This window comes from Trichomycterus rosablanca, chromosome 23, assembly GCF_030014385.1.
Source record: "Trichomycterus rosablanca isolate fTriRos1 chromosome 23, fTriRos1.hap1, whole genome shotgun sequence".
Taxonomy (NCBI): Eukaryota; Metazoa; Chordata; class Actinopteri; order Siluriformes; family Trichomycteridae; genus Trichomycterus; species Trichomycterus rosablanca.
In genome coordinates this window covers 6,063,777-6,207,955 of record NC_086010.1, presented here as the reverse complement: position 1 = coordinate 6,207,955, position 144,179 = coordinate 6,063,777, and the positions used below count along the sequence as shown (strand labels likewise).

At 40.4% G+C, this 144,179-nt stretch overlaps 1 protein-coding gene across 1 annotated transcript; it reads right to left on the bottom strand.

Annotated features, from left to right (window-relative positions):
• Positions 1-64,707: 64,707 nt before the first annotated feature.
• Positions 64,708-135,740, bottom strand: LOC134300769 (zinc finger protein 804B). Its single transcript, XM_062985190.1, has 4 exons — positions 135,386-135,740; positions 84,271-84,414; positions 69,348-69,478; positions 64,708-67,942 (listed from the first exon to the last, which is right to left on the bottom strand). Exons 1-4 carry the CDS (start codon positions 135,497-135,499, stop codon positions 64,708-64,710), a joined length of 3,624 nt encoding a protein of 1,207 aa, XP_062841260.1. The 5' UTR covers positions 135,500-135,740.
• Positions 135,741-144,179: the final 8,439 nt, after the last annotated feature.

Genomic DNA, 144,179 nt, shown 5'->3' with positions numbered 1-144,179 from the left:
GATAAAATGTTCACTTGCTGCCTAATGTATCCCACCCACTAACAGGTGATGAAGAGATAATCAGTGTTATTCACCTCACCTCTCAGTGGTCATGGTGTTATGCCTGGTTGGTGTATCATGCTGCCAAGCCACATTTCACACGTTACAGCAGTATAACTATAATTTCCAAGAGTATGAGTGTTAGACTGGCCTGCCTGCACTCTATACATTGTTCAGTTCTCATCATAAAGCCTAGAAAATTCCATTTTATGATTGGAACTATTCAAGCGCCATACTTTATCAAGCTATTTAATTAAGGATCGTAACAGTTCTGAGGTCAGAAGAGGCAGAGAACCACACCATTATCCAATTTCCGTCAGACCCAAATGCCTGTGCCAACTCCACACACTCCATCCTCCACAGCTGAATGAATTTGCACTCATTGAAAATCGAGATCAACTCTGAGCTAATTTACCATCAGCGGTGCATCAGAGATTGTCCCGGGCCCTCCATCTTTATTTCACACATCTGGCTTTAATAATAATGAAAATAAGCTCACCAGCCAGAATGCGAATTCAAATAAGACGATTGAACAGTTTGAATTAATGAATTGATTTTAGTATTCAATATCTATTCCATCTATTCACCATCATGTACTAACACTTGTCTTTAGTCCTGTCTTCTAATTACTTGTTTAGATTAGGGATAATTAGGAATATCTTTTGTAGTTATTTATTATAGGATTTTTTGTATTTATTGTTGTACCTACACTGTTTTGTATTTACACTGTTTTTGTCTCGCACTTTTGGTACCGTGTTACACCGTGATCCTAGAGGAACGCTGTTTCGTTTCAATATGTACTTGTATGTAGCTGAAATGACAATAAAACCTCTCTGACTCTGACTCTGAATATATGGCTGGGGCAGCAGAGTGCTTTGGTGGGTAGCACTGTCGCCTCAAAGCAAGAAGGTCCTGGGTTCGATTCCCAGGTGGTGAGGTCTGGGTCCTTTCTGTGTGCAGTCCAAAGACGTGCAAAGGAGATGCATTAGAGATACGAAATTGTCCATGACTGTGTTTGACATTAAAAACTTAATTAAACAATATATGGCCAAAATATGTGGACGCTCCTCCAAATAACTGAGTTCGTTGAGTTGTTTTAGTCATTGCTATGGCCCTGAGAAGCATGTCCTCACAGCTGTTGTCATCAACTGAACTGTAAAGACTGGTGGTTTTATGGAATTTTGGACTGCCCAATGCCGCACATGCATTTATGGCTATTTAATTTCTTTGGTACTTTGTACCTTGGGTCAGTGTGGGATCGCTTGGTTTTTTTTTCCCGCTTCCCAAAAGCATGCAGATGATTGGTTGGATCGTCATGCCTATTGTTTCTGGATGGTTGCAGATCCCTTTGTACCCTGACCAGCATGAAGATGTTTGGTAAAATAAACTAATAAATTAATGTATGTCCTGAGTTTTTATGCTCAATATATAGTCTAAATAGTAGTTCAATTTCTGTTTGTGCATTAAATCCTTAGTCATGTGGTTGCTTGAGAATGTGGCTGGAGATCTAAAGTACAGAGATAAGCAACATGTCTGTCGTTAAGCTGTCGTAAAATGTTGTAAACAAATAAGAAACAAGAGTTAGCACAGAATGGCGGTTTCAAAGTCCAACACCCAATGTGATGTGACTAGAGCAGTATTAAGAGAGGCCCACAGTTCTGATCTTTGTTCTTTAGTTCATAGACCGCTGTAAGAACCCACAGTCGTGCCAATAAATTCTCCAATCCAGTCAACTGTAATCATGTTTCCTTTTATTTTCTGACCCTATTTCTTCACAACAGTTCTAACCTTATTTGCCTAATGTAAGGCACACAAAGTACATTTTCACAGTGGGGATGTTTTCATGATTACTGCATGCACATTTTTGTGTCTTTGATCAGAAAAGGCTTCCAGGGAATTTGCACAGACGTGAGTAGGAATTCTAAAACTTCATTTTAAAAGCAATCAAAAAGTTATAATGACATTCCGACAAGAGATCTAAAAAGGGTGATGGGCAATTTCATATAAAATGATAAAAGAAGATGGTTTCTTAGAATTAAAATAATTAGAAAAAAATAAACAGAGCTGCAAACATGACCAGATTTTGTACACACAGCAGTTTGAACCAACATACCCATGTAACAGGTTCTAAATGTACTTACACACATTCACACTGATTTCAACATTCATCTTCTTATGGCTGTTTCTTTTGCCTTACACTAATCAGCCATAACATTACAACCACCTCCTTGTTTCTATACTCACTGTCCATTTTATCAGCTCCACTTGCCATACACAAGCACTTAGTAGTTCTACAATTACTGACTAGTCCATCTTTCACCCTGTTCTTCAATGGTCAGGACCTCCGCAGGACCACCACAGAGCAGGTATTATTTAGGTGGTGGATCATTCTCAGCACTGCAGTGACACTGACATGGTGGTGGTGTGTTAGGGTTTGTTGTGCTGGTATGAGTGGATCAGACACAGCAGTGCTGCTGGAGTTTTTAAACACTGTGTCCACTCACTTTTCACTCTATTAGACACTCCTACCTAGTTGGTCCACCTTGTAGATGTAAAGTCAGAGACGATCGCTCATCTATTGCTGCTGTTTGAGTCGGTCATCTTCTAGACCTTCATCAGTCGTCACAGGACGCTGCCCATGCGGTGCTGTTGGCTGGATATTTTTGGTTGGTGGACTATTCTCAGTCCAGCAGTGACAGTGAGGTGTTTTAAAAACTCCAGCAGCGCTGCTGTGTCTTATCCACTCATACCAGCACAACACACACTAACACACCACCACCATGTCAGTGTCACTGCAGTGCTGAGAATGATCCACCACCCAAATAATACTTACTCTGTAGTGGTCCTGGGAGAGTCCTGACCATTGAAAAATAGCATGAAAGGGGGCTAACAATATACTATGGACTAAAGTCAGTAATTGTAGAGCTACAAAGTGCTTCTATATGGTAAGTGGAGCTGATAAAATGGACAGTGAGTGTAGAAACAAGGAGGTGGTTTTAATGTTATGGCTGATCAGTGTATGCTTGTTTATATGATTTAATCATTGCTCTATACCGGTTAGGGTCACAGTGTGTCCGCTTTCCCAGGAATCACTGTATACAATGCATTAACACACCATGGACAGAATGTAGTAATAGGTGTTTATGTAGCTAAATGTTATCCTACCTTGTTTTCCTCTGTACCAGACATTTGATCAAAGCTAAAGGACTCACTGATTCAACCTGACACAGAACACGAACCAAACAAATGAGCTTAATGTGATCTGAATGTTTAATTACAGATAAGAACTGTTATCCATTCTCATTAGGATGGAGCTCACACATGAATGGAAGCTGAATTGGTTCTATTAGGATTCAGGGCCTGTCGATATTTTACATTCGCTGATAAGCATAGGCAGCACTGTTGTAATGGTTTCCTCACAGTATACTCTTAACCAAGCTTTCTGCCAGTAAACGTGCTTTAAGTTTTTTCTCCCAATTTAGCACAGCCAATGCTGCTGGGGACCCAATGGCGTCCAAGAAAAGTGTATAGTCACCTGACACACACTCCTTGTGAGTGTGTGTGTGTGTGTGTGTGTGTGTGTGTGTGTGTGCGGTCTACCAATCCCTTCTCATTCACCCATACTTGGTAGATTTGCCTGTGATGTCGGCTTCTCGCATGGAGAGCCTCACCTCAATCCCCTCCAATAACTTATACAGCGTGGATATCCCCACCCCTTATTCCATTCTTTCCCACTCAACACACTGGAGGTCAATTTTGTCATCTGCAGGCATAAGCCAACAGTGCCTGCTAGAGGCCGCTCAGACAACCAGTAGCAGAGCCTAAAGTCTTGTATTTTTAAAAGTGAATGACTTTCCAAAATTCAGACATTCATAACAACATTCATAATTCTACGGCTAAGTGGGTGCTGCAGAGCACCAGAGCTCCCAGGGACCTGGTTTTGATCCATAAGTTTCCACTTGGTACGACAGATTTCTATCACCTGCCAAATTGAAGGTGGATCGGTTACTCCACACGTGTAAGGGAATGTGTGAGTGTAATTCACCTTGGGACAGATTTGTTTCCTGTTCAGGGCTCACTGTGGCCCCAACTAAGTGGTTAGAGAAAATAAATGTGGTTTTCAGACTTAAGGCAGAGTAAACGCTCCCTTATGTCAACACCAAGACCAGAATCAAGCAGACCATAACTGTAAATCTTTGCTTTTATTACTGAGCCCATGAGCTAAACACTTATTCCTTTACTCCCTTCGATGTATTTTACTTGTTGGAGTTTGTTATTACTTGCACATTTTTGTTTACTAGCCTCTGAACAATGTCACCTGTTCCCCCAGTATAAGGCAGGGTTGAATCTGATTCTTGCAATTAATGTTGCACTAAAGAGAAGCATTAACCTATTGTTTTGTTGGAAGGAGAGTATAATGGCTATTGATCAGAGCAGGCAGGCTTAAACATGCACCTGAATAAGAACGAGAAAAGCCCGGCTCATGTCTACTCTGCATTCCGGTGAAGGGCAACTGCCACGATGCAAATTAGAGCCGAGCCATTCGTCTAATTCTGGGCACTTCTTGTGCATAATGTAAACCCATTTCTTTGATGTCGGTGACAGTTCCATTCCAGGATCCTCCTTTTAGAAGCCAAATCCCAGAACAGATCTGACCTCTGTCAGACGTTCAAAGTGCTCTGTTTCAGTGTGATAGGAACAAAACAGTACGATTCAAGTGCAGTCAGGTCTATTTTTGTCATCACATTTATATAGGAATGGAGTGGTGCAAAAATTGTGCATCTCTCTATGGCCAAAAATATGTAGACACCCTCTCTAATGATTAAATGTAGGTGTTTTGGTCACACCTACTGCTGAATGATGTATAAAATTAATATTGTGGCGTCCGGCTGGTACGTCATTTTAATTGGGCTGGGGGCAAACCATCGGCCAGGGCAGCATGGTATCCCACGGTGTCGTGCGGCCAATGCCAAAACTTTAGTAATAGTTAAAACGGGTTAAAAGTCGAAGCGTTCATCCTGATCGAGATGTGTTAAATGTGATGTAGCACAAAGTGCACATTGTTTTCACTTTTGTGTTAAGTTCTTAAGTTACCATTTAAATAAAGTGTGTTGTGTTTGATGGTAAGTGTCTGTTCTGTGCTTGTTTAATCATAGTGGGGGAGGGGGTCTGCCTACATTGGATCTGGTCTCTTCTTCATGCTTTTGTACCTAACTCAGAAGCAGTACCTAATAAAGAGCTGCCTCCTACAAATAAAAGAGTGAAGATGCTTCATTTCTTCTCGCCGATGCAAAATAGGGCCTTTTCCAAACTGTGGATACATACACCGATCAGCCATTAAAACCACCTCCTTGTTTCTACACTTACTGTCCATTTTATCAGCTCTGTAGTTCTACAATTACTGACTGTAGTCCATCTGTGTATCTGCATGTTTGTCTCCACCACAGAGCAGGTATTGTTTGGGTGGTGGATCATTCTCTGCACTGCAGTGACACTGACATGGTGGTGGTGTGTTAGTGTGTGTTGTGCTGCTATGAGTGGATCAGACACAGCAGCTCTGCTGGAGTTTTTAAATACCGTGTCCACTCACCGCCACTCTATTAGACACTCCTACCTAGTTGGTCCACCTTGTAGATGTAAAGTCAGAGATGATCACTCATCTATTGCTGCTGTTTGAGTTGGTCATTTCATCAGTGGTTAGTGGACTATTCTTAGTCCAGCAGTAACAGTGAGGTGTTTAGAAACTTCATCAGCACTGTTGTGTCTTATCCATTCATACCAGCACAACATACCTGCTCTGTGGTGGTCCTGACCATTGAAGAACAGTGTGAAAGCAGGCTAAAAAGGTATGCAGAAAAACAGATGGACTACAGTCAGTAATTGTAGAACTACATAGTGCTTCTATATGGTAAGTATAGCTGATGAAATGGACAGTGAGTGTAGAAACAAGGAGGTGGTTTTAATGTTATAGCGGATCAGTTACAATACAATAACAATAAATCACAAGCACACCTAAGTACTTGAGTCTGTGTGCGTCAAATGTCGTGTAGTTTCAGTAAAATCACAGCTGTTTACTATTATCTATAATATATGTATTTTTTTTATAAGAAAGATTCCTTCATCCACTGAAATCTCTACACTGCTATGACACTGACGTCTTCTACAAGTGTAAGTAAGATTTTGATTTCAACAGTTTGCATTATCACATCAAATACTATGACGACTTCATCTTTATTTTCCAAATTCCTGTCTATCCCGGGCTTTTTGAGATTGGACTGTAAGGCTCTTTGACAGAAAACATGATCACGCTGATCCTTCCCCGCTGATTCAATTTCACTCGGTAGATTAAAAAATGAAGCAGGCTGATGTATTTTTGACGAAATCTCCTCCTTTACTGCGTAATTCAACCATCTGTTTTTTATGTAGCTTCTCACTGACAAAGATGAACCCAGACATGCGTGTTTTATTCTGTCAGTGCCTTTCTTCTGGAAAAAATCTGTCATGGCTTTACTGTAAATATAACAAATGTTTTAATCTTTGAAAAATATCTATCTATCCATCCTTCATTTAGTCTGAATGGACATTAATATCTAGTGTCACACACTAGCTTGAACCAGCGACCTTTGGATTACTAGTCCAGTACCTTAACTGCTAGGCTACAACTGCCCTGAAACACTAACCATGGATGTTTATTACATATCATGTCAGTGGGAATTTTTGCTCATTTAGCCAAAAGATCAGGCACTAATGTTGGATGAAAAGGCCTGGCTCACAGTCAACATTCTAATTCATCCCAAAGGTGTTCAATGAACTTGAAATCAGTTTTTACACACCAAACCATGTCTATATGGAGCTTACTTTCTTGCACAGGTGCACAGTCTTACTAACCTTGTTCCAATTGTTGACACTAGGCTGACGACAAATAAATTATTTTATAGATTTGATTTTTATACTCCTGTTAGCAATAGTAATTACAAAAAGTGGGACGGCACGGTGGCTGGGTGGGAAGCACTGTCGCCTCACAGCAAGAAGGTCCTGGGTTCGATCCCCAGGTGGGGTGGTTCAGGTCCTTTTTGTTTGGAGTTTGCATGTTCTCTCCGTGTCCGCGTGGGTTTCCTCCCACAGTCCAAAGACATGCAAATGAGGTGAATTGGAGATACAAAATTGTCCATGACTGTTTGATATAACCTTGTGAACTGTCCATTAAAACTTGTGAACTGATGTATCTTGTGTAATGAGTAACTTCCTATAACTTCCTATAGTGTCAAAACATGTTTGGCCATGTAGTGCATGGTGGTTCAAATGCTAATGTTACGCATTCTGGTTTGTTTGTTTATTAGGATTTTAACATCATGTTTTACACTTTTGGTTACATTAATGACGGAAATGGTAGTTATTCATTACACTAGATTCATCACAAGTTAATGTCAAACACAGTCATGGACAATTTTGTATCTCCAATTCACCTCACTTGCATGTTTTTGGACTGTGGGAGGAAACCCACACAGACACGGGGAGAACATGCAAACTCCACACAGAAAGGACCTGGGCATGACTTCTGGTAACATCATCCTTTCAGATATTTACTCCAGCTACTGAGCAAAAATAGCAAGAATCAGTGTAAGTGCAGTTATCTAAATCACTCATGAGACTCTTCTAAGGTCTAGTGTCCCTCAGGGGCTTATCTTTCAATTCAAATTACCATATTATTCACATTTTCCTACACTCCTCTTAATCCTTTCAACCCCCTCAACAGCGTTTATCAGCAGCAGCGCCTGTAAATGCAAAATGCTTACAGAGATACGAGGGTGTTGGTACTCACTTCAACACGCCCACTTAGAAACATGAAGACAGAACTGTAACGGAGTATGTAAGCATGAGTTCTATCTCTCATTTCTCTCATTTCTACACATTTCTATTTATTTATTCTCCACTGCTTTACGTGTCATCAACACAAGTGTAATGAATATGCAAGAGGAGAGACTTATGCGTAAATATAGGAATGTTTGATTTAAACTGTGGATGGTACATTTTGAGTAGTGTTTAATTAGCATTTGGATTTAAATTTTGTTGTTTACAATAGACTTTATGGTGAAGTCAAATGAGTATTTAAGTTATGTTTTTGGTTATGAAACATGACACTAGGAAAAATGTAAATAATAACCATCATTGATTTGTAAATCCTTTTTAAGGAAAATGTATTTGAAGATGGTACAAAAGCAGGAACATGTATAAAAATGTTATGGCTTCAACATGTTAAGCTGTACTTATAAAAATTGATTTTTTTGATTTTTTGATTTATATAATTTAACACTTCGGCTGCTCAATAGTCTAGAAACTCAGCAAATATCAGTAAAAATGTTTATGGTTGAGTGCGTAGCCACTGATGCAGCGCTGCTTTCACATCATCATCACATGAAAATCTTCTTCCCCTTAAAGCTTCTTTGAGCGTCCAAAAAGGTGAAAATCAGATGCTGCTAAATTCGGGCTATAAGCTCTCTGTCTCTGACACGACTGATTACTACTCCTCCCACCCTCACCGTATCCAACCAAAATATAAAAGTGTGGAAACTTTTTGAAGATCTCTCGTATATAAAATATTTTGGGTTTCCCTGGGAAGCCCGCCTGCATACGTTGCCGGCCTGTGTGAACACTGTATCCCATGAAACAGAAATAGGGGTTAAAAGGGGATAAATGGTTGAATTGATTCAGGAAGGTTTGTGTAGAGCGAGATGTGTTTGAATTGATGTAGAGCATAGCACATTTTGTGTTCGAGTTGTAATGAGTTTGTAAAGTCACCATTTTTTAAATTAATTTGTTTATGCATTTTCTCTCTTTTTCTCCTAACTTTAGAGCATACAATTGCCTGACTGCGTCATGCTTCCTCTCCAGTAATGCCGACCCTGGCTCTGATTGAGGAGAACGAAGCTAACCCATGCCCCCTCTGACAAGTGGGCAGCAGCCGTATGCATTTTGTCACCTACACATGACGAGTGCATATGCGGATCAGAACTGTGTACGGAGAGACACACCCTGACAGCACTCTTTCCTCACCTCTGTGCAGGTGCCATTAATCAGCCAGCAGAGGTCGCAGTTGCATTAGTTATGAGAGAGACCCTATCCGGCTTAACATCCCACCCCTATCTGAACAACAGGCCCCAATCGTTGTTCATGTGGCTGCTCAGCCCAGCCAGCAAGCAGAGCCGAGACTCGATACGATGTATTTGAGATCCCAGCTCTGGTTCTAGAGTGTGTTTTTACTGCTGCGCCACCTGAGCAGTGTAAAGTCACCATTTATTGTTACATGTTGTACTTGGTGACCAATGTGTTTATTTTTACCTGTTCACATTTACATAAATTGTAAGTAAATTGTGAGTGATATCAATCTTAGCCTTGTAGTATTTAATCTCAGACTCAGTCTATTAAAATAGAATAAAATTCCTTTATTTGTCATATTCATATTCAGACGTAGAGTACAGCAAAAAATTTTCTTCGCATATCCCAGCTAGTTTGGAAGCTGGGGTCAGAGTGCTGGTTCAGCCATCATACAGCACCCTGGAGCACAGAGGGTTAAGGGCCTAGCTCAAGGGGGATGGCAGAGCTGGGATTCAAACTCTCACCCTTTCAGTTGAGTGCCCAAAGCTCCACCCACTAGGCTACAACTGTCCCAAGGTCTTGGTCATGATAAGGTCTTAGAATTAAATGGTATTTACTCTAATGTAACAATTGACCCAGTATCCAGTGAGAAATTTCAGTAAAAAAAAAACTATAAAAGAATACTTTTAAGCATTTATGAATTAATGGAAAATAACCATAAAGTAAATTATAAACAAACATAGACAAAGATTTGCTTAAAAGTACCCAAAATTCACTGTTTTTGAAGTTCTTTGGATAAATAATATAAAGGAACCTACATATCACAACAAAAGAAAAAGATGTGAAATTATTGTGTGTTGTAGTTTGGTTTATGAGTAAGTAAGGAAGAGTTTGATTGAGGAACATTAATCTCTGTTCCGGTCGGCAGGCGAGGTGCACGGCAGCGTGAGCTCCCTCAAACTTTGAAATGAGTTCTGAGACTGAAAGAGCAAGCTGAGAGGGGAGAGACTAATCCTTTCATTTCACTCTCAGTGGCACTCGGTGACCCTCGGTCACACACACATCAGACCCTGTTCTCCCTTATCGACAGCCCTCTTTTTTCTATTTAAAAACCAGACATTTAGCTGCAGGCAAGTGAATTTCACGCTACTTCAGAGGACAGGGTCGACCCACAGTGGATTGTTCTTCTTGCTTTAGATGCATGGCTTACCTGGAATTAATTCCACAGAAATTACTAGAAGCCCTTATTTATTGTTTCTTTTTAGTGATAGCTTAAAGCATACGGCCATGGCAAATTAAAACTGAACTGCTTCTTGTGCTGCTTCTTTTTTGTGAAAAACAAAGCAGGTCCAATGTATAAGATGCAGGGTTTAGATCTGGGATTAGATCTAGTTGAGTGGTTGAAGAGGGAATGACACCAAAGATAAAGGAAATACTTTGACGTGTGGACTTGAAGAACAAGATTTAGCGAGACCCTGAGAAAAAGTTTACCATAGGGGTCAACCAGCATTTGCATTCCTTTATTTGACAGAAGCTTTTCCTGAGTGACATATTTAGATTAGTGAGACTAGGCAAAGGCTGATGTTCACATCTGTAGCAAGAATAAAAAAGTCACATTTACAACTAGTTTTTAGTTTCCATATTACAATAAATTGTAATGCAACAGTGATACTCAATTCCCTGTCCCAACTTTTTTGGAATGTGTTGCAGTCGTGTATAATGTTCCTAAAATTAAAGACCACCATGAACTCACTCACTCACTCACTCACTTTCTTAACCGCTTATTCATTATTTTTTTTTTTGCATTTTCTCCCCCTTTTTCTCCCCCTTTTAGCACGTCCAATTATTCAATTTGCATCATGCTTCCTCTCTGCCTCTGCCGATCCCTGCCCTGACCGAGGAGATCGAAGCTAACCCACATCCCCTCCGACATATAAGCAGCAAGCCGGATGCATTTTTGCCACCCACACCTTGATGAGTGTTGCGCCACCTAGTGTTGCATGTGGAGAGACACACCCTAAGAGCACTTCTTCCTCATCTCTGTGTGGGTGTCTCTAATCAGCCAGCTGAACAACAGGCCAATCGTTGTTCATGTTGCCGCTCAGCCTCGAGCCGGTAAGGCAGAGCTGGATTCGATACCATGTATTCGGGATCCAGCTCTGGTTGCAGTGTGTGCTTTTTACCGCTGTGCCACCTGAGCGGCTTAACCGCTTATTCGATTAGGGGCGGGGGTAGGGGGGTGGGTGCTTGAGCCTATCCCAGCTTTTCAATGGGCTCAAGGTACACAGTAACACCCTGTAGGGGCGCCAGTCCATCGCAGGGCACACACACATACACACACCCATTCATCTACAGGGCAATTCAGTGTCTCCAATTAACCTGACTGCATGTATAAGACTGTGGGAGAAAACCAAAGCTCCCAGAGGAAACCCACGCAGACACAGGGAGAACATGCAAACTCCACACCGAAAGGACCCGGACTGCCCGTCTGGGGATCGAACCCAGGACCTGCTTGCTGTGAGGCGACTGTGACAGTTCATGGTGAATGGTGGCTCGGTTGGTAGCAAAGTTAATCAGTTGAAACATTAAATATAAGATATATAAGGAATATAAAATTCCTTTATTGATCCCCATGAGGGAAATTTGAGTGTTACAGCAGCTCGAGTACAGTGTAAATGTAGTAAATAGAGTCTAATAAAATAAAAGGGGTGGCACGGTGGCTAAGTGGGTAGCACTGTCGCCTCACAGCGAGACTGCATGTTCTCCCCGTGTCCATTTCCTCTGGGTGCTCCGGTTTCCTCCCACAGTCCAAAGACGTGCAAGTGAGGTGAATTAGAGATACAAAATTGTCCATGACTCTGTTTGATATAACCTTGTGAACTGATGAACCTTGTGTTATGAGTGGCTACTGTTCCTGTCATGAATATAACCAAAGAGTGTAAAACATGACGTTAAAATCCTAATAAACAAACAAACAATAAAATAAAAAATATATTTAAAAAATATTTACTCATTTACTGTAATGCAATTACTATTATATAAGATATCGTCAGAAATATCATCTCGTTGTACTTTTTAAATGAATCCAGGCCAGAAACGTTTGTCTGTTAGTATTTACATTTGTTTCTACTGTCCCATTTCTTATGAGATATAGACCTGTAGGAGACGGCTATGTGTGTGTGTGTGTGTGTGTGTGTGTGTGTGTGTGTGTGTGTGGGTGTGGGTGTGGGTGTGGGTGTGGGTGTGGGTGTGGGTGTGGGTGTGGGTGTGTGGGTGTGTGTGTGTAAAATCATCTTTTGTTATTTGTTGGCGTCAGGAGCGTGTCACGGGAGTTAACTCAATATTAGGGCCCATATTCCCTCTCTGTTCTAGCTGGGTCAAAACCTAACCTACCCACTGACAGCGGAAGATGGATGTCTTGCTCAGAGAGAAAAAGAAATAGTGATGAACATCTAAAGTAAGTAAAAAATTCTCATTAACGTCTAGTATTGATAACGACAGATAGGGCTCTGGAAGGGTGAGTTCTGAGCCACTGCTTTATTTCAGACTGCAGATCACTTAATTGAACAGGTCAGAGATATAAAAGGTCGGAGTATATTTTAGTAGAAATGGTGAAGACATTTCAGATATGACATTCCTAAAAGTTTGTTGAGATGTTTTATAATCTCCAGCCAAATAGTATTTTGAAGGGATTAGTTTCCTAGGTGTCATAACATGCTTCAAGCAGATTGGACACAAACCTTCTGTAGGTGGAAGTAGAGGTTATAGAAATTGATACTGAATAAAAAAAAAAAGCTGTGTATTTTATGGGTCTGTTTAAAAACTTCGTGATTTCTCTACATGGACGCATTTTACGGCATCTTACGTGCACAGATTGCCACTGTTGGGCCCTTAACCAAGGTCTGTAACCCTCATTTGCTTAGATACAGTGCCTTGCAAAAGTATTCAGCCCCCTTGAACTTTTCAACCTTTTGCCACATTTCAGGCTTCAAACATAACGATATGAAATTGTAATTTTTTGTGAAGAATCAACAACAAGTGGGACACAATCGTGAAGTGGAACGAAATTTATTGGATATTTTAAACTTTTTTTAGAAATAAAAAACTAAAAAGTGGGGCGTGCAATATTATTCAGCCCCTTTACTTTCAGTGCAGCAAACTCACTCCAGAAGTTCAGTGAGGATCTCTGAATGATCCAATGTGGACCTAAATGACTGATGGTAATAAATAGAATCCACCTGTGTGTAATCAAGTCTCCGTATAAATGCACCTGCTCTGTGATAGTCTCAGAGTTCTGTTTAAAGCGCAGAGAGCATCATGAAGACCAAGGAACACACCAGGCAGGTCCGAGATACTGTTGTGGAGAAGTTTAAAGCCGGATTTGGATACAAAAAGATTTCCCAAGCTTTAAACATCTCAAGGAGCACTGTGCAAGCGATCATATTGAAATGGAAGGAGTATCAGACCACTGCAAATCTACCAAGACCCGGCCGTCCCTCTAAACTTTCAGCTCAAACAAGGAGAAGACTGATCAGAGATGCAGCCAAGAGGCCCATGATCACTCTGAATGAACTGCAGAGATCTACAGCTGAGGTGGGAGACTCTGTCCATAGGACACAATCAGTCGTACACTGCACAAATCTGGCCTTTATGGAAGAGTGGCAAGAAGAAAGCCATTTCTCAAAGATATCTATAAAAAGTCACCTGGGAGACACACCAAACATGTGGAAGAAGGTGCTCTGGTCAGATGAAACCAAAATCGAACTTTTTGGCCACAATGCAAAACGTTATGTTTGGCGTAAAAGCAACACAGCTCATCACCCTGAACACACCATCCCCACTGTCAAACATGGTGGTGGCAGCATCATGGTTTGGGCCTGCTTTTCTTCAGCAGGGACAGGGAAGATGGTTAAAATTGATGGGAAGATGGATGGAGCCAAATACAGGACCATTCTGGAAGAAAACCTGTTGCAGTCTGCAAAAGACCTGAGACTGGGACGGAGATTTATCTTCCAACAAGACAATGAACCAAAACATAAAGCAAAATCTACAATGGAATGGTTCACAAATAAACGTATCCAGGTGTTAGAATGGCCAAGTCAAAGTCCAGACCTGAATCCCATCGAGAATCTGTGGAAAGAGCTGAAAACTGCTGTTCACAAACGCTCTCCATCCAACCTCACTGAGCTCGAGCTGTTTTGCAAGGAAGAATGGGCAAAAATTTCTGTCTCTCGATGTGCAAAACTGATAGAGACATACCCCAAGCGACTTGCAGCTGTAATCGCAGCAAAAGGTGGCGCTACAAAGTATTAACGCAAGGGGGCCGAATAATATTGCACGCCCCACTTTTCAGTTTTTTATTTCTAAAAAAAGTTTAAAATATCCAATAAATTTCGTTCCACTTCACGATTGTGTCCCACTTGTTGTTGATTCTTCACAAAAAATTACAATTTCATATCGTTATGTTTGAAGCCTGAAATGTGGCAAAAGGTTGAAAAGTTCAAGGGGGCTGAATACTTTTGCAAGGCACTGTATATAGATATTGCTTAAGTAATATCCTGCCACAGTACTGCAAGTCACTTTGTATAAAAGCGTCTCTTAAATGCTGAAAATGTAAATTGTGGGGAAGCTCTAGTGACCTGCACAGATCTGTAAAATGTACCCCCACTGAACCCCTTTGGGATGAAGTGGAATTGTATTTGTGAATACACTCCCACAGGAACTGTACAGGAGTTGCTGAGCATGTTTATGAATCCAGTAAACTGTTTATAAGACGTAAGACTTTTTTACCCAATTGCGTTATGCTTCCTCTCTACTGATGCTGACCCCCGCCCCGATTGAGGAGAGCGAACTGACACACGTCCCCTCTGACAAGTGAGCAGTAGCAGACTGCATCTTTTCACCTGCATGAGGCGAGTTCATATGCGATCAGCCTTGTGCACAGAGAAACACACCCTGATCAGCATTATTCCTCAACTCTGTGCAGACGCCATCAACCATCCAGCAGATTGCAAGTGCATCAGTCATGAGGTCCCTATCCGGCTCACTCCTTGGATCAACAGCCAAACATTGTTCATATAGCCACCCGGCCCAGCCGGATGAGATACGATGTGTTCGAAATCCCAGCTCTGGTGTGCTAGCGTATTTTACAGCTGCGCCACCTGAGCAGCATAAGCCGTAAGACTTAAGGTTTTAAAATGGTCTAGACTAAAATAGAATGTCTAGCAATCCCATACAGTGTTTACCAGGATGTTTCTTCAGACTTATTTTTTAAATAATTTTTGCAATTAATATGACAAGGCGTTCTATTTTAATACAGACGTGAATCCCAATTTTCTGTTAACATATTTTCTCTTTTGATGTTGCAAACCCTTCATGTTCTATTTTTGAAAGACAGTTTTAAGGGCAGTGGCAGCACTTGCTGTAGAATTCTATTTGAAGTCAGATTTTTAAAAAGTGGCACGTCTGGGCTCCTCGACCCTCTCAGTGGGGGTTTTGGTCTCAGAAGAGCAATTAGAGGAATGGTTTGGTAATTAAAGTATGAAGAGATCACTCTGGTCTGACACTGGGCAGGGTAAGCATCTCTTTGATTTTGACTTCTCTGTGCAGGGGACTGGTGGAAACACACACACACACACACACACACACACACACTGATTCAAAGCCTAAATGCTGTCCATGTCCAGGATATAGTTTGATTCTGGTTTATTCTGATGATCAGTGAGCAGTGTGAATCAGAGATGCATTCCAGGGGTTCTGAAGTTTGTAGAACAGCAAAACTTTAGTGGTTTCATTTATTTTACATTTAATCTTCTAAATGTTTTAAAACCACAATCAGAAGTTTTTTAGCTTAGTAAAAAGACGTCTCTAAATATGGCATGAAGTCTGAAAAATCACTGGACATTATTTATGTCATTAATATAAAGATGAAGACAAATTCTTGGCTTTACTGTTTTTAGCATTCTAATGCACTTCCACATATTCCATTTTAAGTCTGTTGCAACCCAAGACCCCACCCCTCCTTTTTTGCCCATTTAGTCCAAAAAGCATTTGTGTGGTCACTGATGTTGGATGAGAAGATCTGGTTTGTAAGGGCAGTTGTAACCTAGCAGTTAAGGTTCTGGAATAGTAATCAAAAGGTCACTGGTTCAAGCCCCACCACTGCCAGATTGCCACTGTTGAGCCTTTGAGCAAGGCCGGTTTTACAGCACATGCGGTGACGCCTGTCTTCTCAAAGAACTTTCCTAAATTAAATAGCTACTATCATTTATTAAATAGCTACTATTATTTTTTAAATAATAATAATTAAATAAAAAAATAAAAAATAAAAATAAAAAGATATCCAAAATAAAAATGAATTATAAATAAATAAATTATAATTCATTTATTTTTAAATAAATAAATAGCTAATATTATTTATTTTTACATGTCTATATTATCATTATTCATATTAATATTTTTATAATTATTATACATACCTTCCTAGTATTTCTATTCTTATGCTTATGATGAGATCCATCCATCCACAAAAAAAGCCTCTGGTTTGTGTAGAGAAATAGCCTACGCTACAAATTCATGCAGAAAATTTAGCTAACAACAATTTCTTTGACCTCACTCAAGCAGAAACTTCCATCAGTCATGTGATGTAGTCAAACCTAGTTAATAGTATTAGACTTTTTTGTGTCATGTTAATGCTTATTTAACCACACGCAAAGATCCGGTTGTACTTTTGCCTTCCGCACCCCCATGTCACTAACCGGGACAAGGCAGTTATTAGAAATGAATAAATACATTGTGCAGTGACATGGTGGGAATTGTACCAGCAGTGGCAGTTAGAGCAGATTAACTGTGAGCTGCATTTTTTTCCCCTTCATTTCATTTTCTTTTTATGCTAATTTTATGTGGTCAGCATTTATAACATCTATTCAGCTCTCAACACTGAATTACTTCCAGAAATGAGTAACATTTTTTTCTTGCTAATCCTCCACCCCTCCTTTCTTATTCTTAGATTTACTTGTTATTTCTTTTTATTATTCCACCCCTGTTTTACATTGTCCTAATTATGAATATAATAAATTGCTTTGTACTCTGACGCCCCCAGTTACTTACATTGTATCCGTGTTGGACGAGGAGTGCCTCGGACTCGTACGTTCCTCCTGTGATGTGTGAGGCTGCTGGCCATTTTTGTAGCTTTGCTCATTGCTAATAAATATATAAAACTGATCAATTTAAGGCCCGTTGCTGTCCCAGCATAAGAATGTATTTAAATATGTGGTTTAGGTAGATTTCTAATCTTGTCTCAAGATTTTGTTCATGGTTACATGAAAATAAAGTTTTTTTTCTGACACACCTAATTTTATTTTGTATAGTGCATTTTACAATAGACATTGTCAGAAAGCAACTTAACAGAATCCAGGACCAACAGACCAAAAACCCCTGTTGAGCAAGCTGAGGGCAACAGTGGCAAGGAAGAAGCCTTGAGAGGAACCAGATCAGCAGGAACCCGTCCATATAGTTTGATGACACCCAAATGCTACTTTGGAGTATTTTTGCCTGTTTGACCACCCACCTTTTGTGCATCAATCAGAAGTGTCATGTGTTGGGCTGTAGGACAAGTCATGCCAGCCATGGATTTCCTACCACAAAAAATCAAAGCCCAAGGTCTGTGAAGATGAGTTTGTCTAGTTTCTGAAATCCATTTTCAGCTTAGCAATGACATGGTATTGTCATGGTGCCTGCAAGTACAAAATTGCACCAATTGACATAAAATTGCAGAAGCACAAAGAATAGGACAGGGGTGCCCAATACATTGATCATGATCTACCAGTCGATCGCGACTGCACACAGTGAACATTGTTAGATCACACCTCATTTAAACAGGTCAACGTATTTGACATGAAATGTTTCCAAAGTTACGCCTCAGCCCGCCTAAAGCACCGCTGATCTAGCAGGTTTTCATTCATCAGTAGCCAGTTTGTGCCATTTTTACATTTTTCCTTTTGTAACCTACTCTGTTTGTGAAGATGAGTGCAGAACCAAGCACAAACAAACCAAAACGATTTGATTGGCAAGACCACTGCAAACACGGCTGTTTCGTTCATACGTGGAAGAAGCTGATGGAGAATATTCAGATCTCACGTTACATACAAAAATTGTAACCCTACAATCTGACATTCATATGAAGTCAAGAGCCTCTGCTGGACAATTTTGGAACTTGCTGGCTGCGGAAAAATATCCAAACATATAAAAATGTGTCACATATTTGACAGCATTTTTTAATCAGCCTTTTCCCACATAAAATAATTCAATCTAAATATCGGTCCACCCTTACTGGTGAACACTTGGAAGCTGCTTGAGAATTGGCATCAGCAGCTATTGTCCAGACTACATAAACCTGGCTGACACCATTCAGTGCAAATCATCAGAATAAGGTTAATGTGATTTTTCAGTTGCTTGTCCTGAAATAGTAGATCTCAAGCCACAAAAGTATGGGCACCCCTGGCATAGGAGGGTCGTAGGCTATGACAAAAAATTGTGTGAATGCAGTGTTAGGTGGCGCTATAACATGCCAAAATAATGTTAGGCAAACTTAGACTGTCCCATTTCTTCAGGAATAATCCTATACCTACTTACTGGGCCACACTGGGCTGATTTGTGATTGGACTCTTGCGGCTATGGTTTCATCGTATAGTTGTTTACTTGGCTGAAGCCATATTTCATCCAGGAGAAAAGCCGACCATTTACATAATTAATATGTAGTGTATGAAATAATGTTCAGTCATTAGGACTATAAATTAAAGAGCCTTGTTGTGAAGTTTTAATGCTACCTGACAGTCACCATAGCAGGAGGTGGTAAGTTCTAGCCCAGGTTTTTTTGCCAGGACGGGGGTGGGTGTTTGCGGGTGGGTGGTTCTGATGTGGCGCACCTGTGTCTTGTTTAACGAAGCATGATTGTGCATTTTATCACTGCAGTGAATAGAAAAGTCAGTCTTTAAATACAAGGGAGGAAAGTGAGGTATGAAGTGGCACCTGAGTTGGTTAAAAGTATCTGTAAAAAGCTCTTTAAAAAAAGATGGTGCTTTATGCAGCACTCAGTAAACAAAACTAGCTTCTGAGCATTGTGTGAATTGGGGTGAATAGGGTACAGGGCGCTGCTGACAGGAGAGGCCCAGCTGGCAGCCTGTAGTTTGCCAAATAATTAACATTGTCATGAGACCGATCGTTACCGTCACAAACCCTCGATATAGGACTCCAGCACCTGCTACAAACATGCTTAACCAATTATCTTTCAAGCATTCAGACAGTAAATGGCAGGACAGCCAATTGTAAACCATAACCCAAAAGTATGTAGACACCCCTCTTAACTCCATATAAACTCTATATATGTTAAAAGCAAATAAACACAATAACAGTTCTAACTTATGTTTGAACTTTTTCTTTTTATTATCTATTTTTCCCCACTTTTTCCCCCCCAATGCTTCTCCCCTATTCTAGTAGTGTCCAATTACCCTGATTGTGTCCTCTATACTGGTTCGACCCTTCACTGCTGATTGAGGACGCCTCTCAACTGACTTGCGCCCCCTCCGGTACGCAATCAGTACAGACTGCATTTTTCACCTGCACGAGTCGAGTTCATACACTAATGGACGCTGTGTATGGAGGGTCACACCCCCATCAGCATTATTTCTCAGCCCTGTGCAGGCGCCATCAGTCAGCCAGCAGGGGCCGCAGTTGTACCAGTTATGAGGACCTATGATCCGACTCTCTACCCTCTAACCCTGAACAACAGTCAATCGTTTTTCATGCTGCCGCCCAACCCAGTCAAAAGGGTAGAGTTGAGATTCGATGTGATGCATTCAGAACCCCAACTCTGGTGCACTAGCGTACTTTACCACTGTTTGAACATTTATTCATGTATTAACTTCAACTTTGTGACAAGTTTGGGGAAGAACCTTTTATGTTTCAGGATAACAAGGTCCATAAAGGCTTGTTTTGACAAGTCTGATGTTTATTTTTGTCTGATTTTAAAATTCAGTTTCATTCACACTTTCACTAACTCCGATACTTAAGTCTGTGGATGGACAGCCTACTGTTTATTTGAATATTTGTATATGTACATTATGTACACTATTTGTATATGTACACTATATGTCCAAAAGTGTGTATATATATATTTTAACATTTTCCCAATTTTCCTCCCAATCTAGTTGTATCTAATTACCTGATTATATGACACTTCCTCTCTACTGATGCTGATCTCCACTCCTGATTTGGGAGAGCAAGACTCACACATGGCCCCTCCAACATGTGTGCAGTATCCAACTGCATCTTTTGACCTGCACGAGGCGAGTTCATATGTGGATCAGCTTTGTGTACTGAGAGTCACACCCTGATAAACGCATTATTTCTCGACTCCATCAATCAGCCAGCAGAGGTCATAATTGCATCAGTTATGAGGGTCCCGGCTCCGGCTCCCACCCTGTATGAACAACAGCCAATCGTTGTTTGTGTAGCTGCCCAGCCTGCCAGATGGCAGCTCTGGTGTGCTAGCATGTATTACCGTTGTACCACCTGAGCGGCAGACACTCCTTTCAAAGCCGAATTTTCTACTATGTAAAAAAACATAATACAAATATTTTTAGCATTAGTATTCTTCATAATGTCCCGGATTATTTTAAGTTAAGATTTCACAGTTCAAATGTTGACGATCACTTTCCAAACCCAGTGATGGATCTTGCATTAATGCCCCCCTTCCTGCTAAGATTAATACAGTGCAATTATTTTCACATTCATCAAAGCTTGTAGGGCGGGTAGGCAAACAAAACCAGGCAACCAGAGCCTAAAAATTAAAAACTGATCCCATTTGCCCAGGTCATTAATGACCTTGACATTTTTATACCCCCTTGCAGTTTTCCCTGCTCTCTCTCATGACTAATGTTAATGTACTGCAACAAAGCCTGACTAGAGTTATTAATTAACATACAGTACGTGTCACCTTGCCAGACTTGCCTGATATTTATTACCTCCTTGTGATGAGTTAAATTATATAATACTTTATATCTCTGTTCTAGTTATTAAGACTTATTGACAGTTTTATAACTTTGTTGTCTTTTTTTCTTTTGGTGTAGAGGAACTTCAGTCACCCTCCACACAATCCCGCTGAACACTTTTGGAATATATTTAAATACTAATTTTGTCCATCATAAGTCAATGGCCTTGCAAATGTTGCATTAAGAGAATAGGCACAAATGTTCACATACACTCCAAAATCTTGTAAAAGCCCGTTGAAGCTGCAAAGAATGTTGGAATGGGACTCCATATTATTGCAGATGGTTTTGGAATCGGATGTCAAACATACTCATGGTTACGTAGGTGTCCACAAAGTTTTGGCCATATAGTGTTTATTATAAATAGATTTTGTAGTTGTGAATTACTATCATCAGTGCCTTATTATTAGTTTTATGATAGATAAAAATGGCTGCCAAATGACCTTCCTGTTTATTGTTTATGCCCCCACATCACCTCTCTCCACTGCTTTTCTCACCTTGGCTGTTCTTCTCTTTTCACCTTGCTCTAACTATGGTTGAACTGACATTTGGCTTTGACCTTATAATTTGTACTAATATAGCTGCATGTCACATTCTTTCAGGCCTTTACTTCCTTCTTTTAGCCTCATTAAGGCATCCCCCAAGGCTCAATATTTGGAGCATTCTAAAGGTTACTATATTCTCTTATGGTATGAATAGTTTCAGTGTTTTGGTTAATGGTAAGACATTTAAATGCCATGTTTGTGCTTTTTTTGTGACTCCATTTCATGTCTAAATAATTTTTTTTCTAAAATAAGGAGCTTTTTAACCTTTTAAGTTTTAGGTTTTTTTTATTCATATAATATCATCTCTTCATATAGTATTTTGGATTGTTACTGAGGACATTCTAATTACTAAGTAAAGATGTGTAAGTGTTAGCCACCAAATGCTAACAGTCATATTAAGTCAGGTTTTTCAGCTGCTCACATATTTTTTTGTCCACATACTGGACTTGGAACAGTTTTTATGTTGGATGCCCTTCCTGATGCAACCATATTTTCACCTGGGCTTGGGAACAGTGCTGAGAGCACACTGACAAGTGCACTGCACAATAGCTATGCTTTTTCTGCCACCGCACCCCTTCCCCCGGGCATTAGCCAATACCAACTGTCATATGCAATGCCTTTGTCATATATATAGATATATATATACATACAGTACAATGAAATTATTTCTTCGTGTATCCCAGCTTTTTTTGGGAGCTGGGGCCAGAGCACAGGGTCAGCCATTGTATGGCGCCCCAAGAGCAGAGAGGGTTAAGGGCCTTGCTTAAGGGCCCCAACAAGTGGCTGCATGGCAGAGCTGGGATTCAAGCTCTCAACCTTTCAGCTGATAGCCCAAAGCCCTACCCACTAGGCTACCCATGTCAATTATAGTATTTTCTGGCCACATATTCTGCTCCTGTATGTTCACAAAACACATCTAGAAACAAATACTGTGGCAAGTTTGGTATGGAGGCCTGCACAGAGCCCGGACCTTAACCCTACTCAACACCTTTAGGATCAATTAGATCTCATGACCTCCTGTTTAACATCAGTGCTGACCTTGCATTTTTAAATGGACAGCACAAATTTACATGGACACACTGCAAATCACAAATGAGGTCTGCTGTAGCTTTGTGTGTGTGTGTGTGTGGGGGGGGGGGTGCTCCATGTTAATGCCAATTATCTTAAAATTGAAAGTCCAACAAGCTTATACTCAGATGTTCAAATAATGTATAGTTTGTAATACCATGTTGTAATGTTATTACTTTTTATTTTTTGAAATTTTGCTTCTAAAGAAATTTGATAGCAGAAGAAAATCTTGCGGTGGATTTTGACACACGGGTAGAATAGATGAAGTGTGAACAGACAGGGTATTGTTCCATGTTCACAATGGCTCATTCTAATTGCCCTGCATGCTAATCAGACACACAGTATAACCGCGCTGTCACTCAGACCCTGTTGTGCAATATTGTCCTCATTATTATGCCTATTGTCTTGGGGGGATGATTGGCATGCCTGAGCCTCTTTGCACCAGCTGGAATTTAAGAAAAGTTTCTATTATTTTACTGCTTAACTGTTATAAGAAATAATACAGTTCTGTATGGAGTAATTTTCTTAAAAAGTTTATACTTGAGGTGCTGTGATGGTGCAGTACAGGAAGCACTGGCTCACCACAGTGGAGAACCAAGTTGGGTCAGACACTTTCAGACGTATAACAACCTTACAGGCTGCAACAGTGACTTCTACTGGCTCTCTAAGGCCCCAGCATGAGTGGTAGAGGAATATAAAGAGCATAGCCTGTTCCCGCACACTTGTGTGCAGCTAATACAATCTACACTTATCTAAAAAGGCTTTCCATATTATTTTGAAGTGTGTTAAGTTTGTGTATTGAAAATTGGTGCCGTGCACTCAACCTTTGTCTACATTCTGTGCCTAGACGTGATAAAACTGCTTAAAATGAATAGATATACATTTTATCTAAACCTTGATTCCAATAACAGTAAGTGAAGTGAGTAAAATGCAAAATATAATCCAAGGAATTAAATAAAAAATAAGATGTTAAAGGTTTTTACTCTTTAATGATTAAAATTCACACTTATTCCTGATTTGCTGCCCGTAACTCATTCCAAAAAAAGTTGGGACAGGGCCAATATAAGACGGAAAATTTTGTGAAGCCACTATCCGAGCTGAGCTGGCAGCAAAAAATACCTTTTTATTTTACCATCCATATTTACATTTACATTTTCGGCATTTAGCAGATGCTTTTATCCAAAGTGACTTACAGTAATGTGACAGTTTATTATCTAAGCAATTGAGGGTTAAGCACCTTGCTCAAGGGCCCAACAGTGGCAATCTGACAGTGGTGGGGCTTGAACCAGCGACCTTTTGATTACTAGTACAGTGCCTTAACCACTAGGCTACGACTGCCCTACATACTGTATAGTGTGTACCAACCCTATAAGTAGTGCATTAATTATTATACACAATAATTGTTGTGTTGTGGGATTTACATGGTGGCATTAACCTGCTTCATTATCAGTAAAATATAAGTGTATCATTTGGTAAGTAACTAAAATGCATAAACATAAACCATTAAAGTAAAATGAAATAGATTTTTTACAAAAATATTGCCAAATAAGCCAGATCATGCAGAAAGCTTTCCTGGAAAAGGGAGACTGTTATAGCTGCAAATCAAGTTAATACTTTAAATTTTATAGTCAGATGTCCACATCTTTTTGACCGTACAACATATTTTATAAAATGTAAATAGTGTACAAATAGGTATTTGTATTTTATATCTATAAACCTTTGTGTATTTAAAATAAACAAGTTATTGCAACATTCCTTGGTATAAATCTTATAGAGGGCGCCCAGGTGGTGCAGCGGGATATTCCGCTAGCACACCAGCAATGAGATTCTGAACTCCTCGGTTCGAAACTTGGCGTTGCCACCGGTCGGCTGGGCGCCATCTAGGGGGCATAATTGGCAGTGCCTGCAGCAGACATGGTTCTGCTAGGGCGGTATGACCGAACTATGTGGGTGGGGTCTTCAAACGCTGTGTAAGGACCCTGATTGGCAGATAGAGAGGCGCCTGTGCAGAGTGCATGGGTGAAAAAGGGCTCCGCTAAGGCCTGCGCGTGGGTCGGAGGAGGCGTGAGCAGCAATATACCCACCTCGACTGCAATCAGGGATCACCAGCAGCGGAAGACAAATTGACTACGCTAAATTAGGAGAAAATGCATAAAAAAAATAGAAATACTAGATGACTGAACCTCATCATCCCTACATTAATAAAATGTCTAAATTTGTGCCTCCAAGAAAAAATAGATTCAATCCTGAAGTTTAAAATGTAGAATGAAAGATCTGTGTGTGTGTAAGAAGGTATTTGAGAGCTTAGGAGTCTGGATTTATCAGGCTAAAACGAGAAACTGCAATTAAAAGTTTGGTGCTCAAAGTTTCAGAAAGATCCCCAGACAGAGAATAATTATAAGTGCGACAGTCCTGGGTTCAAACGTGCCCAACCAACCCTTTTTGGGATTACTCTTCTTGATAAAGCATTAAACTCAGAAGTACATTATATGTCTGAAATATGTAAGTATGTAGATATCCCTACTAAATTGTTTCTGGGCTGGTCGACATTCGTTACACGTTGTACCTGCGAGTTTGGAACAAAAACACGAGTTAGAACCAATGTGACTAAAGAGTCACAAACAAAAAGGAAAAGCACATCAAAATCCTCAGCTCAAAGGAACGGGGTGAAAGAAAAGCTAGGTGAGGGCAGTAGCAGTACAGGATATCACCAACCATGCGCTCGGTCATAAAATAAAAGGACATTCGCCCTACAGGGATATAAAAGGCAGGTAGCCTGGCGCTCACCCCACAGGGGCATCTGTAATGAGTCCCCAGCAAAACACATGACCAGTAAGAAAGAAAGGTATGATAGCTGGGTGAACACCTATACCAGCTACTTAATCCATTGGCAATGGCAACTCAGGCTTGCTCGCTTACTGCAAGTCTTGGTGCAAACTGCCGCTTTGTTCAGCACTTGGCTTGAGCAGTGCGGTAAAACGTCATCAAAGTGCTAAGATGAGACCAACCTGCATTTGTGTGGAATAACCGTAAAATCCACTCTGAAAGCGTCCACATGTATCTGTGTTTAACTGGTTTTTTGTCCTGTTTCACTTTTAAACTTGTGTTACAGCTCGAGGTTCTGAGAAATTGTGAGAATCAGCTTATTGTTAAAAAAAGCTTAACATAGTTTAACGTGGTTTAACACTAAACCTCTTAATTATTACTAATCATAAGTTATTTCCACTAATTGAATTCCTCGCTGATTGTTTTAGTACAATAATTCACATTAAGTTTTGTTCATGTTAAGCATTGTTTGTGCTGCCTGAGTTGCTTTTATCACGTCATATCAAACTGTTCGTCTCATTGGAGGCGCTTTGAAAAGTTGAGCAGCAAACTGGGTCAAAGTTCAATCAGGTGAACTTTGAGTGCCACGGCAAGCACAAGAATCGCAAGCCCAATGCGACAAAAGTGCACAAGCTAAGCAGCACCACCACACCCCATAGGAAACAGCTGGCGCTGTTTTTTTCGCTTCTCATGTGAATGCGCCCGTACACCTGACACTAACTATGGCACAGGGTACTGCATGGCAGCCCATTCCAGTCATTTCTTATCTAAACATTTTTGTCAAACATCAGTGCCAAGATGGTGAAAAGTGGGGCATTACTATAAGAAGTCAGAAAATCGTGGTTACCCAGAAGTGCATAACACACCAGCTAATCTCAACAAAATTAAAAGTAAATTCATCCTGCAGATCTGAGAACATGTGAGAAGTCTAACCACACAAGCAAATCTAAACCACACAAGCAAAACTCTGTACCCATCTCTCTACCTCTGTCCTTTTCTAACCCAGAGATTAATTCAGATCTGTTTAAAGGTCATCTGCAGTCCCGGACAGTGTGTTGATATGCAGTCTCAGTGTTTTTTCAGCCATCAAACCATTTCGACATGTAGTTGCTGTGGAAACAAACCTGAGTTTTTGAGTGACATCTTAATGAGCAACTCTTAATTAAACTCTGAGTCTTACAGGTCCTGGTAATGCAGGCAGGGCATTTGCATTTTCACTGGGCAGCTCATCTGAAGCAAAGCATAATACAGCTGGACTTGGTCAATCAATAACTGGGGGGAATTGGGTAAATTCAAGGCAGATGCTATACTGTTTATTATCTTGAGTTTGAGGGTCCACAGTGGTAATTTGGGTACAGTTGGCCTGAACCAGGTACCATCCAATTACTACCTTCCAGTCTTATATTGCCCAATGCGCCTAGTGCTTCATTGACCAGGATGGGTCAAGGCTCAGTATGTCAGTGAATAAAACGACATATGAGTAATTGCAAGAATGTTATGTTTTAATCAGCTAATTAAACACTACATTAAATAAAAAAGACAAAATGCCCTATATTAAAAACCCAGCATGCTTCTGTGCTGTTCATGTGCCTATGCTAGCCCAATCACACTAGGATGCTAGAGCACTCACATTTAGGGTTTGAATCTCCAGCAGTGCTATGGCTGTGGCCGAGTCCCCACACTGGACTGGTGTCCTGTTCGGGGTGTGTTTTTGCATTGTGCCTAGCGAGTATGGGGAAGTGTTACCCACCTGGACCCTGACCAGGACAAAGCAGTGGTAAAACATGAGAAAAAATTAAATGTAATAATAATAATGTTAATAATAATAATATAATGTATATAATATAATAATGTTTTGATAATAATAAAAAAATAATATAATAATTTTCATTAAAATAATAATAATAAAAATAATATTGCTGTTATAATAATAATAATAATGTTATAATAATACTTGTAATAATAATAATAATAATAATAAAATTAATGTTATAATAATAACAAAAACAATAATAATATTTTTTGTTAAAATGGTAATAATAATAATGTTGTTATAATAATAATAGTAATTAAAATAATAAAAATATTATTGTAATAATAATAACAAAAACTGGAACAATACTAGTAATGACGACAGTTTTTCAATGTTAATTGTTTTATGTCGATTTCTCTACAGTCCACTTTAAGCATTCTTAGAAGCAGGTTGCATAGGAAAAATCAGTGTCCCATCCCTAACATGGTAAATAAACCGTTGCTTTTATTTGATTTATACTCTGTATACTCATGTATAGACTGCTGGAGGTGTATGGTTAAATGATGAATTGTAATTGTTCTTTGCTCGTACAGTTACGGTCTGTTCAGTTCCACGGAGACGCAGCAAAAATGCAGCTGGACGACTTTGTTTATTGTTCTCTCTAAATTTAAACACTTTAATAGTCCTTCTATCCCTTTAAGCTTTTTTCTCTATTTATAAACCTGTCTCGTTCACTTACAGCATAGTTTCCACCAAACTCTCCTTAAAGTGCCTTCCACAGCCACCAGTCCAACTCATCTATTGTAGAAGAGTAGCATGTCGAAATGTGTGTGTGTGTGTGTCTTCTCTTTGTGGCCCTGCTCTGATTTAAGCCCTTATCCACTGACCTTCACTGCTCACAATCACTCCTCCAAAAATCAATAGTGTTACCGCCTGTAGTGACACACGGGGCTGCTGGAAAAAAGTGGGCATTCATACTAATCTCCACATTTATTAAAGCTTAATCTACACTATGACCAAACATCTGGATACCTGACCTTAAGCTTGTTGGACATCCAATTTCAAAACCACAGCATTTAACACTGGGCAGTTTGGACTAGTAATCAAAAGTGTGTCTGGAAATTTGGCACAGATTTTTGATGTCTGGCACCAATTTCAGAAGAGAAGACCTGGCTGTCATTGAACATTCGTATGAATCCAGATGTTTTAGTGGATTAAGCTTAGAGCACTGTGCAGGCCAGTGGAGTTCATCCACATTAAAGTTGTCAGACCATCAACAGCAGTTAAGAAAGTTAAATCAATAAATAATTATTATTTAGTTGATAGTGTGGTTCTATCATTAAACTACATTTACATTCCTAGAGCAGCTAAATTTTTTTCTACATTTCAGACCACACACAGCTTACAGACAGCATAGCATTTCCTACTCATAAATAAAAGACTCAGGGTCTGTCTGGAAACCTAGTGAGCTGCCTTGCTGCCTACTGCCTACCTAGGCAGCTGCCTGAGTAGAGAGGATTCTAATAAGACATCAAATTTATAAGGCTGCAACCACAGTTTTGCTTACTAAATGAACACAGTTAGCCTCAGGCCTTCAAACCAATGGGCTGAGATGGCACAACCCACTAGCATGCCAGCTAACATCTCCCGCCGTGTACCGAAAACGGTCAAACTGTCACTGACAAATAAATGACACTTGTATAATTACACCTTTATACAAATTTTAATCAATGAGAATTTATTTAAATTTGAAAAGAACTCTTTTCATTTTTTGTTCCGCATTCGTCCACCATATTTGTCATTTTTTTGTGAGAAGCTGTGCTGCACTGAATGCTGGGATTGCCTTCACTGCTAAGGAATCACTGGATGCTTCCTTGTTTTTCAGTCAGATTATTGCTTAGAATTAAGGCACCTTAGTAGACAGCAAGAAGGGTCCTGGGTTCGATCTCCAGGTGGGGCGGTCCGGGTCCTTTCTGTGTGGAGATTGCTCCGGGTGCTCCGGTTTCCTCCCACAGTCCAAAAACATGCAGCCAGGCTAATTGGAGACACTGAATTGTCCTTTAGGTACCCAGCCGCTAGGATGCATAAACCAGTGCATTGTAGTGCCGGTCCCAAGCCCGGATAAATAGCGGAGGGTTGTGTCAGGAAGGGCATCCGGCGTAAAAACTGTGCCAAATCAGTAATGCGGATCACAATCTGCCAGCGATCCCTGATGGGAGTAGGCAGCATTTAAGGCATCTCAGAATTCAGAGAGCCTTCTTCTCGGGAGCATGTAGGATGACGTAAAATGCTATGTAGAGAGCTCACTAGTTTTTCGGACAGACCCTCATTTGAATTAGTTTTTTTTTTATGGCACTAGAGGCTTAGGGTTATAGAAAAAGAAATAGAGTTTTTTCTTCCATCTCGTATTTAACCTGGCACTGTTATCAAACACTGTTAAAAACACTTTGTACAGGTTTTTTTTTATTATTTCTGCTTCCTCTATTCATCTCTGTTTTGTGTTTTAATTTTTACTTTCCACATTAAGACTTGTGTATTCCATTCTGATGGAGGACTAAAGGATTCACGATGTTTGTGGTTCTGGGTTGCTTATGATGTTTGCATTTGTGCATGTTGTACAGGCATTGCAAACACACTCAGTGCTACAGCTAAAGTCAAAGTTTGCATAGAATTCTTTGTAACATGGCAACATGCATATTAAGGCGATCTTTTTATTATTTATGCAACTGCTCCTCTTGGATGGAGTTGATGGCGTGGGTTGACGTTCTCCAGCTGGCTCTGGGTTTCTTCTTTTTTTTCTTTTCTGAAAACTTGGTTGTCACAGTAAGTCAGGTCAGCTTGCCATATTGAGACGAACAGTTTTAATTTCTACTCTTATCTTTGTTAATTCACTTTTTTTTGTCATTTAATTGTTTCTGTTATTTTGTTAGTCAAGTCAAGTCAAAATTATTTGTATAGTGCTTTTTACAATACTAAAACCTAGTGAGCTCTCTACATAGACGCATTTTATGTCATCCTAGGCGCGCTCCCGAGAAGGAGGCTGTCCAAAATCCTTAACATGCTCACTAGTAAGGTATCTTAACATTTTAACGCTGTTTTGACTCAAGAACGAGGGAGTATCCGATGCTGCCTTAGCACTGAACGCAATCCCAGCATTCAGTGTAGCACAACTTTTCTCTCAGAACAATAAAAAAACATGGCGGACGGTGCAGAGAAACGAATTAAGTTACTTTCAAACGTAAATAAATTATTATTGATTTTTAATTTGTATAAACTTGCACAAGTGTCGTTTATTTGCAAATTCGGGCTTGTCAGCGAATTTAACAGTTTTCGGTACAGTTGACATGCTGCCACGTTGTGCCACCTCATCCCATTGGTTTGAATGGCATGAGGCTAACTGTGTTAGCTTAGTTAGCAAAAACTGATGCAATCGCTGTCTGAGTAGCGCGTTCAAATAACCTGCCTTATAAGTCAATGACTTATTAGAATCCTCTCTACTTAGGCAGCTGCCTATGTAGGCAGTAAGACAGCAAGGCAGCTCACTAGGTTTTCAAACACACCCATTGTCTCAAAGCAACTTTACAGAATCCAGGACCAACAGACCAAAAACCCCTATGAGCAAGCCAAGGGTGACGGTGGTGAGGAGAAACTCCCTTACAAATACAGGAAGAAACCTTGAGAGGAACCAGACTCAGCAGGGACCCCCATCCTCCTTGTTAGTGGCTTTTTAGCTACAGTATTGTTGTACCTTGGTTAAGCATCTTGCACGTGGATTCATTTTCACTCATCTTGATATTTTTTTATGCTAAAACAGTAAAATAGTCAGTATTACTCTTACCATAATTTTGCACACATTAATTTTGAATGTATCGTTTTCAGTAGCATTAGGAAAAAGCTTTTTTCAGTCAATCTGGCCAACACAGGCATCAGTTGTGATCTTTAATTTTTTTTAATTAAAATAAGTTAATATTTACTTATTTATTGGGATTTTAACATCATGTTTTACACAGTTTGGTTACATTCATGACAGGACAGGTAGTTACTCGTTACACAAGTTCCATCAGTTCACAAGTTTCATGTCAAACACAGTCATGGACAATTTTGCACTTCCAATTCACCTCACTTGCACATCTTTGTACTGTGGGAGGAAACCTGAGCTTCCTGGAGGAAACCCATGCAGACACAGGGAGTACATGCAAACTTCACACAGAAATGACCCAAACCAATCCGCCTGGGGATCAAACCCAGGACCTTCTTGCTGTGAGGTGACAGTGCTACCCACCGAGCCACCGTGCCGCCAATTAGTCAATAAAGTTGAAGAGATTTACATTTACATTTACATTTTCGGCATTTAGCAGACGCTTTTATCCAAAGCGACTTACAGTCTAAGCAATTGAGGGTTAAGGGCCTTGCTCAAGGGCCCAACAGTGGCAACCCGGCAGTGGTGGGGTTTGAACTAGGAACCTTCTGCTCACTAGTCCTGTACCTTAACCGCTAGGCTACAACTGCCTACAGAGGTAAAGAGAGAATAAAAAAAACTCATGTCAGCTGAGCAGTAGCACTGCTGGTGTAGCAGAAAGCAAAATATCTAAGCAGATGGTGTGGCATCACTAATGCATGACCCGTCGCTAAGCATCACTTCTCATCGCTTCTATGTATATAGGTTTAGTAATGCTCGCTTATAACTGCCAGCCTATAAGAGATCAGTTCTGTTTTATTATGCTATTTTAGTCGGACAAAAGCAGCTTATATTGAAAATAATCTAAATAACCATCTCTATCATACAGAACATACAGAATGTTGTTTGAACAGCTTGAAAATGTTGGACTTTTACCATTTACTTCAGAATATTTACTGCCTGCTTCTTTTTTTGGATGACTGAGGCACGAATATATGCAACAGACATACTGTACAAGGGATTTCACATTTTGATCGCACTTTCACATTTTGGTTGGAAACGGTGAGGGTGGGAGGAGTAGTAATCGGTCGTGTCTGAGAGACTGAGAGAGCTTATAGTCAGGATGTAGCGCCATCTGATTTCCACCTTTCTGGATGCTCAAAGAAGCTTTAAGGGGAAGAAGGGTTTCATGTAATGATGATGTGAAATCAGTGATGCATCAGTGGCTATGCGTTTAACCAAAAACATTTTTTACTGTCGGCATTAAAAGCTGGTACGACACTGGGAAAAGTGCATCGGAAGGTGTGTAGAAAAGTGATATAATATGTAGATATTTATACAACAGGTAGTTCCGACCTTACAATCTGATTGGTTGAGAAGCGTTCTAAACGTGCTGATATTCGTGACAACAGCACGGTCTTTTCACACAACAATGGTATTACTCCGCTGACGCGTAGCCATTAACGACAAGCTTCATGCACACAAACGCGCACGCAGGCAACACAGCCTTTTTTTCCCGGTAAATGCGTTATCTGATATACAATCTAGCGCACTGTGTAGGGAACATAACCAATTGTCTAATTCACTATCAAGTGCACTATGTAGGGAACATATATCCATGATCTGATACACAATCTAGTGCACTATTTAGGGAACATTAATGTGTTTGTAACGCGAACAGTTAGTTAAGCCAGTTAGCAGCTCCTAGTAGTTCTGTTTTCATCCATAGCCTTTGGTGTGTGCGAGAGGTTTTTTTATTTCTTTTTTTCCCTTCGGAGGTTCTTGCTTTCTTCTTCTTCTTGTTCTTACCTCCCTGAAATGAGTTTTTGCAACTTGGGATTTCTGCTTTGTAGTGTTAAACTTTATATTCGTTGTGGAACTACTTTTTGGCGGAAGGTATTGTCAATATTAAAGCATATTTAATATGAAATTCAGGGCTTCTTTGATTTATTTTCTTTCTTTATTTTGTAAAAACTGTTGTATAAAAGCAATAGAACACTCGAGGTCGTGTGTTATCGCAAATAACATCATGGCTGTGATGATCTATGGCACTCACCTTCGGTTCGTGCCTGCGACCAAACCACAGCCGTGATGTTATTCGCGATAACACACTCCCTCTCGTGTTCTATTGTTTAAGTAGAGTTTAAAAAATAAACATTGCATTGCATTCTTTTAATAACTCTTAAACATTCAAGGGTGGCACGGTGGCTCCATGGGTAGCACTGTCACCTTACATCAAGAAGGTCCTGGGTTCAGTTCCTAGGTGAAGTGGTTTTGGTCCTTTCTGTGTGGAGTTTGCATGTTCTCCCCCGTGTCTGTGATGGTTTCCTCCAGGAGCTCCAGAGTGTGTAAAACAAGACGTTAAAATCCTAATATATGCCGCTCAGGTGGCGCAGTGGTAAAAACTGAGTGCTATAGTGACTGAGTGGCCACATGAACATGCCTGTTGTTCAGATATGGGCGGGACTAAGCCTGATGGGGTCTCTTTGTCATGACTGGTGCAATTACAACCTCTGCTGGCTGACTGATGGCACCTGCACAGAGATGAGAAAAGAGTGCTGTCAGGGTGTGTCTTTCCGTACACAACGCTGAGCTGCGCTGCACTTGTCAAAAGTGAGGCCCACATGTTATATGGGGCATGGATTAGCTTTGTTCTCCTCAATCAGAGAAGGGATAGGCATTGGTGGAGAGGAAGCGTGACGCAGCTGGGCAATTGGATGCGCTAAAAGGGAGAAAAAGGGGAGAAAATGCATAAACAAAATAACATTTAATAAATAAGTCTTAAACATTCCAGATTTTATTTATGTTGCCCCTCAGAATTAGTTTTGATATATGAAAGAACCAGGTTTTAGCAAAAGTTGAAATGTGTCATGTTCCTATATAATCACCTCACAGTCGCCTGGTCATTTTTGGATGGAGCTGCTCCAGCCGAGTAGTTAATCCAGAAACAGAGGGTGTATGGTGAAGATAGGCAATGCCCAGAGACAGACAGAGATAAGGGTTTGGAGAGGATGATTTAAGCGAGACATGTAGGACCAGTCCTCGATCGTAATCTAACTGATGAAAGGAGAAAGAGAGGTCAGTGCACTAGTCCCTGTATACCATCATGAGGAAAAAATATGTCTAGTACAGCAATTTCACTGATGTTGATGCATCCTTTGTGTCTATAGTTGTGGATAAAATAACAGAAACAGCAGGTAAAAACAAAATTGCAGTATATGGCCAAATCAGCCTTTAAGCTAATACTAACAAATTATTGCTATTTAATGTTGCAACTAAAGAATTACAAGCAGCTATGCTGATAAGTGTGTGTGTCTGTGTGTGTGTCTGTGTGTGTCTCTGTGTGTGTGTTACAGCGCTACATCATCTAAAAATATTTGCCTGTTTAATATGGAAAGACCTGTTATATTGTGCACTAGATTTAATGTCTTTCCGAGGGCATTTCTCTCTCTCTCCGTCTTTCTCTCCTCTCCCTCTGTCTCTCTCTCCTCTCCCTCTGTCTCTCTCTTGCTGTCTCACCAGCAGATACTGACTCTGCTTACTCCTGAGACAGTAAACAAATCAAAATGTTGTTTAGCTGCTACAGGTTGTCACCTGAAGGTCTTTGGAGACTTTGTTAGCTTTTAACCTTGGTGTTCAGTAGATTGGAAAAAAGTGACAGGAGATTAAAAAAATTACTGCGGTATGTCCAAGAGAAACACCCAACAAACTGTTCAGCTAAAAGGAAATAACTGGCAACAAAAGGCAAAGAACTTCTACTAGTTTAATAGGAGTTGGGCAACTTCATATTAATTGTCCATCTATCTATCTGCATCCATTCATCCATGTACACCATTCATCCATCCATGTACACCATTCATCCATCCATGTACACCATTCATCCATCCATGTACACCATTCATCCATCCATGTACACCATCCATCCATCCATGTACACCATTCATCCATCCATGTACACCATTCATCCATCCATGTACACCATTCATCCATCCATGTACACCATCCATCCATCCATGTACACCATTCATCCATCCATGTACACCATCCATCCATCCATGTACACCATCCATACATCCATCCACGTACACCATCCATCCATCTATGTACACCATCCATCCATCTATGTACACCATCCATACATCCATCCACGTACACCGTTCATCCATCCATCCATCCACGTACACCATTCATCCATCCATCCATCTGCATTCACCCATCCATCCATGTACACCATCCATCCATCCATCCACGTACACCATTCATCCATCCATCTGCATTCACCCATCCATCCATGTACACCATCCATACATCCATCCACGTACACCATCCATCCATCTACAGTGTATCACAAAAGTGAGTACACCCCTCACATTTCTGCAAATATTTCATTATATATTTTCATGGGACAACACTATAGACATGAAACTTGGATATAACTTAGAGTAGTCAGTGTACAACTTGTATAGCAGTGTAGATTTACTGTCTTCTGAAAATAACTCAACACACAGCCATTAATGTCTAAATAGCTGGCAACATAAGTGAGTACACCCCACAGTGAACATGTCCAAATTGTGCCCAAATGTGTCGTTGTCCCTCCCTGGTGTCATGTGTCAAGGTCCCAGGTGTAAATGGGGAGCAGGGCTGTTAAATTTGGTGTTTTGGGTACAATTCTCTCATACTGGCCACTGGATATTCAACATGGCACCTCATGGCAAAGAACTCTCTGAGGATGTGAGAAATAGAATTGTTGCTCTCTACAAAGATGGCCTGGGCTATAAGAAGATTGCTAACACCCTGAAACTGAGCTACAGCATGGTGGCCAAGGTCATACAGCGGTTTTCCAGGACAGGTTCCACTCGTAACAGGCTTCGCCAGGGTCGACCAAAGAAGTTGAGTCCACGTGTTCGGCGTCATATCCAGAGGTTGGCTTTAAAAAATAGACACATGAGTGCTGCCAGCATTGCTGCAGAGGTTGAAGACGTGGGAGGTCAGTCTGTCAGTGCTCAGACCATACGCCGCACACTGCATCAACTCGGTCTGCATGGTCGTCATCCCAGAAGGAAGCTGACGCACAAGAAAGCCCGCAAACAGTTTGCTGAAGACAGGCAGTCCAAGAACATGGATTACTGGAATGCCCTGTGGTCTGACGAGATCAAGATAAACTTGTTTGGCTCAGATGGTGTCCAGCATGTGTGGCGGCGCCCTGGTGAGAAGTACCAAGACAACTGTATCTTGCCTACAGTCAAGCATGGTGGTGGTAGCATCATGGTCTTGGGCTGCATGAGTGTTGCTGGCACTGGGGAGCTGCAGTTCATTGAGGGAAACATGAATTCCAACATGTACTGTGACATTCTGAAACAGAGCATGATCCCCTCCCTTCGAAAACTTTTCCAACAGGATAACGACCCCAAACACAACCTCCAAGATGACAACTGCCTTGCTGAGGAAGCTGAAGGTAAAGGTGATGGACTAAACCCAATTGAGCACCTGTGGCGCATCCTCAAGTGGAAGGTGGAGGAGTTCAAGGTGTCTAACATCCACCAGCTCCGTGATGTCATCATGGAGGAGTGGAAGAGGATTCCAGTAGCAACCTGTGCAGCTCTGGTGAATTCCATGCCCAGGAGGGTTAAGGCAGTGCTGGATAATAATGGTGGTCACACAAAATATTGACACTTTGGGCACAATTTGGACATGTTCACTGTGGGGTGTACTCACTTATGTTGCCAGCTATTTAGACATTAATGGCTGTGTGTTGAGTTATTTTCAGAAGACAGTAAATCTACACTGCTATACAAGTTGTACACTGACTACTCTAAGTTATATCCAAGTTTTATTTCTATAGTGTTGTCCCATGAAAAGATATAATAAAATATTTGCAGAAATGTGAGGGGTGTACTCACTTTTGTGATACACTGTATGTACACCATCCATCCATCTATGTACACCATCCATACATCCATCCACGTACACTGTTCATCCATCCATCCATCCATTCATCCACGTACACCATTCATCCATCCATCTGCATTCACCCATCCATCCATGTACACCATCCATCCATCCATCCACGTACACCATTCATCAATCCATCTGCATCCATCCATCCATGTACACCATTCATCCATCCATGTACATCATCCATCCATTCATCCACGTACACCATTCATCCATCTATGTACACCATCATCCATCCATCCACGTACACCATTCATCCATCCATCTGCATTCATCCATCCATCTGCATCCATCCATCCATGTACACCATTTATCCATCCGTGTACACCAACCATTCATCCATCCATCCATTCATCCATCCATCCATGTACTCCATCCATCCATCCATCCATCCATCCGCATCCATCCATCCACGTACACCCTTCATCCATCCATCTGCATCCATTCATCCATCCATGTACACCATTCATCCAAGTACACCATTCATCCATCCATCTGCATTCATCCATCCATGTACTCCATCCATCCACGTACACCATTCATCCATCCATGTACACCATCCATCCATCCATCCATCCATGTACTCCATCCATCCATTCATCCATCCATCCACGTACACCCTTCATTCATCCATCTGCATCCATCCATCCATCTATGAATACCATCTATCCATACATCCATCCATTCACATCCATACATCTACGTACATCCACGTACATCCATCCATGAACACCATCCATCCTTCTACAAACACCATCCATCCAGGTCCATCCATCCATCCATCCATCCACTTACTGTACACCACATTCATTTATCCATCCATCCATGCATATATACATTATTTACATTACTATATGTATTATATTTACCAGCGTTATTACCTATTTGTCACAATTATTATTAGATATAATTGCTTAATGATTGTAGAACATGATTTTCTTTGTAATAACATGCTTTTATTATAATAAATCATGTTAAGTTTAATTATCTTAAATCGTACTTTGTGACAAATATGTAACAATAAACGCAATTACAAAGAAGGTTGTTACTTTTCCACACCACTGTGTGACCTTAAATTGCACCCTAGTGGCCAGACAATACAGAGGGCTGCTGTCTACATGTAGTGTAACTCATGCATTGATTTTTCCAGAAATGAAAAATTACATCTATCTCCTAATAGCTTTATTTCAAAGTTTTAAAACGTGTCCCAAAAATGTGTTTAGATTTATTGTAAAAAGTTGTGGCTGTAATTGTAGAAATGGTCATTCTTTACACACAATGATTTAACCTGCTGGTAATGGTGGTGTGTCTCGGTGGTTTGTGTTGGTTTGGCCTTTAGTTTACTTTGCACTCTCAAACTCTCTGGAGTTTTATTAAAGGTCCATAAATGAGCCCCCTGGAGGCCAACACAGGGTTGGCAGATCCCTGTGTGTGTGTGTGTGTGTGTGTGTGTGTGTGTGTGTGTGTGTGTGTGTGTGCGTGTGTGCGTGTGTGCGTGTGTGCGTGTGCGCGTGTGCGCGTGTGTGTGCGTGCGTGCGTGCGCGTGTGTGCGCGTGTGTGTGTGCGCGCGCGCGCTTCAAGATATTCTAGTATTCTATCTATTTATTACTTTGCAGCTGTGAGATCGGCATTTATGAAGTTATTTATTGTAACATTTAAAGGTTGTAACATTGTTAGCAAGTCAGCATGTTAGTTCTACTTTGCACTTTATTAAAAAAAAAATGCATTTTCTCCCCTTTTCCTCCTGATTTTAGCACATCCAATTTTCACCCAATTGCATTACGCTTCCTCTCCACTGGTGCTGACCCACACCCCGATTGAGAAGAGCAAGACTGCCACACGCCCCCAACACGTGCACAGTAGCCTACTGCATCTTTAGTTCATATGCTGATCAGCTTTGTGCACGGAGAGCCACACCCTGATCAACGCATTATTCCTTGACTCTGTGCAGATGCCATCAACCCACCAGCAGAGTTTGTAATTTGCTTAGTTATGAGAGAGTCCCTATCTGGCTTCCCACCCTGTATGAACAGCAGCCAATCATTGTTCATGCAGCCACCCAGCCCAGCCGGATGGCAGAGCTGAGATTTGATATGATATATTCGAAATCCCAGCTCCGGTGTGCTAGCGTGTTTTACCGCTGCGCCACCTGAGCGGCCTTTACACTTTATTTTTAATACATAAATGGGCAAACTATGTATTAAACTATGAGTTTCTTGTGTAGGAACTCCAGTGGCCTGACTTTAACTCTATTAACTTACTTCAGGACCTTACAAAGGCTCTTTATTTAAATAGGTACAAATTTACACCAGCATACTCCTCAACATTTTGTGGAAATCCTGTCCAGATGAGTGGACACACAAAGCCAACTCAGTATTTATGCTTATGGTTTTAGAATGGTGTCCACATACTTTCAGCCATATGGGTGCACTTTGGAAATGTTATTTTAGTAACTTTATTTGAACGCCTGACCTCTGTAAAAGCAAAGATAAAATAGTGCAGACTTTATATTTTACCACTGTTGTCGTTACGAATAGCCTTTTTAAAAATCCCCCAGCGAGTCTATATATTACAGTAATAAAAGAGCAGACACTTCAGGGGGAACGAGTTTACTCTTTTTGGCAGCGACTCAGTCACTTGCTCTGCACTTTTCAACCGGTGCAGAACCAGATTCATTTGTGCTGCAAAAGCAGAAGCTAATTTGCAGGATTTACCAACTACTTGACCTGACTGGTGGTGGGGAGTGAATGAGAGAGGAAAGGCAACATTTTATTTGAACTCTCTGTTTTAAAACTGTCAGATCAAATGCTGAACACTGCCATTAAGAATCATGAAAGTTCATTATGGTTAAATATCATTATCATCCTGGTCAGCGCTTTGGTGGGTCTGGTGCCAAACTAAAAAAGAAAAAAACTAAGCAGAAGAAATAGTATACTGCTGATAGTGTGCCAGTCCATTGCACCATACACACACATCCACTAACTCAGCAGATAAAGCCGCTCACATACCATTTAGATTATTGGTCAGTGTGAGGAAACTAAGCACCTGAAGAAATATAACTGTAGCAAACATCGATCTCCGCAGTCTTCCACTTCTTTGCAGGCGCCTTAGAATGCTAACCAGTGCCCCACTCCCCCTTTGTAGTCCGGTATTTTCCCACCCAGCAGACTAGTGGCCAATTTTCTCTGCTGCAATTTTGTCACTACCAGTTGTCCCTGCTAGGGGGTGCCCAGCCGAACGGTAGCAGAGCTCAGATTTGAACTCGGAGAGAGTGGCTAAGTGGGTAGCACTGTCGCCTCACAGCAAGAAGGTCCTGGGTTTGATCCCCAGGTAGGGCGGTCCGGGTCCTTTCTGTGTGGAGTTTGCATGTTTTCCCCGTGTCTGCGTGGGTTTACTCCGGGTGCTTCGGTTTCCTCCAACAGTCCAAAGACATGCAAGTGAGGTGAATTGGAGATACAAAATTGTCCATAACTGTGTTCGATATAACCTTGTGAACTGATGAACCTTGTGTAATGAGTAACTACCGTTCCTGTCATGAATGTAACCAAAGTGTAAAACATGACGTTAAAATCCTAATAAACAAGCAAACAGAGAGTTCCGAATCCCAGCGCCGGTGTGTTTAGCGGAATATCCCGCTGTACCACGTTGGTGCTGGTGTCACAGCATTTGACATATGGCTTAACAGGTTTATGTCAGGGTCATGACAGAGGGTTTATGTGAAGTATTACTAAGGAAAGATCAGCTATGTGAAAGTAAACAGACAGATACAATTGACTTTGTTCTTTCAAATGTTAGTTCTAAAGTCACTGTTTAGAACCTCAGCCCCACTGAACAACTTTAGAATAAATTAAAACAAAGGGTGGGGGGCACTCAATTTTACTGCCCATAGTTTTATAAAGGGATGTTTAACAAGCTCAAGGTGAGGTGTTCACATACTTTTAGCCATAGTGTGTGTATATACTGTATGTCAAACACAGTCATGGACAATTTTGTATCTCCAATTCACCTCACTTGAATGTCTTTGGACTGTGGGAGGAAACCTATACAGACATGGGGAGAACATGCAAACTTCACACAGAAAGGACCCGAACCGCTCCATCTGGGAATCGGACCCAGGACCTTCTTGCTGTGAGGCGACAGTGCTACTCACTGAGCCCCCGTGCTGCTCAGCTTGCATAAATTAAAAAGCAAAACATCTGGATCTACAAAATTCCCCAAGACTGATGGCAAAATCTAAGATGTAATGGGACTTCATGCTGGTTGATTTGTCTGAGAGGCATGTAAATATACACTGATGGTCAATGGTACAAGGACACCCGGTCATGAGCTTTTTGGACATTCCATTCCATAACCACAGTCCCACCCTCACCTAACATACAGCTGTACTGTAGCCAATCTGCTGCTATGTACACTGTACTTGTACCCCAATTACAAATCAACAGGGACCCCCCATAGAACCCCCACTGACCAGATGATCTTTGGGTGCTTTTGGTCATTTAGAGTATTTTATCTTTGACGTCGACTTGTAGTTGAGCTTATTTTAACAGAACAGCATTACAGGTTACTAAGGAAACAAGCCCATGTAACACAATTTAGAGTCCAGACTTTCACACGGTCAAATTGGATCATAATTAAACTTTAATCTGATTTTCAGTTTCTGATCTTACCGACACTGCAGCTGCTGTTAACGGGAGAGCTGTTGAATTAAGAAAAATATGCTAATTTGCTTAAAGGTTTGGGGAAAAAAAAGAAAAGAAAAGTGTGCAGCAGAGCCTTCGGTGTACTTACAGTTGGGAGCATTTGCATCCCAGGACGTGTTAATTATTAATTAACGTTTATTTTACTGTTATTTTATGTGACAATACAAAACATACAGCAAGTCTTACCCAAAATCTTATCAGTTTGTACATGAATTAGTAAAAAAACCTGAATTTGATCATTGGTTATCTCACATAAAATAAGATTTGTTTGTTATGAATATAAACATATACAAATCGTCCCAGTATAGATATATGTTGGATATACTGTACTAAGCATACTGTACATTACCTTACCCTACCCTACAGCACAACAGCAGAACATCATTTGAGGACCAGGCCTTGACCAAAATCCTCCTGAGAGGGCGGCATAGGGGCAAGAAGGTCCTGAGTTTGATTCCCATGTGAAGTTTGTCTCCCACAGTCCAAAGACATGCAAGTGAGGTGAATTAAAGATGCAAAATTGTCCAGGACTTGAACTGATGAATCTTGTGTAACCAGTAATTACCTGTCCTGTTATCAATGTAACCGAAGTGAGTAAAACATGACGTTAAAATCCCAATAAAATAAATCAAAATAAATAAATACTCCTGAGATTAATACAGACACGCTTCTATATCTTGTGCAATTACTTTTCAGAGAGGTGAAGGCTGTTATAGCTGCAAAGGGGTAGAACTCCATATGAATGCCCATTGTTGTGAAATTGGATATTAAACAAGCTCATAGTCCATCTTGGCCATATCTTAAGATCAGTGTTACTTGTAATAATAACAGAACATCAGTGGAATCAAAGGTGGGATGCGGTGTGGCTGGTAAAGTGGGTTTTTGAAACTTGAACTTGAAAGCATGTCTTTATGAGTTACTTCATGTGCTCCCACTTTTCAAAAACTGAGGCAGAAAAGCAGAGGGTGCTTTGGCCAGTTTACATAAATGACCACTAGATGTTATTAAGAAAGTGAACTGATGATTTCATGTGATGGATTGTTGGAATACATTTCTGTTGTCTTGTTTTTAAGGTTTGCAGATTTCTGCAATCAACTGTGTCTTTTCTGTCTCTTCGAAAAAATTCACAGTCTGTTAAACAGGAAAATGAGTTTCGACTAAAAAGATTCATAGAGCTAAATTAAACTCCAGGTTATTGATGTTTTTTAGGAGGAGGAGAAGAAACCCTTTCTAGTCTGATGGTTCTGGATGTTTACTGTATAACCGGCCCAAAAAGTGTTATAAATACTGATGTAGGATTATAACTTGATAATTAATTTTATTTGTTTAATACAGTTTAAGTAGGCACTCTTAAATAAACAGAAAAATTAGCAAAGCAAAATTATATATTATATATATCATAATTATTATTATATATTATTATATATAATTATTATGGGACAGTGGTAGCTTAGTGGGTAGAGCTTTGGACAATCAACTTAAAGATTGAGAGTTCTACCATGCAGCCACTGTTGTGCCCATGAGCAAGGCCCTTAACCCTCTCTGCTTCAGGGGCGCCGTACAATGGCTGACCCTGCGCTCTGACCCCAGCTTCCAAAAACAAGCTGGGATATGCAAAGAGAGAATTTTGTTGCACTCTACACTATACTGTATATGTATAAATGACAAATAAAGGCATTTTTCTTATTTGTATATATTTACATATACTATTATATATATATGATGAAATGGAAAATGGGATCAAAAGTGCAGGGTCAGCCATTATAGTGTCCCTGGAACAGATAGGGTTAAGAGCCTTGCTCAAGGATCCAACGGTGGCTGCAAGGCCAAACTGGAATCTGAGCCCACAACCTTTTGATTGATACTCCAAAGCTCTGCCCACTGAGCAACTGTCCCACTAATTAAGAGAAAAAGAAAAATGCAAAGGAAAGCATTAGTAACACTGATGTTGGACGTAAAGGCATGACTCTCTGTGTTCCAATTCATCCCACTGTTCACTGGGGTCAAGGTCAGGGCTCTGTGCAGGCCACTGCAGTCAACGTCTTCACACCAGTCTCAGCAATGCCAACACTAAACTTGTCTTTATGAACTTTGCTTTGTCCTCAGACATAAAATTAATTGCAAATTTCTTTTTCTTTTCTTTTTTCTCTGCATAATTTACTTGCTGACACAAAATCTTCTATCTAGATTATTCCCAAGAGTCCCGAAGAGTTTTTCAGCAGCATCATTGGCTGGTCTTGCATCCAGTCTTTAGGGAGCTCAGAAAAATAAATGATGCTAAACATTTGCAAGATGCTGGAAAATAAAGAAGCCCCAGGGATTGATCAGCGACTGAGGAAATCGCATTACCGAGCCCATCACAGTACATGAGTGGGGTGTTCGCACCAACTCCACAATTCGTCTGTGACTGGAAAATCAGGCTTTAAAAGGCAAAAGTGTGCAGTAGGCGTAAGACATAGCACCCACAGGCTTGAATCACCTTCATAAACAGCTGGAGTAACGCGTGACTGCTATCAGCAGAGGCCAAATGTTTTCCAACAGAGCAGAACTTCCCAATTATCTGATGCCGCCTGTGTGTAAACAGAGTGAGCTGTGCCTTTAGGAGCCCTCCGAGATAAGAGCTGATGCTAATCTGGCTGTGTTTTTAACACTTTTTATGTTTTACAAGCCAAAATACTCCACCGAGGAGATCAGATAACTCTGTGATGCTGCTTTAAAAGCCAAATCCAGCTAATAGCCTACAAGCAAACTTCACTTTAATCTTTAGGGCTGAAATCAATTTTAATAGTTTATGAAATATCAGTCAGTTCCAAGTTCTTAGTACAAACCTATTCAAACCTTCTTGAAAAAAAGGTTTTATTTTATATATTAGCTTTCTAGAAAAAAACTGTGTCATTTAAAATATTCAAGGCTTTCCTCAAGATGTTTAATATCTGTGTGAATTTCTATTCAATTACTCAAAGCAGCATTTGTAATGTCAGGCACTAATCTTTCCTAAGAATGCCTAGTTCGCAATCAACTTTGATCGATCCCAAAGGTTCAAGTCAAGTCAAATTTATTTGTATAGTGATTTTACAATATACATCATCTCAAAGCAACTTTACAGAATCCAGGACCGACAGACCAAAAACCCCTGTTGAGCAAGCCAAGCCTCCAGTGGTGAGGAAAAAGAACTCCCTTAAATTACAGGAAGAAACCTTAAGAGAAACCAGACTTAGCAGGGACCCATCCTCCTTGCGTGGCCAGCAAGACAGGGCTGATACTTATTCCTGGAGATCAATCTCCAACCCAAGACCTAGTCATTTCTCTTGATGATCTTCAGATCAAACCATCTGACAAGGCACGCAACTTTGATGTTGTCCTGGATAAACAGCTGTCCTTCTCTATTCATGTAACTAACATGAAAAGATCGTGCTGGTTCCTCCTTTACAACATCAAGAAGATTCGGCCATTTCTCTGTATGCAAGCCACTCAGATTCTTGTCCAATCACTTGTAATCTCACGGTTGGACTACTGCAACTCCCTCCTGGCAGGTGCTCCCATGTTCACTATTAAACCCTTGCAACTCATTCAAAATGCAGCTGCTCGCCTGGTTTTCAACAAACCTAAACGCTGCCACATCAACCCACTGCTGCGTTCTCTTCACTGGCTTGCAGGCTTCAACCTCAGATGGGTAAACAGGTTCTCACCATAACCACGTTGATTACTAACAGAAGACGTAGAATATAAAATCATTGTGGACACCCCCCCCTTATGCCAACCATGCAAGTTGAGTTTGGTTGTGGTCTCTGTGTAGACCACTAGAGTTCCACCACACCAAACTGCTCAAACCATGTCATTTAGGATCTCACTTTGTGCTTGTTTCTCAAAGAGCCTTTCCAACCAATTGCACTGCTGGTGTAAGCAGGGGTGTCCACATTCTTTTTGCCATATAGTGAATAAATAAACTGCCTCTATTGGATCACTGTCCCCCTGGTGGTTTAAATATTTGTAAACATGCTAATACCAGTTGAAGCATGAAACAGACCTGTGCTGAAAGCTAATATGATCATTTAATTTCCTGTGAGTCTCATATCAATCTTAGTCTGAGTCCAAGATAAACTCGCTATCACATCCTCGTATTGCACCACTCATATCCTGTTTCTCTGACTTCACCACTTCTAGTCTTCTAGTTTGATCATTTTTGGTTTTTTTATATATTAATGTTATACAGTATATTAAATCTAACAAGTAGATTTAAAAACTACCAGGTGATCAGTGATTAATATTAATATATGTTTTTAAGATGTTATAACTTTGTTTTATTGTTAAGGTGCATTCACATGATTGTTCTTAGCATGGTCATGTATCAAAATAATCTTCTGTCATCAATTTAAAAGTCTAGGTTCAAACTTTTGACAGATTGCACAACCACTCAGTCTTGACTCTTGCAATAAGCGTCTGAGGTTCAGTCATTTATGTCAGTAAAGGAAATAAAAACAAGAACAAACAATGGCTGTCATCCAAATTCCCTCAACAATAACGTCAAACTGACTGGTAATATTAAGGTTTTCTCTCTCAATCTGTAGGTCTAATAAATGTAAGCTTTTTAATGTGACCCTCATAAAGTCCCCCCATTAAGTTGTGTTCATGTTTTAGAGGTGGTGCAGCACTGGAAGTGGAGAAGGGCCAAATTGTGATGGCTAGACGACTGGGTCAGAGCATCTCCAAAACTGCAGCTCATGTGGGGTGTTCCCAGTGCAGTGGTCAGTATCTATCAAAAGTGGTCCAAGGAAAGAACAGTGGTAAACCGGCGACAGGGTCATTGATGCACGTGGGGAGCGAAGGCTGGTCCGTGTGGTCTGATCCAACAGACGAGCTACTGTAGCTCAGATTGCTGAAGAAGTTAATGCTGATTCTGATAGAAAGGTGTCGGAATACACAGTGCATCACAGTTTGTGATGGGGGCATATGGGCCTTTTCCCAATTAAATAATGTTTATACACACACACACACACACACACACCGTGACTTCTTTCTCTATGATGACAGATATTAATGATCTTTTTCCATGTTAAAATCCAGCCCTCACATTTTTCAGCTGTCAAACCAGAATTACATTTATGCTCACAAGCTGCAACTTACAAGTAACACATTCAGCCAGGACGTGTCTCCCTACTCACATACACATAAAAAAAGATAGGAAAAGCCAGAGTAAATCATTATTTGTGAATGAGTGATGACATGACACACTGTAGTGCTCAAGGATCCGTCTTCTATGACAGGTTAAATCATAGTGTCTGTTCTCTATGCAAAATTCACTGAACTAGAGATCGGTGAAGCTGAATTTGCAAATTGCATATTTGCTTACCATCTTTCATGCAATGGAATTTTACATACAAGTCCCCAGTCACAGGTATTACCAGCGGTGGTGTATGTAGGCATGTGTATGTGTGGGAGGGGGGCAGGTTATAGGACTGTTCAAAGGGCATGTGACCGATAGTGGCAAAACTAAATTTGTCTTTTTCTTTTCTTGTTTAGCAGGAGCGTAAAAACATCCATAAAACTGTTGTCAAATGTTACCTGCATTACAACCGGTGTCTTCTTAGACCAAGAGTTTGTGCGCTTGACTTGCCTGCCTGCATAAGGAGGAAAAGTTGTTGAGCCTCTGACAGCTTGTATGAGGATCCATTACTATGTAACACAGTTGTGAAGTGCCTCTGTCTTAACGTGTATATTGTGAGTCCTTGGCAGTTTTGTAGGGGTTTTGCTTTTGTCACAAATCCAGCCTCCCTGTGCTCCTCATGCATGTTCCTGTCTCTGAGAGCACATGGTTGGGGTGGTTTTGTTATTAGTTACAAGTTGACACTCCTTTGTTATGACTGGTCCAAAGCTAAAGATCCACAGCTGATCCTCATTACTTTTTGACTACTGAGAGTATTTAAGGACCAACTGTGGATCATTCAGCGTAGGCTGTTTTGATTGTAAGTTTGTCAGTTTGGCATGATTTTGATTGTCATGCTGTTTATGGTTTTGGATGGTTACTTTCTTCATGAGTTTGATAGATACTTTGGTCATGAGTTTGACTCTTATTCTGGTCTGGACTTTATGGAAGTTATGTTGTTTGGATTCTTACTTAAGAGTCCTGTAATGTGGTTTCTAAATGGTGGATGGGTGTGTCAGGTGGATATACAAATATACTATATACTACTATATAGAAATATGGAGTAAATAACAATACACAACAACAAATTAGGAGTTTAGAAAATGAAGTGATGTCAGTGTATAAGTGGTGTAAGTTCCAGGAAAAACAACTGTAATTAGTCCAACAACATTAGGTCTGGCTGCCTCGATGTCGGAGGGTAAAAAATACTTGGTGTATTCTGAATTGTGTCTAACTCGGGTCTCTTGTTTAAAGAATCCAGTCTTGTTTTATGTTGTCTAGGTCAAATTTAGTGTTAGCATTTGTGTTAGCTTTGCTTAGAGCTTAGGATGGTTTAGGGCCATGTTTCATGTATTTAGATTAGCATTAGCAGTTAGCATTTAGCTTAGCATTCAGCATAGTTCATATATTAGTGTCTTGTCTATTGTTATTAAGACTAAATGTTGGTAAACATTTCTGTGTGTGTCCGCCCTTGTGTAGCTCTTCTTTTTGTAGGTTTTAGAATAAAATATGTTATTGAATAATAATAATAATAAGAAGAAGAAGAATTCTACATATTTTTAATCACAGTGCCCACATCCTAGCCCACGTTTAGTGCTGTATTTCAAACTCTGTTCTGATTTATCTGAAAAGTTCACTCTGACATCCACCAACACAAATCAGTACAGAAACAAAAACAGTAGCTTTGGCCCCCCACAGACACTTTGCCAATCTGCGGTTAATCCAAACATTAGGGTTTCATTAGAATGAAAGCATGCAGGACTCCTTTATAGACTAAAAGCCATCACAACATCTAGATAACCAGATTTCCAAACTGCATTAGCAAGGCGCTAATGGTAGCTCATAGCGGAAACGGCATCAAAGAGTCAATTACTAAGCTAATCACAGCGGTCCCTGCAGGGATTAAAAAGCCAGATTGCAAATCTCCTTCCAAATGAAAATCCAATACCTTCAAAATGTGGAGCGGAGGGAAGCAATACGTTCCCTGCCACATAATTATTAAATTGGCCAGGCGTTGAAAAATGGAGGCTGGAATTTGACTTTAATGTACATACTCGCACATTACTTCATATTTCTTACTGTTAAACTTTGGTCTTACTTTGTTAGAAACTCTGACTCAAAGTGGGTGCTGATGATGATGATGTGATTACAGATGTTTTAACATCTTAACATCTTTAACATTTTAACATGTTTAGCAAATGTTGTTTGTATGTTTTTGGTTTTTGAAGGCAAGTAATTCAGTAATGATTGTAGAGTATGATACAACATTTAAAGCATGACAGCTGAACTATTGCTTTTTATGGTATTCCTCTATTAGTTTTTTTATTAAGATACATACGTCTGAGCGCCCAGGTGGTGCAGCGGGATATTCCGCTAGCACACCAGCGCTGAGATTCTGAACTCCTCGGTTCGAAACTCGTCGATGCCACAGGTTGGCTGGGTGCCATCTAGCGGGCATAATTGGCAGTGCCTGCAGCAGACACATTTCCGCTAGGGCGGGATGACCGGACTATGTGGGTGGGATGACTGGACTATGTGGGTGGGGTCTTCAAAAGCTGAGTAAGGACCCCGATTTGCAGATAAAGAGGTGACTGTGCAGACTGCATGGGTGAAAAAGGGTTCCGCTAAGGGCTGCGCGCTGGTCGGAGGCGGCGTGAGCAGCAATATACCCACCTCGATTGCAATCAGGCATCCCCCTAGCAGCGGAACACAAACTGACCACAGTAAAAAGGGAGAAAATGCATAAATAAAATAAGTAAAAAAAAAAAAAAGGACTGATTTCTGTGACGTATACATGAAGTGCTTAATTATGCCCTGTTCAATTATATCTGCTTTTCTAAGTGATTCACTTAACAGAATTGATTAAGTGGAGAGCTTTTATAGCTGTCAGTCTTAAAAGAATTCCTGGAAGATGATTGCTAGTCTGTGTGACGACTTTAATTAAAGACTTTTCAGAAAAGCTGAACTAAATGTATGCCGGCTTGTCCACGTATATATTCATATATATTCAGAAGGCAAAGAGGTTTAATGAATCATGAATCATTATTAAATGACTATGATTAACAGTTACAGGTTCTGAGAAGAAGTCTGTACTATAAAAAGCTAAATCTTTTACATATATAAACATCTGAACGAGCACATTTATATCGCAATCATGAGTGTAGGTTTTCAGTGCCATTGCCTATGTACCTTTTAATCCATTTAATAAATTGCTTCAGGTCTTTTAGATAAAAAAGCAACCTGGGAAAAGGTCATGCTGCAGTTCTTTCTGACATTCATAAGAGCGAATAGAAGTTGAATTGATGTGTGCTTTTAAATGAAACTTAAATGAGCTGAACTGATTGCAGAAAAGAAAACGATTAAATGAAACATTCAGCTTTGGCCATTTTATAATACTGTAGTTCTGCGTAATAGATGCTTTTCTTTTTCAACACATTTTTAATGGACTATTTTAAAATGAATAAAATTTGATGAACCAGAGTGATCATTGTACAAAAAAAATCCTCTTTCTGTAAAAAAGAAGTACAAAAGTACCTTAAAAAGTTTATTATTCTTGTTTCTACAGAAAACAAATGAATCATTTTTACCTATAAATATTTGAAGAACGTACCTTTAGGGTGTGAATAAAAAAAAAAGCATTTAAACAACAAAATTAAGACTGCACCTGCGGGAATTTGTGCCCACTGGGGCAAAAATGTATTTGTGAAGTCAAGCACTGATGTTGGATTAAGGCCTGGCTTGTAATTAACCTTCTAATTCATCGGCGTGGTTTTGTTTCCCCGGCCAGGCAGTCCTTTCTGTGTGGAGTTTGCATGTTATCCCTGTTTCCACATGGGTTTCCTCCAGGTGCTCTGGTTTTCTTTCACAAGTCCATCGACATGCAGTCAGGCCAATTTGAGCAAGTAAAATTTGTTTGTGCGTGGACTTTTGCCCAGTTAACTGGACTTGCTGCAACCCTGAATTAATAATAAAATAAATAAATAAAAACAAATAATCTAAATAGTAAATAATAAAATGAATAAATAAAACAAACAAAAAATTAATAATTAATAATAAAATAAGTAAAATACATTAAACAAATGATAAATAAAACAGATAATATCTTATATACTCTCTATCAGTTGTACTAACTCAAAGAAAAAAAAAAAAAAAGTCCTAACTTGGTTAGAATTTGGCTCAGCCCTGTAAGACCTCTGCCTGTGTGGGCCGTGGGTCTATTTTCCCCTCACAGTCAGACGACTCATGCCAGTCGCAATTCAGCATCTGTCTGAGAACATTGACTTTGGTCTCCTGGAGGGACTTCAGGGTCAGCCAGATCTGGGTGAAATTAAAGTTTTTTGAAGCCCTTCAAAAAGAGTCAAGGGAAAAAAAGCTGAAAATGAAAGGACCGCTGGAGGGAACAGAAATGATGAGGGTTCTGGCAGAAAGGCAGAGCAGGACAGTGAGTTCTCACTGTATGGTCAGTGTGTCATGTGGTACTTAATCAGGTTTTTAATCAGATATTGTGGATCCATGCTACATTTATTTGCTAGTGTGTGGAAAACCTGACCATGAAGCTGTTGGACCTTCCAATTTAAAATGATGGGCATTCATTTGGTGTTGCAGGGCAGTGGTAGTTCAGTGGACTCCAGTGACCTGCACAGAGCCTTGACCGCAGAACCACTGATCAGCTCTTATATGAACTGGAACATCAATTAAAGTAAAACTTGGTACAAGACAGGGCAGTTGTAGCCTAGTTGTTATGGTACTGGACTAGTAATTGAAAGGTCGCTGGTTCAAGCCCCACCACTGCCAGTTTGCCACGTTGGGCCTTTGAGCAAGACCCATAACCATCAATTGCTTAGACAATATACTGTCACAGTACTGTAAGTCGTTTTGGATAAAGGCATCTATGTTAATTGAATAAATTCAAGTCCAGATCGAGACCTCATCATTAAACAGTAAAAAATGACTAAATAAAAAAAAATTGAGTTAATCACAAGTTCTTTATAATTTTCCTATAATGGTGCTCTTTAGCTGTTAGAAATAAGACAAGCGAGAGGTTAGAGAGGCTTTTTCCTCCCAGATTGATCAGCCACCAGGTGAACATCTCATATGATTCTAAAAATACATTTTATTTTCCTTTGCTCTGAGGGGTTGAAACCTCAATTGATCGGAATGTCACAGAAAAAAAAATGCTCGCTCTTTTTATTATTATTTTTTAAACCCCATACACACCTACATGAAAGGTGCTGGATGTTATGCAGAGAATCATAAGTATGCAGGAAAATATGGTGCACAGCACTTCCAAAAATGATTTAATCAGTCATCTGCAGGCAGCAAGAAGCGCTGTGACAGCATGATTTATCTCTCGCTGTGCTTTTCCTTTCCGTTCCTTCACCTATCCCTCTATTCCTTTTGCTCTTGTGTTCAAATGTGCCTCTTGACAGCCTTTATCGTTTCTATTTTGCAGTCTGATCTTCCTTTTTTTCATTTCTTTTAGCAGTTTAAGGCAAGGCAAGGCAAGTTTATTTGTATAGCACCTTTCATACACAGTGGCAAAGTGCTTTACATAAGGAAAAAAAAAATTAATTAAAAGCATTAAAACATTCCTGAGATCTAGAATCTCAGAAAGACTTCTGGCAAACATTTAGTTACAATTAAGAGAGCATGAAATTCAAACAAGAGAGATAAAAAATTAAGAGAGTGAAAAATTAAAAGAAAATATTGTAAAATATACCCTACAATTTGGGAAATACGAAATTAAAACAAGAGAGATAAGCAATTAAAACATGAAAACTAAAAGAAAATATAGTAAAATATACACTACAATTTAGAATGTACACTACTTTATAAAAAGAATTATTAAGAGCATGAAAAACTAAAAGAAATAGGGTAATAGCAAAAATTTCGAGCTCAATCATAGGCACAAGAAAAAAGAAAAGTTTTTAACCTGGATTTAAACATTTCTACATTTGCGGAACATCTAATATCTCCTGGCAGTCTGTTCCAGTTATATACAGCCCAACAGCTAAATGCTGCTTCACCATGTTTAGTTTGGACTCTGGGCTCAACTAGCTGACCTGAGTCCATGGATCTACGAGATCTACTAGGTTTATATTCTCTAAACATTTCTGAGATTCAGTTTAAAACAGAGAGTTTACATTCATCATGATAATTCCTTATTATTGAATTTTCTGATTATTACGAGCTGATAAGCTTAACACTTTAGTACCTGAAATCACAGCAAGGACGTTATTGGATTTTGACCAATCTGAAAAAACTAGTACTAGTAATGAGTTTAACGGGAACTGGCAACCCATATTATCAGTTAATCAGGTAAATGATCTGTGGAAGCAAATACACTCATTATCCAAGAGTATATGAGTTTGTTGGGGGTCCCATTTCAAAGCCATGATATTATGGTGTTTGGGTATAAAAACTTCCACTCTTCTGTCCATACTAAAATTTTGAAGAGAGTTTGTGGGAATGTGTGCCGTTCGGTCAAAAGGGAATTTCTCTATTTAATGAGCTTGGTGACGGAGCTTTATGTAGGCCACTAAAACTCCTCCACAACAAACTGCAATCTACTGTATAACCGTATAGACGTATATACATAAAAGGGTCTTCCCGAAACTGTTTCCAGAAAGTTGGAAAAATAATTTATAATATAATTTAGACGAAAACACATAAACTCAATGATGAGGGAAGAGACCTGCATGCTTTTGGTCATATTGTGTATAAGAGGATCCATAGCCTAGTTCTAGAATGACAATGCCTGTGGTGATAGTGAGTGCTGCACAGCAATATGGGACTTAAGGATCTGGGTCTTTTCCAACCCAGCAGACTCGATGGCCAATTATGCCCGCTTGATGGCGCCCAGCCGACCGATACCAGAGCTGAGATTCAAACTGGGGTCTTCAGAATCTCAGCGCTGGTGTGCTAGTGGAATATCCCGCTGCTCCACCTGGGCGCCCATGACAAAAATGTAGGTCCTAAGTCCAGAAATTTTGTTTGAGGGTTTTTGTGCCCTGCCACATGCGCCAGGGGGTCATATGATTCCCTTCTCAGTTTAGCTCTGGGTAAATTAAAGGCTTCTCAATTGCCTGAATTAAAGCAGCTTCTAAAATCGTAAGTAGGACATAATTCTCTTAATTCACACACAGCTTAAGTTAAATGATATTCTAATCCTTTTAGAGTGGTGACAGTATCAACACACCTGGTAATGAACTGGTGTAGATATCACTAAGCATGTGGAAATCTAGTGTGGCCTGATGGGCAGATGAATGCCAGTCTGTTTGCTTAAACTGGTGCTGTAATGAGGAGACTGCTCCCGTTAGGCATGTGCTTGATTATGGGGTGTATTTGAGGATTTGAAACAGGAGAATCAGATTGGAGAGTACGTGGAAAATAGAAATAGCTTTGTAAGCTTCATTTACATTTTCAGCATTTATCAGACACCTTTTATCCAAAGTGATTTACAGTACTGTAACAGTATACAGACTGAGCAATTGAGAGTTAAGGGCCTTGCTCAAGGGCCCAGAAGCAGAAACCTTGCAGTGGTGATATACACTGATCAGCCATAACATTAAAACCACCTCCTTGTTTCTACACTCACTGTCTTTTTTATCAGCTCCACTTACCATATAGAAGCACTTTGTAGTTCTACAATTACTGAATGTAGTCCATCTGTTTCTCTACATGCTTTAATGGTCAGGACTCTCCCAGGACCACCACAGAGCAGGTATTATTTGGGTGGTGGGTCATTCTCAGCACTGCAGTGACACTGACATGGTGGTGGTGTGTTAGTGTGTGTTGTGCTGGTATGAGTAGATAAGACACAGCAATGCTGCTGGAGTTTTTAAACACCTCACTGTCACTGCTGGACTGAGAATAGTCCACCAACCAAAAATACCCAGCCAACAGTGCCATGTGGGCAGCGTCCTGTGACCATTGCTGAAGGTCTAGAAGATGATGACTCAAACAGCAGCAATAGATGAGCGATCGTCTCTGACTTTACATCTACAAGAGTGGACAGTGAGTGGACACGGTATTTAAAAACTCCAGCAGCACTGCTGTGTCTAATCCACTCATACCAGCACAAAACACACTAACACACCACCACCATGTCAGTGTCACTGAAGTGCTGAGAATCATCCACCACCCAAATAATACCTGCTCTGTGGTGGTCCTGTGGGGGTCCTGACCTTTAAAAAACAGGGTAAAAGCAGGTTTAAAAAGCATGCAGAGAAACGGATGGACTACAGTCAGTAATTGTAGAACTACAAAGTGCTTCTATATGGTAAGTGGAGCTGATAAAATGGACAGTGAGTGTAGAAACAAGGAGGTGGTTTTAATGTTATGGCTGATTGGTGTATAATAAAAATATAAACAAGAATATAAATTAACAAATACAAGGAAATTAGTTGATAGATAAACGACAAAGGGTGAGAATAAAATAGGTGAGAAAGAAAGAGGACTGGTAAACGGCAGGAGTTTTGATTTATAATGCAATGAAAAGCCAATTCCCAAGATTAGGCACTTTTAGCAGTAAATTGCTTCTAAACTCTAATGATGCAGAACTGAAAGTCAGGTGTGTGACATTTTATCAAAAAAAGGTCATAAAATGAAGGTTTCAGTCTGATTGCATCATTTTCCTGTTCTACTCCTATTATAACTTTCTACAGTTCTCACCATTGTGTTTGTCATGTTGAGGCTGGAATTGTATTAGGAACTTTAGTGATGTACAAATGGATTTGAACCAAGTGACTTCAGGAAGGAGAAAGAGTGAGACGGCAAGATCAGACAGCTGAGAGTTGATCGAATTGTGTAATCATGAGAGAAAGGGGGAAGAGTGAGGAGAATGTTCGGTGATGTGGGAATTGCTTTGGCTTAAATCCTAATTGACTTTTAGATAGAACTTTCACAGTCAAAGATTTAACTCACCCCCACTAAGACTGTATTTTCAAAAATCTAAGGGATTTAACACAGGGGGCTAGCTTTTTTGCTTTTTTTTTTTTTTAGATGCAATTTGGCCACATTTTACATTTAAAAAATCATGTCATTTGTACACCATGTACTGGGCATGAAAATAAGCATACAGTAGACCCTTGATTTACGAATTTAATTTGGTTCCAAAGGGCTGTTCTTAAGTCAAAATGTTCGTTAGTTAAACCTATTTTTCCCATAAGAAATAATGTAAATAGAATTAATCCGTGCCAGATCTCCCAAACCCCCCCTTTCCTAACCTTTCTAATGTCTTAAATGGTCTTTTTTGTTAAATACAACTATATTTTCCCTTAAATCTTAAATTATAGAATAGACATTCCTGTAATAAACAATAATAAACAATACACAGCAGTACTGTAGATAAAACACATACATCACATTTCAGTACAATACGTGTGCTGTGCCATACACCATAATACATTTCCTTTCCTGCAATGCAGATTATATGCAAATTGTTGCCCTGGCGGTGCTCTTTATTAAGATAGTTCACATAGGCACTGGCTTAAAATCCACAATCACAAATAGAAACCAGTACCTATGTGCTGACCAGTTGAATGGCCTGAAATCCATGCCAATGCTTTTAAAGGGGATTCTCAGTTAGTAGAAGAGGGGACAAAGACACATTTGTAGTAGCCGGGGGATTTACCAGCTGGCGTTTGGAGCGCTGATGCTGACTTTGAATGCAAGCCAACAAAAATAGGTCATTGACCAGTGTAGTGTTTATTTCTTTACATGTGCTTGATCATGAGTGTGGACTAGTACTCAGTACTGAAAGGTCTATTAGCATGCAGATACCAGAGTACTCTAGCCCAGCTTCTATTCTACGTGCATAAATAAATAAATAAACGTTTAGGAGAATCTGCTTTTAGGTCATGTGTGTACTGGGTTCCATACCAGTCTTCAAATTGCCCCACTAAAATTGTCAGGTTCAATTTGCAGCACCAGTTTGAATGATTGCAGCACCAGTTTAGAGGATGGTGGAATGATTTGATGGCTGGAATGGTCTCTTATTATGGCGGTATTGTATGGATTGTATAGGTGAGACAGTAGAGAGAAAGGCAATCTAGATTGGATCAACTGGAGAAATTGGTAGTAACCCTCTGGTGTTAAACCCACTCTCCTAAGCACTGTCTACCATGCTGTCCCATTGCTGTTTAAGCTTTATACATCTGAGCTTTGTAAGGGTGCTAGCTGCTAACTGCTTTCTGTTCAGTCTTCCTTCTAAGTCAATTCCTATAAAAATACTCGTTTGGGTGCCGAGTTAAAAGGGTGCATATAGCAACCTAAGTAATATTGTGTCATCTGGCTTTGTGGCATGACTTTCTAAATTCTAGTTACCTTAGTAATTACCCTAATGAATTACTCTGGTAATTATTAATATTGAATGCAGCTGGTTACACACCTGTGTCCATATTACCAGCATTACTTTGTTGACTGCATAAAAGCTTATGCTAAGATTAAATTAGTCTGGATAATCCAAGAACCAACAATTAGGTCTGACACACTGAAGGCTATTAAAAAAAAAACAGATAACACTGTCCACAGTCAAGCAAGCCTTATAGGTTGTACACCTTGTAATAGATTAAGCAGTCTTAGCCCGGTCATTATTCAATCATTAAAATCTCCATTCCAAATACAGACTTCTGACTTACATTGCTTGCCTCTCTCACTCTGCATTCTCTCTGCAATCTCACTCTTGGACAGGATAAAAGACACAATCAGGGCTTGTTAAATGAGACACAGGGGCAGCACATCAGCACCTATTTACTCTTAAACCCCCCGACCTCCTGGCATAGGTGCACAAAAATCATGCTACACCTTTTACATAGCTTGTGTTTGGAAAGTGATGTTTATAAGCTCTGCAGATCCAGATCAGTATTTCTTGTGGCTGTCAGTTCTGTTAAAACCATGAATTTAAAAAAATGTAGCCTAATGCAATTTCTCTCACTAACGTGCACAAAATAAATGGTTAGGTGGATGACACAGTAGAAAAAAAAAAGGGTTTGACATGTTTCATCATTAGACATAACCACATATGTAAGTCTGTTTTTTGTAAATACAATTTTGTTTAAAATGTGGATGGTATAAGACAGGTGCAAATCACATTATTTGTTCGGGAGCTGTATATAATCATATGTCATGTTAAAACCAGCTTTAAAACAGCTGGGCCAAACTAAAGATGACACACCATAAACAGACAGTTTTTTTTCTCTCTTTTGTCTATGAAAATACTTAGCAAAAAATAAAATAGATGCTCTGGCTTTTTAATGTAAGTCTGTCAGGTACAAAATCCTATGTGTTATACAGTTTGGGTCCAACACCTAGCGGTTTAGGGTACTGTACTAGTAATTAGAAGGTTGCTGATTCAAACCCTACCACTGCTAGCTGGTTTCTGCTGTTAGGCCCTTGAGCAAAGCCCTAAACCCTCAATTGCTCAGACTGTATCCTGTCACACTACTGTAAGTCTGAAAATGAATGTTGAAAATGTAAATTATTGAGACACCACTTCTCATTTTTGGAACACCAGTTGCTAATAGGTGTAATAAATCAATTATATAAAGAAAGGTTTATGCTTCCGACTTTGCAGCAGATAAAACAAGCTCTATAAAGACATGAAGAAAAGCTCGATTTAAAGAAACTCCAGTGACCTGCACAGAGTCCTGACCTCAGCTCAGATATGAACTGGAACACCAGTTAAGGCTTTCTGGACCAACATAAATGCCCAGCCATACACATGCTTTTTTTTGAGTGGGCATAAAATCCCAGACATACTTCAAAGTGTTGTAAGAAGCCTTTTCAGACAAGTGGCTGTTGTCCTAGCTGAAAGAATCACATAGACATCACTCTGTTTTAATATGCTGTTTTAATTTGTCTTTATATTCTACAGCATGGTAGAATAGCAGGTAGTTTAGGTGCTGCACAAAACTGGAATTCTGGGAACCTTGGTTGAGACCTTGTTTTGACCAGAAGTCTGGAATCTTTTATCAGGGTCCACATTGGTTAAAACAGGCCAGTACATGGCGGTGTTACTTTAAATTGCACCTAAATGTAAATATGTTAGAATATGGATGAATGTGCTGTACCCTGCAATAGACTGGTGCCCTGCCAGGGTGTAATTCATGTTGCCCAGTGTTTCCAAATGAAGTTACTGAAGTTGAATTCATGTTTTTCTATAGCTTTTTCTTTCAAAACTTTAGCAGTAAAGTTAGTTTTGTATTCAACTATATGATAAGTCTTCTTCGTTAGTGATAATGACTACAACTGGTGATGTCTCTGTGCCCTATTAAATAGCAAATCATAGTGTAGGAAAGTAACAACATGCTAGTGTCTCAGTGTTTCTGAAATGTCACAGCCATTACATTTGTAATCAGTGTATCATTTTTATTATTTGCTGCATAACATAAGACATCAGCTGGTGGTTAAGCCAGTCGCAGATAAGAAATCCCATCCGACCCACAATCAAGCATTGTTTGTTGGATGGTCAAGTCAGTGTCACTGCTGAGATTCAAACTAGGATCTCAGCTGTGATGTGCTAGCACATTAGAGCGATGCGCCACCCGAGCGACCCTTAGACTTTATGTTAACATTAAACCAGAACTTAATTTGCTACTTTCCTTTTTACAGTCTTACATCCAGCACTAAACCACCACAATGGAGTCAGTGGGCTCTAGATAATAGTAGGGAAACCCTTCATTATTGGCTGGGGATTCCAAAGCACTTGTCTAATATTTGAGTTCCTTGGACAAGTGGATTTTCTACTCTAGGGAAGGATTCCTTGGAACAGCTTTATGAGCCACTATGATGTAATTTATTTTGTGTTTTCTATCTGAGACGCTTAAGCAGATCACCAGCTGAGGAGCATCTGGAAGCTCAGTTGGTGGTGGAACATGTTTCCTTCCTTTTATCCATGGCTGATTTGGCACTGATGTCCTTGTTATTAGAGACAGAACGAGTAGTGAACAAGTTTCTTATAAAAATCTTTTTTTCCCTTCATTAGGGCACCCCAGCAAAAAAATAATGTCTTATATTTCTTGGAAATCTCTTGTGGTGTTCTATCACACCTTTTTAAAGGAACTGGCATATCTCAGCCATAGTAGAATTATTGGCACCCTTGGTAAAGATAGGTAGGCTTAAGCAAAACTCTCAGTAGCACTTTATTACTTTATTTACTGGACAGGGCACTAATCCATCACAGGGTTTTAGCCATTCAGTATTCAGACATAGTCATTCATGTCTGTATAGCTGTCTGGGTAGCCAATAGCACCTGTGAGGTTTGAACCCAAGTAAGCTAGCATAACAGAATGCAGCACTGCATTTTATGCTTTAATTAATCAACTTCATTGTTTTTGTATATGAACAGTTATTGTAAACCTGTTGGCTGGAACATTGAGACAGTGCCATGTGTTACATCAGTTCTTCTTTAAACCACATCCTGTAATCATTTGGGAACTGAAGACACCAGTTCTGGTAGTTATAAAAGTGTTTTTTTCCATTAGACAAACAGGCCAGTATAGTACCTGCAATGTTTTTTTTTACCAGTCTTTTTCAATAGTGATAAATTGATAAAAACATTCCTTGATTTTGAATGACAGAGATTTGTATGTTCTTCTAAAAAGGTGTTTTCGATCAATTGCAAAAATATTATTTTTGGATTACCCCATCCACACTTTTTAGAATGGGTTGCATGCAGGCAAGTTGTTAAGGTAAAAAAATTAATAAAAGACAGTTTAATATTAATATTGTTTGTATTTGCATTTAACCAACTGTCCCATCTTTTTTGGAATTATTATTATTGTTATTGTTGTTGTTGTTATTATTTATGTAATATGTTAGACAGCATTGTTTAATGGAGCAAGTGCTATCCAATATTGAAAAGGTACAGATTAACTGAACCCACTGTTACAACAGCAATTTCATGGAATTCCAGACTGGTGTAGGTCAGGTCATCGTTGATGTCAACGGCTGAAGTGTTATTATTATTTTTATTGTTATTTTTGATTAATAATTACTGATAATTATAAATATAATTCTCAGCTGATATGACAACCTGATTTTTCACACCACTATCCCCAGGGGGTGCGGTTAGAAGTGAAAAGAGACATGTGAGAAACTGGATTGGTAATGATGAAAAAGCTGTCCATTATGTCTTGTATGTTCAGTGGCATCCTGCTGCTGCTTGGTTATGTGCTAAACAGCCTCCCACAGAGAGGAGGAATGCTTTAGAGGAGGAGAAGGTAACTGAAATGAAGAAAAGATGAAAGGAGACATGGATAGCAAGCACCTTCGTGAAGAGTTAGAACTATTTTATATATATATATATACTTCTTGACATTTCTACCTGTTAAGCTATTTATCCTCTTTCTTCAATGGCATCCTCTAGCCTCAAGGAACTGATTTGTATAAATTAATGCATGAATATTATAAAAAAAAAAAAAAAACTAAAACAGCGGCAGTTACAGGGAATTACTGAAGTATTTGTGTCTATATTAAACAGCAATTTTAAACACTGAATCTCAAAACATGAGAATGAATGCAGCATTTGAACAAAACAAAATAAGAAGATAAAAATAATTGTGGTGAACTTGGTTTTATGGTTAAGCAGACTAGTATTATCTTTATATCCTAATTATATCACCCAGCGCAGCCTCCTTGCATGAATTAAAGCACAGAACATTATTTTGGAGATGGACGGATAAAGGTTTGGAGGGAGTTTTAACAAAAGGAAAAGATAGAGCATAGTGAGTGATAGCATACGCATTCAGGCTTTTAACAGGCTCTGAAAAGTTTCATTTATTATCTAAGACTGAATATCTTACTATTAGAGATGATGGGAATGACTTGGAGGCTAAAGAAAGCTCCATTAGCCATTTATGATTAGAACCTGAATGTGACAAAAGGTTTCGGTTTCTCTGTAACACAAACTAACAAGAAGATACCAAATTTATATCAGTAGATACAGCCTTGGCAGAACAGAAGGTACTCTAAAAGGTCTTTTAAAGAGTCTTGCAGATTAATTGGTTGACCCTGGTCATGATGTTTATGTCACCACTGCTAAACAACATTGTTTGATAGAGCAAGTGCTATCCAATATAGAAAAGGTACAGATGAACCGAACCCACTGTTAGAACAGCAATTTCATGGAATTCCAGATTGGTGTAGGTCAGGTCATCATTGATGTCAATGGCAGAAGTGTTATTAAATCTTAATACAACAGAAAATATGTGAGGTTAATGTAAAATACTACAAATGTAATACTACTACTAATAATTATTATTAAAAGAAATACAGTAGAAGAAGAAAAAGTAGGGTACTGAGGTAAAACTCTTTTGTTAGCAATTGTGTACATACACTGATTAGCCATAACATTATAACCACCTCTTTGTTTCTACACTCACTGTCCATTTTACAGCTCCACTTACCATATAGGAGCACTTTGTAGTTCTACATTTACTGACTGTAGTCCACACAGGACCACCACAGAGCAGGTATTATTTAGATGGTGGGTCATTCTCAGCACTGCACTGACACTGACACGGTGGTGGTGTGTTAGTGTGTGTTGTGCTGGTATGAGTGGATCAGACACAGCAGTGCTGCTGGAGTTTTTAAATACCGTGTCCACTCACTGTCCACTCTATTGGACACTCCTACCTAGTTGGTCCACCTTGTAGATCAGAGACGATCGCTCATCTATTGCTGTTTGAGTTGGTCATCTTCTAGACCTTCATCAGTGGTCACAGGACGCTGCCCACAGGGCGCTGTTGGTTGGTGGACTATTCTCAGTCCAGCAGTGACAGTGAGGTGTTTAAAAACTCCATCAGCATTGCTGTGTTATATCCACTCATACCAGCACAACACACACTAACACACCACCACCATGCAGAGAAACAGATGGACTACAGTAAGTAATTGTAGAACTACAAAGTGCTTCTGTGTGGTAAGTGGAGCTGATAAAATGGAGAGTGAGTGTAGAAACAAGAAGGTTATGGCTGATCAGTGTATATATGCACACTACGCACAAGGGGGCAATAGCATAGGGGGCATTGCCCTCTAGACTAAAAGTTTGCACTTGTTAGCATAGAAGCAAATAAACCAGCCTGTTTGTTCGTTCTCTGCTCAAAATGTTGTTCAGTTATGGAAATGTTCTCACAGACTGGGAGAAACTACAGAACTATAGTACATAGTGCTTCTTGTCTGATTGACACATCTGCCACAAATTAATTACCAAAGGAACCCCATAATTCCTCAGCAATCTACTTATTTACACCATATGGTCTAAAGTATATTCTCGTCCTTCTAATTATTGAGTTCTGGTATTTGTTCAGGTATACACCCATTGCTAATACAATCAATGATGTAAAGATTATATACACAGCCTTGACTTTGACCCTCAACCTTATTGAACGTCTTCAGGTGAATTGGAATGTTAATTGCAAGCTAGACCTTTTCATCCAAAATCAATGATTTATGTCCTTGATCAAAATACTTCTTTCGTCCACTAAAGCCTTTACGCCTAGGGCTAAGTAGAGCTAGCTTGGCTGTGAGGAGTGTCATTAAGCAGTTTGGGGTTACATCTGGTTATCCAGACAAAAGTCCTTTTCGCACAAGGTGACAGTTTGGGTTTTCTTTACAATCTTGATAAAAGGTGCACTTTTAACCTGGGTGGCCAAAATTTGGGATGGCATTTGGGTTTGGGAGGCCATTGGACTTGCTACAAGTCTCTTACAAATGTATGTTACCAGGTAATAAATACCACCCACTCAGTTCAACTCCTTTGGTTTAGTATTATGATTCAGCAAGAGTAATAATGACGTTACAGTGTTTTTCTCAAATGACAGTAAATGTATTTATTATGACATTATTTTACAGCCCACAAAATGTTTGGCTTTAACAAAATAAGAGTAAATACAATGTCTCTAAAACAGATAATTTAGACAAATGCAAGTTATACACACACCTTATGTTAAAGTTGTTTTCTCATTAGAAAGTACAGTACATAAATACCACAGAAGTCTTTGAAACTTGGATAAAAAACATTATTGCAACTCCACACGGTAGACTATTATAGTAATAGTTTACCTCAGCTCATTTTAATTTTAATGCATGGAAAAGTAAAACAAAACAACATTATTCTAGCGTATTGGGGCAAAACAAATCACTTGCATGCTTCACTTCTTATATCTTCCTCCTTTGTCTTTTCATACATCTATAGTCATTTTAATGCTAAAATATTTTCTCAATCCTTCAAATTCAAGCTTCAAAAAACCCAGTTTGTATTGGTTCTCTGACATCTTTGAGTGAAATGTCATATGACATGCAAACGTGTGCTGAGGACTAATTTAAATAACAGTTTAATTGCCTTCCAAGTGTAAAGTACAGCTCAAATTAAGCAGGGCAAACATTTGCTGAAATGAATCAAGTACATCCTAATGTAAATCAGAAGTCTTGGGACAGGACACTACATGACTAGATTGTCATATACAGAGAATGCAGACAGACTTATCAGCATAAAAAATGGGTGGATCAGTGAAATTGTAAATCCTTTGGCCGAGTCATAAACAGTGCTAGACAGTGGTCAGATTCATAAGTGGTACGAGTCATTTTCCTCTCTTGTCTTTCTTGTTCTTATTTGTTGTTTTTTTATCACCAGTACTAGCTGGCAATACTGGGGTAGTGCTGAAAGTCCTGTCGAGGGAACAGAGGATGAAGTAAGGGGTGAATCTGCAAAGCCCTGGCAGCGGCCATGTGGGTCGGGGTAAGCACAGAGGAGAGCAGCGATGAGTGTGTTAAGGGGTGAAGTGCCAGGCCAGGAGGGTTGAGGTTTGCTGCTGAGATCAGGTGGAGTGGGTGGGTTGACAAAACCACTGCAGGGGAAGCTGGATAAAAAACAGCAGGGAAGGGAAACGGGGCAAAGTGGGACTGAGAGAGAGAGGGATGGAGAGCAGAGTGAGGAGATTTGTGGGATGCAAAAGAAGGGGAAGGACAGGGAGAGGAGAAAATTGAAAGTGTTCCTGGCTGATCTATGGTGTATGGGTGACAGGGGAACGGTAAGGTCTGATTTGAAGGCTCTGGAGCGAGCATAGGTGTGTGATTCAGTGGAGGAACCTCCAGGGCTGATGAATATCTTGGCGTATTGTGGTGCTCTTGGAGGTGTTGTTGCTGCATGTGCTGCTGGGCCTGAAGTTGAAGAAGTCTGTACTTATCTATTTCATCCTCAGTGAATGTTATTGGTTTTTTAGTCAGGGGAGGGGTTGTGCAACTTGAGGTCTGATTTTCCAGAGTTTCGGATGTTTGCTTCGGGGTTCTGTTGAGGTTTTCGAGAGTTGTGGAGCTTTTTTTGCACTCTGTAGTTCTTTGATTGGTGGATAACGTTAAATTGTACATTTCTTTTTGGGGAGTGTCAGGTGTCGTTGCTTGGTTTTCAGGTTTTGAACATGTTTGAACTTGGTTATTGCAACTACTAGCTTTCTCTGTGTTAATTCCTATCTGTCGTGTTCCTTTTTTTAAAGAGGGGAGTTTACCAATCAAGGGAAGTGTGAAAGAGCGAACTCTAAGATCAGTGGCTTTTGTATTTGTTAATATAGTCTGATGTGATGATTCAGGGGAGTTGGGTTTGTGTTTCTGCTTTTCTGTAGGGTCTGAAAGTGTTGTCTCTGATCTAGAAACAGATGTGGGTACTGGTGAAGGGCTCCTTGCTTTGGGTGTGTGTTCTCTTGAATGTGAAGCTTTGGTCCTGGTGGATCTCTCTGCTGGCCATTTTAAGTCACTGTGATGAGGTTGGGGTTGCCCATAAGAGGATGGTTTGATGGGAGAGCTACAATCTACACTGAGGTCTGAAATGCTGGTGGTACTGGAGGAAGTGGGGCTGTGCCTGGGCAGAGGACTGGGGGGATAATACTTTCTCTCTTTACACACCTCTGAGCCTAACCAGTATCTGTTTCTTTTTCTTTGCCTCCTACGACCAGGTCTGAGCCTCCCGCACCACCAATCGCTTTTTGTTTCGTGAGGCTCGGCATCCCCATATACTCTGTAAATACATATTCTTTTTGTGCCTAGATTTTGGTATTCTCTGTTCTTGTTCTCCTCATGGACTCTCTTTTGCCTTCTGATATTGTACCTCTGCTTTATTATACAGGGACTCTGGAAAAATCCAGAGTAATTCCTCTCCCTGTAGATTTCTGAGTCTCTGTAATCCCAGTAGTCCTGTCTGCATTTGGTGTCTCTATCTGGGCTGTCTGACGTGTGTCTGTAACCATAGCAAGGGGAATTGTGACTAGATCTTCTGATGTACGCATTGGGCTGACAGTGTCCACTCCTCCAGGAATATGAGGGAGTTGACACAGGAGAAGGACAGTCTCTCTCCCATTGAAAAGCAGGCAGGTCCTCATCAGAGCTTAGGTCTGACTGAATGTCCCATGAGCCGGACTTGTCACTGAATGGAGCTAGCCTATCACCAGCCTGTTTGGACTCACAGAAGTTGTCATACCACTGGTAATCATCCTCAATCTCAGCTGGGGATTGAATGGAAGCATGCAAAAAAGCCCTTTGTTTTGACAGGTGGACGGCAGATAGCAACCTTTGGCGCTTCTGTTTGCGGTATGTTGGTGAAGAAAAGGCATTCACGATGATACTTTTTAAGCTTAGACGTCTTGTCTTATTGGACGCTTTGTTCCTCTGTGATCTTTTTTTCCTGAACTTGTGCCTCTTCTTCCTGTGTTTCTTTTTTACATGTGTCTGGTTGTCTATGGTGCTTTTAAATTCAGAGTGTTCTGCAGTAGGCATCTGGGAGAAGGTTTCAGGTGCACAGCCCATCCACGGTTCCCTTGCAACATTTAATTTACGCTCATGAATCCTTCTCCTTACTTTGTGTTTGTGTCTCTTTGGCTTTAAAATGCCTGATTTAGGCTTAGCAACATCTTGGATTAATTTTTCATGTTTGCTAGATTGATTTGAGAGGTTGGAGTCTGATTTTTGAACCCCGCTGCTGTTTTCTTGACCTTCTGTGCATTTGAAATTTAAGCAGAATGGATTGCAGCTGTAGGACACACAGGGGTGGTCAGAAGTGTACCTCACAAACTCACATGGCCATTTCAGCTTACTTCCATCCTTGCCCACAACATTTAAGAAAGGAGTATTTTTACACATAGAGTCCCCCTCAGTGTCTGATTGACATTTTTCAGTCATCCCATGTTTGCTGCCTGCTAGCAAGTCATCATGTGTGCTGAATAGTCCAGACTCTTGGTCTGTCTTCTCTTGTTTGGATATCAGGCTTTGGTTAGCTGTTGCATCTTCCAGATATCCAAACTGCTTTTCATGTTCTGGTACATGTATTTTGGGACAACCTTGCCTCTGACAACCCTGCTTCACCTCAAACTCCAGACTGTCTCTTGAATCCTCTTGATTCGGTTGATCTGAATGTTGCCTTGGGGGTACTGAGTCAAGAATGAGATTGTGGTCTTCCTGTGTCAGTGTGGGAGAAAGAGTTCTGGACCAGAGGGTCTGCAAGGACATCTTCTGTTGCTCTTGTTGAAGCGCTTGATCATTGAATTGATCATTGGATTCATCTGGTCCATCATTAAACACTGATGCACAGGAGTCCAGCTTCAATTGAGCTCGTCTTGCGAAACAGAATGAGATCCCCGCCCTAGTGTGCCTGTGACCTTTCGGGGTCTGAGACAGAAGCGAGGAACACTGAACCTGAATGGAACACTGATCTCTGAGCTCAGAACTGGACGGAGGACTCTGTGGGCTTGGAGAGGGAGCGGTTTCAGGCTGGTTTCTGGAGAAGGAATGCCTGGAGGAATGCCGGTCACTTCCTTTAAGCCTAACTTTTTCCTGCTGCTGGTCTCTGGGTGCAGCTCTTAACTCTGGACTCTTTTCATTGTCACTGTCAAACAAACACAATATGGAAACAATTAAACAATCTAAACACATATTGTCTGTACAGTTTGTATTACCTCAACAATGTGTTGAGCGTTTAGCAGACGCTGTTATTCAAAGTGACGTACAGTACTGTGACAGTATATTGTCTAAGCAATTGAGCATTAAGGGCCTTGCTCAAGGTCCCAACAGTGGCAAACTGCCAGTGGTGAACCAGCATTACTACTTAGCAGTATTACTACCTTTGTTGATGGTCAATATTTGTGTAATAGACTATAGGACCAACTGTTTACAATGATGTCACAAATAATAGGGAATCTATTCTGTCAAGCTTTCAGTATTAGAATATAATCTTTCGAAAACATACATCCAGCATCCTGGTTTTGGTCCATTTTCTAAATATAGACAATTACAAGTATCTATAATCAGTTGTATGAGGCAGTTGTAGCCTAGCAGGTAAGATACTGGACTAGTAATCAAAATGTTGCTGCCAGGTTACCACGGTTGGGCCCTTGAGCAAGGCCCTTAACCCTCAATTGAAAAAGTGTCTGCTAATTTTCAAAAATGTAAATATGTAAGTGTCTATGATCATTTCCAATAAATGTATAAAAATAATAGTACAATTAAAATCTATACATAATCATGTTCTCCTATTGGTTTAGTTTTTCTGTCACAGACTTTTTCAGTTTAATTGGCAACACATCAGCCCGGTATGACAATAGGTACAAACATGGTTTAAAACCCTGTTTCCAGTTGTTCCAGCCAAACCCATTGCTCTGTACTTTGTGGCAACAATTTAATAAAGGCATTATGCACAATTCAAGGTCCATTAGGGTTGTGTCTCTTGGGTCACAGACAAAAATAGTAATACTTAAATAAATGAATTTTAACAGGCACATAAAAAAGAAATAAAAAGAAAAGTACATGAACGCCCCCTTGTGGAGGGTTTACATTACACCTTGTAAACCATAGTGAGACCAGATTGCCTCAGTTTTCATTAATTAAGTATAATTGGTTTTGATGAATTTGATGGGTTTTAATGTGTTGCCTGGGTCGCGGTAAAAATCATGGACAAAATATGGGTCGCTTGAAAAAAAGGCATGGTTTGGCAAGTTTGGTGTGAAGAAATTCCAGAAGCCTAGACAGAGCACTGATGACTAAAACGTCAAGCGCTAACTGCCTTCTTTGGTTGAATAGGCACAAATTCCCATGGACACATTAAAGTCTGTAGGAAAACCTTCAGTGGAGTGAAGGCTGTTATAGTCACAGCAGGGAGTGGATACTTCAGTAAGTACCAATGTCATAGAATATGAAGTCCAAATCAGTCATGGTCAAGTGTCCACATACATTTTGGTTAGTTTTTTTTAACAAGTATCTGTATATATATATTTGGCTTTAACTGAAGGGCTCACCTGTCCCTCTTCTGTTTCAGCAAGGCAATTTGATGTAGCCGTTTCAGTGCTCTCTCCTGCTTTTTTTCATCCTTCCAGCTCTTAGACGAGACGTTGCGTGCAAATTCTCTCTGCTTGAGCTCCTTCAGTCTCTGCCAAAACACACACGACAAACAAATATGTATAAATGAATAAGTAACAACACGTATAAGATATACATATCCTCGAGAGCAAAGTAAAATGTTATTTACAGTGTCTTAATCAGCTGATATAATCTGTATCTGGATTCAGCTAAACATTTCATTTTATTCTCTTTTAATGTGGCAGCTATACCGGGGATACGGACTCTAATTTGTTATATTGAAGATCTTCTTTGAAGTCTTTCGAATCATATAGATGGATGTCTGGCTGTCTGCTTATCAGTTCATTCTGCTGGGAGGAAAAAAAATCTAATGAAAACAGAATAATCAGAAAGTGTACATTCAATCAGAAAACAATAAAGTAGCAGCGTTGTTTGTTTGGCAGACGTAAATAGGCAGACGTAAGGAATACTATAAGATACACTCACTTTATACAGCAGGGAAATAAAAGAAATTGGACTGTTTGATTTGACTTGGGAAATTAAATGAGAGTAGCCGGTGCTTCAGTACTTCTTTTTCTCTATGCCTGCCATATAGAGTATGGCACCTCGACCAGACATTGATCTTCTATTGTGTCTTTCCTGCCTAAGACACGCCCGATTGTGTCTGTAAAGTGTCCGATCAGGCCAGTATTCCTGCTGTAACTCAAACTTGGATCTCTGCGTTTGTGTACTTGTGCATTAGATTGTTGCACCACCCTGAGTGCACAGTGGCTAAGTGGGTAGCACTGTCGCCTCACAGCAAGAAGGTCCTGGGTTCGATCCCCAGATGGGGCGGTCCGGGTCCTTTCTGTGTGGAGTTTGCATGTTCTCCCCGTGTCCACGTGGGTTTACTCCGGGTGCTCCGGTTTCTTCCCACAGTCCAAAGACATGCAAGTGAGGTGAATTGGAGACTCTAAATTGTCCATGACTGTGTTCAATATAACCTTGTGAACTGATTAATCTTGTGTAATGAGTAACTACCGTTCCTGTCATGAATGTAACCAAAGGTGTAAAACATGACGTTAAAATCCTAATAAACAAACAAACAAGCACAGTTTCTCTTTATTATGAAGCCACAGCTTTTTGCCCTTTCAATACCAGTACTAGGTCTGTCAGCCTATTGTCAACCTGAATGTACTGAAACCAAAATGAGTACCAAGAACACCCCAGACTTTAATAGAAATAATTTAATAGAATTAATTTACAAACAAGACCAGCAGTCTTTTGATGCATACTTAATGTGTAAAAGCTAGAAAGCAAAATACTGTGAAGGATAGTAAGAATGTGAACAATGCATTATATCCCCATAATGTGGCCAGTGGCGTAACTAGGAGCTCATGGGCCCCAGTGCAAAAAAGAAATATCGGGTCCCCTCAACAAATTTCATATATACAGTATATACAGTATACAGTGCCTTGCAAAAGTATTCAGCCCCCTTGAACTTTTCAACCTTTTGCCACATTTCAGGCTTTAAACATAAAGATATGAAATTGTAATTTTTTGTGAAGAATCAACAACAAGTGGGACACAATCGTGAAGTGGAACGAAATTTATTGGATATTTTAAACTTTTTTTAGAAATAAAAAACTGAAAAGTGGGGCGTGCAATATTATTCGGCCCCCTTGCGTTAATACTTTGTAGCGCCACCTTTTGCTGCGATTACAGCTGCAAGTCGCTTGGGGTATGTCTCTATTAGTTTTGCACATCGAGATACTGAAATTTTTGCCCATTCTTCCTTGCAAAACAGTTCGAGCTCAGTGAGGTTGGATGGAGAGCGTTTGTGAACAGCAGTTTTCAGCTCTTTCCACAGATTCTCGATGGGATTCAGGTCTGGACTTTGACTTGGCCATTTTAACACCTGGATAAGTTTATTTGTGAACCATTCCATTGTAGATTTTGCTTTATGTTTTGGATCATTGTCTTGTTGGAAGATAAATCACCGTCCCAGTCTCAGGTCTTTTGCAGACTGCAACAGGTTTTCTTCCAGAATGGTCCTGTATTTGGCTCCATCCATCTTCCCATCAATTTTAACCATCTTCCCTGTCCCTGCTGAAGAAAAGCAGGCCCAAACCATGATGCTGCCACCACCATGTTTGACAGTGGGGATGGTGTGTTCAGGGTGATGAGCTGTGTTGCTTTTATGCCAAACATAACGTTTTGCGTTGTGGCCAAAAAGTTCGATTTTGGTTTCATCTGACCAGAGCACCTTCTTCCACATGCTTGGTGTGTCTCCCAGGTGACTTTTTATAGATATCTTTGAGAAATGGCTTTCTTCTTGCCACTCTTCCATAAAGGCCAGATTTGTGCAGTGTACGACTGATTGTTGTCCTATGGACAGATTCTCCCACCTCAGCTGTAGATCTCTGCAGTTCATTCAGAGTGATCATGGGCCTCTTGGCTGCATCTCTGATCAGTCTTCTCCTTGTTTGAGCTGAAAGTTTAGAGGGACGGCCGGGTCTTGGTAGATTTGCAGTGGTCTGATACTCCCTTCATTTCAATATGATCGCTTGCACAGTGCTCCTTGAGATGTTTAAAGCTTGGGAAATCTTTTTGTATCCAAATTCGGCTTTAAACTTCTCCACAACAGTATCTCGGACCTGCCTGGTGTGTTTCTTGGTCTTCATGATGCTCTCTGCGCTTTAAACAGAACTCTGAGACTATCACAGAGCAGGTGCATTTATACGGAGACTTGATTACACACAGGTGGATTCTATTTATCACCATCAGTCATTTAGGTCAACACTGGATCATTCAGAGATCTTCACTGAACTTCTGGAGTGAGTTTGCTGCACTGAAAGTAAAGGGGCTGAATAATATTGCACGCCCCACTTTTCAGGTTTTTATTTCTAAAAAAAGTTTAAAATATCCAATAAATTTCGTTCCACTTCACAATTGTGTCCCACTTGTTGTTGATTCTTCACAAAAAATTACAATTTCATATCTTTATGTTTAAAGCCTGAAATGTGGCAAAAGGTTGAAAAGTTCAAGGGGGCTGAATACTTTTGCAAGGCACTGTATATATAGCAGTTTTATTCTATATATATCAGTGTTTGCTATATATTTCCTATATTTCCTGTTTGGCTTGCCATAATACATGCATAACACTTGCAGCCAATGGGGGGGCAGTGAGGTGGGTGGTTGAGTTCATGTCGTGGAGGGCCCCCCCTGCCATGGGCCCCAGTGCACCTGCAAACCCCCCCGTAGTTATGCCACTGAATGTGGCTCCCATTATTAATGTTGTTCAAATGAACAATATGATGAAGTAAAATACCTCACCTTTCATTTTGGCCCTACAAATCATCAAAACAACGTAGTTGTTTATTATAAATAGGTCCAAATCAGATGGCCTTAAAAAATAAGCCATTGCAATGTTTCATTGGAGCATATTGGTGGCAAAGTAATGAAAATGTGACCAACAGTTCAATTCCAGCATAATACATTTCTTAAACTCAAATAAAACCCTTTCTTTATCTCTTCAAAGACGTGAATCACACACAATGAAGCAGGATTCAGTGGATTTGGAAAGTATTCAGACCCTTAGAATTTTTGCAGACGTTATTGTGTTGTGGATTTCATTTCGAATTGATAAATTTTTTATCTGTCAATCTACACTTATTCACTCATTGTAACGGATTGGAGCAAGATTTGAAATTTAATTAAAAATCTTATTCACAAAAGATTCAGAACCTTTATGCAATACTTTGTTTAAAAAAAAAAAAAAAGCCCCTTTCGAAGAAATTACAGCTTTAAGTGTCCCATTCTTCAGCCTTTCTACAAATGTTTGATGGGGTTTAGGTTTGGGCTTTGATTGGTCCTCTCAAGGACATTCAGGCACTTGCCCAGAAGGTTGTCCAGTGTTGTTTTGATCATGTTGAAAGCTAAGATGCCCAGTCTGAGTTTTTTGTGCCCAGAAAGAGGTTTTCATCAAGACACTTTTGTACTTGGTTGGATTTATTTGTCTCTCAATTCTCCAGATGTGATATGTTTTGTCTATTCACCGTTCAGCCATAACATTAAAACCACCTCCTTCTTTGTACACTCACAGTCCATTTTATCAGCTCCACTTATCATATAGGAGCACTTTATAGTTCTACAATTACTGACTGTGGTCCATCTGTTTCTCTGCATGCTTTGTTAGCCTCCTTTCATGCTGTTCTTCAATGGTCAGGACTCTCCCAGGACCACTACAGAGTAGGTATTATTTGTGTGGTGGGTCATTCTCAGCCCTGCAGTGACACTGACATGGTGGTGGTGTTGGTATGAGTGGATAAGACACAGCAGTGCTGCTGGAGTTTTTAAACACCTCATTGTCACTGCTGGACTGAGAATAGTCCACCAACCAAAAATATCCAGCCAACAGCACCCCGTGGGCAGTGTCCTGTGACCACTGATAAAGGTCTAGAAGATGACCAACTCAAACAGCAGCAATAGATGAGCGATCGTCTCTGACTTTACATCTACAAGGTGGACCAACTAGGTAGGAGTGTCTAATAGAGTGGACAGTGAGTGGACATGGTATGTAAAAATTCCAGCAGTGCTGCTGTGTCTGATCCACTCATGCCAGCACAACACACACTAACACACCACCACCATGTCAGTGTCACTGCAGTGCTGAGAATGATCCACCACCTAAATAATACCTACTCTGTGGTGGACCTGTGGGGGTCCTGACCATTGAAGAACAGGGTGAAAGCAGGCTAAAAGAGTATGCAGAGAAACAGATGGACCATCTAATGAAAGCTGTATAACTGTCTGTATTTAATTTCATACACTAGATAGTAATGGATGTGGATGAAACACCTAAACCTAATAGTTCAACAGAAATGTCCACATACTGTGGACAGACATGACACAGGGTGTATAAAGGCCAACTTTTTAGGTTTGGAATGAAACCCAGTGTTATGTCAGTACAGAAGCTGACATTTTCTGGCTATTAGGACTGACCAAGCCTGCTTGGGTTGCCAGGATGCTTGCATTCAGATGCCCCTGGTGGTAGAGGTTAGTTAATATGGCTCTGTATTACCCTCCTAGTGAACCTAAAACATTATGTGCTAAACTGATTTTGTGTGTAAAATAGACACATTGATAATTAATTGTAATTAATACATTTTATATTGACATAAATTTTAGTGTCTAATCAAGAGTTTCAAAATGTAAGGCAATGAGCATTTACAACTAATCAATATGTACTCTTCACCTCCTTGTAAAGAATATTTGGATATTTATTACTCAGTGTGAATTGATTGCCGATATCCATCCTTGCAGCAATCCAGTTTAAATCATCTCAGTAAAGTAACTACCCAGGACAGGCAACGAGCAAGGTTAATGAGCAACACCGCTCCTGCGTTACTCCCTGACTGACCTTTGCTGTCTTCATTTTTATAATCAATCCTGTTTTGTGTTAAAGATTAAGTCTGGGATGGAGATTTGTTTTCATGCGCACTAGCCTGCACAGGAAGACCTATTACACAGGTCTGCTGTATTTGAACACACAATCAATCAGAAGTCCGAGGTGTTATAAAGAAAAAGTATGTTAATAATAGGAATGACTGCTTATTAAGAGCATTTATTCAGCACTATGGGCAACCCAGAGGGAACAGATGAAAATATACAGTATATTGATTCTGTCTTCCTGTTTTTCAGTGCACTCAGCTCTTCTGCTGGTTGTAATGTTTTGGCTCATCAGTGTACATTCACCACTACCTTCTTCCCTCAATATGGCATTTCCTTACTTTGTGTACCTTTCAGTCCTTTACTTTTCCCTACATTCCTTCCTTTCCTTCCTTCCCTTCCTTCCCATCCATCCATCATTCCCTTCTTTCCTTCCCTTTATTCCTATCTTCCCATCCTTCCTTCCTTCCTTCCTTCCTTCCTTCCTTTCTTCCTTCCTTCCCTCCCTCCCTCCTAGCTTTCCTTCCTTTTTACCTTCCCGTTATTCTATTTTTCTTTCCTGCCTTTCCTTTCTTCCATCAATCCCTTCCTTCCTATCTTTCCTTCCTTCCCTTCCTTCCTATATTTCCTTCCTTCCCATCCATCCATCTTTCCCTTCTAATAATAATAATAATACATTTTATTTATATAGCGCTTTTCAAGATACTCAAAGACGCTTTACATAAGACAAATAATCAAAACAAATACGTACATACACCATACAAATCATAGTACAAAATCAAAATAGTACATCAACATCAAGAATAATTAAGATAAAAACAAAGAGAGCAGCATAAGACAGTTCATTAAAAATTAGCTAAATTATGAGAGAGAACAACAAATATAGAACAATTTCTTAAAATTAGACAGAAGCAGGACAGATTTACATGCAATCAGGAAACTGAAAACTTTACAAGTTTTAGGATCTAGGACTTCACATTTCTGTCGTGATCTAAGTATAAAAACTATTAAAAAGAATAGCAAAAATAAAAGCATTTATTTTGTGTTGTTACAAGTTAAATGCCACTCTGAATAGATGAGTTTTGAGAAGTGACTTGAATTTGGCCAGGTCAGGACAATCTCGTAGGTGTTTGGGGAGAGCATTCCATAAAGATGGAGCAGCTATGGAAAAGGCCCTGTCACCCCAGGTCCGGTGCTTGGTCCTAGAGGGTATGGACAGTAGGTTAGCCTCAGAAGAGCGAAGGCTACGGGAGGGAATGTGCTGATGTCCCTTTATTCCTATTTTCCCTCCTTCCCTTCCTTTCTTCCATCAATTCCTTCTTTCCTTCCTTCCCATCTTTCCATTTCTTCCTTTCCTTACCCTTCCTCCTTCTTTCCTTCCTTCCCTTCCTATCTTTCAGTTCCTTCCTTCCTTCCTTCCCTCCCTCCTATCTTTGGTTCCTTCCTACCTTCCCGTTATTCCTATTTTTCCTTTCTACCTTTCCTTTCTTCCATCAATCCCTTCCTTCCTATATTTCCTTCCTTCCCATCCACCTATCTTTCCTTCCTTCCCTTTATTCCTATTTTCCTTCTTCCCTTCCTTTCTTCCATCAATTCCTTCCTTCCTTCCTTCCTTCCTTCCTTCCTTCCTTCCTTCCTTCCTTCCTTCCTTCCTTCCTTCCTATCCTGCCTTCCTATCTTTCCTATCATATCCTATCCTTTCTTTTCCTTCCTTCCATCCATCCATCCATTTTTGTTCCTACCTTGTCCCTTTATTTCTGACAAATAGACAAATGCTGGCTGATCATTGCTAGATTTTTTCCCATATACATCACAGCAGCCAGAAGCTTCTTTAATTAAACACCAGCAAAACCTCCAGTGGCTGCTTGTCTACATACACTCTCAAACTGTGCCCATGCGTTTCATTTAGTTACGTGTTTTAAAATAGATGCTTCAGACAGTACGTATGACCAGCACTGAACAAGTCACCACTCTGAGGAATCAGCAGGGAGTAGAGGGTTCCTCCTCCGGCTAAACGTGAGGGGGCAACTCAGTGTGAAATATCATCAGACAGCTGTAAATGACCATGACCTCTGCTTCTCAAAAGACATTACTAGATTTGTCTTGCACAATTGGAGTGGAACACGGACAGGCTGCTAAAACAGAAACGCCTCTGGCTATGAGGTATCGCCCACATACATGCCTTAGCAAAAAAAAAAAAAAACACACATTCACACATCTGGGTTTCTCAGTAAGGATTTGTGAGACAGCTGTTGTCTTCACAGTCATTAATGCTGCTTCATGCTGACAGATTTAATTGGGTTAACCGTATGTGACATTAACCTTTTCACAGTGTGTTTATTCCTGAAATGGACCGTAGCACAATAATCATTCCTGTTATAACAAATATTATAGGCACTGACATGGCCAAAAGTATGTAGACACTTCTCTTAATGTATTGGGTTCAGGTGTTTTACATTTATGTTACAGGTGTATAAAAATCAATCATATGATCCATTATATGGCATGTAGAAATTATGTATACACAGTTCGGGTATGATCTTTTACGTCTTTCAGTATAGCTGTGGCCCCATGCACAAAGCCAGGTCCATAAAGTCTGTTTTTCTTACCCCACTACATTAACCATCTGTGGGATGAATTTGAATAGTGATTCCAAATCCTAAAGACAGGCTGTCTTGTTCAACAATGGTGCATTTTCGGATAAATGCAATAATGTTTACGGATACACAGAGAAATCCTGTGGCTGAGTTGACCATCAATGACCATGGTTTTAAACGTCCAACAAGCTCAAGGTCAGGTGATGTTAAACTTACCTCCCTGCTAAAATCCATCTGGGCTGTGTGTATAAATATAAATATCCAATTATGCATGCACTCATTCCTACAAGTTTGATGAGACCCTACCATGACAAGCTGTTTTAATTCAAAGTCACAGTGCTCAGGTGCACGAATTCACTCAACCAAACCCACAGATCCAACTTTACCCAGAGAACAGATGGGATTAGGGGGAAAAACAAAACTGGGCATCGTTTAGTAGGTCTGTTTAAAAGTATCAACTGTACTGATTAATTCTGACTCTAAAATATGGAGTGTGCAAATTAACAAAATTTACCCATAATGCATTATGCTGTTTGAAGCTAGTGCATGACCTATACAGTGAAATATATTTAATACTGAATACAACCATCATGGACTGATCTATGAATTCACTTTACAGAGTTACAAATTACTTTCCCTCGATGTTGCTCCTGACTAATCATTTATTCATTCACTGTCTGTTTTACCATCGCTTTATCCTGGTCAGGTTTGCGGTGGGTCAAATTCTCTGTGCAAAAGGTTGGAAATACCCTGGACAGGTTGCCAGTCCATCACAGGGCAAACACACTCACAAACATTCACACACACATCTCCAATTAACCTGACTGCATGTCTTTGGACTGTGGGAGGAGACCCACGCAGACAGAGTAAACAACAGCTCCACCTGGGAATCGAACCCAGGACCTTCTTGCTCTGAGGCGATAGTGCTACCCACCGAGCCTAATCAATGTTGTTTATATTTAGAAGGATAAAATTAAATTATTATTGTATCCATGGGATAGTGGTAGCCTAGTGGGTAGAGCTTCAGACTATCAATAGAAAGGTTAAGAGGTCGAATCTTAGCTCTGTCATACAGCCATGCTACGAGCTGTTGGTACCCAAAAGCTGTGAGCTGATTGGTTGTGCTATTTCAGTTGACAGAAACAGCATTCCTGTCCCACCTAGCAACCATGCAACACCAGTCAATCTTATATTGATCTGCCCAGTGGCTGCACGAGCCACAACTCGGAACTTGCACTTTGATCCTTCCATGTCTTCGTGGAAGCACATGCTAGACCTCACACTTCCTGTCTGATGACTGTCAAACACCGGGGTAGACACAGAAAGCAGGTAGTATTGTAATGCAATGTCTAAACTGAGGTGAAATAATTAGGACAAAGTTGCGTTCGTCATTGATAAATAATGCAATAAAACCAGCGGCTGGTAATGGACTTGAGATACATGGACCCACAGTAATTGACGCCGGAGAAGCGATGACTGTTTTCTGGCCATGCTCTTTGGTTATATAGTGTGTGGGCTGCTGCATCAGAAGCTCCAACGTGTGAAATGGTCTGTATTTCCATTAGGTTTTTTCAAAGGCCATTAGCATCTGTCAGCGGAAAATGCCTCCCCAATGACCCCAAAAACATTAATATTTATCTGTCAGACTTGTAGGTGAAAGGAAAGGGAGTTCAGAGGAAGGTGAGGCTCATAAGTGTAGATATATTGCCACCATACAAAGGGACTGTGAAGGGAAAAAGCTTTCTGGGGAAAAAAAAAAGCAAACTCCTACATTGACAATGCTCTTTCAACCTTGGCAGCCGACATAACAGCGAACCAAGAAGCTTCAGGCTATGAAACTGTGGGGAAAAGCAACAGTACACTGTTGTGAAGAATGTTTTATGTGTACATTTGAGATTTTAGAGCGTACAAGGGGTTTGAACGTGACCTGCAGTTCACCGTTAGGAAATACGATTAGGAGATGCAATAATAATGAAATACACTTATTTCTTTAAAAAAATAATAATGTGAGATTATTATTGTGAGTTATTGTTTTATTTTTGAAGGTGAGTTCTTGGTTATCAGATTTACAGTTACAGATTTCTCCTTAAAAATACAAGGGATTTGAACTTGACCTGCAGGAAATATGATTAGAAGATGCAATAATAAGAAAGTTATTTCTTAAAAAAAAAAATAATAATGTGAGAATATTGTTTTTTTTTATCCAAAGATAGTCAGTCCACCCCATTGTGGAGCAAAATTATTAAATAAAAATCAGAACGTTTGTTTACAGGATTTTGTTTGTACATGAATGTGAGAAGTTCTGGTACAGCCGCTCAGGTGGCGCAGTGTTTACAAGTGGCACTTGACCCACCGCAACCCTACTTAGACTTAAGTGGTTAGTAAAATCAGTAGATAAATGAATGAAAGTTCTGACTAACAATAATCATTGTGCATATTAATAGATTCAACCTTGTCAGGTGTCTTCTTTCTCAAGAGTTTATAAATGCCAGTTTGCATCCTATACCTACTATACCTACTGTAAAAGTATTTGTTGTTGGTTTCATTCATAAACCCCAGAACGCCGTTTTTAACACACCACAAATTGATCAGTACCAGGAGTGAATTGAGGCTCAAAAACTGATCAGAGATTAAACATTTACAGCAATTACGACTATGTACAATTATGACTGACACAGTTTAAGCAGTTGAGGGTTCAATGCCTTGCTCAGGTGCCCAACAGTGACAAATTGGCAGTTTTGGGGCTTGAATTGGCAATCTTTTGATGGCTAATCCTTTACATTAACCGCTGAGCTACCATTAATTATGCATTTGCTCAAATGTCCCAAACTTTGGGTCCAAAGAAGTTTAACTTCTCACATCACGTCACTACAACCTCATCACATTGTAATAATTGGCTGCACAGATGGGTCAGTTTTCTCCAGTGCCCTCGGTCTCCTGTCGCTTGAGGCAAACTAACCCCTGATAATGCAATCCTTGTCTTGATGTCAATCCAGGTAGTTCTTGGTTTCTCCTTTTAGGTCATGTCATTACACTCAATGTTGTCATGTGGGGGCTCCATCACACACCCAAAGTAACGTAACTTACTGGACTTTAGTAGGGGTTCAGTAGCTCATTTTCTGTTCTGGCCATCCTGTGCTCTTGCTCAGTGGTCATCTTCCTCCATGACATTTTCAGCAGTTTTCTGACACACTTGTTTTCAAAATCCTAAATGTGTCTTTCTTCCTCTTTATTTAATGTTCACGCTTCACATCCATATGTGGCTACAGGCCAGACCAAGGCTTTTATCAGTCGTAGCTTAGTGATGATGCTAATTGACTTGTTTTTCCATATATTTGTCAAACTATGCCTATTGTCAAAGGAGTTCCAATTTTCTACCTTTCACCATAATCTCCAGTACTTCTTAAATGTTCACCACTTTCCTTTTCGATATGACCAAAAATGACCTTAGAGTAACTAATATACCCTCAGCATGTGTTTGAGAACAAAAGTAAACTGGACTACTTCAATGCAACACATATTGACACAAGAAGCACAAACTTCTAACAGACAGTGACCGAAAGCAAGGACCACACCTGGTTCCTTAGGACCATGTTATTTGCAGACCCTCGGTCTACCAGCTACGTTATTGTGCTGCCACATCAAAATGATGTTCCACCTAAACATGATTCTGCTTGTGCAGAGGTGGATAAATACTTCATGAAACACTTTAGGGATGTGAAGTTGGATTAAGACAAAAGCTTGGCTGCCGACACATCTGTAAAGTCTTTTGTTTATAAGATGACAGCTTGTCAGGTTAAGTGCTTTGTCTTCTTGTGGGAGGTGTGTTTGTAAGTGTGCCCATGTTTTAATGAGTTTGTAAGTAAGGGCATGAGAGGATAAAGACGTGAGGGGATTTGAAGCATGCAGAGATTTGTGTGTGTGTGTGTGTGTGTAGGATGTTTGGAACTGAAGTTTGCAGGAAGGTCCACTGAGAAGCTTTTGGCAAAGCTTTAATCCAGGTGGGCAGCGAGTGCCAAGGAAACATCAGTCGTGTTCAGTGATGTTGACATGCTGAATTATTTAGAATTCAGCCCTGATTCAGTTCCTGCAGTGTCACTCAGAGATGTTTGCTCACTTATATAACGTCTCTGTCATCTGCATCTCAGCAGGTAAGGGATTTGGAGGTATCACATGTTTGGGCCAGTGAAAAGATAGGCAAGACGATACAGACAGTGGATGAAAGATAGAGAGCGAATCTGGTGGTTGCAACACTTAAACATTGACCACGTTATGTTGTTGCAGCCAGAACAACATAACTAACATGGTTTCTTAGCGGGAGGTCAAAGTAGTTACCATGACTACAAGACTCAGGTACGCTATATAAAATTATAAGTTGTTTTCTATGTGTACTGGAACCATGACCATGTTAAACCCTTATTCTTTAATTATGGCTACGATAATAGCTATTCCACCATGCTAATGCATGTCAAAAACCACACGCCATCTCAGTATGGTTCCATGCGCATGACAATAAGTTGATTTTACTTCAATAACCTCTCCAGTTACTGGATCAGAATTCATTGGAGCACATTTGGGATACTGCAGAATAAGAGATTCACAGCATAAATGTGCAGACGAACTTGCAGCAGTTGTTAAGGAACAGTCGAAACCTCGCTATTTTTAGAGTGTTAAAGCGGTTCTAAAAGCAAAGTAAATTAAATTATTCCCCATTTTCCCATATTTTTATCTCTGAGTGACACTGCAGGACACTGAATCAGGGCTGAATTCTAAATAATTCAGCATGACAACATCACTGAACATGACTGATGTTTCCTTGGCACTCACTGCCCACCTGGATTAATGCTTTGCCAAAAGCTGCTCAGTGGACCTTCCTGCAAACTTCACTTCCAAATATCCTACACACACACACAAATCTCTGCAGGTTTCAAATCCCCTCACGTCTTTATTCACTCATGCCCTTGCTTACATGCCCAAACTCATTAAAACCTGGGCACACTTACAAACACACCTTGGTCTTGGTGTGGTGAAGTTTGCTGTGGAGGAACTCAAAGCTGAACCCAAAAGCATGAATAATCTGAAGATAGTGCTACCTTTGCTGCTTTAACACCTTCCACTCTTCTGGAAAGCCTTTGCACAAGTATTCGGATGGTGTATATCTCAGTTAAATGCAAATGAGTTCAGTGTGGTTGAGGTTACGGCTTTGTGCAGATCAGACCATGTCTTTAAGGACCATGTTTTCAGCATAGGAAAACAACCATGCTAAAATGTTAAAGGCTGTTACATGAATTTGTTAAGAATTTGGAAGCATATTATTCCTTTAATATCATTGTTAGATATTTTAGGTATCTGTATACTTATAGTGCTGGACTCTTGCAGATAATGCTAACCACAGAGCCTTTATGATCTGTTTTTTTTTTTTGCTTTTTTAACATCCTTTACTATTTCACTTCCTCTAACTAAACGTTAAGTCTATTCTAGAGATATCTGTGTCTATATAAGCTCTTGAAGCACTTGATGAATATGAATGAATAAAGGCATCTCAAACCTTGTCTCTAGTCTGACTGGGTCTCCCATACGGGATTCACGGAGTTCATCCTCTCCTGATCTGTGTCTATAGAAGAGACGTGTGTGTAGTGACTTTAGGCTGCACCTAACAAGTTGGTGGAGAATGCGGGCAATCTAGTCCAGGTAAGTGATCTTCTCTAAGGTTAATTATCTGCTGGATTGCGACCTGTTTAAAGTACTGTTCAGAATACTTGGAGATTACAATTATGCTAGAAAGTTAAAGGCTGTTACATGAATTGTTAAGAAAAATTTGGAAGCATATTGTTACTTTAATATAATTAATAGTCTACACTTGTTACAATGAATGTGAGAAGCACGATACAAATGGAGTGGATGCGAACAGCTTTCTGAAGGCCCTCTGTGATTTGGGTTATAGATATAATCCTGTTCCTCTATCTTTTTTTTTTCTTTGCTGCTGGAGCTGGCAGATGGAGAAAGGATCCCCTACCGAGTCTGCTTAAGATTTGTAGAACGTTTCTCTTTTCCTCTCACCCTCAACATTCTCTTTTGTCACTTCTCTTGATGTTCATTGTTTCTACTTCTACTTCTGCAGAAGTCTTTTCTTCCTCAGAATTGTGTGTGTGTGTGTGTGTGTGTGTGTGTGTGTGTTGGTCTCGGCCTGTCTTTTCACCCAGCTCTTGTTCTCATTTGTACTGATGTGACAGAATGTTTGATGGAACTGATGGATGAAACCTCTCACCCATGAATGATCCATGATGAAAGACAGGCCAGCACATAAACACACACACAAACACACACTTCTCCATCTGGCTAAGTGATTATGGGTTGCATGGGCTGTGAAATAGCTTATTTAGCTGCGTTCGTCAGGAAGAAAGGATGCAGCAAGCAGGATCATTGTCTCTCAGTCCAAAATATCACCTGCAGCTCATACCATGTTCCTCGGTGCTACATCAACTCCCACATTGCTCACTGGAGAACAGTTTCCAGTCTGAGATAATTGCACATCTGGTTTTGATGAAGTGGTCTCATTAGACAAAAGGAGTGGTTTTATGACCACTTCTGTCTTTATTTTGTTTGCTTCACTCTTTCTCCAGGACTACCATCCATGCTAAATGAGGAAAAAGCTAAGACCTGAATGTCACCTCTAAATCAAGAGAATAATTATAGAGTATATACATTATATGGTATCAGCTTTTCTCTAAGAAGGTTTCCCACTAGTTTTGGAGCATGACTGCAGGGTGTTGCTGAACAACTGAACAACATTCCGTTCTAAATGTTCCAAAGCCGTTGGTCATGCTGAGCTCACCTGTTTGTGCGCATGGTCGTACGAGTTGATGTGGTTGTCAAACTCTTGATATTTGTGGTACTGTTTGCCACAGAGCTCACAGTAGAAATTGGCCTTCAGGTCCTCCAGGGCTTTGGTGATGGCTTTCTCCTTCTCAGCATAGTTCTGCAGTGAGAGAGAGAAGGAGATTACTCAGTTGTTCTGTACAAGTTAACAGCTGTTTGTAACTGATTGCTTCGGCAATATGACAAACCAGTCATGCCAAAAAATGTCTTTAACTGAATTGGAGAAGCAGACTAAATTAAAATATTTACTTTGGCAATGTGTGAGATGCAAAGCGTGCAAGAGACAAAGATAATTGAGGTACAGCTTGTCCAGAAAATGCAATAGAACTAATAAACATTTTTCTGAAATAAACCAATTAAAGACATTGCAAACAACAGACTTTGGGAACGCTCTAAAATGCACACTGAAAAAAATGCCAAAGTATTTAAAAGGATTCTGGTTCACTAGCATGTTTTACTGTGTTCTTTTTTCCCTCTCTTTGTTGTAAAAAAATCTAAATAATTTACAAATACTAATAATTTAATACAATTGGAAATCATCAAATGTACATAAGCAGCTTGTACTCATACATGTACAATTATAGAGCACAAAAGAGCGCCAAACCAGTGCCAGTCGGTATACAGGCAAAGGTGCTAAAAACTTGCCTAAGCCAGACACACAAAACAGGCAAAAAAATTTACCAGAAAGCTAAAAAAAAAGACTCAAGAAGAAACAAAGAGCTCAGAAAACAAGTAGCAACTAGAGACTTGAGAAATATATTTGGTTGCCACAGCATTTTCCGTCTCCAGTTTCTTATGGTTGGTGTGGCAACTGAGAGAAGAAAAGTCACTGCCGTTTATCAGCTGAGCCCCCAGATATTAAAGAGGTGTAATTAGTAGTGAATCACCAAGGGTACCTGACCCAGAGCTGAGTCTCATGTATGTTAGAAAGAGTTGCCCCTAGGCTAACTGGACACACAGAATGAATAAATTGTAGCCTTCTTTGAACTACACTTGGGGTTGACCTGCACTCCTTACCTGCCAACTGCTGTGGGAATTGTATGCCAGGACTTTACAGTGGTTATGACTAAAAAACTGAAATTCGCTATTTTGTGAGGTAAGGTGCCTACATACTTTTGGCCTTCTACTGTACATTAAATAACAAAAACATGAGTGACATCTCACTGGAGGTTAAGGTACTGGACTAGTAATCAAAGGTCACTGGTTCAAGCCCCACCACTGCAGGTTGTCACTGTTGGGCCCTTGAGCAAGGCCCTAATCCCTCAAATACTTAGACAATATACTGTCACAGAACTGTAAGTTGCTTTGGATAAAAGCGTCTGCTAAATGCTGAAATTTCACTTTTTATTTTGATTGATTGCCTTCTTTTTTTTATATGACCTCATTCAGAATATTCTAAATATTTGGTCAGAGAGAGAAAGACATTCTACTGCACCCAGGTCAATGTGACACAAACCATTTTCAAACCTTCATAACAGGATAATTAGATAATTAAATATTGCCTAACAGAATGAACCCACTTGATCAACTCAATTAATTTTGTTTATTACAGAGCAAGCCTCCTGGCACAAAAGGTCTCATTCATCAAGAACTGGTATATGATTAAACCCGTCCTCTGTCTCGGTTAAAAATGACCTACATGCATATATAAGGTCAAAAAAAATATTGGTCTCTATATGCAATACATGGCTAAAAGTATGCAGAGTATCCATTTACATTTTCGGCATTATGCAGATGCTCTTATACAGACTGACTTACAGAAGAGCTTCCACAGTGAACATACTCTACTCTAGTTTAAGTAGACAACAGTGCAAGGATACAAATCTACTGAAACTGTTAGAACAAAATAATTTTTTTAGGAAATAAATAAGAAATGACTAAGTGTTAGTAGGCACATGTTAGCTCGCAGCTTAAGTGCTTAGTAAAGAGGTGAGTTTTTAATTGTCTTTAAAAGACGCTGAAAGACAAGCAGGGAAACCTCATTCCACCACTCGGGTGCAAGTACAGAGAAAAGGCTTAATGCTTATCTTCCTCAAGTTCTGGGTGGAGGATCAAGGCATGCAAGACTAGTGGCTCGGACATTGTGTGGTACAGAGCGAGGTGTGATGAGGTAGTTTGGAGCTGGTCCATTTTTGGCTTTGTAAGCAAGCATCATTGTTTTAAGCTGAATGCGGGCAGCTACAGGAAGCCAGTGAAGAGAACGCAGCAGTGGGGTGATGTGGCAGCATTTAGTTTGGTTAAAAAACAGGCAAGCAGCTGCATTTTGAATGAGTTGTAAGGGTTTATTAGTGGACATGGGGGCATCTGCCAGGAGGGAGTTGCAGTAGTCCAGCCGTGAGATTAGAAGAAATCAAGAAGACTTTTATACCCCAGTGTTGATTCAACCACATGCCATCAAAAGTGTAAACACACAACGGGCGCTTAGCTATGTTTTTTAATTAAGCTAAGCAAGAAACTCCTCCTGTGATATATCCTATATAAAAAACAAGGTATTTAAACGCCCACTCATGAATCTGTTGTGAATCCCTTTTCAGCTATAACAGAATCCACTCTTCAACAAGATTTCTGGAATTGTCATGTCTGCACATAAATGTTTTGTCTACCCCATTATAGGTGGTTAACAACTGAGCTCATCTGTTAGTCATTTTATTATTATTATATGCTTTAGTACTCTTTGTATCTCTTGTTGTGTGTTGTAATGCCAATCTGTGCCGTAATCCTGGATCCTTGTTAAGTTGCTCCATTATTTACGACATCAGATCATTGCCTGGTATTTGGAATATTGATTTTGGCTTTTCTTTGTGGACTGGTGTTTGAGTGTTTGGTAACGATTTATCAGTGTTCCTATAATCTGTACAACATTGAGTCAGAGCATTTGTCTCCTGCTTTATTCACTCACCAGGCATTAAAGAAGATTTCACCACACAGGGGCGCAGCAACCTGTCATGTGAACTGAAGTGGCCATGGAGAAACTATATGATTGGTTATTACTGTAAAGCAACGAACCCAGGTTATCCCAGTGTCCTACCATGGTACTTATTTTTCTAATGGTTTTATTTAGTGAAAACGTTTCACATCAAGTTCTGCGAAGAAATAGTGAAGATATGAGTACAGGAGCAGAGAAATGAAATGAAAAACGTAATTAAAAAAATGCTAGGGGCTTGTTGTGTGTGATCACACTTTTGATGGCATGTGGTTGAATCAACACGGGGCTATAAATGTATGAATTGGCATAACACTGCCAAGATGGGTGATGATGGGCAGATAGGTGGTGGTGCAGACCCCCTGCAGTTCAGTAAGATCTGTTCCAGTTCGACAGATGGCATCCTGTAGTTCTTTTCAGAAGTAATGAACGATGGTTCAGTATAATGTGCGGTCTATAGAAATGTTCCTTGTTTTTAAGCAGTAGATAAAGAGTATTGATGGATTTTTTACCCAGATTGTATTGAATTGTTCAGGTCATGATGTCAGTACCGGGTGTGATTGTTGTTTATTATGGGTTTGCACTAGCAGGGTGATGTTTTGCGGATATACCAAAGTGGCACAACCACATTTACTGGTATGATCTTGCTTCACTTTATCCGACTCTCTGTCTGCTAATAAACACTGATTGCTTATTACCCATGGGGTAATTGTATGGAAGTTGATGGGACGGTGATTTGAATGAGACATTGCCACCATAAAAGATAATGAGATCAGCCCGAGGAGAAAGAAATGACAGTTCTGACCTGCATAAAGGGGAAAACCCCCTTCAATTTAAACCAGCATTACAGACGGCTGTGTATGAAATACCGTTTCAGCTTATAATCATCATTACACCCTAGCAATTATGAAAAAAGAGCAGAAAAATTGTAGAACCCTTGGACTTTTCCATTTCCCCTTGGATTATTTAATTAGAAGCCTTTAGGACTGTTTTTAAAGGTTGAATAAATGCTTTTTGGACAAAATTTACCAAAATAAAGAGAGAAACAAAACCACATGAGGTAACAAGTACAAGAACATCCTACTGTCCACCCCAAGGATTTTCTTGTATTGTTTAGAAAAAGGTTTATTATGAATTTTGCTAGTTCACTATAAACTACATTGCCCTGTTCATTAAAATAAACATGGGCAAATTACATCTCGGGACAGTGGTAGCCTAGTGGGTAGAGCTTTGGGCTATCAATTCAAAGGTTAAGAGTTTGAATCCCAGTTCTGCCATGCATCTGTTTCTCTACATGCTTTGTTAGCCCCCTTTCACCATGTTCTTCAATGGTCAAGATTCTCCCAGGACCACCACAGAGCAAGTATTATTTAGGTGGTGGATCATTCTCAGCTCTGCAGTGACACTGACATGGTGGTGGTGTGTTAGTGTGTGTTGTGCTGGTATGAGTGGATTAGACACAGCAGGGCTGCTGGAGTTTTTAAATAACCAAGTCCACTCGCTGTCCACTCTATTAGACACTTCTACCTAGTTGGTCCACCTTGTAGATGTAAAGTCAGAGACGATCGCTCATCTATTGCTGTTGAGTTGGTCATCTTCTAGACCTTCATCAGTGGTCACAGGACGCTGCCCACGGGGTGCTGCTGGCTGGATATTTTTGGTTGGTGGACTATTCTCAGTCCAGCAGGGACAGTGAGGTGTTTAAAAACTCCATCAGTGCTTCTGTGTCTGATCCACTCATACCAGCACAACACACACTAACACACCACCACCATGTCAGTGTCACTGCAGTGCTGAGAATGATCCACCACCCAAATAATACCTGCTCTGTAGTGGTCCTGTGGGGGTCCTGAGCATTGAAGAACAGCATGAAAGGGGGCTAACAAAGCATGCAGAGAAACAGATGGACTGCAGTCAGTAATTGTAGAACTACAAAGTGCTTCTATATGGTAAGTGGAGCTGATAAAATGGACCGTGAGTGTAGAAACAAGGAGGTGGGTTTTAATGTTATGGCTGATCGGTGCATTTTATTCTATTCTATACTATTCTATGCAATTCTGGCATATAGAACAGTGGTCCATTGGTGTGCAATGCGCATGGTATAAATCATAAATATTAAAATCCTGCTCAGGCACTTTCATGCAGGCCCATGATGGAGGTGGTGCCAGTGTGGCAAGCCTCCACGGAATCAGGCTTGGCTGCCTGGCTTATTGATCTACGCCAATCCGAGAGAACAGAACTCTCTTCTCTCCTCAGAGCTGTGGGAGTTCGTATGAATCGAGGGAGACAAACTAATTTGGTGTTTCTGATAGTCTGTGCCAGGGAGAAAGCTTTAGAAAGATGCCTCAGATCGAGAATTTAAATAATTTTACTCATTTTACTGCCTCTGCAAACATCCCAAAGAGTGACGTGGCACCGTTACAGTGGCGCTGCAAGCACAGAGAGAAAGAGTGGTAGAGAGAGTAAAGGAAAGGATCCCTGTGGGCCTTAAATTAAATTCCTATCATGTCGGGACAGAAACAGGATTCAATAGTGTTTATTGGTAATGCTCAACCCAAGGAAAATTACATTTCACCGGGCTGTTTCAATTCACTGGCCAGGTCCAGCTCTATTTCCTTTCAACATTTCTCTCTTCTAGACCTACCCCCTTCCCCTTTCTTTGGGTAGCGGTGGGTCCAGTACTAAGAGCCATTCATTGCCATGATTAAGTCTTAAATGTTTCCCTTCTTTATCCCAGCTTATTATTTCCACTTCTCATCAGAATTTCTCTCCTCTTGCACTACCCCTACGCTGGCCGAGGAGGGCCAAAGACAAGCGCCCTTTTTTCTGACACAGGGTAAGTTCCCGGGCCTTTAAACACCAACCACTGGTGGATTCTTAGAGAAAGTCGTACCATACACTATGGTTTTGCCCTCTGTGTGCCTAGACCAGACACCAGCAGTAAGAAGAAAGCATATCCGACATTTGTTTTCTCAGACATGGCCAGCTGTGGCTACTTAGTGCTCATCCAAGCATCACAGAGAGTCTTTGCACACAGAGAGTGATGCTCTAGCTTATTAGACTGCCGTGCCACTTAAATGGACAGCAAAAATTTCATTCTGAAATATTACATGTATGACGGTAAAACACTTTGCCTTGATTGTCGTGTCTCCTAAAATAGATTTTTATTATTTTTATTGATATTATTTTATATTTAAATGGATTTATTTTTACTGTTTTATCCTGGTCAGCATAACAGTGGGTCAAACACCACCCCAAGACACTGGGCACAAAACAGGAACGCACATTCCTTTGAGGGTCAAAACATACTCACACAACTCGGGTCACTTTTAGATGTTTTTACCCTGTTTACTCAAATACTCTGGTCTGTACTCAAGATCAATTCTGTAAGAAAATCTGTACACAGACATAGTCCTTCTAAATTCATTTAATTGCTCAGGTGTTTGATTTAATGTCTAATGTGCAAATAATCTTGGCAAATCTGCTGATCAGTGTTTTTGTATGAAAGATTGTCTTCAGGTACGAAGTTATACAATACTGATCTGTTGCTTTATGCTGGGTAGTGCTGGTTTTGTATTTATCACACAATAAATGTTAGATGGTGACTGTCAAAACTCAGCAGAAAATGTGTTAATTTTTACAATAGACATGGTCTCAAAGCAACTTTACAGAATCCAGGACCGACAGACCAAAAAACCCTGTTGAGCAAGTCAAGGGCGACAGTGGCAAAAAAAAACTCCCTTAAAATTACAGGAAGAAACCTTGAGAGGAACCAGACTTAGCAGGGACCTCCGTCCTCCTTGGGTAAATTGTAAGGTAGACCTGGTTTCTTAGTTTACATTCAATCTCCAAGTCCTTTTTGACTGAACATGCTGAGAGATAGACAGACTATATTATAGAGATTATTAAATTTGTCCAAATGACAATTATGCACTTTTTATTCAGTAAATGTATGACAGTAAACACTAACAGAGTACTGGACAAATCAGTGAACACATTCTGCCTCATTTTTAAAAAATATGTGTAAGTCTTATTTATTTCATTAACATTATTTAAGCTTGTAAAATACCCACCTACTCTTGCTTGGAAAAAATCTGTGAGTGTTAATTGAGTTTGTGGAGTAAAAGGGCAAATTAAAAGAAGTCAAACGGAGATGGGCGCACGTCCAAAAGAAAACCCCTGCCAGATAATGCTCAGTGTTGTTTTACTGTCTCCCTGGGTGGAACTGCCAGGACCATCTGGTCACAGCTATGGACAAGCTGATGATTTTAGCATCAACACAAATCCAGATGTGCAATACCGGTCAGACACTCACAAACACACACCTGAAAACGTTCACACAGCTGGACACTGACATGCACACCAAACAGTAGCATTTTGCACGTTGTCTTGCCGTGGCCCAAATTGGATCTTTTTCTTCATATGAGATACAAATGTGTCTTTTTTTTGTGGGTGTGTGTCCAGCAATTATTACATTTATACATTATTTACTTTCAAATATTTGTAACTTGTTTAGTCAACTCAACCTTCTGTGGATGGAATTGGCAACCATATTGCATATAGTATAGTACAGGGTGTCCCAAAATGAACTGACATTTTAAATTTGCTGCCATTTTTTCGCGGCAAAAGCAGAGTTAGAGATTTTTTAATTGCTGTCTTTAGTAAACGTTGAGGTTAAATCATGAAAAGGTATACAATCGAACAACTCGTAGAAAATTCACTTTAAACATGATGTGAATTGGCCACCAAGATCATGTGACTTGGCGCCGTTAGACTTCTTTCTTTGGGGTTATCTTAAGGATAAAGTGTACACCAGCAAACCACTATCCATTGAGGACCTCAAAGAAGAAATACGACACAACATTGCTGAAATTTCTCAGCAATTATGTCAACGTGTCATGGAAAATTTCATCAAAAGAGTGAACATGTGCTGCCACGGTCGAGGCAGTAATTTGTCAGATGTTCTGTTTCATACATAACCTCCATGTCTTTACTTTCAAATAAAGCAAACACATTATTAATGTTCAAATAAAAAATGTGTTTTATTAAAAAATTTTGGGACACCCTGTATTTCTGAATATTGTAAGTTTCATTATTTCTTACAATATATTCTTTTTGTTCCCATTCCCGCCCTACAGCATTACATGCACCATTAGCGTAAGCAGCTAGAAAAACTATAGCTGTATTTATTCATTGTCTCGGTATTTCAGAGTCAATCGATCATTTAAAATAATACACGACTAAGGAAATGAGCCAATTATCCTTCAGGTTAATCGGTTTCCCGAGGTAAAGTGTGTACGTGTGTAACATAATGCAAAACTGTGACCTTCAGTTAGACGGAAACCAAAACCCATACATCTTCAAAGACAACCAGAACGGCATTAACAACAGGGGTTAGCTGATTAGTACATGATCATCTATGCAGAAAAAACACTATATAGCCTATATATAGAATGTAGACATTCATTATATTTATACAGTTTAAAGTATGTTATGTCACTAATCAAAAGAACATCCACTTGTTTTTTTTTTTTACAAAATTGATTAGATTCAGTCAAATCAAAGGGCCTGTCTACTTGAGGTCATTAACTAGCACTTTAACCCTTTGGTTGAGCTTAGTTTCAGTCTAAATACTTGGGCAAAAAGATGTATTTAAATAATCTTGTATGGGCCGTATCTACTCCTTGGTTGACATGTTAAACTCAAAAATATTGGTAGATGGTTTTAAGAAAACAGCCTTTCTAATCTACACCGATCAGCCATAACATTAAAACCACCTCCTCGTTTCTACACTCACTGTCTATTTTATCAGCTCCACTTACCATATAGAAGCACTTTGTAGTTCTACAATTACTGACTGTAGTCCATCTGTTTCTCTACATACTTTTTTAGCCTGCTTTCACCCTGTTCTTCAATGGTCAGGACCACCACAGAGCAGGTATTGTTTAGGTGGTGGATCATTCTTAGCACTGCAGTGACACTGACATGGTGGTGGTGTGTTAGTGTGTGTTGTGCTGGTATGAGTGGATCAGACACAGAAGCGCTGCTGGAGTTTTTAAATACCGTGTCCACTCACTGTCCACTCTATTAGACACTCCTACCTAGTTGGTCCACCTTGCAGATGTAAAGTCAGAGACGGTCGCTGATCTATTGCTGCTGTTTGAGTTGGTCATCTTCTAGACTTTCATCAGTGGTCACAGGACGCTGCCTGTATAATTTAATATTATAATTTAATAATAATATAATAATAATTTGTTTATTGTTGATATAGTCCCAAGAATATAAGAAATGCAAAGAAATAATTTTAAACATTATTTTCCTGGTGAGACCATTAAAAGGTTAAGATTGGCTTGTCAAATGAGGATAGACTCTGCACATGTTGACCCTCTTTTACCTGTAAATCTTGGTGAGACCACAGTTTAATGAAAGTAAGGGCAGGACTTTGACTTGGCCACTCCAAAACCTAATTTTGTTACTTTTCGGAACCCACTTCCTTAAACCACAGATCACAGACTAATAATTTTAAGACCAGCCTGACACCATGGCAGCTCTTGTAATTGCAAAATCGACCTGACAATCCTGTAGTGTCAAAAAGCACTTAAAGACACTTTCCAATCATACAAGTGCTGCATAACATGGTGTGCAGTCTGATGCAGGATGCAGTTAAAGCCTTTAAAAGAGAAAAGCAAGTGCAGTATGGACTCTCTAGCTGACCACAAAATTTTCCAGCCACCGGCCTTTAAGAGGTGTTAATGATGTGATCTGAATGTCTGAGATATGATTACATCTATTTGACTGAGACTGAGAAAAACATGCTGTATTGGTTTTACAAAACATATGACCTGTCAGTACTGTAATAATCCTGATTAGCACAGCAGGTGCATTGGTGATGGTCTCTGTGGGAGTTGAATGTTCCTCCCATGCTTCAGCAGAACGCTCTCTTCAGCAGACATAATCAAGGTTCACTGTTAATACAGAAACATAATCCTCAATGGAAATAAAGGCCCTGCATGACAGCGCGGAAAAGACGATATTTTTTACCACGGGAGTCCAATTAGTTGGGTTTATTCAGCAGGCTAAACATGACCCTACTTCAGAGCGCTAGGTGGTTATGCTAATGTGTTTATCCTGCCAGTGGAAGACAAGTGATAATTACATAGTGAAATGATAAAAGCTAACCTTGCTAAGTAGAGAAAATGCTTTGTATATTGTTCTCATATAGGGCTAATTATCTCTTAATTGTGTCTCACTTAGACTTTATGATGTAGATTAGATCTGATTTAATCATAAAATGTGTGTGGTGGCATGTGCATGTAAATGAGACCATGTGATCTGTGTAGCTGGTGTTAACTGCTGTAATTACTAAACAACAGACAAACAGTGACCTAATAATTCCTTTCTAGAACCATGGGCACTGATCTGGAGTTGTACACTCTACACAGTGTTGTGGCTACTCTGGGAAGGCTTCTCCTAAGATTTTGGACTGTGTGTAGGAATTTGTGTCAGTTCAGTGAATGGCTCGTTTGTAAGATCTGTGAGGGGAACTGATGTTAGAAAAGGTCTGGCTCATAATTCAAATTTCCAAGTCATCCAAGAGTGTCTGCTGGGCATAAGGTCAGGTCTGTAAACAGGCCACTGGAGGTCCAAGTGTTTTTAAAAATTAGGGAAAGTGAAATATGCTCAGATCTTCTACTCAAGTGTCATTTGCTATTAGGAGTTTGAGAGAAAGAGCCCTGCAAAACCTGAGTGTGCAACTGAGAAGAAACTCATCACACACAGACAATCAAAGTAAGCTTCCGGTTTACTGTATGAAGGTGCAAGTTTAAATATATGGAGATAACAGGTGTACGTAAAAATCTGATCCTATGTCCAAGTTGGTGAAATTTTAATGATAGCAGAGACCAAAGAGGATTATTTACATGCAGAACCAAGTTAATTGTTAGGAGTGTTGGGGTTGTTAACATTCAGAGGGGGAGACAGGTTCTGTGGTTAACTATTACTGAAATGGGCACCTCTGTTGAAACACAGAGGTCAGAGGAGAAGGACAAGTTACCAAAAGTTTGTGGACATTTTGATATTTTACCTAACAGAAAGGCAATGTTGTATACTTGCTTATACATGTTTATGTCCCAATATTTTTTATTTGAGATGGGCATTTATTATTGTAAGTTAATAATGGTTTTAATGGGGTTTTTTTCAAAATCAAACGTCAAGGTTTTTTGAATGTCAAAGAGCATGTACAAATCAATGCTTTCTATTTTTGTAGTTAAAAAAAACAAAAACCCAGTATTTTGCAACTGCAGTTGTATTAAGTCAAGGTTAAAGTAAAGTCTCTTAATACCAGGATTTTATACACAGGAATGTGTGTGTATTTATAATAACATGCCTATAGATGACAGAATCCTTTCACTATTCACTAATAGTAATTTCAGAGTAAAGCACAGAGCACTTCTTAAGTGTGCTTCTTAAGTTAAGACTTCTTGAGCAGGTCAAAATTTGTCATTGGAAATTGACATCTAATAATTGCAGAGTGCAATAAATTCTCTACATTCTCTAAATTCTCAACCAGTGTGCCAACACAACAGCTTTGGGCTTCTAAGCAGCTGACAGGGTAGTGAAAATGTCACTGACTGATACCAGGGAAAAACTATTAAAAGATGCCAAAGCGCGTCCAACTAACAATTTCACCTGTCCAAAATGTCACTGAAAAAATAAAGCTTGTTAAGGTGCAGCTGTGGAATTCATGGTTAAAGCTGGAAGACCAAAAAAACTCCAATGGAGCTGCTTGAATACTTAAAAAAAAAACACACATATGAGATGAAAGGACCTGCGAAGATGGTTGCAGATCACCAAATCTGCATGGAAAACCTTGTCTGCAACATTATCACCAAATTTAACGTCTGAGGTGTGAAAAAGAAGCATTGTAAAACCTAATAGTGTTGAGAGATTAAATAAGATGGAGCTGTTTGGCTGTAAACCCCTGAGGTATGTTTGGACAAGAAAAAAAAACATTTATGCGCTAGGGTTGGCTTCCACTAGCTGGTTTTCACTAAATATTAGCAAATTCTGAAAGAAAATGTGGCTTTTTAACAGGGCATTGACCTAAACCCATCCCAGAATGCACCATAAACTATTTCAAGAAATGTTGGATGTAAAACCCATGACTTTGTTTGAGAATTTCAACACTATTAAACAGTTTAGGGATAAATTAAAACATTGATTGTAAGCCACACCATCTCATCCAACATCAGTGCCTGACTTTAAGTGTTTTTTTGACTGATTAGGTACATATTTCCACAGACACAGTCCAAAATATTGTGGAAAGATATCTCAGTAGAGCGAAGGCAGGAATAGCCATGAACAGGTCCGCCATAAAAATCCCTGGGTGGGCTCAAAAAGCTCAGGTGTCCAAATACTTTTGGTTTAATTTTGGCAAACCACTAATGCTCTAATGATTAGCTTTGTTTTAAATAGCTGACTTATATGCTGAAGTACTTCCTTTAGCATTTCGTCCTAAAATGATCATCATGTCTGTAGCAGTTTGGCTGGATTTCTAAACACGCTGTGATAATTACACATTAAATCAAACGTCGAGGGCTAAAGCTCATCGCGCCCCTGATTTCCCACTTAAAAGCACCATTGGAATTCACCACAGGAACCTGTAAATGCGCAGCCATTTGGAAGCCGTGATTAAAAAGGATTGCGTAATTTAAAAAAGCCTAACACTGGTGACTACAAAAAAGAAAATATATATTTGTGTAAACCACACAAATAGCCTGAAGCGCTGAAAGCATGTTATGGGGTTCTAATAAAACAGCTGTTCTTCTCTTAATATCCTAACATTATCCTGCATACTCATAAATGCTAAACATCTAAAAGAGATTAAGGGTAACGTTTTAGCAGTAGTATGTGCTCCAGTTTTTAAAAACTACAGGCAAAATATCAACATTTCATTTCTTGTTTCCCTCTATTCAGATAATCATACACATAATTTTTAAGTGTTTTTTTTTTTCTGTTGCTAGTTTAAATCTGATCATTTAAGCGTTTTTTTACAAACCCCATTTCAGAAAGGCTGGGGCATTTTGTAAAATGCAACAAAAATTGATTAATTAATTCTTGGGGTAAAATAAGAGTTAGAAGAGTTAAAAGATAAAAGTCAAAAACCCTCAGCAATTAGTTCCAATAGAATATTTATTAATGCAAGATAAATCTAGTTTAATCTCAGTCCTTGGGGGGCAAGTCCAGAAACAACTGTCTATTACTGATGTGATAAATATAGCATTATATTATACAGTAATTATAGCATACATGGGTTCAGCAGTTCTTCAGAAAAGTGCATGCAAATTACTCAATCACTTTCTTAATCACTTATCCAATCAGGGTCGCGGGGGGTGCTGGAGCCTATCCCAGCTTTTCAATGGGTGCAAGGCACACAGTAACACCCTGGATGAGGCACCAGTCCATCGCAGGGCAGACACACATACACACACCCATTCACCTATAGAGCAATTCAGTGTCTACAATTAACCTGACTGTATGTCTTTGGACTGTGGGAGGAAACCAGAGCTCCCGGAGGAAACCCACGCAGACAGGGGGAGAACATGCAAACTCCACACAGAGTGGACCCAGACCGCCCCTCTTGGTGATCGAACCCAGGACCTTCTTGCTGTAAGGCGACAGTGCTACCCACAGAGTCACCGTGCCGCCCTCTACATGCAATTGAATGAATGAATTATTCTAAATTCATCTTAAGTACTCCTGGACCCCTGTGGCTATATTTATCACAGTAGCAATAGATAAAAAAATAAATTCATTCATTCATTCATTTAATATTAAGGTACAGGTCTAGTAATCAGAAGGTTGCTGGTTTAAGCCCCACATCTGCCAGTTTGCCACTGTTGGGCCCCTGTGCAAGGTTCTTAAATCTCAATTGCAATTTATACAGTCATAATTGTAGGTCGCTTTGGATAAAGGCGTGTGTTAAATGCTGAACATGTAAATGTATTCATTGATTCATTCACTGTCTGTTGTACCAGTGCTTTATCCTGGTTAGTGTCGCTGTGGGTCTGATTCATTGGGCTAAAGGCAGGAAACACCCTAAACAGGTCGCCAGTCCATTACAGAGCAAAAAGTGCATCAATTTGATCTGTGAGTCTGTCTTAGTTACTGTGTCATTGAGAGAAAATGGCCCAGAGGCTCATTTCAGAGGCGTCCATTTCCCCAACATTAGATTGCAATGGGTCTAAGAGGAGGTTTGCATAAAGCTGAAGTATAAGTAATTTTCAGGGCTATTACTGCTTTTGTCCAGCTCCACCACTGCACTCTTAAGATTTGTTATTTGTAAGTAGACTTGTCAGCACTTTGGACCTGAGAGATGTTCTTAATAGGACGAAGAGTAAATAACTATTTCATTTAGCCAAGCAATTACCAGTTTGTTCAATATGTTCTATATTAATGAAAGACTGAAGAAAGCAGTTGGCATGATGTCAATTCCAAAAACGCTGACAGATTCATTATACAACACACACCTCTTAGAATTACAAATATGTTCTTCACATAACAAATACAACCAATGTCACAAACCAAGTCTACGTAAAAAAAGTGCAATTTCAGGCGTCATCTTTGAGTTTTTACAGCGCACTTGTATTGTGATAAACTGTCACCATATGCTCCATAAAACACAATGCAGAACTATTTACATTTATGGGCTGTTTAACGTTTACTCAAGTGTGAAACCATTTACAAACTCGATATTATAGTATGAGTGAATTTCTTCAGGGTATTCTACACATGCCTATTTTGGTAGAATAGAATAGAATAGAATAGAATAGAATAGAATAGAATAGAATAGAATAGAATAGAATAGAATAGAATAGAATAGAATAGAATAGAATAGAATAGAATAGAATAGAATAGAATAGAATAGAATATTTATTGTCACTATACAGTACACAGGTACAATGAAATTTTGAATGGCATCTCTCCAAAGAGTAGCAGCTGTAGAGAAAAGACAGTAGTACTAATCACAAAAAAATATTTACACTCTAAAAAATAAGAAAAAAAAAAAAAAAAAAAACTCCAGTATGAAAGCTATTATAAAATAAAATAAAAATGACTATAACCAGCTCTTAAAAATCACTCATGGAAAAATCCATGAAAACACCGAAGAGACAAAAGAGGTTCAGACGTGTGTATTAAGCAGGATCTAAAAGCCAGGAGTCACTCGAAAATAGTTGCAAAATGACACACAAGCCCCGTGGGCAGCGTCCTGTGACCACTAATGAAGGTCTAGAAGATGACCAACTCAAACAGCAGCAATAGATGAGTGATCGTCTCTGACTTTACATCTACAAGGTGAACCAACTAGGTAGGAGTGTCTAATAGAGTGGACAGTGAGTGGACATGGTATTTAAAAACTCCAGCAGTACTGCTGTGTCTGATCCACTCGTACCAGAACAACACACACTAACACACCACCACCATGTCATTGTCACTGCAGTGCTGAGAATGACCCATCACCTAAATAATACCTGCTCTATGGTGGTCCTGTGGGGGTCCTGACCATTGAAGAACAGAGTGAAAGCAGGTTAAAAAGGTATGTAGAGAAATAGATGGACTACAGTCAATAATTGTAGAACTTCAAAGTGCATCTAAGTTTATTAAATAAAACCATAAGTGGTTGAATACTTTGGTTCCCTCACTGTGAAGTGCCTAATTTGCCCGGGTAGACACTATGTGCCCTCGATCGTGCTGAAGCAGGTACTGAAGAATGAATGAGGCACTTAAAACATGAAGGTTGGTGCAGTATCCCCTCGGTAAGTCCACTTCATTCCATTACTTTTCTCTTTCTGTAGAATGTCCCTTGAGCTGCGAATCATAATCCATCACTTCTTTGACTCTCCTCAATAAAAGCCAGGGTCGAGGCAGGTATTTATTATTGATGTTGCACGGGAGAGCCGGGTCAACATTGGTGTCCATCATTTTATGAGCGAAGGAGGGATGAAAGTGACCGTTAGTGAAACAGATGGATGGCTATTGATCAGAGGAGGCAGAGAAAAATTAATTCCTGAACAGGAATGGGCCTAGGTCATGTCTAAGCATTCCGTTAAAGCTCTACAGCCAGGATACAAATGAGAACTGATCATTTTCACTGATCCGGTGAACTGATCCCGTGCATTTCCATCATCTTACTGAATTAATCATATAAGTAATAGCATTGGATCAGCAAAGTCCTTTCTGCTCCATTTTTCTTGGCATCACTTCTTCATATAGCCACAATATTTTGCTACCAGGATCATGGTACTGTGTACAAGCAAACATAAACAGATTTAGATGGATGGATGGATGGATGGATGGATGGATGACTGGATGGATGACTATAGATGGATCTATGACTGGATGACCATAGATGGATGGATGACCATGGATGGATGGATGACCATGGATGGAGGGATGGATCTATGGATGATTGAACATGAATTAATGACCATGGATGGATGGGTGGATGGACGAATGACCATGAAGTTCAGCAGAGATCAACAGAAGGGACAAGGCATTGAGTATCTCCAAATTAGGACAGTGCAAACAGGAAAGAAGAATCTAAAGTACCCCATCTGCTTTCTGGATATTTAGTGAGGTAGGAGTAAACCAAAAAGACCCAGACCAGAGTCCAGTAACCAGAGGCAACGATCAACCAACCAATCAAGGTTCTCCTTGTACTAGAATTTCTAGCAGCTGTGCCACCATGCCATGGTAATAAATACCCCAATTAATGGCACAAACATGAACAGGCCATAAAGATAGACTAAGGGCACAATATGTGCACTATATGGCCAAAAATTATGTAGACACCTCTTAATTATTGAGTTTAAGTGTTTTAGCCACACTTAATGAGCAAGAGTATAACATGATATCAAATTATTAATATTGTTTTGCTTTCATGACAGCAGTTTAGGGAGGGTCCTTTCCTTGATTATTTATTATATCCTTACTCTCATGTATGCATATTTTACACTCCTTGAGGCCACTAAAGCTTCTGGGTTTATTAATTTGGTTGGACGAAGGTCAATTGTGTGCTTAATTGCTATTATTATAGTTTTTATTCCTTCAAGGCTACATTCACACTCATTAGCAATTAGTTTCCTATGTAGAAGCACGAGCCACAGATGAAGCAACAGGGGCAACGAATGGAGATTTTATGCAAATTAGGTGTGACATGGTTGAGCGACAAATTCCCATTACTGGGTGCAATTAATTCAATTGAATTGGATTGTGCATGTGTCCAATGTCATCCATCCCCTTACAGCTTAGAGATAAGCTCCTATTTAGCATCAATTTAGCAAAACTAGGGCAATATTTAATTTATCTTAATGACAATCAGTGACGTTGAGGTTGGGTTTGAATGGCTTCACACCCAACTTTTCAAACCATGTGCTGCCCCAACATTGCAGCATATAATTGATTTTATACACAGTTGTAGCTTAGTGGTTAAAGTACTGGACTAGTAATCAGAAGGTCGCTGGTTAAAGCCCAACCACCAAGTTGCTACTGTTGGGCCTCTGAGCAAGGCCCTTAACCCTCAATTGCTCAGACTTTATACTGCCACTGTACTGTAAATGCAGAGAATATAAATGTAAATATACACCTGTTTGCAATGGGTGTAGTAATAACTCCTGAACTCAATACTTAGGAGCATTGTCCACATACTTTTGGTCAGACAGTGTATAGTGTAGTCTGTTAAATGTTGTTTTGTGATTCCTGCAGAGCCAGGACGAGATCATGTCCAAAACAGCCACATTCAGGGACAGTGGAAACCTAGTGGGTAGAGCATTGGGCTATCGGTTGGAAGATTGTCGGTTAAAATCCAAGCTCTGCTATACAGCCACTGTTGGGCCCTTGAGCAAGGCCCTTAATGCTGTCTGCTCCAGGGGTGCCGTACAATGGCTGACCCTGTGCTCTGACCCCAGCTTTCAAACAACTTGGGATATGCAGAAAAATGAATTGCAAGTTGTCAGAATGGTGTCAGTTTCCAAACATTACTCCTGTACAATTTTAGCAGATGGACCACTTAGGGAATCTGAGAAGATTACAACTCAGAAAAGTTGCAGAACACATCAACTTACCTCACATACTCATCATTGCATACATCTGACCTCTTTACTACACTTGTTGGAATTCACTGGAAAGTGGTTGACAGCCAGCATGACCGTACCACTCCAGCCCCCTCAGTTCCATTTAATTTGTTAAACTGAAGGAGGAGGACAGCTGATGGATCATTCTACTCAAGCCCTCCTCCTCTGTGGATATCATTACAAGCCAGTTTACATGTCGGATGTACGCTCTGCATCCCAAACATATGCTGCTGATGTAGCTTTACACACTCCATCAATCTGTCAAAGCTCAGTGTAATCTGCAAGTCTTGTAAAGAAATTCGCCACAGCCTGGACTAGTGTCGGACAATTTCGGTGTCTGAAATTTTCTGTGTGGTCATTTGACCATATGTTTGATGGACAGACCATTCCTAAACTTTTGGCAGTATGTAATATTGAGTTGATGTCGTGTGTGTGCTGAAGCTTTCCCAGTATGAATGGGGAATTTGGAAAGTTTCTTTTTTATTATGATTAATATGGGCAGTTGTAGCCTAGCAGGTAAGGTTCTGGACTAGTAAACAGAAAGGTCGCAGGTTCAAGCCCCACCACTGCCAGTTTGCCACTCCTGAGCCCTTGAGCAAGGCCCTTAGCCCTCAATTGCTTAGATTATATACTGTAAGTCACTTTGGGTGAAAGTGTCGGTTAATGCAGAAAATGTAATGTAAATGGGTAAAGAAATAATTTGTGATTATATATAAAATATAATATACATAATGTAAATAGCTAAACAGGGAAGCCCTCTCAGTGTATCGGCAGCCTGTAAATTACATAGTAAGACTTCTGTGGACATCATTCCTATTTAAATTTTCAGCCACACCCACTAGAAAAGCAGTTGCAGCTTAGTGGTAGTATAGATACAATAAGTACTAGACTAATGATCTGAGGTCAAACCCAAACGCCACCAAATTACACCTGTTGAACCCTTGAGCAATCTACTCTACCTGGATTGTATTAGATTTCAAATAAAAACCTGTAATTTTTTCCCCCAATTTTCCTCCCAATCTAGTCGTATCCAATTACTCGATTGCATTACGCTTCCTCTCTACTGATGTTGATCTCCACCCTGACTGAGGAGAGCCGGGACTAACACACTCCCCCTCCGACTGCATCTTTTCACCTGCACGAGCCGAGTTCATATGTGGATCAGCTTTGTGTATGGAGAGACACACCCTGATAACATTATCCTTTGCCTTTGTGCAGGCACCATCAATCAGACAGCAGATATCATAATTGCATCAGTTATGAGGTCCTCTATGGCACCCCTCTTGAACAACAGCCATTCATTGTTTGTGTAGGCACCCTCGAACTGACGAGTTCGAAGTGTTAGTTCTGGTGTGCTAGCCTGTTTTACGCATGCAAATGTAAAATTGACTAAGCAGCAAATGTTTCGGTTCTAGCATGACACCCACGTGGAGAAACTGCGGTGGCCTTGATGCCCATGGTTTTGGAATGTGATGTCCATAAAGCTAACAGTCAGATGTCCACTTACTTTTGTCCATATACTGTATTCAACACTCAACCCATTTCCTGCACCTGTTACTGGCTTATACATTATTAAAAACACTTTTTACAAGCTGATCTTCTCCACAACACTCCTCACAAACACCCAGCGCACAGCTGCTTTACTTCTGCTCAATTTCCCTCAGTCTGTTTATACAAGCAGCACATTTAGCAAAGCAATCGTGTGATTCACCTCTACAAGTCTGCATCTGTCCTTCATAATTATAGTTTACACCGGCGTACCAGTCTGTCTTATTTTCTGAAGCGTTTAAGTTCCACTGCAGCTGCCGAGCACATACAGTTCATGTGCTTTTACTTTTCTTTAACCTTTACTCATCTGGTTACCTTAAACCATATTCACATTGTTTCTGACTTTGGTTGGGTAACATTTTACTTAGAGCTGTCAATAGGGTTACTATACCAACACTATATTGCCAAAAGTTTGTGGCCACCTCCTCAATTAATGAGTCCAGGTGTTTCAGACACTCACTGCTAAGTATATAATATTATATTGTGTATAAAATCAAAGATTTAAAAAAGAGCTACTGAGTAAATGAATAAAGTAATAAAACTTGGTAAATTAACTAAACCAAACCTTGAGATCTGAGAGACTTGAAAATAGACAGATTATTTCATTACTAGGGCAGAAACACTAGGGCACTTGAAGAACAAAGGGAGAGACTCAAGAAGAAATGAAATAGTGCTTGGGTGCAACTTCGCCAGCTACTCAGTCCACCAACAAGTTACAACCCAGAGAAACAAGACAGGTTACCAAAATGTTGATTAGACAATATACTGTCACAGAACTGCAAGTCACTTTGAAGTCAACTAATCCTACCTAAATAAAAAAAAAAATCTTATTTTTATGATAAGATGAGTGTTAAGTGTAAAAGCAAAAACATACCATAGTGTGATTTGCACTGCTGTGATTACAGTTTTTGATTAGATTTTAATATTTACAGCCCTTGAAAATGTTGTCACACACAAAGCAGCTGCAAAGAATCCTAATGTTTATAGATAGTCATATCACTGATGTCTCCATTTCCCAGGATTAAAGAACACCCGCAAGTATATAATGGTTATGGATGTTTGGCAGTGTATCCAAAAGATTGTGCTTTTGGCAGCCATTGGTCTCTGAACATCTTTAATTCATAAGAATAAAGAGTAAGAGGTAGCCACACAAAATATATGTTACATATTTTTACAGGACATCATGAGTTATATTCATACACTATGTGGCCAAGAGTATGGAAACATTGGTCATCCCATTCCAAAACCCATGAGCATTAACCATGGGCACTCAAGACAGAACTGGCAGTGTATAAAGGACAGGAAGTCTTGAATACCTAATTATATACAACGGACTAAAAGGTATTAAGAACAGTAATGGAGCGTGCGTGAGGGAGGATCCATAAAGTGAACACGACAATCAAAGTGGTCCCACAGATGCTTATTTGGGTTCAAGTCTGGGGAATTAGGGGGCCAGGGTAGTACTTGGAAGTCTTGGTCATGCTCTTCCAAGCAATGTCGGACATTTCTAGCCGTGTGACTATGTCGCATTGTCTTGCTGGAAGATCCCATCTGTCCCTGGGCGGATGGGACAGTTTTACCCATGGTACTTTTACCCATGACAGCAACGAGGGATATTTGTGCAGACAGCCTATCGCACACCTTACATACCCACCTAGTCAACTCACGAAACATGACTTTCTTCATGAGCTATGCGCTGCCAACGTCAAAGGGGTGATAATAATAATTTGATGTGATTCGCCTCTGTTAATGTTAAGTGTAGTATTGAGATGGCAATTTTATACTTTACTCCCATCACTTATTTAAATAACTGAATTTTCATTTTTAATGGGTTGACACATTATTACATCACATTTACTTACTCATGGCACTTAGCAGACACTTGTATTCAAATCAACTTACAGATGTGACCAAATACAATCCAAGCAATGGAGGGTTATGGCCTTTGCTCAAGGGTCCAACAGTGGTGACCTGGCATTGGTGGCGCTTAAACCAACGACTTGGTTTTAATACTTGTCCAGAACATTAACAGCTTAGCTAATTGTGGTGCAGTCTCATCAAAAGTTCAAATTTGTTACACTGCCATATGTCAGTGATGGTCTGTAAACACGTCTTTGTCAGTAAACTCAAAGGTATCGTTGTCTTTTGTCAGATCATGAGTTTTAATAAAAAAAAGAAGGATTTCACTGAGATAAAAATACAACCACAGCAAGAAAGAAAAACAGAGACATAATGCTGGCTTAATGTGACATGTTAAATATTGAAGAGTGTTTAGCAGAAACAAGTGCTCTCTCCTTAATCAAAGTGGACGGGCTAAAAGCCTGTGTGTACATGTACAAGAGTGTGTCTATGTGCGTACTTTGTAATTATTCATACTGTGAGTTTCTTTTAGACTCACTGATTATTCATACTGTGAGTTTCTTTTAGACTCACTGATAGACTATTAAAGCTTGTTAATATTTATGCCATCTTTTATTCTGCACTGCTTTTATAATTTTCTTACCTTTGGCATTCTATGTTCATTTGTTTATTCTAATCTTTCAAGCATTTGCTTGATGTGCTAGATTTGGAGTTTTCAGACTATAGTATAAGTAATACTTGACACTCCCTGCGGTAGTGAACTTCCAGATGAACGTTGTCTGTGAACTGTTTTCTATGAAAATCTTGTTAAAAAGCTGTTGATGTAAACTGTATATTTGAAGACTTTCTACTAGAGTGCACAAGTTTGGGATTTGAGACACAGCCGTAGGTTTTGGTATCTGAGGGCGCATTCACATAAGAAGCATTTTGGGCTTCGCTCACCGCGAGCCTCAGCGCAAACTGCCACTTTGTTCAGCGCTTGGCTTGAGCAGTGCAGTAAAACATCATCAAAGTGTGAATATGAGACGAATATGCATTTGTGTAAAATAACCATCAAATCCACTGTAATAGTGTCCACATACATCCATGTTTAGATAAATTCTCCTCCTGTTTCACTTTTAAACTTGTGTGATAGCTCGGGGTGCTTAGACATTGTAAGAATCAGCTTTTCTGAGAGATTGCTTATAGTTGAAAAACAGCTTAACGTTGTTTAATGTATTATAAAAACACATGTGAACACTAAACTTCTGTACATTATTACTGCTTTAGGTTCTCACCAGTAATGAAATTCCATGCTCACTGTTCTAGCACAATAAGACACGTTAAGCTTTGTTCATACTGCCTGAGTCACTTTTACTACGTCATATCAAACAGTTTGTCTCATTGGAGGCGCTTTAAAAAGGCTCATGTGAATGTGTCCTAATGCTTTTCTCACACCCCACTTTTTATGTGGTGCACCATCTTGCTAGTTATTGAGAACATGTACAACATAAACGACCAATTAAAACAAACCTGATGAACAGCACATTAAAATGCAGGTGATGACTAATCTAAGATTACCACATTTTTAAAAGGCAGTGTAGATGCACCCACCATCACGCACACATGAAAATAAAAGCAAGAATTTAGCCATATATAATCATACCTCTGTAAAATCCTCCTACCACACTTTTTTCTTTGGTTGTGTAAGAGATTTTCTGAGTCAGTAATCTAACAATAATCTAAAAATCCTATCACCTGTGAGCAACAAGAACAAAACTGAAATGAGAAAAGCAGGATGAGGGTCAGACATTCAGCGGAGATAACAATTTACCAGTCCACTTTTGTAAAGCTTTCATTCATCACTGAGTCTGCTACTCACATTAAGCTTTTTCCTCTGCTACACTTGACACACACTTACCCATACACATATGACTGTGTGTGTGTGCTTGAGAGAGAATACAATGCCACATGCATTAAAACATAATGTATTTTCTATTAACAACCAAAATTAAAACACTAAAAAGTATAAATACACCTCAAGGGTGTAAGCTGTTGTAAACACAAGGTTGGAGGATGGGTGTTACTATATTTTAATGCCTACAGTTTTTAAGAAGGATGTCCAACAGGCTCAGGTGTATACTTTACTTTACTTTACTTTTGACCTTGTAGTTATTGGTGAATCCAGTAATAGTAGATCCTCCTTTACCTATTTGCAAATTACTGTGGACCTAAATACTGGTTTTTGGCGATAAAAACACGTTCTTTGACCAGGATTAAGTAGTTGAAAAATAAACAGATGAATAATTGGATGGTTTTTATTGCTTTAGTTAAGTGATGACGATTCTACAGTCCTACAGAGTTTGTGTTAGAAGGCATGTTGCAACTCCACCTCTTTTACTCTTATGTTTCACCCCCAACCTAAAGGGGCAGTGTGAGTTAAGGCCTCTGCATACTTCCTGCGAAACTAAGTTCGCGAGTGTTGCACGAAGCCGAACGTGCCTTCGCGAGATTACAAGCTGGCATACTTCTAGCGGTTCTGTTCCATGACTACCGAAAAACGACGGCTGCATCTGAAATCACATACTTAAACAGTACTTACTAAATTAGAGGCAGTGCGCACTGCTCAGCCGGAACAGAAGTAAGCTCTTTTAGTAAGCAAGTGTGCTGTGTTTGAATACACAAAAATGCTGCTTAAGCAGTAGATTATCTGGGTACTTTTCGCGTACTGTTTAATGAATACTAGGTATTTGGACACACTACCTGCTCCTGGGTACTGTTCAGTATGAAAGTAGCGATTTCGGATGCAGCCGATGATCACAGTTGAGACGCTCCTCAAAATCCATGTTTGTTTTCATGGCATGCCTCTTTTTTTTACCGACCAATCACAGGTGTTGTCACGGAGTGACGTCGTACGTGGAGTTTACCCAGCTTTCATGTGCACAACGGCCGTGGTTGTTCGCTTTCTCCGCAGTTACGTCACATTGTCAAGTCAAGTCAACTTTATTTATATAGCACTTTTTACAACAGACATTGTCTCAAAGCAACTTTACAAAATCCAGGACCAACAGATACAAAAACCCCTGTTGAGCAAGCCGAGGGCGACTGTGGCAAGGAAAAACTCCCTGAAAATGACAGGAAGAAACCTTGAGAGGAACCAGACTCAGCAGGGCCCATCCTTCTTGGGTGGCCTGGAGGATACTTTAAATAAATACACGATTTACAAATTGGTCGCCGAAGCCAGGCGAACGTCGTCTCCGCATGAAGTATGCTGAGACCTTTATCATGCCTGGTTTTCCAACAGTAAAAATGGAAACATTGAACCCTTTGTATGGAGTAGTTGACCTTTTTATGAATGTAGGACTAATCTAAAAGGATGTAGCCGTGTACTACAGCAAACTGTCTACAGTTTTATCTGAAGACTTCTAATAAAATAAAACTGAAGCATTTAGATTTTGCACATACAACATTTTTGCTTGTATTGTGGCATATTTTGACATTGTTTGTAGAAATCTACCAGGATGAACTTGAAGTGTGTCTGCAGATCCAGCACAACGTAGAGGGAAATAAAGCTCTATGAGATCTAAACCTGGAGGCTTTTCAACAGGCTTTTCTTTAATAAACAGACAGCAACTAGTAAACAGACCTGTTTTGTCCAGTTGTAGATTTAAGAACTGGTAACAGCATCTCAGTAGGGTAGATAAGGCAAAACTGAGTGGTGATAAACTTGGGATAAACCCTAGGTAGCTGCGCAAAGATCCAACGGTCTTCGTTAAGTTTAATGTCAGGACAGGTGCAGTTTCTCACGACTAAAAGGAACATTCTGTTGCTATAAAATTAACTGCATACTTTCATTCACCTGATTGTAGTGGGTCTGATTGAAACACCTGAACCCAATAAGAAATGAATTAGAAGGGGTGTCCACATACTTCTGGCCACGTAGTGTACAAAGAAATAAATCCTTAATTGAAACCCCAGTGGACAATAATCCTAGTAAAAGTACTCTGGAGTACACAAGCGATGAAGGACTGCACATCCAGTGTGTTAAATTAATAGATGTTGTATCTAGCAACCCTGGAAGCTCATTCCTCACATGACTGACAGACGCGGCAGATTCGCTGCCATGTTTGTCGTTCTCGGCTAGCTGGAAGGAACGTTCGACCAATCAAATGACAGTCAATAACACATCCAATCGGTGACAACAGCCTGCCACTGGCTGACAGACACATCCATCATACAGCCAACGTGATTGGCAAGATGTCCAAATATAACACAGGTCACAAATCCTCGCTGTCCGGTACATGAGTTTTTGTTATTGCTGTACCGTTCCTCCTCTAGCGTTTCAATTAATCACTCAGGATCTCAGTTCTCAGGCTGAAATGTTTGCTTTCTGGTGTCATTCTTTATGTTAGACAAGTAGCTCATAATGCTGTACACTATATGACCAAAAGTATGTGGACACCTGATCATGTTCTTTTATTTTAAAAACATCTACAGTGGTACCTTGTAACTCGATGTCCCATAAATTTGATGTGTTCAGCTGCTTTGCTTGTGGTATTTTCAGTATACAAGTGTCAAAAACAACGTCATTATTTTACATTAGCCTAAAATATCTGCAGTTCCACGGGACCACAGAACACATTAAAAGGGTTTCCATACATCCTTATGGGGAAAACAATACCTTGAAAGTCACCAGTTTACTGATGGTAGCCTTTGTTACTTTGGTCCCAGCTCTCTGCAGGTCATTCATCAGGTCCCTCCGTGTAGTTCTGGGATTTTTGCTCACCGTTCTCATGATCATTTTGACCCCAGGGGATGAGATCTTGACCCCAAGGGAGATTATCAATGGTCTTGTATGTCTACCATTTTCTTACAACTCTTCCCAGCCTGGTGCAGGTCTACAATTTTCTTCCTGGTGTCCTTCGACAGCTCTTTGGTCTTGGCCATGGTTGAGTTTGGAGTCTGACTGTTTGAGGCTGTGGACAGGTGTCTTTTATACAGATAACGAGGTCAAACAGGTGCTATTAATACAGGTAACGAGTGGAGGACAGAAAAGCTTCTTAAAGAAGAAGTTACAGGTCTGTGAGAGCCAGAAATCTTGCTTGTTTGTGGGTGACCAAATACTTATTTTCCACCATAATTTACAAATAAATTCTTTAAAAATCCTACAATGTGATTTCCTGTATTTTTTTTTCTCATTTTGTCTCTCATAGTTGAAGTGTACCTATGATGAAAATTACAGACCTCTCTCATCTTTCTAAGCAGGAGAACTTGCACAACCAGTGGCTGACTAAATACTTTTTGGCCCCACTGTAGGTGCTTATGCTTTGCTGTTATAAAAGCCTACAATCCTATTGGAGGGCTTTCCATCAGATTTCGGACTGTGTCTGTGGCAATGTTTGCTCATTTAGTCAAAAGACCAGCCCTTGGACATTGGGACAGCGGTAGCCTAGGTAGAGCTTTAGGCTATTAATCGTAAGATTGTCGGATAGAATCTAGGCTCCGCAATGAGGCCACTGTTGGGCCCATGAGCAAGGCCCTTAACCCTATCTGCTCCAGGAGCGCTGTACAATGGCTGACACTGTGCTCTGACCCCAGCATTGTACTGTACTTGAGTATGTGTATGTATATATACTAAGTGGGTAGCACTGTCACATCACAGCAAGAAGGTCCTGGGTTTGATCCCCAGGTGGGGTGGTCCAGGTCCTTTTTGTGTGGAGTTTGCATGTTCTCCCCGTGTCTGTGTGGGTTTCCTCCAGGTGCTCCGGTTTCCTCCCACAGTCCAAAAACATGCACCCAGGCTAACTGGAGACACTGAATTGTCCTATAGGTACCCAGCCGCTAGGTCCCAAGCCTGGACAAATAGGGAGGGTTGTGTCAAGAAGGGAATTCGGCATAAAAACTGTGCCAATAATGCGGATCACGATCCACCGGAGACCCCTAACTGGAGCAGCCGAGGAAATGGCCTGTTTTCACCCAGTTTTTAAATGGTCAGGACCCCCACAAGACCACCACAGAGCAGGTATTATTTAGGTGGTGGGTCATTCTCAGCACTGCAGTGACACTGACATGGTGGTGGTGTGTTAGTGTGTGTTGTGCTGGTATGAGTGAGTCAGACACAGCAGCGCTGCTGGAGTTTTTAATACCGTGTCTACTCACTGTCCACTCTATTAGACACTCCTACCTGCTTGGTCCACCTTGTAGATGTAAAGTCAGAGACGATCGCTCATCTAGTGCTGCTGTTTGAGCTGGTCATCTTCTAGACCTTCAACAGTGGTTACAGGACGCTGCCCATGGGGGGCTTTTGGCTGGATATATTTTTGGTTGGTTGACCATTCACCAGTCCAGCAGGGACAGTGAGGTGTTTTAAAACTCCTGCAGCACAACACACACTAACACACCACCACCATGTCAGTGTCACTGCAGTGCTGAGAATGACCCACCACCCAAATAATACCTACTCTGTGGTGGTCCTGTGGGGGTCCTGATACCAAACCTGTTTCATAGTAAACCTATCAAATCATGTCTTTAAGGACCTTCCTTTGCACACCAGGTCACAGTTATGCTAAAGCAGAAAGGACCTTTCCCAAACTGTTACCACAAATTTAAAAGCATGTCACTTATATTTAAATAACAGTTTTTTACAGTGTGGGTTACACATTGTAAATCTGTGTGGGTTTCCTCCAGGTACTTCGTTTTCCACCTACCTACAGTGGAGTGGTCAGTCCACCTACTGCTACCTAATGTTATTTTGGAAGTGGGAGGAAGCCCACACACACGCAAGCTCCTTACAGAAAGTGACCCGAGGCCAACTTTTAAACTCAGGTCTGCAGAGCCGGAGCTGCGTGGAGCCGCACGACCGTGGCGTCATGCCACTAGTTTAATCACTTAGTCTCAGTCTTCAAACTCCTGATCGTTTGTATCAGGTGGAGCTGCTGCTCGGCTGGAAAGAATGAAAACCTGCAGTCACACACACTGGCTCTCTGTGGACTTGAATGATTGCCACTGGGCTCAAGAAATGTTTACTGTACAGTTCTTTTTCTCGCAAATTTTTATTAAAATCCAGCCAAATTGCTCTGGCACGGTTCTCTGTGAAACTCTTTATGCTGCCGTCTTAGCGTTCGGATTTGACTGCAACAGTTTTTGGCTTCGATCTAACAGTTGAACCCCAAGCATCTCTGTTTGGTACTATAAAGTGAGGCTTTATTTTTTTTTTTACCAACACTGCAGTCCTGACCTACTCACTTTCTCCACTGCCATCAAACAAAGGTTATTTTCTAAAAATGGTCACCCTGGGTATTTTCTCAAACCATTTAACACACTCCTTCTAGTCTCAGCAGATTCATGAAAACCTTTTCCCTGCATTTCAGTCCTTTTTCGAAACAAACCCTTTTATTTTCTCAATGTCAAACGCCACTGGTGGGAGCAGCAGTTTATATACTGTAGATTTGTGTTTTTGTATGAATCAGAATTAACCCTAAAATTAATCTCGGCTCAGTCAGGGTTTAAAACTTTACTCATTTGAGACAGTCCATAAAATTTAAATGACTATACACTGATCAGCCATAACATTAAAACCACCCCCTTGTTTCTACACTCACTGTTCATTTTATCAGCTCCACTTACCATATAGAAGCACTTTGTAGTTCTACAATTACTTACTGTAGTCCATCTGTTTCTCTACATACTCTTTTAACCTGCTTTCACCCTGTTCTTCAATGGTCAGGACCCCCACAGGACCACCACAGAGCAGGTATTATTTAGGTGGTGGATCATTCTGAGCACTGCAGTAACACTGACATGGTGGTGGTGTGTTAGTGTGTGTTGTGCTGGTATGAGTGGATCAGACACAGCAGCGCTGCTGGAGTTTTTAAATACCGTGTCCACTCACTGTCCACTCTATTAGACACTCCTACCTAGTTGGTCCACCTTGTAGATGTAAAGTCAGAGACGATCACTCATCTATTGCTGCTGTTTGAGTTGGTCATCTTCTAGACCTTCATCAGTGGTCACAGGACGCTGCCCACGGGGCGCTGTTGGCTGGATATTTTTGGTTGGTGGACTATTCTCAGTCCAGCAGGGACAGTGCGGTGTTTTAAAACTCTATCAGTGCTCCTGTGTCTGATCCACTCATACCAGCACAACACACACTAACACACCACCACCATGTCAGTGTCACTGCAGTGCTGAGAGTGATCCACCACCCAAATAATACCTGCTCTGTGGTGGTCCTGTGGCGGTCCTGACCATTGAAGAACAGGGTGAAAGCAGGTTAAAAAAGTATGCAGAGAAACAGATGGACTACATTCAGTAATTGTAGAACTACAAAGTGCTTCTATATGGTAAGTGGAGCTGATAAAATGGACAGTGAGTGTAGAAACAAGGAGGTGGTTTTAATGTTACGGCTGATCAGTGTATGTGGTCACGTAGCGTATAGTGTACATCTCATTTTACTGTGATACATTACTATTAAAATTACAGGTGTTCACATACTTTTGGCCATATTGTGTATTCCATTCAATTATTAGAACACACATTTGCCCAGATAGGTCTTTAATGTGTTTTTGAGGGGCCTCCTAAGTCCTGGTTGGTGATATCGGTTGGCGACAGGTGATGATTTTACTTTGCCTATTTAAATAGTGCCAGTTTGACTGTACCCATGGAACAGTGTTCACTTTCCAGTCTCAGGAACAGAACCCAAACTTGAAATTTGTCCACATGGTCAGATGCTGATCACATGTGCTGATCGCAGTGGCTATGTGTCACCCACATTCCAAGAGCTTCCAAAATTTTAGCAAACCTGTTTTTTGGTGATTAATGAATTACTCTGGACATATTGTCCTTCAAAATTCTCAACCCTGGCATAAGACCAGTGTTCCATGTTCTGTTAAACACTGCTCTGAGTTATACACTGCCAATGGAACAACACACTGTGACAAATGTAACTGCCGCTGCTGTAGATCCTGCCAGCAGTGCCAACCAATTGCTTATTAATTACCAATTTATTTTAATTAGTCAGACCACGGATGCAAACCAACTGATGAAATCTCACTCGGCTGGGATTTATTCAAGCGCTCCAGATGTGCAGATGTTTGATTTCTGTAGAGCGAATGCAGAAATGAGAGTATTGATTATTCCGTATATCGTGTTTGTCACGTTATCTCTTCGTCAATTCTGATGAGTAAAAATGGCTTTATTATAGATTTTTAGAGAATAAGAAGACATTTATTGACAGACTGATATCTACGAGTCGTCGGTGGGTCAAGTAATGGAATGTTAAAGACTGGCATTGTTTGAATTTACGACATGGAAGGGCTTAAATTTAGAAACGTCGATAGATAACCAGTCAACCGACACTGATAAAAGTCAGCGTTTGATCAATGCTGCTGCTTAGAAATCTCATTAAAACAAATTTTCAACAGCCGATTGATGATTTGATTAAAGAGCGAAGCTAGACATCTGTATAGAATAAGAGTACAGATCTGTGATGTACCCGCCCTCAGTGAGCATGCGTCTGTTTTGAATACAGATGCATTCAGATATTCGATCCTTATTAAAAAAGATGTTTATGCCTTTAGACTATTTGAATCATGAACGGCTGAACTGTTAAGCATTAAAATCCCAACCAAGCAGTTTTGCATCAGTATGGAGTCTGACTGCAGGTTCATGTCTGCACGTGTGGATCTGTGTATGATGTCAATTTTTTAAATACAAAAATGATCCGATTTATTAGTCTCGAAATTCCAATCAAAATTCCTGAGCCTCTTGCGACACCCACACACTGACCGAGGAAAGTCACAGGCTAGCATGAGCCCTCTATTATACACATGCAGTCACCACATCGCATACAAAGAGGCATACAATACTACTCATGAATCGCCTCGACCAGCCAGCAGAGGTCACATTTGCAGTGGAAATGAGGAACCCTATCAACCCATCCCTCTCTTAGGCATGGCCAATTGTGCAAGCTAGACAGCCAGCGAGCTGTGAACCAGAGAGTTTTTGACCACTGCATTGTCCAGGCTAGTATGTGCCTTCTATAACACGCATGGAGTCACCATACCACAGACAAAGAGGCACACAATACGACTCGTAAATCGGCTCGACCAGCCAGCAGAGGTCGCATTTGCAGCTGCAATGAGGAATGCCCTCTCTTAGGCAAATGTGCCAGTCAGGTTGATAGCAAGCTGACAGTGATTTAAACCAGAGTTTTGGACCACTGCACTGTCCAGGCTAGCATGTGCCCTCTATATCATGCATGCAGTCACCGTACCATGTACAAAGAGCCACGCTATACTACTCATGAATTGCCTCGACCAGCCAGCAGAGGTCACAATTGCAGCGGCAATGAGGAACCCTATCGGCCCATCCCTCCCTTAGGCATGGCCAAATGTGCCTGCTAGACATCCGGCCAGGTTGATAGCAAGTTGATCAAGAGAGTTTTGAACCACAGCACTGTCCAAACATCCTGCTGAAGATTTTTTTCTATAGATATCTAGGAGGATTAATTGAACTTTTGAACTGGAATATTTTAATAATCTGTAAACTAGTAGGTCATTAACAGTTGTCTGTTGGGAAAAAATAGTTAATAGGGTGAACAGTGGGCCTGTGCTAGCATTGTGTACATTTTTTTGCCTTTAATATGGGCTCACTGGCCTGTTGCAGGGATTCCTTGGAACGCTAAAATTAATTGTTTGGTGTTAACTGTTGATTCTTTAATCTCCTACCTACATAACTACATCAAAACTAAATATTTTACACATTCCTACTGGGATGTCAGAGCCTCCGGGTATGTTTACATCTATTGGAAGCTAAATACTGGGATAAAATCTCCAACAGCATAAAAATGTGGAGTTCTAATTGTGCTCACACACGAATGAAGATTATCGATTCTCCTCCATCATCACGGCTTTCCAGCCGTCTGCACTGTAAAACGCAACATCAGTGTGTTTCACGCATTGAAAGTTTTCCCGAGCTTCATAAACTCTCCTGATTGACAATAATTAGAGGCGTGTGTGTGGAAGACGTGTGTATGAGCAGAGTTTGTAAATTGGTCCTTGATTAAAATAAGAGATGCTCTAGAAGTGCCGCGTGGCTCAAAACTTGTGAAAACAGCATCATTAAACGGCACAGTGGGCTCACGGCAGTGATTAGATCTTCATCCTTACTTACTATTGGACTCGGGTTTTGTGGAATCAGAGACTTTTCTAGGGCTTAATTACAACGATGATGAAAATGAGTCTTTATAATGATGCTCTAAAAAGGTGAGTTTAGCATATTTACATAGAGGATATGAAACACAACCTCACTATAAAAATGCATAATGTGTTCTAACTTCTATAAAGTGCTAAATCTGTAAACTTTGTGAACTATAATATTTAAACTATTTTTTTTCTTTTGCCTTTGTTATTTATGCTTTTGCAGGAGGCAAAGAGTGTAAAACGTGACATTAATGTCCTAATAAAATAAAGTAAAATGTATGCTTTGGTATCTTAATATTAGCATGAAATAAGGGTAACACTTTCTTTAGCAGTTCTAGGTATTAACCAGGTAAGCGTGAGGTACAAACCCCAAAGTACTAGTCAATGATGTTGGTGTTCCTGTGTCGTTCTTTTAATGCATTAAGCTTTTTTTTACAAAAAACATTTTAGACTCTCTTGGAAAAGCTGATTCTCACAATTTCTCAGAACCCCGAGCAATAACACAAGTTTAAAAGTGAAACAGGAGGAAAATACAGATAAACACAGATACATGTAGACGTTTCAGAGTGGATTTGATGAATATTCCATACAAATGCAGATTCATCTCATATTCACACTTTGATGACGTTTTACCGCACCACTCAAGCCAAGCGCTGAACAACATGGCAGTCGCACACACTTCAAGTTTAAGGGTAGAAATTTCCGTCAAGCTTCAAAGATTTCGAGTTTAGGGGACGTCGAGTTAGAAGGTACCGCTGTATCTAGTACTTTGAAGTTTGTAACTCACACTTACCTGGTTAACACCTAGACCTTAGGGGACTGTAAAAGAAAGTGTTACCAAATTAAGACCGTCCATGTCCAGGTGGAACTCAAACACTGATGTGAAATCGTTGGTTGTAAGTTTTGTCAGTCAGTTATTATGGATGTTTTGCAGTTAATTAATTAAACTCAGCTTTTCTAATGTAACTTTTACAATATTTTTAATTTATTTTTGATACATTAAAATTCTGAATACATTTTTCAGCATGAACATTTTGTCCCTCGTTACATAATCAATGAGAACTACACACACACACACACACACACACACACACATACTAATGTGCACAAAAGGTTTTGATTGTGTTCAAATATTAACATGCACTTGGACATCGGAGCAAACAGCCTCTCATTTGCAGCTTCTTATGACATCTGTGTACAAAGGGCTTATCGTGTGTGTGTGTGTGTGTGTGTGTGTGTGTGTAGTTTTGTGTCACTTTAAGAGAAGGATATGCTTTACATATTTTAAGGGGCGGCACGGTGGCTAAGTGGGTAGCACTGTCGCCTCACAACAAGAAGGTCCTGGGTTCGCTCCCCAGGTAGAGCGTTCCGGGTCCTTTCTGTGTGGAGTTTGCATGTTCTCCCCGTGTCTGTGTGGGTTTCCTCTGGGTGCTCCGGTTTCCTCCCACAGTCCAAAAACATGCAGTCAGGTTAACTGGAGATACAAAATTGTCCATGACTGTGTTTGACGTTAAAACTTGTGAACTGATGAATCTTGTGTAACGAATAACTACCGTTCCTGTCATGAATGTAACCAAAGTGTAAAACATGACATTAAAATCCTAATAAATAATAAATAAACATATTTTAAGCGGCACCAAGGTTACAGATTGTTCCAACTAATAAATAAACAAATGATTTTTACATCTTTAGATATAAAGATCTAAATAGAGACGCCCACTTACACCACACAAAAACATGAGGTATTTGTTCCCTTTTTTTATTGTAGCTCTAGCTTTAAAGAACTGAGACCTTTTTTTTAAGGATAAATTTGCTATTTAATTCATTTTGAACAGATGCTCCACTTGTGTGAGCACGTCTGCATTCAGTATATTTATTTTTATGACCAGTCTTCTAGGTCGCTGTGCTCTCGGGACTCTTTCAGTCTGTAAATATATAAATGTGGAAGTAATAAATAATAACGGCTTTAAAATGAGGACACAGTTGAATATATAAAACATGAACATACTCGCACACACACTTTTTCACCCCCCCTTCCCCCGTACCCTGTTTACCAGTTGAAAGGGAACCCCATAGGAGCCTTTTCCATGTTTGGGTGTTGGACTATTCTCAGCACTGCAGTAACAATAACATAGTTATAAACTTGGTTGTGTGTGATTCCAGTATAAGTGTATTAAGTGCAGCAGGGTTGTTAGGATTTTTAAATACTGTTTAATTCTACTGGCTGCTTTATTAAGAACACATTCCCTGTTGTGTTCCTGATAAAGCAGCCAGCAGATTTAACAACTGTGCACTTGTTGTAGGTGTACAGTTAAAAACTAGAGATATTTATTTCATGCACAGTGTATATAATATGCTACATGTATATTTAGGGCTTTAAGGGGTTGTGAAATACATAAATCCTTATAATTTAGATGCCTTATATGCATCATTGATTAACATCAGGCTGCCCAGGTAGCGCGAGCCACTTACAGCTGGTAAGAAGTGCTATCAGCCGGTCAGGCATCTACATACAGAAATGATTGGCTTGTTTGAGGAAGGAGTCTGTGGATTGGCATCCTGTCTGGACTTTGAAACTGTTTTGTGTACCTACCGTGTCCCTGACCAGGATAAAATAGTGGTTAAAAACATGAAAATTATGGAATTATTGACATTATCTTTTAAAAAGGGATGGCTCGGTGGGTAGCACTGTCGCCTCATAGCAAGAAGATCCTGCCCAGGTGGCGCAGCGGGATATCCCGCTAGCACACCAGCGCTAAGATTCTGAACTCCTCGTTTCCACCGGTCAGCTGGGTGCCATCTAGTGGGCATAATCGGCAGTTCCTGCAGCAGACACGTTTCTGCTAGGGCTGGATGACCGGACTATGTGGGTGGGGTCTTCAAACGCTGTGTAAGGACCCTGATTAGCAGATAGAGAGGCGCCTGTGCAGAATGAATGGGTGAAAAAGGGCTCCGCTAAGGGCCGCGCGCGGGTTCGGATGAGGCGTGAGCAGCAATATACCCTCCTTGACTGCAATCAGGGATCCCCCAGCAGCGGAAGACAAACTGACTACGCAAAATTGAGGAGAAAATGAGAGAAAATGCAGAAATAAAATTAAAAAAGAAGGTCCTGGGTTTGATTCCCAGGTCAAGCGGTCAGGGTCCTTACTGTTTGGGGTTTGCATGTTCTCCCTGTGTCTGTGTGGGTTTTCTCCGGGAGCTCCAGTTTCCTCCCACAGTCCAAAGACATGCAAGTGAGGTGAATTGGAGATACAAAATTGTCCATGACTCTTTTTGATATTAAAGACTTGAACTGATGAATCTTGTGTAATGAGTAACTACCTGTCCTGTCATGAATGTAACCAAAGTGTTTAAAACATGTTAAAATCTCAATAAATAAATAAATATCTTTTAAAAATCAGTTGTTGTAAGCAGATACAATGCTTAAAGTTTTTAAGCCTGTAAATTCCCCACACTTACGCATTCATATTCATCAGCAGTGTATTCATAAAAAACACCCACTGAATTATCCTGTTAATAACTGACAACTGCATGCTTTTGCATCATCTATGGACAAACAATTCATCTAATTTAATAACAGAATTCATCCCACTGTTGATACCCAGCACAGCCTTTGCTGCAGTGTTTTCATGTTTGTGTAATTCCACCCGCTTCGTCCCCATCAGCTCCACACACCTACATATTCTATAATTACAGTACACATCATCTGTTTTGCTAATACGGTTTAAGGATTGTGTAAACGTGGGTGGGAGAAAGCGCAGGGTCCTGTCTCATCCCAGATATTAAAAGCAGGTAATTAATTTTGCCGACATGCTATCAACTCTCTCTCTGCTTGTCAGCCTCAGCGAGGAAGAGACGATTAGAATAAATGGCACTTAGGATTTGAAATGTGGCAGGCTTCACTTACAGAACACACACGTATATAGATAAAGTGCTGCAGCCCACTCAAGCGGAACCGATTCTAATTTCCACGGCGGTGCATTTGTGCCCGGTGTTTGTTTAGGGTGAAACATTTTTTCTCTATGCAATTAACTCCAACAAGCCAGACACAGACTACTGGAGAGGTCAAATATGCAATTAATTTTGTTTTTGTTATTCAATATACGTCAAGTGCATGAATCCAGTTTGGATTTGCTCATAGTGTCCTTAGTGTCATGACTTTGTACCTATAAATTATATAAATTGTACTGAATGTAATTGTAAATTATAAACATAAGAGTTTATTTGAATTTTCACTTCTATTGTATTTTAGTCCAGAGCCTTTGTTGGATCAGCGCTGAGACTTCCACAGTAAGAAATAACTGTTTATAATAAATCAAATTTAACCTGAATTGTTTTCATTCACCAAGATTGCCAGGTCTGGGGTTGAGGTCAGGACTTAGTGCAGGTTGAAAGCATCTAATTATTTATTAATTTATTGATTAATTATGATATATTATTTTATATAATTGTATTTATAGCAGGGCGGCACGGTAGCTCGGTGGGTAGCACTGTCGCCTCACAGCAAGAAGGTCCTAGAATCGATCCCCAGGCGGGGCGGTCCTGGTTTTTTCTGTGTGGTGTTTGCATGTTCTCCCCGTGTCTGTGTGGGTTTCCTGCGGGAGCTCTGGTTTCCTCCCACAGTCAAAACATGCAGTCAATTGGAGTTAATTGGAGACACTGAATTGCCCTATAGGTGAATGGGTGCGTGTAGATGTGTATGTGTGTCTGCCCTGCGATGAACTGGCGCCCCTTTCAGGGTGTTACTGTGTGCCTTGCGCCCATTGGATAAGCCCTGATTGGATAAGCTGTTAGGAAAGTGAGTGAGTGAGTGTATTTATAATACTAGTAATACAGTAATGAAAAAAGGGAAAAACATTCTATCACAAAACCATAGGTATTAGGATCTACCCCTCAAGTTTCATCTGAATGTGGAAATTTGTACCTATATTATTTGACAGGTCAGACACTGATGCTGAGACTGAATGGCTCACAATCATGTCATGTTAGTACAGGAATGGTTCTTATTCCTGTCAGCAAAGGCTTTGTCTGCGACCCTTTTTACTAAATAATCACGAGGGGTTTTGAGATACTTTTGCCCATATGAGGTGAATAGTTTGAACCCACTAGTGTCTTTTCAAAAGTCTAATTGGAAACTTTAACTTTGTGAAAGATCTGGAGATAAAAAGCATCTGTGGAGCTTTAGTGATGAAACGGTGGTTGATTAGCATGACGGATACTTGAGCGACTGCAGCTGTTGGAGCATTTACGGCAGCTTAGAGTCACTAATGACTGCTGACGCCTTTTTGCAGCTTGTTAAACTGCGAGAATTAAGTGTGCATCTGTGTGTCTATGTCTGAAAAAGGCCAACCCAGTTCTGTAGACCGTGGACCTCTGGTCTTAATTTGTCCATGCCTGTTATTATTAAATAATTACCTACTGTGTTACCTACATCTCTGTGGTTGGGTTTTACTGTTTTACAATAATGTTCTTCCTGCCTTTATAAAATGTCAGCAGAACAAGCCTGAAATTCCCATTAGTCTGGAAGAACAAAGAATAATAAAATCATCTAACTGTGTGAAGATCATCTGTAGCCCAGCACTGGAACATATGTTGTATATCCAAGGGACTAAAAGTCTCATTTCTATAGTTATACCAGTGCAATCATTCATAATGGCTCTGTTGTGAGTTCTTCACCCAAAAATGTGCTAATTTTGCAGTTCTGACTGAAGAATAAAATGGTTCTCCAAAAACAGTCAAAAACAAACTTTTTTTATAGGGCAGTTGTAGAGATGAAGGTACTGGACTAGTAATAATAAGGTTGCTGGTTCAAGCCCCACCACCACCAGGTTGCCACTGTTGGGTCCTTAACGCTTAACCCTTAATTGCTTGGATTGTATAGTCACAACTGTGAGTTGCTTTGAATAAAGGCGTCTGCTAAATACCATAAATGTCAATGTTATAACCTTGTAAGGATCTTTTTTCCTCAGCTTCTTCTCCCCCTTTTTTAGGGGAGCAACTGAGTCTTTTAAAGAACCATTAAACCTTACAACAATACACAAAGCCATCCTCAGAAGTTTATCTTTTGTTCCTTTACTTTCGGGACTGATCAGCAGGTGTAAAATTCTGTACATGCCCTTTAAGCGACAGCTCGACCAATAGCCGTGATCCATTGCTACATTTCATCAGTCGTTTAGCCCGCCTGCTAACTTGCTCACTTTTTCTTGCATAAAAAGGTTTGCTGGTGTGCACTGTATTATCAAAAGTTTGCAGACACGTGGCTATTAGCTTACTGGACATACTAATCCTAAACCAGGAGCTTTATAATGTAGGTGGCTACTCTTCTGGGAAGATGTTGGATTGGTATCTGTGGGTATTTGTGCCAAGCTAGATGGACAGACAGATGGACCCACAGATGTATTTAAATAAAGATTTGCAAATGTGTATTTTTTTCTTGTACTTGTCCTTAGATGTTAGCACCACTGAGATTTTAACCCAGCTTCCTCCTAATGACTAGGCTGTTTCAGCCCCCCCAACCCACTTGGACATCTGGCCAATGTTGTCCATGCAGATGCCTGACTGCTCGATAGCACCACTTGGATTCAAACCCTGGATCCCCGGATCTCAGCAGGAGTGGGCTAGCGTACTTTACAGCCGATCACCCGAGCTCCCCAACTGTGTGTAAAATATATAAGAAAGACAAAGAGAACAACAGACGATACTGCCAGCGGCACAAGGCAGCAAACGCTTAATTCAGATGTTAGATAAGATGAGGAGGTCAGGGCTCTGTGCTGGACACTGGAGGCCACATGCCAACCTTGTCAAACCATGTCTCATGCCTCAGATGGTTGTTTTTAAGTTAAAAGTGAATCTTTTCATGTAGCTGATCTTATACAAAAGTTATCCTTTTAGTGTATTTTATTTGGTAAAGACTGGTAGGTATGGAACATTGTGAATGCCCTTGAGAAGTAAGTCTAGTCCTTGCTAAACTTTTTTGTGGTAGTTTTGCCAGGCTTGCAGCTCTTTCTTTGTATAGCTTTTAAGGAGTCTTTACTTCAAACAGACTAGACTTAAATTCTAGTCGGTCTTTTGATTCAATTAATAAAAACAATCATTATGATGAATCAAAAGCCTACCAGAAATTTACCTTCAGCTTTATTGCACATCCAAGGACAAAAGCATGAGCATATTCGAGCCTGACGTGCTTTTAACCTCATAGAATAAAAATACACCCTGATAAAATAGATTTACATTTTCAGCATTTAGCAGACGCTTTTATCCACAGTGACTTACAGTACTGTGACAGTATGTTGTCTAAGCAATTGAAGGTTAAGGGCCTTGCTCAAGAGTCCAACAGTGGCAACCTGACAGTGCCGGGGCTGGAACCAGTGACCTTTTGATTACTAGTCCAGTACCTTAACCGCTAGACCACAACTGCCCTATAGTTTTAGAGACACTAATACAATCAGCATCATTAGAATCTGATCTGATTCTGCCCTTTTTATTCACCATATACTGTACACTGTCTCACTGTTTTGTCTTTAAGTAGTCAGAAATGTAGAACTCAACCCTGTCAGACACCTTTTGGGTGATCTAAACGTTGGTTGTGATCCAGACCTTAAATAAAAAACAACTTTGTGCACTTTTTTAAATGCATTTTCTCCCTTTATCTCCCGATTTTTAGCGTGTCCAATTTTTACCCATTCGTGTTATGCTTCCTCACTACTGGTGCTGACCCCCGTCCTGATTGAGGAGAGCGAACTGACACACGCTCCCTCCGAAATGTGTGCAGTAGCCGACTGCATCTTTTCACCTGCACGAGGCGAGTTCATATGCAGACCAGCCTTGTGCACGGAGAGCCACAACCTGATCAGCATTATTCCTCGACTGTGTGCAGACTCTATCAATCAGCCAGCAGAGGTCGTAATTCACTCAGTTATGAGGTCCCTATACGGCTCCCTCCCTGGATGAACAACAACCAAACAATGTTCATATAGCTGCTCAGCCCAGATTCGATACGATGTATTCAAAATCCCAGCTCTGGTGTGTGAGTGTATTTTACCGCTGCGCCACCTGACCGGCTAACTTTGTGCACTTTTTTCAAAGCAACCTAATATAGCAAAATTATCCATCATGATCCGGTTTCATAAGCACACGTGCTTGTTCTAGACGCTGTCAGGGCGTCACGGCGGCTCGGCAGGTAGCACTGTCACCTCACAGCAAGAAGGTCCTGGGTTTGATTGCTGGTGGACTTGGTTCTTTCTGTGTGGAGTTTGCATGTTCTCCCTGTGTCTGTGTCGGTTTCCTCCAGGAGCTCCGGTTTCCTCCCACAGTCCAAAGACGTGCAAGTGAGGTGAATTAGAGATACAAAATTGTTTAATATTAAAAAACCTGAACTGTAACCAAAATGTGTAAAACATGACATTAAAATCATAATTAAATAACTAAATAAATAATACATTCTAGATGACGTGAAATAACTTCTTCATACCTCTAAGCTTTAGGCACCAGGGACACCAGGTTTGCTCAGTCAGCTTTGCTTTGCTATCTGATCTTTGGCAGGTTGTTTATTCAGGCCTCTTATTGGTGCCAGATCATCACAGTTCATCAAATTGATAGGATTTGGACATGCACCAGGCTCAGAAATAAAATACAGACTATAACCCTTTTTATTTATGCACACATCCCCAAGAATTTACTGGGTATGTCCAAGATGTTATAGTAAGCATTTTTATTTCTGACACTGGTACCCTTGCCGCCTGCAGATATGCTCAAATCGCATCAATGTGATAAACTGCGGTGCCATGCCAACACTGAGTGAGTGAGTGGCACGAGGTAACATTTTTAGCCAGCTAGCTACTAGATCCCAGTGGCAAATCAAAGCTCATTACTGAGTATAAAGTCTCATTTACACCATATGGCCATAAGTATGTAGACACCTGTCTATGAGCTTGTTCAACATCCCATTTAAAAATCTGATGCCCTTGCAACTCCTGGTCAGGCTTTTCATAATATTTTGCAGTGTGTCTGTGGGAAGTTCAGGCAGTAATGTTGGACTAGAAGGCCTGTCCACGATCAATTAATTTCAACGATGTTCAGTTGAGGTGTGATCAGGGCTCTGTGCGAGTCCATACCAAAGTTGTCTAAACAGATTTATGCTGGAACTGGAAGGGTTTTTTTTTTCCCAAACAGTGGCCACAAAATTGGAAGCATATAAATTGTTTTATATAATTGATTTTATTCAGTTATCATGGTTATTGCAGCTGAAACATCTGAACTCAATGAATTAGGAGGAGTTCCCAAATTTTGTTGGTAATGCAATGTATAGTGCTCACATAAATCTGGGATCTAGGCTTGAGTTGATGGGATATAAAAGGTGTGGCATGATTCTGTCAGATCCAACCCAAATGAGTAAATCTTTACAATTACACTTATTTACACATGTAGTGGACGCTACACTCCAAAGTGACTTAAAATTTTGACCAACTGCAATATAGTAAAAATGAGGCTTTTGCTTAATAGGAATGATATAATATACACACACACAAGTGGTTAGGAAGTACGATAAAGCAGTATATACAAATATACAATCAGTCCACTGAAGAAGTGTGCAAGGTGCCATGCTTCATTTACATATAGACATTGTGCAAATGAGAGTATCTGCATATGAGGTAGTAATAGGGGATCCCGGAAGTCATACCTGTCAAGTCTCCCGTTTTGGCTGGGAAACTACTGTATTTTACCCCTCTTTCCCGCCGTCCTCCGGTATTAGTATTTTCCCGTAAATTTCCCGTACTATATTATAATTTTAAAAAACATTCCTGTGCCTCTCCAAACTGAAATGTCACTAACCTCGCGAGAACTGCCACCCAGGCTGCTGCAAGTGGCAGTTCTCGCGAGGTTAGTGCGGACAGCGGGAACAAACCTGGAACAGGGAGAGATGGATGCAAGGAGAGAGAGGGCATTCCTGCCAAAAAAGTAAAGACTGCATGTAAATATCTAGAGAAATGGGACATCGAATTTACCTTTCTAAAGAGGAGAAGAAAATAAAATGTGTTTCACTTTAAGACAAGCAATGTGTATATATGCTGAAAATATGTAAAATAAATAAATGTGCTTCAATTCCCTTTTGTGTTTTCATTTAGGCTGTATTATAAGAATTACATATGTAGGAATGTCCACAGCATTTCAGTGTCAACAAAGGTAGGCCTATCAGATTCTGATCATCTAATTGTAGTTTGTAAGTGGTTCACAGGTGGTTATTTTAGATTTCTTGCAAACCTGTCTTAAAATGTAAGGGATACTGAACCTCGGTTGGGCTGGTGGGACGGCTCGAAGCGCGCGGCGAAAAATTTCCCTTATTTTTAAATCCAAAACTTGACAGGTATGCAGGAAGTAGAGGCTCCAGGTAAGGGCCCAATTGTGGCAACCTGGCAGTTTTGAGGATAAAACAAGCAGAATTGACAGAATTAAAATGTTTTAGTCCAGTACCTTAAGTGCTGAGCTACTACTGACCAACATATTCATGACCAGAGATCTGAATCCACTTTAAAATTCATCAGTGTATTTACGCTACTGTTAATTATTCCAACTTACTTTTTTTTTTGTTCAGGTGCACTTAAAGCCCCTCATCTGAGATTAAGAAGCATCTAAGCCTGTCTTTTCCACTTCTGACTGTAATGCCTTTAATCACTAATGTATAAACAGTCATGCTAGATGAGATTAATATGCAGTGCTGTTGCTCTGTCTTCACTTGCTTATTTATGGGGTGCATATACACCGTAGTACAAATCCAGTTCCAAAACACACTAATTGCTAATTTTAAGCGTGTCACACATTTTAAAAAATTGGGGCACAGTCATTATAAGACTGTATAACTAAGTAGTCCAAGAGTTTAAAAACTGAACGATTGCAAGGAATTGAGATTTTGCCATCCACAGTCCATAACATTATTAAAATTCTAAGAATTCAGAAAAATCTCTGTGTAATGGGCAAGACTTCTTCTTTAAACCTCTAAGTTTTAGGCATCCGACCTTGATCTTACTGTCTGACACCAATCCTCCAAAGAAGGTTTGTTCAGTCAGCTTTGCTTTGCCATCAGATCTTTGGCAGGTTGTTCACTGAGGCCACTTATTGGTGCTAGATCAGCAAAAGTCATTACATTAATAGGAGTTGGACATGCACCAGGTTCAGAAATAAATTTAAAAAAAATACTGACTATAACCCTTTTATTGGCTATGTCCAAGATGTTATAGTAAGCATTTTATTTCTGACACTGCTAGCTATTACTTTTACTCAAACAGCACTTCATTAAGCACCAAAATGCTTCTATAATAAATATAACCAGACGAGCTCAGATATACCTCGGAAAACCCTTGTCAGTAAACAGTTCATCTCTGCATCTAAAAAATGCAAGTTGAGGCGCTCAGGTGGCACAGAGGCAAAACACACTAGCACACCAGAGCTGAGATTTCAAATTCGTTGGTTCGAAACTCAGCTCTGCCATCCTATGTGAACAACAATTGGCTTGTTGTTTAGGGAGGGTGTCGGAGGGGATTCCTCATAACTGATGCAATTATGACCTCTGCTGGCTGATAGACGGCGCCTGCACAGAGTCAGGGGATAATGTGATCAGGGTGTTTCTCTCCGTACATAAAGCTGATCCACATATGAACTCGCTTCATGCAGGTGAAAAGTTGCAGTCGGCTACTGCACAGGTTTCTGAGGGGGCGTGTGTCAGTCTCGGCTCTCCTCAACCAGGGTGGAGGTCAACATCAGTAGAGAGGAAGCGTAATGCAATAGAGGTATGGATATGAGTAGATTGGGAGAAAAATTGGGGGACAATTGGGTCCTTTGGCATCATTTTGATGCCATTAGCAAATACTATAATATTGTTTTCTCGTTGTTTGACAGCGCTGTTTGAAAAAAGAAAAAGAAAAACCTTGTAATTCCACCAACTAGCTAAACTCTCTCTCTCTCTCTCTCTCTCTCACTGTGTCCTCTATGTTTTTCTTCAGTTCTATCTAAGTGCCTAATTAGCATAAGTAAGGGCAATTACTGGTGTCCACTTTCTTTAAAAGCCATGAAAACCACATTGTCTTTTTTTCCTTTCCTCTAAGATTAAAGCGAGACGGGCTTGTAAAAGGAACGGCGACATGTAAAGCAAAACAGGGACCGTGTACTCTGCTTTTATGAAAGGGTGTGCGGGTCTCTCCGAAAGGACAGAATGATTCATTAGCCTCGCTGTGCGATTCCCATTCACACGGCACGTTAGCATCAGGGCCTTGGCACAAAGAGTTTTAGACAGGCAACCTCAGAGGACGGCTGCGACCTAGAGCGGAATATTAAATGCTGCCTGCTACTCTCGATTAGTGCCGCGGCATAGCAAGCGCCATCACAAAACTGGTGATCTCAGCATAGTGCCAGCTTCATCATTGCTGAAACACTTACGGGAAACCAGGAGCAGCTTCATCAATTCATGTCAATTAGTACAATGTGAGCGGATTGAACCGGCCGGACTCATAAAGGGAGGGTGACCGAATTCAGGTGGATGGGGCAAAGCTAGTTATCGGACCTGAAACATCTGAGTGGTCGTGTGTGCCCTCTGTTGCTCACTTGTGGAAATACAGTACCTGTGTATAGGTGTTGGTGGGTACTGTCGGTGCCACATGGTTGTTTGTTTGATTATTAAGATTTTAGGATTATTAGGATGTCATGTTTTGCACTTTGGTTCCATTCATGACAGGACAGGTTCATGTTCAATGTCAAGCATCGTAACGAGCAGTTTACCTACATGTATTTTGACTGGGGGACGAAACTAGAGCTCCTGGAGGAAACAAACATGGTGAGAACATGCAAACTCCACACAGAAAGGACTTTCTCTCTGTGAGGCGACAGTGCTACCCACTCCCTTAGCCCTTGGCTGCTATAATTTTCAACAAGGTGTGAGTGAGTGACAAATGTTCACCCCATGAAGAAGTGAGAGGGTGGAATCTGTCCATACTGTGTGTGTGTAGGTGTAAGCCAAAGAGAACATGACAACCCCGTTTGGGATGCGCCAAACCCATACTTCACAACAGCTGTTCCTATATTATATTACCCATCAAACCTGTCAGAATACAGGCCAAGTACGCCCCATTCAACCAGCTAGAACTGCCTGTCCTGTGGGACTAATACAGATATCCATACCAGCCATGAACAAACACGCCCCCTGCACTGAGACGTGCACACAATTTGCACGGTCTGAATCATTTGGTGCACATAAAGATATCTACTGGGGTGAGACCTGAATAACATGCTCAGTAATGGGAAAACATTCAAAAGACTATTAAGAATGAGAGGCTGTTATGTGGGTTTATTTGGGTAAATGGGTACAAAGGGGTTTGTTTAGCTCTTATAAGTACTACATGGTCAAAAGTATGTGGACAAATCTTATAATTACTAAAATTTCAAAAATAAATGATTGGCTTGCAAGTTTGTAGTTAATGATTAATTTTATTCTTTAATTTATAATGTAATAAATAATTTATTTAATTTAATGAAATGTATTTCTTAGTGCAAAAAAAAAAAAAGCTGTCTGATTGGTTAGACAAAATCCAAGAACCACAGGGCTCTGAGTTTTGTATACACATGGCCCATTTGTCTGTGTTCTGTGTAATATTCCCATCACAGCTCTTAGTCTGAGATGCACTGATCCTATTTGTCCATTTCTAACACAAAACCGATATCACAGCTCTGAGTTAAGAATGCACTGCCCCTTATTTTCTTCAAAACACAGTCATTACAGTTCCAAGTTAAAGATGCACTGGTCCGCCGCTCAGGTGGCGCAGCTGTAAAAACACATGCTAGCACACCGGAGCTGGGATCCCGAATACATCTTATCGAATCTCAGCTTGGCTCGATTGGCCTGTTGTTCATATAGGGGTGGGGTATTAAGCCGGATAGGGACTCCTCGTAACTGATGCAACTACGACCTCTGCTGGCTGATTGATGCCGCCTGCACAGAGGTGGGGAAAGAGTGCGGATCAGGGTGTGTCTCTCCATACACAAGGCTAATTTGCATATATGCACTCGCCTAGTGTGGGTGAAAAAATGGAGCTGAGTTGACTGGTATTGCTGCTATTGCCAAGATAGACAAACATGAATGTCACAGTGTCCTTTGCTTATGTGAAAGATCTGTGTTGCATAAGTTAATATGGTCCATGTTTGCAGGATGAAATATAGCTCTATATCAGATTGAAAGTATGTCAATATCAGTTTGATCCTCCACTGATCAGGCCAGTATCTTTCCCTATTCTTAGTGTGGGATTGGTGCATCTTAAATTGGGGTTTTACTGCTGTTTTTAAATACACATAACATTTTAACAGTGGCCCTGATTAGTTAGAGAGCACAGGGCTAAATGGCACATTATAGACCTGAGGTTGTTGGAGCTACGACCCTGGCACGCACTGTGAGTGCCCTGTCATGAACCTCATAACCTGTTCAACCTCTTTACAGTTAGTCATTTGTTTTAGGTAGTCGCTCTTTAAGACAGCACGAGTAGTATTTCATGTTTCCATTTGTCTTCCTTCCTTCCTTTTTTCTATACTACAGTTGTATTGATTATAGTTTTCGGCATCTTAAATATGAGACTGAAGGACTTGAAACTGCATACACAACCAGCAAAATCACCTCACGACTGGTATGGTGTTCAGTGCTCAGTGCTCTTTTTAACATATACACACTTTTTATGCATATGGCACCTTTCCTAATTTTTGAGTTCAGACATATAAACCACACTTAATGGTCAGTGCTGTGTAAATAGTATTATATTTGATAAATTTAGAACATTATAGCCACAGTGTGATGAAGCTCGTTCCTGTTCCTGTGCACAAAGCAAGACCAGTGTCAAGCAAGACAATGATTTATTAATGGGCACAGATTCACAACAAATAAAGGGTGGCGTCTTGTATAAACCTATCCATATTAATGACCATGGAATAATATGTCCAACAAGCTCTTGAACAGACGCCTGCATACTCTCAGTCAGTGTAAACTTTTCTATTATAATAAAATATATACTGCATTAAAACCCTTTTATTGCATCAGATGGTAAGAATGCTGTTTAATGAGAACATCCCTCAGAAAACTCTCACACTGTTTTGCTAAATGCCTAAATGCATTTCCTTTACCATTATAGCTTTATAACTGTTTCCACTCTCTGAGTCTGCTGCATAAAACTAGCCAGCTAATGGTTTCATCAATACAGAGGAAAACATACACTTCACACTCAATACATATCTCATTTTCATGCATTTATTTTTTATATGGCATTTGAGCTAAATTCAATGCATTCGTGTCTGCAGTCTTATAAAACCCCATTCATGCATGAATTACCAGCAAGCTAGATTATGCTAATGGTTTCCCAACTAATCTTAATGTAAACTCTATCATGCAGCTACAGCTCAGAGAACCACTACACCACTATAGAACTCGGATTCTTACAACACAGAGACATGAACACACCACTACAGTACTCAGATTCTTACACCTGCTGCCAGACAGCTACAGTGAAGTCTTATTACTTAAATCACATAAATCACTACATGGTTAGGATCTGAATTCATCTCCAACATGCTGGTAGTCTATAAAATCAATAGGCATCTTAGATTTTAAGGTAGCCAGAAACAGCATGTTGAAACACCATTTAGCCACCTACTTCAATCTAGTACCTACTTCATCAATCGAGGCATGAATATTGCACCTGCATAGTTCTAATTATGATTCTTAAACCTCATGTTACAGTATTTTACTAAGCAAGTAATGCAAATTATATGTTTGTATGCTTTATTAATGAGTTATATCATTTTCATGTAATTTGGCATTGTATGTATATCATTTCTGAATTTCCCACCAGGGATTAAAAAGTCATGCTGAGTCAGGGAATAAAACAGTATTTTAAGTCACACTCTGTGTCACATGTTTTACACCCAAATATTTGGCCATAAATGATAAGCAATAAGCAGTTTAGCTCCTGTGATTCTAAATGACTCTGACTCTACACAGCTAGCCTCTTATCTATATTGGCTCAATAGTATTGTATGAAGTACTGTATGATGGTATGATAACTCATAATACGTTGCAGCAGAAAGGGAAAAAAAACAGCTCTACCAAACAAACATGCAGGATCAGCAAGAATTCAGAGTTTTGAATAGCTGTGGAACAGCAGGTTTACTGTTTGACACGTCTGACCTTTTAAAAGTTCTTGATAAATGTTCCTTTAGATACGTTTTTAAGTAAAAGCTAAAAAGGTGCCGTATAAAGTCATTACTGGAAACAAATGCATGGTGTTTTGTGCTGCTGTGAGTGACCCTACGAATTCCAAAATATTAATTTATCATTCTAAATTAGACTTGACTTGAAGAATGTAATCTTAAATGAAGGTGTAAGTTTAGCTATTACTTAAATACAGCTTAAGTGTAATTAGCCTATTGATTTGTGAAGTTGATCTGTGGGTTACCTGCATACCAGTAAAGACACAGATGTATTAAATATACATGTCTGACATGACAGGTCAAACACACCACCCTTGAAACTACATGAAATGCTATTTAAATGAGATTTTAATTGCCACTCAAAGCAAATCATTCTGTGGTTTAAAATATCCTTAGTGAGTGGCTTGATGGTTTCAAATTCCTAAATCCACACACTCTCTATACAGTGTAGTAGTTTGTAAAAATATATATTTCCATTGTTAGCACTGTTGGTTTACTTAAATATTCGGGCGGCACGGTGGCTAAGTGGGTAGCACTGTCGCCTCACAGCAAGAAGGACCTGGGTTCGATCCCCAGGTGAGGCGGTCTGGGTCCTTTCTGTGTGGAGTTTGCATGTTCTTCCTGTGTCCGCGTGGGTTTCCTCCGGGTGCTCAGGTTTCCTCCCACAGTCCAAAGACGTGCAAGTGAGGTGAATTGGAGACACTAAATTGTCCATGACTGTGTTCGATATAACCTTGTGTGAACTTATTAACCTTGTGTGATGAGTAACTACCGTATCTGTCATGAATGTAACCAAAGTGTAAAAACATGATGTTAAATCCTAATAAACAAACAAACAAACAAACAAACTTAAATATTCCTGAGAATTGGCAAAGCCTTTCTTTAACTTTCTTTAACTTTTATAATGAAGGGTATCCTTAGCACAAAGGAATTCATAAATAAAATTTGAATTCATTTATTTTTCAAGTTTGAATGCTGATAAATGTACTCAAAGCAAACAATCCACAGCATATATACAGGCAGCACTTTAAAGGGACAGTTTATAGAGATATGCTACAGCTTTATAAGCTCTTCATACCAACTGTCAGGAAGCTACATAAATGTTGAGATTACATTTTCAGGGCTAATTGAGGTTAATAACATTTTGATTGTTATATATGTCTTTTTTTTCCACAATTTTCTCATAATTACATCATTACGACTTTTTAGAAGAATGTATAGTAAATAATAATGTCAAATTGAGTAATTTTGGCAATTTGATTTTACAGTTACAGGGTTCTAAGTAAGTCAGCCTAGAATTAACAGCAACTTAAGAGCATCTCAGTTTATTTAGATGTTGTATCTGATGGCTGTCATGTTTAAAACAAACCTATATTTATATCTTTTTTAGGATTTAACGTCATGTTTTACACACTTTGGTTACATTCATTACACAAGATTCATCACTTCACAAGTGATATGTCAAACACAGTCATGAACAATTTTGCATCTCCAATTCACCTCACCTGAATGTCTTTGGACTGTGAGAGGAGACCGGAGCTCCCGGAGGAAACCCATGCAGACACGGGGAGAACATGCAACCTCCACACTGAAAGGACCTGGAAAGCTCCACCGGGCTATCAAACCCAGGACCTTCTTGCTGTGAGGCGACAGTGCTACCCACTGAGCCACCGTGCCCCCCGAAAAAAACTCTATAAATGACTACGAAGGCTGTCGTGAAGATGTTATGTAGGTGCCTTATGAACTTCAAATGATCAATAATCAAATGAGGTAACACTTTGCCTGAGGTATAGACTTTAAATGAAACAGATAAGGTACCAGGTGTCACTCGATCATAACACAGGGTGTCCCTAAAGTCTGGACACACAGGCAAAATGTATATTTTCAACCACATTTTATTTCATTAGAATGTTATATAATATAATAACATCTTCCATGTCTTTTCCACTATTTGTGATGCAACATGTATGTGTGTGTATTTTAGTAAACATTAGTTAGATATAGTTAGTGATATTTCCAATGTATCCAGACTTTAGGACATTGCAGAACATAGCAATGAAACGGTTTGCCTCCCTAAGACCCTTTCATACCTACAACATACAAGACCTGAAGAGTTACCACATGTGTGTACGGTGCTGTTAGTCACATTCTGAATCAAACCAGCAGTCCGCGTGTAATGTGACAGCTGAACGTTACCGGAGATTCTGCTCCGCCGCTGGTACACAGCGGTCCCCGGAAAACTCCCTTGATGCTCCGGAGGTGGCCGTTGCTGAGGTGCGTGGAGCTGATCACCAGGTAGTAGCACGCCATCCGCTCTGTAGCCCATCAGCTCCGGGACCGAACACAGCCAAGCAGCGGTGGAACAGAGTCAGAAACTGTGGTGCGCGGTCAGGAGTTGGAACAGAAATATCCCACACAGAAACACTTTGTCTTGTCCTCTTCTTGTCACTTCTGCTTGTTTGCTGGTCAGTGTTTTGTTTTGGGGTTTATTTTGTTCCCACACACGCTCCCCGGTCCTCCGGACGCCCTGCTGTCACGCCGCTCTGTATGACTGATGTACGTTGCTATGGAATTTATACAACTCTTGATCTTTATGACGTACTGAATCTACTGATCAGTTGCAGATCAAACGATTATTGATACTTCAAAGAGAAGTCTTTTATGTTTTAAAAGAATAATCGAGAATAATTCCACGTGCAGCTCTGTTTCTGATGTGTGTTTTCTCAGGATGGCTGGAAGTTCCGCTGAGATGAAACAGCAGAGCGCTTTTTCTCCTCCTATTAGCGGAGCCAAACGTGTTGTGCATCACTTGCTCTGGCTCAGATGTGGAGTCTCTCTCTCTCTCTCTCTCTCTCTCTCTCTCTCGCTCTCTCTCTCTCTCTGCTTAAAGGGTAAAGATAATACGATGCAACAATGCAACTGCAGAACAACCACCAAACCCTCTAATACTAAATTGTGAGGTACAAGTGCAGTCAAAATATCATATATTAGACCAGTGGCGGCTCCTGCCAAATCTCTCTCGGGGAAGGGGGGGGGGGGGAATTGTTGGTAAATTAAAGCTTAAATAATTAACATCTTAAATCAGTTTGCCCTCACAAATAACTTTGAACATGGAGAGAGACCAGCTTTACCATTAATCATAAAATTAAGTAAAGCTTCACACTAACAATTTAATTCAGTCTTCATCAGATAGCATTTTATTTTAGGTGTATAAAGATTAAAGATTGGCATCGGGGCTGATGTGCAATGAATAAAGAAGTACAATTAAACAATTGGGGAGATACAATAAGTGCAATCACAATTCACAATTTAAAAATTATATTACTTACTTGTAATTTACGTGTAACTTATATGATCCCCCCCCCCCCCCCTCTTTGTAGATACTTGATGTTTAAATTTGGTCTGGGTGGCCCTAATTCTTAAGTTGCTCTGAACTGAGGTAATGGCGACACCAGGTTACGTGTGACGCAAGCACGTAAGTGCGAGCCCTCCCGGAACCCATTCAGAATGCATTGCAGCGCCTGCAGTTCGAAAAAAAAGAGCCTTAACATGAGAGTCTATGAGAGCAATCCGGGGCGATTTTCAGTAACACTGAAGTCGCCCTGAAAGGGGCGGTACTGTACGGAACACAACTCGACGCTGATCGGACTACGATATTCAGAGGCAAGACAGACTCCAGAACAGTCACAGCTATGATAGAAAAATTTCTTCTCTTTCGTCCTTTGGTGGTGCGTCGCCCGATCGCCCTAAGGAACGAGATGCCCCTGTATTAGAATAAATTTGTAGCTATTCTTTTTCATCCAAGAGGCCTCTTAATACCACATAATGGTTATATTGCACTCATTTCAGTTCCAATACTGGATAGAGAACACAAATTCACCTAGTGCAGAATAGAAATGTGTCTGGATTATCAGAAGCAATCCAAGAACCACCTAAAACAAGTCTGGATGACGATTATTATTATTATTATTATTTATTAGGATTTTAATGTCATGTTTTACACACTTTGTTACACAAGGTTAATCAGTTTACAAGTTTTAATGTCGAACACAGTCATGGATAATTTTGTATCTCCAATTCACCTCACTTGCACGTCTTTGGACTGTGGGAGGAAACCGGAACACCTGAAGGAAACCCACGCAGACATGGGGAGAACATGCAAACATGCTGGGGATCGAACACAGGACCTTGCTGTGAGGCGACAGTGCTACCCACTGAGTCACCATGCCTACACCATGTCTACATTCATGCAAGCTTTATGCAACCATAAGCTTACAGGTTGTCAAGAATCCCAAGCATGATGTAAAGTTCTTTCTTACTTTTGAAGAACACCCCTGACATGTTCACCAAACAAGATTTCATGACTTATTCTAAGACTAATGACTACAGGAGTAATAGAGAAGCCAACAGTCACTCCAAAATTTGAGCAGATAAGAACAATCATCTCATCTCAAGTGCAAATGACAAAAGAATTGCTGAAAAAGGTGAAATATGGAGGAGGAAGCATCATGACATGGGGCTGCTTGTGTAGATATGATGCTTGGGCATTAGATGCCATCCAAAGCAACATGTGCCTATATGGCACAATAATGCCAAGTTCACACTACATGACTTTCTAAGTCATCAGGTCGCTGTACAGTTCACACTACACGACTGGATCTCTTGTAATCGGGAGTCTTTCAAGTCGGTGTGTATTTCACACTACACAACCGATCGGCGATAGGGGGTTTCACACTACACCATCTATCACCAACTGGAATCGCAGGTGAGCTTCTCTGGTCTCCCAAAGTACGTTTTGTCACAAAAACAAATGTGAGAAGTGACGAGGGGTTTAATGATACCACGTCCATAAATACACGTCAACAAGGAGCGAGCGATCAAAGTGTGTGCGCTGATGTGCAGCGTAAAATCAAAGAGGAAAAATAAATGAATCTGAGTGGATTTGGCAACGTGAACAGCATGGATTGTTCTCTAGTGAGTTGGAGGTTAATAAATATTTTTGCAATGCAATGTTGGTGTTATGTTTTATAGAGAACAATAAGGTCACAGCATCAGAAATGCTGTATAAAACTTGTGTGTGTGCCGATGTATTCTGATATAAACTATATTATGCCCCTGTCCCACCTTTTTACACTCCTCTCCTGCGTTTTTCCTCACACCGTATCTTACGTTCTCATTGGCTGTTCAACATAGCACTCATTGCCAGTCGGGCAACTCAGATTCAGATTTCTGACATCCTAGAAATCTCTCTTCGGTCGCCGAGCGCTCGGATCGAGTTGTTGAGTAGTTCACACTTAGCGATTGCGAGCAGAGTTTCGATCGCCGAGCGAACGCCGAGTTGCTCCCGAGCCGGCAAATCTAGCGCCGACCAGTCGCCGAGCGAAAATCAGGGCAAAAATCGTGTAGTGTGAACCAGGCATAAGACAAAATATGGAAGTTACATTTTATTTTACTGTACATGTCAGAGTATATAATGAATGAAGGTATTCCATCTGCTCTGTATTATAGAAACTAATGAACATAAAGAATCTCTTGATGCATGCTCAATAATCCAGGTACACAAATCTACAAAGTTGAATCAGTTCATCTGGACACAGGTTTGGTGTAGAGAACAACAAACTTGTGTCCAGATCAACTGATTCAACTTTGTGGAACAAAAAGAATCTGTGCTGTATGATTTAAGAGAGAAACCTTTTTATCTTCAGTGCCGTGTGTAAAATGCTTTAAATTTTAAGTGCAGGCTGAAAGCTGATTTTCTGCTTTTCATTAGATGTAATGGTCCATGCCTCTATCCTTGGTGCTGAAATACCAAAGAGCGATGCTGATCGTGAGGATTAAGGCCGCTGCATTATTATTTACATTGACTCTTTACAAAAGAAGCACGTGGTGTGTGCAGAAAGAAACGTGTTATATACTGTATGTTCTTTTCTACGAAAGACCGTCACTTCACAGCGACATATTAGCGATACATGACAAATATAAATCTGACTCTTAAACAGAAAGTTTTAATGAAGAAAGTGACATTGAGCATAACATGTTTGTGGTGAGTATGCACCGCTGCAGTAGAATCAGGATCTGAGCAGTAGGCTAAAAGCAGCAGGGAGTTGTGCTCCAATGATTATAATGATCAAAGTAGTGATGTGGTTTCTCAAGAAGAGCCAATTAAAAAGTGAAAATTAATAAATCTTCTGTGGGTGTCGAGTCTATCCAGAGAACACTCGGTGCAAGCTGGTTATACAGTTAGCTTTGTATTATAATTTTGTCAGATAGCTGGGTATTGATCGATGCTGGGATTGGAATTGACAGAGAAAACATGTATTCAAATCAGTGATGGAGACAATGACAAACAGAAAGACACAATTTGGGCTCACTGGGATTTTGATATGTAATTGATAAACACTGATCAGCCATAACATTAAAACCACCTCCTTGTTTCTACACTTACTGTCTATTTTATCAGTATCAGCTCCACTTACCATATAGAAGCACTTTGTAGTTCTACAATTACTGACTGTAGTCCATCTGTTTCTCTACATACCATTTTAGCCTGCTTTCACCCTGTTCTTCAATGGTCCATTATTTGGGTGGTGGATGATTCTCAGCACTGCAGTGACACTGACATGGTGGTGGTGTGTTAGTGTGTGTTGTGCTGGTATGAGTGGATCAGACACAGCAGCGCTACTGGAGTTTTTAAATACCGTGTCCACTCACTGTCCACTCTATTAGACACTCCTACCTAGTTGGTTCCCCTTGTAGACGTAAAGTCAGAGAAGATTGCTCATTTATTGCTGCTGTTTGAGTTGGTCATCTTCTAGACAGTAGTCACAGGACACTGCCCACGGGGGTTGATATTTTTGGTTGGTGGACTATTCTCAGTCCAGCAGTGACAGTGAGGTGTTTAAAAACTCCAGCAGCATTGCTGTGTCTGATCCACTCATACCAGCACAACACACACTAACACACCACCACCATGGTCAGTGTCACTGCAGTGCTGAGAATGAACCACCACCCAAATAATACCTACTCTGTAGTGGTCCTTGGAGAGTCCTGACCATTGAAGAGCAGCAGGAAAGGGAGCTAACAAAGCATGAAGAGAAACAGATGGACTACAGTCAGTCATTGTAAAACTACAAAGTGCTTCTATATGGTAAGTGGAGCTGATAAAATAGACAGTGAGTGTGGAAACAAGGAGGTGGTTTTAATGTTAATGGCTGATTGGTGTATAAGATCTTAAACACTAGGATATTTTTAATTTAATAAAATATTAGAACAGATGCTGCAAAAAGAAAAGATTTTTGAAATATTAATTCATCTTTCTTGTTTCCGCCTTAAATAACTGACAAAAAGAAATATTTGGACATTTTTCTTTTTCAGTTTTCCAGTATAATTACTGCTGTACCTGCATTCTTTATGACAGTTCATGTAAGCACACACACACATGCATGCTCACAGGCTAACAAACCACATTTATTTAGAAGATGTATGGAAGTCTACCACATTTCTGGCAGAATTTGTACATTTAAGCAAAACAAAGCAGAATACCTATTCACCTGTAAGCAACGATAGTGATGAAATATTCTGCAATCTAAATGGAAATGCCTGAGAAATTTACTGCCTCACACCTTGTCCTGCTCCCCCACAATTACAGGGATTCACAATTTATTAGTCCTTTGTGCTAGTAAGTGAGCAGGAGTGGAATGGGGGTGCATTCTATAACGAGGTCTGTGGTAGCTGGTGAACGTGCCCCGGGTTCCCAGCGAAGCAGACATTACAGAGCTCAGAAAACAAAGGCCTCTTATACCAGGCCTCCTAATTAGTGCTGATCACCCGCAGCCGTGGGGCTGACTACTTAAGCCAGCTCCACACAGCAGCGGGTGTCGCACCTTTGTTTGTTTTCCGGTCCGTGGTGGCAGCTCGTCCACACGTTCGTAGCCTTAGCTGGTAGCCCTGGTGGCGTATGCCATTCGGGTAAGTAAAACCGCAAGGTTTGAGGTAACTGGTATGTTCTGGTGGTCTCGTAGATATAGTGTGGTGCGACGCGGTGCAGTCCTCGAACTGCAGTTCATTTTGCGCTAGCAGTTAGCGTTAGCGGTTTCACTCAGCGCTGTGTTAAAGCGCTGAAGGTATTCTGGCATCAGTGCCTTCAGTTATTCTGAACATTGGATTCTCCAACCGCTGGGTGGCGACTCCGCTGAGCAAGCGGTTGCCGTGCTAAAGACCCCGGTTCGAATCCGCAGTCTAGAACTGCCTAACTTTGTTTATTTGTTTCTTTCTGGTTTCAGATTGGTGTGTCAGCTCCGCGATCCAGGGCGCGCCGACCGGTCACTGCGATTGTTAGTCGCGGTGTTGGGTCTAGCGCTCCTCGGAGTTCCCCTCCTCTCCCTTCGCTCCTAAGCGTATTAGAGGTTCTCGCGCTCCCGTTTTCCAGCACCACTACAGTGCGGTGGTAACGCTCCCGGCTGCCACGCGGCTGACCGGGGTTCGCGTCCCGCTTCCTTCTGTTTTGGTTTCACTTTGTCTATTTTTCATTTAGCTGCGTCAGCAGCTCCGTCGGAGTTTCCGATCGGGTTTTTTGTGTTCTGTTTTTTGTTTGCTGTTTATCTTTCCGTTGTCCTTTATAATTAAATAAAATAGTATTATTATTATTTACTTCTGCATTTGCGTCCTTTCTTCCCACGTGACAGAAAGGTGCGACCAACCATGGACGCAGCAGAAACGCCACCCCCTATCGACGTACTACGCCACCAGGGTGTGGCGTTAGGCAGGCACGAGGTGGCCATTAGTCAATTGGCGCAGCAGGTAGCTGCGCTTAGCCAGCAGTCTCCAGCTTTAGGAGCCGGCCCACACCCCCCACCCCATTCTGGAGGATGTGGAAGCCGCGACACCCCCATTCCTCCTCCTGAAAGATATTCGGGAGAGGCCAAGAGGTGCCGTGGCTTCCTCCTCCAGTGCGCGCTAGCCTTCGAGTTGCAGCCCTCCCGCTACCCCACAGAGCGGTCGAGGGTTGCCTATATCGTTTCCCTCTTGACTGGCCGAGCCTTGGAATGGGCTACCGCCCTCTGGGAGCAGAACGCTCCGGAATGCTCATCCGAAAGCGCCTTTAAGGAGGCCTTAAAGGAGACCTTCTTCCACCCCTCGGGGGGTCGCGAGGCAGGCCCACGCTTACTTGAGCTAACCCAAGGTAATCGGCCAGTCGTAGATTACGTAATTGAATTTAGGACACTAGCGGCGGAGTGTGGGTGGGATGAGGGCTCTCTCACCGCCATCTTTCATCGTGGCTTATCGGAGAGGATAAAGGATGAGCTGGCCACCAGGGACCGCCCAACGACCCTTAAGGCCTCCTATACGCTGGCCACAGCCATCGATACCCGTCTTCGCCAGCGAAACCGGGAGCGGGGTACCTGTCCCCCGTTTACCCGCTTGCTGGCGCCCCCTAAGTCTCCTCCACCGGCCCTGGATCCCGAACCCATGCAGTTGGGCTCAGCCCGTGCCAATGCCCGTTCGGCATCGGGCTCGTTCTCCCGACCCCGGCAGCCGGAAAAACATCTAGGCCGCTCTCGAGTCAGGGACTCGGGAGTGAGCCGACCTACCATCCCTGCCCAAGGTCTGCTTTTGCAGGCCCGGTTGTCCTGGGGCCTCGGGAACACAAACCTTCAGGTTTGTGTCGATTCAGGTGCGGTGGAGAATTTCATTGACAGCGATCTGGTACACAGGCTGGGGATTGAGGTCCAACCGCTAGCATCACCAGTGTCGGTCCATGCGGTGGATGGCCGACCTGTAGCGGGCAGCCCGATAACCCAACAGACAAGACCTCTCACGTTGCGTCTGCAAAACCACGAGGAACGGATTACCTTTCTTGTAACTCACGTTCCTCACCTCCAGGTGGTTTTGGGGTATTCGTGGCTGCAAAGACACAATCCTCAGATCGACTGGGCCACCGGATCAATCTTCATCTGGGGAACGCGGTGTCGCGACTCGTGTTTGCTGCAAGGTGGCACGAGTTCTGCTCCGACGGAACCGAAGATGGAGGTGCCGGATTTGGCAGCTGTTCCCCCTGTGTACCATGACTTACGGGAGGTTTTTAGCAAGTCCCGGGCGCAGGACTTGCCCCCCCACAGACCGTTCGATTGCGCCATCAATCTTTTGTCCGGCACTACTCCTCCTAGGGGGCGCCTTTTTTCGCTCTCCGGTCCAGAGAAGGTGGCTATGGAGGAGTATGTGCGTGAGGCACTTAAACAGGGGTTCATCCGTCCTTCCTCCTCCCCAGCTGGGGCAGGGTTCTTTTTTGTGAACAAGAAGGACGGCACCCTGCGCCCCTGTATCGATTATCGCGGTCTGAACGCCGTTACGATCAAGGATCGGTACCCGCTGCCGCTGATGGCCACGGCTTTCGAAGCCCTTCAGCGAGCTTCTGTTTTTTCCAAGCTCGATCTTCGCAGCGCGTACAATTTGATCCGGATCAGGCAGGGGGATGAGTGGAAGACTGCGTTCATTACGCCCACTGGCCACTATGAATACCTGGTGATGCCATTTGGGTTAATGAATGCCCCCGCAGTCTTCCAGAGATTTATCAATGAGGTCTTGCGGGAGACTCTTGGTAAATTCGTCTATGTTTACTTAGACGATATTCTTATCTTTAGTCGGTCCATCGACGAGCATATAGGGCATGTCCGACGAGTTCTCCAGCTTTTGCTCGACAACCATTTGTTTGTCAAGCTGGAGAAGTCAGTCTTTCACTCCCCCACGGTTTCGTTCCTGGGGTTTGTAGTGGCCGAGGGCACCCTGCGCATGGACTCGGCTAAGGTATCAGCTGTGGAGAAGTGGCCAACTCCAAGTTCTTTACGCCAACTGCAAAGGTTTTTGGGCTTTGCAAACTTTTTTCGGCGTTTCATTAAGAACTTTAGCTCAGTCGCCTCTCCGTTAACGGACCTTACAGGAAAAGGTCCGTTCCGATGGACGGTGCAGGCCCAACAAGCTTTTGACGAGCTAA

Bases quoted from the DNA above. Each gene is read 5' to 3' on its own strand.
- LOC134300769 (XM_062985190.1), bottom strand. From the start codon at position 135,499: ATGGCGTGCTACTACCTGGTGATCAGCTCCACGCACCTCAGCAACGGC. The intron at 84,415-135,385 runs GTAACGTTCAGC...CTCTCACTGCAG, and splicing joins GCGGCGGAGCAGAATCTCCG to AACTATGCTGAGAAGGAGAA. The intron at 67,943-69,347 runs GTGAGCCCTTCA...TTTGTTTGACAG, and splicing joins CTGAAACAGAAGAGGGACAG to TGACAATGAAAAGAGTCCAG.